The sequence below is a fragment of the Carya illinoinensis genome, chromosome 11 (assembly GCF_018687715.1).
Source record: "Carya illinoinensis cultivar Pawnee chromosome 11, C.illinoinensisPawnee_v1, whole genome shotgun sequence".
Classification (NCBI taxonomy): domain Eukaryota; kingdom Viridiplantae; phylum Streptophyta; class Magnoliopsida; order Fagales; family Juglandaceae; genus Carya; species Carya illinoinensis.
In genome coordinates, this window is record NC_056762.1 from 31253257 (window position 1) to 31397435 (window position 144179).

The 144179-nt window shown below is 35.0% G+C and overlaps 7 protein-coding genes and 1 long non-coding RNA gene across 21 annotated transcripts; 4 read left to right on the top strand and 4 right to left on the bottom strand.

Annotated features, from left to right (window-relative positions):
* Positions 1–10983: 10983 nt before the first annotated feature.
* LOC122282719 (probable xyloglucan endotransglucosylase/hydrolase protein 30) lies at positions 10984–14325 on the bottom strand. The gene is made up of 4 exons (XM_043094717.1): positions 13811–14325; positions 13479–13579; positions 12682–12890; positions 10984–11650 (listed from the first exon to the last, which is right to left on the bottom strand). The coding sequence occupies exons 1-4, from the start codon at positions 14016–14018 to the stop codon at positions 11128–11130; spliced, it is 1041 nt and encodes a 346-aa protein (XP_042950651.1). The 5' UTR covers positions 14019–14325; the 3' UTR covers positions 10984–11127.
* Positions 14326–29227: 14902 nt separating this feature from the next.
* On the bottom strand, positions 29228–41978 carry LOC122281233 (bZIP transcription factor 16-like). Of its 4 annotated transcripts, none has more exons than XR_006230185.1 (13): positions 41598–41977; positions 41157–41331; positions 40996–41052; positions 40833–40907; positions 38007–38096; positions 37870–37929; positions 37602–37771; positions 36428–36482; positions 33989–34031; positions 33575–33876; positions 30272–30349; positions 30043–30164; positions 29228–29680 (listed from the first exon to the last, which is right to left on the bottom strand). XR_006230185.1 is itself a non-coding variant. In XM_043092588.1 (13 exons), exons 2-13 carry the CDS (start codon positions 41235–41237, stop codon positions 29564–29566), a joined length of 1254 nt encoding a protein of 417 aa, XP_042948522.1. In that variant the 5' UTR covers positions 41238–41331; positions 41598–41975; the 3' UTR covers positions 29228–29563. The 4 variants fall into 4 exon arrangements, 3 of the variants coding, with proteins under 3 accessions (XP_042948522.1, XP_042948523.1, XP_042948524.1); XM_043092588.1 differs by having other exon boundaries at positions 30043–30168; positions 41598–41975; XM_043092589.1 differs by lacking the exons at positions 29228–29680; positions 30043–30164; positions 30272–30349 and adding an exon at positions 32221–32842 and having other exon boundaries at positions 41598–41978.
* A 22010-nt stretch (positions 41979–63988) lies between these two features.
* LOC122281903 lies at positions 63989–66907 on the top strand. 2 transcript variants are annotated; one of them, XM_043093767.1, is made up of 2 exons: positions 63989–65937; positions 66262–66907. In XM_043093767.1, the coding sequence occupies exon 1, from the start codon at positions 64070–64072 to the stop codon at positions 65930–65932; it is 1863 nt and encodes a 620-aa protein (XP_042949701.1). In that variant the 5' UTR covers positions 63989–64069; the 3' UTR covers positions 65933–65937; positions 66262–66907. The 2 variants fall into 2 exon arrangements, with proteins under 2 accessions (XP_042949701.1, XP_042949702.1); XM_043093768.1 differs by having other exon boundaries at positions 66268–66907.
* Positions 66908–68328: 1421 nt separating this feature from the next.
* Positions 68329–72922, top strand: LOC122281768 (protein IWS1 homolog 1-like). Its single transcript, XM_043093532.1, has 11 exons — positions 68329–68504; positions 68588–69074; positions 69537–69656; positions 69830–70047; positions 70153–70282; positions 70378–70440; positions 70524–70601; positions 71096–71187; positions 71280–71345; positions 71496–71649; positions 72379–72922. Exons 1-11 carry the CDS (start codon positions 68485–68487, stop codon positions 72475–72477), a joined length of 1527 nt encoding a protein of 508 aa, XP_042949466.1. The 5' UTR covers positions 68329–68484; the 3' UTR covers positions 72478–72922.
* An 854-nt stretch (positions 72923–73776) lies between these two features.
* Positions 73777–78162, top strand: LOC122280554 (coenzyme Q-binding protein COQ10 homolog, mitochondrial-like). Of its 2 annotated transcripts, XM_043091508.1 has the most exons (5): positions 73777–73953; positions 74059–74431; positions 75387–75582; positions 76047–76178; positions 77719–78162. In XM_043091508.1, exons 2-5 carry the CDS (start codon positions 74148–74150, stop codon positions 77839–77841), a joined length of 735 nt encoding a protein of 244 aa, XP_042947442.1. In that variant the 5' UTR covers positions 73777–73953; positions 74059–74147; the 3' UTR covers positions 77842–78162. The 2 variants fall into 2 exon arrangements, with proteins under 2 accessions (XP_042947442.1, XP_042947441.1); XM_043091507.1 differs by having other exon boundaries at positions 73777–74431.
* A 1262-nt stretch (positions 78163–79424) lies between these two features.
* LOC122281514 (protein FAR1-RELATED SEQUENCE 4-like) lies at positions 79425–84750 on the top strand. 9 transcript variants are annotated; one of them, XM_043093048.1, is made up of 12 exons: positions 79425–79566; positions 80979–81041; positions 81124–81204; positions 81282–81371; positions 81449–81577; positions 81652–81741; positions 81824–81913; positions 81990–82079; positions 82150–82339; positions 82414–84174; positions 84275–84311; positions 84437–84750. In XM_043093048.1, the coding sequence occupies exons 2-11, from the start codon at positions 80982–80984 to the stop codon at positions 84292–84294; spliced, it is 2601 nt and encodes an 866-aa protein (XP_042948982.1). In that variant the 5' UTR covers positions 79425–79566; positions 80979–80981; the 3' UTR covers positions 84295–84311; positions 84437–84750. The 9 variants fall into 9 exon arrangements, with proteins under 9 accessions (XP_042948982.1, XP_042948981.1, XP_042948983.1 ...); XM_043093047.1 differs by lacking the exon at positions 79425–79566 and adding an exon at positions 79573–79877; XM_043093049.1 differs by lacking the exon at positions 79425–79566 and adding an exon at positions 79573–79791 and having other exon boundaries at positions 84275–84336.
* Positions 84751–85987: 1237 nt separating this feature from the next.
* On the bottom strand, positions 85988–88037 carry LOC122280674. The gene is made up of 2 exons (XR_006229999.1): positions 87304–88037; positions 85988–86405 (listed from the first exon to the last, which is right to left on the bottom strand). It is a non-coding gene; the product is annotated as an uncharacterized LOC122280674 (long non-coding RNA).
* A 31101-nt stretch (positions 88038–119138) lies between these two features.
* On the bottom strand, positions 119139–120938 carry LOC122282784 (alkane hydroxylase MAH1-like). Its single transcript, XM_043094803.1, has one exon. It carries the CDS (start codon positions 120829–120831, stop codon positions 119254–119256), a length of 1578 nt encoding a protein of 525 aa, XP_042950737.1. The 5' UTR covers positions 120832–120938; the 3' UTR covers positions 119139–119253.
* Positions 120939–144179: the final 23241 nt, after the last annotated feature.

Genomic DNA, 144179 nt, shown 5'->3' on the forward strand with positions numbered 1-144179 from the left:
TTTCTCGAGGATTTGGCTATGTTTGGCCATTAAGAATATTTCAAACTGTTTCGATATTGTTTATTATTATTTATAAATTATTTTATTATTATTCATAAATAATTTAAAAAGCTCTTAACATTCAAAGGTAATGTTAGAGCACTTGATAGGGGATTTTCTCTAGAGTACTTTTCTTGATTTCTGTAATTTTCTTAGTTCTTTCCGTTATATATATATATATATATATTTTCTTTTATATATTATTGATGGGGGTAGGATTGTAATTCTCTTTTATCTCCTGTATTTCTTTACTTGTAAGTTTCTGTAACGCCACTTCAACAGCAACCCAACCCAATCCCACCCTCAAGACCAAAAGTGGTTGATGACCGGTGAACCACTCCCAACAGACTTAAGCAAATCTGTCTATATTAACTACAAGCTGATGAAAGAGAAACGAAAACCATTTATGATCATGTACCTCCACAAATTGATTTCAAACACATACCATAGAATTTTTCTGTTAAAATAATTATTTTTTATTAAAATAAATCTATTTTTATTATAAATAATTATTTTTATCATAAATAATTTGTCATAAATATTTATTTTTCTTAACTAAGGATACAAGTTTTGAAGAAACATGGTTGATAATTTTCTAGAATTTTCACAAGCGTATGGTGTCCTTCATGTATGCAAAAGAGCAGTGCTACTCTGCCGCTTGAGTAGAACCTCTCTTTCTTATCATTAGGTCAAAATCATTTTTATTTTTATTTTTTTAATTCAGGATTTTTATCATTTTTAAAAAATAACAAAATACATCAATTCATTAAAAAAAAGTACTTTTTTAACCACTAAATAAATAATAATAATAATTTTGATGAGCGGTCACGGCAAAGTAGTGTTGTCAAAGTCAATGAAAATGTGTGCATGCATAGTCTGGATTACACAATTAATGTACAATGCTTTCAAGATTTAATCCATTCACCTGCACCTCTTATATTTTATCTTAGTGAACCGTAGAAAATGATGCACACTTCAATTCTTACGTACCAATAGTTTGAAAAAGTCTAAAAAATTTTTAAGACTTTTTATTTTTTATTTTTTATGAATATCACTTAGGCAAACTTTATAAATATAAACTTTAAAAAAATATTTTTATAATTTTTTGGTCATAATTGGGTACGTAAGCATATATATATATATATATATATAATATTTTAGTTATACGCTGGTTTAATTAATTTAATCAGGTCTACAGTAAATCCTGATGATAATTTTTGTATTGGGGAGTGTAAGTTTTTTTATTTATTATTTTTTAAACGTTTTTTAAAAATATTTTTAAATATTAAAAAAAATTCACAAACTTATTTATAAATACTTCCTTAATATAATATGTAGATTGCGTGGCGCGGCATCTGGCCGGTAAGGAAAAATATAGTTGTAAGTATAATTGTGTACTAATCTGTACACTAATATGATGTGATTGGTCAAAAAGTAAATTTTATTAAAAATAATATTAATTTAAATTTTAAATATGAATAAATCAGTATTGGTATACAGATTAGTACGCAACTGTGCTTGTATGTAGCAAAACTCGACCGGTAATATTTGCTTGCTTGCAGGGTAGTGATCATCGATCGATGTTTCCGATGAGATTTCGATCTAATTTTGTATTCTTTCATTAATTTTTCCACCTGTTAACTGCACAAAACAAATCGAGGCAAGTCGTACGTCTTTCACACGTGTTATTTGAATTCGTTGCTTTTGAACAATAATATTTATTCATGCTAAGAAAATTCATAGACATCGTTTCGAGCATTTCGGTTGAGATATTAATTAAAACAGAATATTTCGATGTTAGAACGTTTTGATGTATTGTTTTGAGATTGAAATTATATAAAAAAAATTATATAAATTTTATATAAATAAATTATATATAAACAATTATATATCAATAAATAAAAAGTTTAGACAACATATAAACATCATAAAAATAAATCATATGCTTAACATATAAATAAATTGAGTTATTTAAAAAATAATAATATCACGTATTATAAGCCGAATCTAATTTCCTAATTATTATCAAATTATTATATTTTATTATATTTAAACTTTTTTTATTCATAATATTTTTAATCATTTATTATATTTTATCTATATTTTACTCTAACTTAATTACTGACACAGCACGCCCCTTTTCCAAGATTCAACATAAAGCATTCACGATCAACCGGTCAATTCAAAAGCAAGTTGCCTAGTTTTTATTTTTTTATCTCACCGGACTTAATATATATTTTCTTGGGATTTGAAAATGGATCGGAATTGGTCGTATTTTTAACATACATGATATCATGTATTTTTTTAACATATCGCTTAATATATACATATACATATATATATATATCACTGAAATAACATTAATTATTTTATAATTTATATCAAAGTTTTGGATAACATACTCATTCAAAAAGCAGTATATAGTTTATAAGCTATGAATTAATGACGATGTATGCATATTGGACTAATGAGAGCGCTAGCTGGCACGCATGCATGCATTCCCAATTTAATTGTCAAAATAAGAGATTAAGTATGACTCTCCCGGCGGCCATGCAGTACTTACTGATGATCATGATGTATGATGATCTATAAGATAAGCTCAAATTGATATTGCAAGAAAGCATCCTTTTCAAAATATAAATGATAATATGTTAATGACTTGGTCTTGCTCGATACCACTAGTACTACTGATCTAAAGATAAGCCCAAAACTAATGTCGTTTTTGTTCTAGACTTTATAATATTATAACCATTCATTCATGCATGCAAAAGATATATCAAGAAGATGAGGTGTACGTTGATCCTGATCCCTGCCTAGTCTGCCATCAGCTTGAATATGATACATGATGCATGATCACGACATTCTAACTCTCTATTATTATTGTTAAATTATTATTCTATATTGAAGTTCAATCCTATTGATGTAACGTAAACTGGTCCCCAAAATTGATTGTTGTGATTATAATTAAGTAAAAGAGATTGGAGTATGTAATTAATGTTTTTCAATTACATCAATCGAATTACTTAATTAGCTTAACCACCAATTGCATGGAGTATGGCGCGCGTCATGCTATGTAGGAGATTTTTGGTTTTTTCCAAAGGGACAATTTTTTTTTTTTGAAAGGAAGCTAATTTGGTGCTTTTCCATTAAATCAAATCTGAAATACATGAAGGAGATTCTTCCATTGTAACAATTACATCATGGATGAATAAGGCCTCTTTTGCCAATACATGAGCAATAACATTAACATTCCTTTTATCATAATGAGCAAGACCTGTATAATTTGCAGTAAATCCCATTCAGGAAAAATCTTCCTTAAACCCAACTCCAGACTGAATTTTGTAGCATGCAATGCTCCATATGCTTTAGCCAATAAAGGATCAAGATACATACATATGCTTTTCCTCATTGTGCCAATAATCCTTCCTGCATGATCCCTTACCATCACCCTAATTCCAATTCTAGATTGAATCTTATCAACAACTACATCCCAATTAAACTTGTAAGTATGCAAAGGAGAAGGATCCCACAATGCTGCAGTACTACTACTTGCCTCGACTCTTTTGCTCTTCCACTTCGTATAGCAGTAGCAATGTTTGATTAACTGCACTCACAACTTTGTTAGGGTGGTTGAAATTTTTGTTGAAAATAAGTTCATTTCTTCTCAACCATATCTTTCTTGCTACCATTGTAAATTCTTGTAACAGATCAGTATCCATTGTATTCGACGTTGCCTCTATTAGTTCCAACAGATTCTTGTAAGGGAAATAATTTTTTTGGAGTCTTTTTTTAGTACTAACACCACACATCTTTAGCAGATTCACAATCTCAAACAGCATGAACAACAATCTCTTCTTCCCTAGTACAAATAGGACACTTTAGATGATCCACAATTTTCCTTTTAAACAAATTGGCTTGAGTAGGTAAAGCTTCTAAACATGGTCTCCAGAGGAAGACCCTATCCCCAAGAGTAACATTCAAACTCCAAATTAGTTGCCACACCTTTGGAAATATGTTACCACTCAAGGCCTGGCCCTTTACTGCCAAAAACAGTTCATGTTGCATGTGGTAGGCACTCTTCCCACAGTGAACATACCAATAGAGGTCCCTTTCCAAATAGGCTTGTATGGGCTATTAGAAGAACTAAGGGGAGTCTGTATGATTAAATTTGCTTCTTCCTTCTCAAAAACCTGTTTCACCATCTCTGTTCTCCATTACTTCTCACCTCCCACAATCAGTTCCCTAACTTTGGCCTTTTTATCCAGTATCACCACAGGACTATGAGCCTTTGATGATGTGAGCTTTGGCAGCCACTTATCATATCAAATGCTGACTATTTCACCATTTTCTATTTTCCAATAATCCAGCTTCAAGTAGATGTCTAGTTACCAGTATACTCTTCTAAATATAAGAAGGTTTTTGTCCCAATCTAGCATTCATGAAAGAAGTCCCTTGAAAATACTTGGCCTTTAAAACTTAGCTGCTAGTGAATGAGGGTATTGAATCAACCACCAACCTTGTTTAGCAAGCAAAGCAAAGTTAGATCCCTCTAAGTCTTGAAACCCCATACCACCTGCTAGTTTAGCCTTCCTTATTATACTCCATCAAATCCAATAAATCCTCCTTTCAACCTCTTATTGTCCCCACTAGAAATTCTGCATAACATTGTTGATATTTTTTAACAATTTACTAGGTAGCTTGAAGACATTCATACTGTATATTGGCAAAGTTTGCACCACAACTCTTAGGAAAACTTCTTTTCCTACTTGAGACAATGTTTTAACCTTCTGACTACTGAGTTTCATCCTCACTCTATCAAGGATACTTCTAAATGACTTCTCTCTTGCTCTTCTCATAATTGTTGGCAACCCAAGGTATTTCTCATAAGTCATTGTTGACCTGACATCAGCAATGCTGAGAAGGTAATCTTGAGTCTCCTTGGCTGTATTTCTGTTGAATTGGATAGAGATCTTCTCTAGGTTCAATCTTTGGCTCGAGGATTCTTCATAAATTTTGAGGATACTAAGAAGCCTACTCCATTCAATTGTATTAGCCTTGCAAAACAAGAGGCTATCATCTACAAAAAATAGGTGAGAGAGTCTAACTGCACCTCTAGTAAAGGGAACCCCCAGTAATCACTCCATCATCCTCAACATTCATAATTATAGTGCTCAGAGCCTCAGCACACAAAATAAAAAACTAAGTTGATAAGGAATCACCTTGCATAACGCCCCTTGATGGCTTGAAGTAGATTTATGTGATCCCATTTACCAAAATAGAGTAAGACATTGATTCAATACAGTTCATCACAAAATCCATATTAAATCAAACCCCATTCCGCCCATCACTGATCTAAGAAAATTTCATTCATTCCTATCATACACCTTACTCATGTCTAACTTCAATGCCATATACTCTTCTTTCCCTGTCATTTAGCATTTCATTGAATGCATTGTCTCAAAAGCCACAATTATGTTGTCAGAAATGACATTACAAAGAGAGATAGGCCTGAAATCAGACACCTTGGTAGAGTTTTTCTTTTTTGGAATAAGAGCAATAAAAGTGTTGTTAATATCATCAATATTCCCTCTAGAATTAAGTACAAATAGCACTAATTCACTAACTAGCCCTCCCACTATACTCCAATGCTGTTGATAGAAAGCAGCTGGAAATCCATCAAGGCTAGGTGAGCTTAGGCCATTCATCTAAAGCAAAGCATGTTCAACTTCTTGAGTCGTGTAAGGTTTGATCAGTTCTCTGTTCATGTTTTCACTCACTCTACCATGCATAGCTGCCAAGCATTCTTCAATGTTGTTTGTATTTGAGGAAGTGAAGAGATCCTAAAAATCCCCTGAAATTGCTGACAGATTTACTTTGGTAATGTGATCTCCTGACCATTTTCATCAAACAATCTTCTAATCATGTCTGTCTTCCTCCTCTGAGAGGTGAATTGATGAAAAAACTTAGTATTCCTATCCCCTTCCTTCAACAATCTCTGTTTGGCACGTTGCTTTCACTTGATGTTATCTTCTTCAAATAGCTTATCCATTTCCCCTTGTAGTGTTTTAATTCTAGCAGTCATCTCCCCTTTATTCAACTGTTGCAAATTGGAAATCTGAGCTAACTTGTTTTAAATTACTCTCTTAAAGTTGCCTACTTGCTGCTTACTAGCAGGTCATCAATTTATGCTAACACTTTTTCAAGCCTTCAATAGTATAGTTGAGCTTGTTGTGTGCTAGCCTTAGCTTTCTCCACTCATTCTCAATCAGTTTTGCACATTTATCTCTTTGTGCGCAACTAGCTTCATACCTAAATGGCCTTTGGTTGCTAATCAGATTATTATGATCACTGTCCATATTGATAAGGATAGGATGGTGATTAGAATTTTGAGCAGGTAAGGTATGGACCACATTTCTAGGAAACCACTCAGCCTATAATTTATTGCTGAATGATGTATCAAGCCTTTCTTTTGTGAAACCATCCCCATATCTATTATTAGACCAGGTAAATCTGTTGCCCACTAAACTCAAGTCACTCAATCCATAATCATCCGCTGCCATTATAAAATTCTCCATTTGTCTATAGGATCTTAGAGCTCCCCCATACTTCTCACTATTGCTAAAAATCTCATTAAAATTCCCCACACATAACCACCCCAAATCAGAATTAGGTTTCAAATCTTTAAGTAGCCTCTAACTTTCCTGCCTTTTAATAGTCGATGGGCATCCATAAAAACCAGTGGGTATCCAGAACTTCACAGCACTCACATTTTTAACTCTGAGAGAAATGTGGTTCTAAGTATAAGACTTCGGTTTGACATCAACATCATGCTTCCAAAGGAAAGCAATGCCCCCCACTCGGACCTATGTAGTCAACTACAAAATTGTTTTCCAACTGCAATATGTTTTTTAACCTTTCTATCTTGTTCCTTCTACACTTTGTTTTCATCAGAAAAATAAAGTTTGGACCCTTGTTCTTTAGCATAAGGTGAAGATATCTAACGGTCCAATGGTTCCCAAGCTCTCAGCAGTTCTAATTTAGGTAATTCATGACTGTTGGTGGGACTGTATAACAACCTCCACTAATTCTGTATGTCCATCCCATCCATCCCCTCACATTTTTGTTTTTTAAGTTTATTATTGAGATGAGTATCTTCTTTTGTTGCTTCACTGCTCATTGTCCTTACACTAGGGCCCTCCACTTGTTCATGAGGCTCATTCATAAAATCTGCAAAGAACCGATCCCTTGCTCTTCTCTTTCAATTGGCCTTCTTTTTTTTTATCTTTCCAAAACAAGAACCTGGTCAGCCAAGAATTGATCTAATGAACTAATTTGGGATGCTAACATGGATTCTTGATGGTTCCTACTCTTGTTAGCTTGCTGAATAGGATTAGTATTTGCCACCACTACATTGAGACCTTCCTTGTTTGCAATAGTTTCACATTTGGAAAAGCTGACTTCCCTACTGGTCTCTTTTTCATCCATTTTGGAAGTTGTTTCCTTTCCTAGTCCCCCTATTTCTGGAGTTTCAAAATCATTGTATCCTCTCCCTTCCTTAAATCATGCTCACATTCCTTTTCTGCACCTCTTTCTTATTGACCAAAACTTTCCATCCCAGTTTCCTAAAATTGCTCATTCGATGAAGACTTTCCTTTTTAGACATCATCCCTGTTATGTCCACCAACTTGCCATGGATGATCCTCTTCCTTCTCCTCTTGACCTTCTGTCCCACCATATTTATTTTGATTATTCCTACTAAGATTACCAACAGGAGCACGTAACCATGGGTCATATTGGGACTGACTTGCTTCATCACCTTTTTAGTTGAGTATTTCTTAGAGTGCTTTATCACCCCCACATTTTAAACAAAAACTTGGCAGCCTCTCATACTTGAATTGGACAAGTTTCCTGACCATCAATGGTTAAGAAAGTATCTCTCATCAGAGCTTTTGTAATATCTAGTTCCAGTTTCAGTCTTAGGAACTTCCCCCATCCATGATTGCGTTGATCTACATTAACTTTCACCATATTTCCAACACATTCACCAATCATCATTCCCACCTCTTGTGTCATACATGCCAAAGGCATATTATAAACTTGTAACTAGAAGACTTCCTTGTTGAATGGAATTTCATTCGGAGATAAACTTCCATCAAACTTTTGCAAGCATATAAGCCATCGATCAAAAGACCATGGCCTCCCACTGATTACCCTCTGCAGGTTCTCTTCCTTTTGAAACCCAATCAAATACTTATTCTCACCCATGTCAGTATATTGCAGTCGTCCTTCAGTTTGCCAAATCCTTGACATTGTCATCTTAAAAGCTTATCTATTAACCACCTTGTCTATTATGATCATTGCCATGAAACAAAATCTCCATCGTGCCTTAGCCTTGTCCAGCATAGAAGAAGACAACTTAGCCTCCTTTTTTTCCTAATCTGTTAGACTAAGGCCTTCCCATATTTTTGTCAACTTATTAGTCATGATACCATCTTCAAACTAGGCTAACCCCAGCCTAAGAGACCTTCCTCTATACAGAGAGAAAAAATCTCACCTTTAAAGGAAAAAGAGGACTAAATCCATTTATCGAATTATTGGCCTTCCAAAGGGACAAATTAAACTATATATATATGCTATCACAAATATATATATATATATATATATATATATATATATATATGTATGTATATTATATATAGGCCAATAAATAATCATGCACTAAAAAAAATTGATCGACTATAAAAGAAAATATTGAAAGAACAAACTAGATAGATATTGCCATATATATGTGTATGTGCGTCTCTTAATGCATGCATATTGGTACTTTCATGGAATTAACCAATTAAAATGCAGCCAAATATCGTAACCAATAAATTCATTGCTTGCAAACTAGGTAGGTGTACGTGCTTAATTTTCCTTGCTAAATACTTGAATTTAGGAAAGTCGAATTAGTATTTGGCTTTGTGAGCTTTTAAAAGCAATATTCCAACATAAGTCCAGCTAGCTTAATTAGAATTCCTCGTGATCAAGAGCAATAGTACTGCAAAAATTAAAGCACCACCTAATCTAATATACTTATAGTACCTTTCCGATTCTCGAACCAAACTTCATCGATCGACTTGGCTGACACTGTCAAATTAAGTTCAGGCTGTGGGTATGCAATATTTATAGCAATTAAAAGAGCAGTAAAAATGGTTGTTTCTTTAGTAAACAAATTATCTAATCATGTATATATATATAGCTACAATATTATAAATAAGAGTTTTATAGTATTTTATTTTTTTGTTTGAAATTGAAATTATTATGATTACACATAGTTTTCAGTTTAATTGACCAAAAGTATAGAGATATACGTGTTATATATTGGGAGGGTGAATGGGGGCCCTGGGGAATTATATCTTCTATATATAAAAAGTGTGTATGAAAAGGAAATTCTTGTTTTAACGGTTTTTCTTGTTTTTCCGTTAAAGTTAACACCGTTTGTTTAAATAAGTGTGAATGTAATCGACATATAGAATGAAGATATAAATGTTGAGAGAGATAACATTCAATGTTGTTATATGATTTATTAATCACAATAATTACAATACTTAATAGTTTATATAATAATAAGTAATTAAAGATTAGTTATTATATTTTTCTCTTTCTCCTTAACATATACACGTGTATTAGGTGCATAAGACGTGAATTCCTAAATATAATACATGTGTATTATACGTTTCATTAAATCAGATTATTAAGTATTCTAAATTTAAAAATCTCATATAATATATAATACAAGTGTGTTTAATTAAAGTGTTTTTTTTTCCATGGTAGTAGGACGTAGCTTCCACTAAGTCATATTCCACACGTGGGCTTGCTATGATGGGCACGTGACAAAGGTCATGATTCTTGAGCTAATTAAGAAAGAGTAAATTCTGCCAACAACTACAAAATATATTTTAGGATTTATATATATGCTATATATAAAAAATATTATACCACAAAGTTTATAAAAAGATTATGTTTTAACTTTATGTTGATCTTGATCGATTCAACCAACAGCAAAATAAGAATTTCAATGTTGTCTCTATTGATCCTCTACAGGATTACATAAATTGATGAATTATAATACAAACATCAAACGACACATATTTTGAACTACCGTTTGTGTTAGACTTTTATTAAATTTTTCGTATACATCTTTGCTAAAATTATGGATGTTATAAATATGTATTAGATTATATGATATTTTGAACTAATTTTTTATCTTCTCCAATATGCTTTAAATTATTAAGTGACATCAATAATTTTTATAAAATATATATTATTTTTTACAAATAATCATTTTATAAAATTAGATAAACGTGCTTTGCACGTTGCTCTCACCTAGTATATATATATATATATATATATGGTCCCCTAGCAACAGTGTAGGTCCACCATTAATGAGTCCAAAACTCAAACTGATCTTGTTTTTTGTTTGTTTGTTTTTGTGTTGATCAGTTGGAAAACTCGAGCTCAAATTATTGACCCAGCTGCTTGGGATCATCGGCCGATCGACCTTAAGCTCATGTGGATATATATGTTCTCACGAGCTATATAAGCTTAATTTCCTTCACAAAATATATAGAGACAACAAGAATACAATTAAAAAATAAAAATAAAAAAACACTACGAATTATACATAGGTTTGAAGTAAAAATGATCAAAATCACAGTTCGATCAGAGAGAACAATCGTGGATACATCTTGGGTGCATGCGCGCATGTTGGGATAAATATATCAAGAAGATGGGAGAAGCTGAGAGCAAGCAATTAAGGATCGAAGGATGATCCGAAGAATCGACGCATATTGTTTTAAGAGATGATCATGAAAACTGGACTATATATAGTCGATCGAAGAAGTCCATGGTTTCATAGGTTTGAAAGAGATTAATTAGCGGGATATATAGGATTTTGCAAAATAAGAGAGAATATATATTTCCTTTATTAAATTTAAAAAAGTACAGCACACTCTCATATATAAGGATTTATATATTTTGCTTTAGTACAGAAAAAATGATATTAAAAAAATCACAAAGACACCCCTTCTTTTTTTAATCTACATATCACATATTCGAATCAAACTCCGAATTAGAAGCGACTGGAGTCCGACTCCTCCGCCTTGACTGGCGGCGATGGCTTCCTCCAAACTTAAGTCTTCCGGTGTCTTTGAACCGCCGCTTTTCCAAAGGATTAATAACACATTCTGGTGGCAACACTGGATACCTCAACGTATCATAGCAATAAGAGTAGTACATGAACTTTTGACGAAACTTTCGCATGGCGAGACGACGCTCAGGCGTCACCATGGCATAGTCTTGACTGTTAAGGTTAACCTCTTTTTCAACGCAAACTCCAGCATCCGAGACTTGTTGGATAGGGTCCGTGGGGCAACCCTCGAGCACAAGGTCCTTGAACTCGGCTACAAAGGGTGCATACTTGTAGTTCACCTTGTATTTGCCGCCAGATGTGGCCCAATTTGAAGCGTCCCATAGGGTGGCGTACAAGGACATTGGCTTTGATGGGTAGTCACCGCCCATTGCATCATTTCTTACAACCTCTCTGATAGGGACTTCATCAATGTAAAATCTGTTGATCATCATTCGAAAAAACACTTAGAATAATATCGAAGTTTATGCAAACAACACAAGTTCAATATTGGAAAGTCAAAAGCGCAAGTTCTATATTCAAAGATGTAATTAATGTCAATAACAATTTTCTACTTATAAAATAATGCAGTAGGTAGGGATAAAATAAAAAAGAGTTAAATAACGTTTGAATCGTCATTTTAAGTGAACATGCCAGCTTGCAAAATAAGTTCAATTTTGATCAAGTCTAAAGGCCGTTTTCGTAGATTGATAAAGGTTGAAAAAAGTATCGCAGGTAGGTGGATTTCTGCCACTGTTACATAGGAATCTAAGGCTATATATATAGATTAGCAGGGCTGCTAGCCCAATACATTAAATAAAATCACATGCTTACATGGACCAGATGTACACTAATTAATAATTCCTTGCTTCTTTCCCAGGGGGGAAGGGGTCATGTATACGAATACCAAATGTTGAGTACCACTGCATGCCCATGGTTAATACACGCACATACATACATACATATATATATATATACACATACATATATTTGCATTATCTATAATGTTATACACGATTGACATGTTAATATCGAGTAATATATATGTTGAATTTTATTATATACAGTTATTTTTATTTAGTTATTATATATTTTATTTATGTAATTAATTAAAATAATTATTTTATATTAAAAAAATAATACAACCACTAAATGAAATACGCAAAAGGTTTTTGAAAAAGTAAATAAGGGCAACTTGATCAAATTAAATAATAATTAAGCCTAACCGATACATATCTTTTTCATGTTGTTCAATAATGAAACCACACTTGTCCACTAGCTATACAAACGTACACGCAAAGCCAAACACTTTCGTCTCCCACTCGTGATGTCAAACCAATATTTATGCAACGAATGATATAATAAAGGCGTACGTACATGGTTAACGGCTAATCTCCGGTTATAAAACTTTCCAAAAGCAGGAAGAACAGTCAAAGTTGGGAAAAAAATCAAAATAATATTTATGCACTCACATGATGTTCTTGGCCGTCCAAAGGATGCTATAGCGATGAAATTCCTTGGTAGGATCGAACCAAAGGCGGTAACGCTCCTCCCTCCCACGGTTTGTGCTTCCATTTCCGTACAAGTTGGTCTGGAACCTCCATGGCTTTCCTTGAAGGTTCCCTAAAAACTCGAAGTCCAGCTCGTCGTGACTCTTCTCGAATACGTCACCGTTCGATGTCTGTCATAATATTAATGGAAGAGGATATCAAGAAAAATCAACGACGATCGATTGTGGTTTGCAATGATTACTGTTGACCAGGGCATGGGCGGGTTGAACAAGAGAGAGAGAAAATATTATTATATATTAAAATTTATTTTATTATTATTAAATTAATTAAACTGTTTTATTTATTATTTATACACTACATATTAATAGAAAAAATAAAAATAAATAAAATAAATATAATATATAATGATAAATAAAATTATTATTTAAAATATTTATGCTTACAATGAAAGCTAGCTAGCTAAATAGAAAAGGCTTTGGAATGTTACGTGTTGGCATCATGTGTTTGAACGCATAGAATCTGGTGTTTGAAAATTGGCCAAATGCATGGAATTAATTTGGATTATTCGGTTGATATCTCATACAAAAATAAAATAAAATAAATTCTTTTTTGTTTCCTATAATATATGTTTTCTTCACAATCAAACAAAGGGTAAGAATAATTAATCCGGAACAGTACTTTTTCCTTTTCCGACAACAATTATCCACCAAAGGAAAATTAAGTCGAAGCTGATCAACTAAAAGGATGTTATCACGTACATAGAACGCAACGCAGATGCCGGCGGTGTAATCGGACGGCAACTTGATATTCGCGCTGAAGAACCCATGTTTGTATAGTTTGGAGGAGATGAAGCCCGAACCTATAAAAAACAAAAAAATTATAAAAATTCTGAATTAATTGATCATCAGGAAAACAAACAAACTTGGTTCTAATTTGTTTTTTCTTTTTTCTTCTTCTTATGATCAGAAGAAAGAGCTCTATATCCTCTTAAATATATATAAATTATAGAAATACATACATAAATATAGATGAATATAAGATGATATATGAGATGTTAAAATTGTATAAATATATATATATACACACGTACCTGTGAAGCGGTCGAGGAGAAGGCGGACGCCTTTGCCGTCGGGAGAGCGGACGAGGTTGCCGTCGCCGAAGAGAGGAAGGTAGCCTTGATTGAAAGGAATGGTGGTGACGTTGAAAGCTGAGTTGGCAATGGAGAAAAATAGGGGGAGAAGGATAGCAAGGAACACGAACAACGTATCCGACCGTCCAAACCAACGTAAACGATCCATGTTTTTTGCCCTTTTGTTTTCTATTTCCTACGTTTCCTCTCTCTCTCTCTCTCTAGACTCTCTCTCTTGCTTTGCGTTCTCTGCAAGTTTATAAACACACAGAACAACAACAACGGCGGAAGGAATTCAATGCGAATTAACAAAGGATATGACGAGAGACAGATGGAGGGAGAGAAAGAGAAGAGAAAAAGAAAAGGTCTTTGGCTGCTGAAGTTTTTTGATTTTGTGTACGAGAATGCCCTTGTAATGCTGAGATATTATATGGTGTGGCCACTGGCCAGAGGCCACTGTGGAGGATAATTGTTAGAAGTTTCTGATTATTTTTAGGAAATTTTGTTCCAACGTCTGATTATATAGTGCGATCCCATTGTTTTTAGCAATAAGGTCCTGTTGATCACCACGGTTTGATCCGGCTACTCCCTACATCTTATTTCAAGAAAGAGTACTCTTGATAAAATCACGGGAGAAATCTTCGTATTGTAAAAGTTTTTGCACCATGTATACAGTACGAGTAAAATACAGTTTTAAGATATATAAATTTTTTATTATTTTTTATAAAAAGAAAAAAAACAAGTCTATTATTAAAAAAATAATTTTTTTTTTTTTATATAAATCCAAATTCACCCATTTTTTAAATGAAGAATGTAGAACTTATACATCTTAAAACTACAAATTATCTCATGTCTTTCATAAATATTTAGACAATAAAGAGTTATTGCTAAAAGAGAAAAAGATACAAAATCCTAAGTTCAAATAACGCATTGGTATTTGAACAAAGTTTTCTTATTTTTAATCATTGGTCTTAATAATATATCAAATATGGGATTGGATAATATGATATTTCATGATGAATAAGCTATAAATATACATATATATAATAATAATAATATATGGTCCATACGCAGCGGAGGGGCCACTTGGGGAGGGTTATTGAGTATGCATGGGTGGTTGGATATATATATATATATATATATGATTAATTTAATCCTCTTTTTAATTAGTGTTTTATAATTATTGATGGATTATTGAATGATTCTTATCTCAATCAAAGAAGGGTACGTCATGCAAGTGCCAACGGTGGAAGTAGGGCTGTCTTTTCGGCCTCTTTCTTTGGGGTCGAAAGTCAAGGGATTGAAGGTGACAACTAAGATGACGTGGAATATTCATATGGGTTTCTTGTGTATATGGTGAAGGAAGTTTCATGTAGCAAATGCATGCATGGTTTCATATTAATTGGGAAGGAAAATGACTAAGTTACATCTATAATTGGCCGGGGAATCATGAAAAGTACTACAGCTAGCAAATATTGGTGTCATTTTATATCAAAGACAACATATATGACTTCGATACCAAGTAATTAAAGTAATGATCAATTATTATATCTTTGTATATATTCAAGTACAAGTTAGCATTTATAATTATTATATATATTTGTTGAGGAATACTATATACAGTTATTTTTACATATTTTTTATGCACTCTATCTGATATAATTAGTTACATTAATTTTTTTTAATACGCAACCAATCACATAAGTACTAGTGGAGTGCGCAAAAGAATATACAAAAATGACAACATATAAAATCTTTGATATTTGCTATTCTTCTTCTTATTATTATTGCCATTATTAATATAAATACAACATGAACATATACGAGAGGATGATTAGCCACACTAGAACTAAGACACGATCCAGACTTCTACAAGTAGAGGTAGGAGTGGTGAATTTTCTGCAAAGGGCGATACATTTTAGACCTTGGGCAACGAAGTAGCAAGTGGGGATTCTAACCAATTAAGGCTTTTCTACTGCCCATCACGAGCTCTTTGAAAACAGAATATATTAAATATATTAAATATAGAATTTAAGTGTTTCTATCTTAAAGTATATGATAACTCCGTATTATGAAATTAAAAAAGAAATGATATTATAAGAAAAAAAAATATTACAAGAAAAATAGTTATTATTCAATACAAAATTGATCATATACAAGTGAATGATATCTTCTATATATAAAAAGTGTGTATGAAACGGAAAATCTTGTTTTAACGGTTTTTCTTGTTTTTCCGTTAAAGTTAACACCGTTTGTTTTAACGGTTTGGCACATAAAATGAAGACATAAATATTGAGAGAGATAGCATTCAATGTTGTTATATGATTTATTAATCTCAATAATTATAATACTTAATAGTTTATATAATAATAAGTAATTAAAGATTAGTTATTATATTTTTCTCTTTTTCCTTAACATATACACGTGTATTAGGTGCATAAGACGTGAATTCCTAAGTATAATATATGTGTATTATACGTTTCATTAATTCAGATTATTGAGTATTCCAAATTTAAAAATCTCATATAATATATAATATAAGTGTGTTTAATCAAAATGTTTTTTTTTCCATGGTAGTAGGACGTAGCTTCTGCTAAGTCATATTCCATACGTGGGCTTGCTATGATAGGCACGTGACAAAGGCCGTGATCCTTGAACTAATCAAGAAAGAGTAAATTCGGCCAATAGTTTCAAAATATATTTTATGATTTATATATATACTATATATAGAAAATATTATACCACAAATTTTATAAAAAGATTATGTTTTAACTTTATGTTGTCCCTGATCGACTCAACCAACAGCAAAATAAGAATTTCAATGTTGTCTCTATTGATTGTCTACAGGATGACATAAATTGATAAATTATAATACAAACATCAAACGACACATATTTTAAACTACCGTTTGTGTTAGACTTTTATTAAATTTTTCGTATATATCTTTGCTAAAATTATAGATGTTATAAACATGTATTAGATTATATGATACTTTGAACTAATTTTTTTATTTTCTCCAATATGCCTTAAATTATTAAGTGACATCAATAATTTTTATAAAATATATATTATTTTTTACAAATAATCATTTCATAAAATTAGACAAACGTGCTTTGCACGTTACTCCCACCTAGTATATATATATATGAATACAAAGGAGTTTAGATATAACTTAAGTCTCAATTGATGACTCAATGGTTTTAATTAATGGCTAAAGATTGATCTTAATTGATAGTTAAATGATCTTAATTGATGATTAAAGATGGTCTTAATTGATGGTTAAAGATGGTCAGACAAATTAGTTTATAACACTCCCCTTTTGAATGACCATACATAAAAAATATGCATCGTTAAGATCTTGCGAAGAAAAAATCCAGTGGGAAAAAATCAATGGCGAAACAAAAAGAGTACAACATTTATATGTACTGCCAAGAGTTTTAAAATTGTCTCATTAAAACCTTGCAAAGGAAAACCCAATGGGAAAAAATCTTAACGAAGTAAAAAGAGTATAATCAGCACAAATTTTCAAGATATTTACTACTCCTGAAAAGTGCATGATAATAAGTCTTTAAGTTTTCGCATTCCAATGTTCTGCACAATCTTCTTAAATATTGCAGTTAGTAATGTTTTAGTAAATAAATATGTTAGATTATCATTTAACTGTATCTGCTTGACATTAATTTCACATTTCTTTTAAAGTTCATGGGTATAAAAGAATTTAGATGAAATATGTTTGGTTCTATTACTTTTGATATATCATCCTCTAATTTGAGTAATACAAGCAGCATTATTTTCGTATAAAATTGTTAGACTATCATTAATCATTGAAAGACCACACTTTTCTTGAATATGTTGAATAACTGATCTTAGTCAAATATATTCTCGACTTGTCTCATGAATTGCAATAATCTCTGAATGATTTGAAGAGATAGCAGATAGTATTTGTTTGACAGATCTCCATGATATAGCAGAATTTCTATAAGTAAATACATATATAGTTTGAGATCTACTTCTATGTAGATCTGAAATATAACCTGCACACGCATATCCAACTAATTGTGGACTTGATCCATGTTGATAAAATAATTTCATATCAACCGTACTTCGGAGGTATCGAATGACATGTTTCATGTCATTCCAATATCTTCGAGTTGGTGTGGAATTATATTTTGCAAGTAAATTAACTGAAAATACAATATCAGGACGAGTGTAATTTGCAAGATACATCAGGGCTCCAATTACACTGAGATAAAGTATTTCAGGACCAAGAATTTTTTCATCGTCTTCGCAAGGATGAAATGGATCTTTCTGCACATCAAGTGATCGAACAACCATTTGAGTACTCGGTGGATGAATTTTGTCCATATAAAAGTGCTTCAAGACTTTCTCTATATAATTTGACTGATGAATGAGAATTCCATTTTTCAAATACTCGAGCTGCAGGCCGAGACAAAATTTCGTTTTGTCAAAATCTTTCATTTTAAATTCATTTTTTAAATATGTAGCGGTTCTTTTGATCTCTTCAGGAGTTCAAACAAGATTTAGATCATTAACATAAACTGCAATAATAACAAATTCAGAGTTTGATTTCTTAATAAAAACACATGGGTATATTGGATTATTCTCAAATCACTCTTTTAATAGATATTTACTAAGGCATTTATACAACATGCGTCCGGGTTGCTTTAATCCACATAAAAATATTTGAAATTTAATAGGATACATATTTCTGGATGTACTCATATTAGAAGTTTAAGGTATTTTATATCCTTTAGAAATTTTCATATATATGTCATGATCCAATGATCCATATAAATATGCAGTGACCACATCCATCAACTACATATCTAATCTTTTTGTAACTACCAAACTAATCAAAAATCTAAATATGATTGCATCCATAACAGGAGACTATATTTCCTCATAATCAATCCCTGTTTCTACAAGAAACCTTGTTGAACCCAAAGTTTCAAGTTTTGTGTAATTATATATCTACACATAAATTTTGATAATAACAAATGAATTCAAAAAATAAAGAAGTCTCAAGTTCAAGTTGTCTACATAATGGAATTAATCACATCACGGAAACAAGCATGAGCAAGAAGGGAACAAGTTCACATTAAATTTATAGAATAATGTTGTAAATTTCTTCAAAATTTGAAATTAGGATTAATGCTCAAAATTAATATTTTATCATAAAGCATTAAAATACATTTTTCACATGTGCATGAATATTTTTAAAAATTAAATTTGAAAATTTTGAAAGATGATTGATTGTCATCTTTTACATGTGCATGCCTTGATTAAAGGGTTGAACTTTGAAAATATTAAAGATGATTGATTGTCATCTTTCACATGTGCATGTTTTATTTGAATATTTTCAAAAGTGATTGATACTTTTTTAGACTTATACAAAAGGTAGATGATTTTGTTTAAAAATTTTGAAAAGTAAAATGTGCTCCTTTTGTCATATACAAAAAGTAAAAGATTAAATTTGATTTTTTTGAAAAGGAAAGTGTGCTCCTTTTGTCATATGCAAAAAGTAAAAGATTAGGTTTGAATTTTTTGAAAAGGAAAGTGTTCTCCTTTTGTCATATGCCAAAAGTAAAAGATTAGGTTTGATTTTTTTGAAAAAGTGAATGATGTTGTCTTTGACATATGAATCTTTTTAAATTTGAATATGAAGTCTCATATGCCTATAAATAGATCATTTGAGAGCTTCACATTCACAACATTAAGAGCATACAACATTCATTCAAAATTTTCATTCTCTCTTCTCTAAGCATTGAGCCTTAATCCTTGTTCATTTTGAGAGATATAGTTTGCGCTGTATTGTTCTTATTTCACTCATGGAGGAGTGTTTTATGATAACCTACCCACTATCAACTTTTGTATCAGTAAAAGAGTGTGTATAACCCTTGTGCGTGTAGAAAGTGTTCAACACAGGGAATAGTTAAATCACCACGTGTAAGGTGATTGCAAGTGTAGAGGGTGTTCTACACGGATCCTTTGTAGCGGTGTTGTTCAAAGGTGTAATAAGTTTCTATCTCCACCTGAAAGAGGTTGAATAATGAATTTGGGGATCCTCAAGGGGTAGCTTGAGGCGATGACGTAAGCAGTGGGGCCGAACCTCGTTAACATACTGAGTTTGCTTTTCTCTTACCTTTACTCTTTATATTTATTACTGTTTTGTATTTTGTTTATATTTTATATTGTATATTTGATTTATAATTGTTATTTTTTTAAATATAACTCAATTCACCCCCCTCTTGTGTTAGTCATCTGGGCAACAAATCTTGTGCAACAAGTCGTACTTTATATCGCACAATTTTATTGCTCTCATTACGCTTACGTATAAATACCCATTTATATCCAATAGGCATTACACCCTTTGTTATTTATACAATTGGTCTAAAGACCTCTCGCTTTGCTAGCGAGTTTAATTCAGTTTCAAATTTTCAATAGCCGATTTCCATTTGGGCCAGTCATTTTTACGTCGACATTTTTCGACAGTTCTTGACTCAATTTTTTCATTACTTCTAGTCATGTCAAAGGCCATTCTATATGAAACTATGTTGTCGACAACAGTTTTATTTCTATCCAAAATTTCTCTAATACTTATGAAATGTATCGATATCTCTTTATTTTCAGGCAGCTGTCCCTCTTCAAGGGAAGACATTTCATTAAATATCTCTTCAGGAGGTTCGTTTTCAAGCTTGAACATTTTTTCAATTTCAAAACAATAATAATATTTGATTTAACTTTCAACTTTCATCTAAAATTAAAAATTCTCATCTCACCATCCAAACCTATCCTTAGTCTCTTCAAGAACATTAATTACTCTTATGACGTATATCATTAAAACTCAATAAATTTCTTCTGGATCGTGAAGAAAATAGAGTATCATCAATACAAACTTTAGTGCCATTAGGCAACACAATATAAACTCTTCCGGAGCCATCAATTAGATTCGATGAACCAGATATGGTACGAACGTAGACTTTACTCAAAGTTAGATTTTGAAAATATTTTTTATTCTTAAGAATTGTGTGAATTGTAGCACTGTCAGCCAGACATATATCTCTATTATTCATCTCAGAGATAAAAAGTTCATCAATAAAACTCATGATTCTACAAAATATATAAAACTTTCATTACTACAAAACATTGCAAAATATAAAAAATGTTTTACAATAAGATAAAGAAAATACATTAATTAAAAAGGAACACTTCCATCATCAATCAAATGATCAACTCTACCACTAGAATCCTTAAAGAAATTAGAAACATCAAAGTTTATACTATCTCCTCCATCTATAGAAACTAAAGTATCTGATGGTTCAACAAAATTTGTTTGAAACTTTTTTATTTTTTCTTTTATAGAAACTTGGTATAAGTCAACCAAGTGTTTAGTTGTTTGACAGGTACAAGACCAATGTCCAGTCATACCACATCTATGGCAGCCATTTTCATTTTTTTTAAAATTTGTTTTGAGGACCTTTACCATTCTCTGAGTTGAACAATTTCTGGCGATACGGTATATATATATATTATTATCCCTTTTAGTGTAGTCGCTTCTACGACCTCCACTTCTATAGTTTTTCCTACCATATCCACGCCCTCGGTTTTTTTGAAAAGATGCACCATTCACTTTTGAGAATGGTGTATATCTAATATCATTCATTTTAGGGAATGATATAGATCCAGTAGGACGTGACTGATAATTTATTAACAAAAGCTCATTATTTTACTTAGCCACTAAAAGACAAGATATAAGTTCAGAATATTTTTCAAACTTTCGCTTTCAATATTGCTACTATAAGAGCACATTCAATGTATGAAAAATATTATATGTCTTTTCTATCAATTCATCATTAGTGACTTTTTCACCACATAATTTCAATAGTGAGCTAATTTTAAAGAGTGCAAAGTTATTCTAACTAACATTCTTGAAATTTTGTAACCTCATGTGCATCCAATCATAACGAGTTTTTGGGAGGATTACAGTTTTCTAGTACTCATACCTCTTCCTTAAATCATTCCACAAAATAAGGAGATCTTTCACTGTGAGATGCTCAGTTTTTAATTCTTTATGAAGATGGTGCTGAAAGAAAATTATTGCCTTAGAGCGGTCCTGTCGGGACTCTTGATTTCCTTCTTTAATTGTATCTCCTAAGTTCATCGCATCCAGATGGATCTCAACATCAAGGATCCAAGATAAATAATTTTTTTCAGAAATGTTAAGAGCAACGAACATAAGTATGTTTATATTATAAATAAGAAATACATTCACAAAATCCTGAGAATAAATATAGAGTTTCATCAAGTAATAATAAGTAATGTAATATTTTATATTCATTTTGGGAATTACAAATAATATATTGAAAAAATTATTTGAAGTATAAGACTACTATCTTCAAAATCGTCAGAACTTTTATTCTGATAACATGTTATGAAATTAAAAGAGAAATGATATTACAAGAGAGAGGATATTGCAAGAGAAAGAGTTGTTATTCAATGTAAAACTTAATCATATACAAGTAAATGATACCTATATATATATAGAAGTACAAAAGAGTTTAGGTATAGCTTAAGTCTTAATTGATAGCTCAATAGTTTTAATTGATGGTTAAAGATTGGTCTTAATTGATGGCTAAAAATGATCATACAAATTAGTTTATAACACTTTATAAATTGTATGCAAATTAATCTATAAATGTTGGTAGCAGTGCTGTGAAGCTTGCAAAAGATATTTAAAGAACCGGTTTTCAAATTAATTGATCGGTTGCATGAAATTATATACCTCTCTTGAAGATTTCACCTAATTGCACTCTTGTTTATATATATACACTAGGTCAGGAGCACGTGTAAAGTATGTTAGTTTAGTTGGGTTAAACAGGTTTTTTACAAAAATAATATGGTTTAAAAAAAAGCTTGATTAGTAAATAATTTAATGCATAGAGATAAAAAAAGTAAAATTTAGCAAATATCTTTGGATAATAATAGGTCATTAAGTATAATAATTACATATTTAGATATATTAGAAAATAAAAAAAATTAGTTCAAAATTAAAGTCAAGATACATTATAATAATATAAACAAACAAAAATAGCGTCATTGCCACTAAAATAAACACTATCATTACACTAAAAAAAGGCATAAGATTTGAGATTTTTTTAGGATGTTGGACAGTAAATCTAAATCATATGTTTTGATAATTTTTTTTTAATCTTGACATATTTGAACAGATCTTTGTCAAAGCTGAGTGTTTTTCTTTGTGGGTTTTTTTTTTTTTTCATTTTGTACTTGTTGTTCTTTATTGCCATTTTTTTCTGCAAATTTGAACATTTATACTTAGATTAATATCTAAGTATTTTAGAAAAACGCGTGAAATGATGGGTTTGAGGGGATAGGTAGAGAGGCAGACATCGAAGTAGAAAGGTTCGAGATGAGATGAGAAAGGGAATCAGGAATGAGAAAGAGAGAGGTAGAAAAAGACAATTGTATCCCTAAAACAAGAAAGTAACAGACTTAACGAGAAAATAAGAAAAGTTAATGAAAAAAATAAAAAAAGTTACTGTATCAGTTAAATAGCTACTTATTATAATAGAATAAATATATATATACAAAAATTCTATGTATAGTCACTTTGGTGTACTCTGTGTGCTCCACTAATATGATTGGTTACATTAATTTTTTTTTTAAATTTAAAATAACTGATTTGACCAATTACATCTGTGGAGTATACAAAAAGTATGCGAAAATGACTATATGTAGCATAACTCAGATATATATATATATATATATATATATATAGGGTATACAAAATGAGAAATTATGTAGGCAACCGGGGTTGTGTCCCCGCTGCGACATCGATTGCCACGTCAGCCGACTCTCAATTCAATGAAACTAGAAGTAGAAGAGCACCAGGAGGGAGGGGATGAGATATGCCAGTCAATCGAGGTTGTCTTCTCCACCTTCGCTGCTAAACATTACAACTGTGACTTCGTCTTGCCTCTCTCTGCCGCAAAAGACAATGCAGACGATGACTACCACACCTAGGACTCATTCATACCGCCTCTCAACTTTGCCATGGTCGATGACTCAATAACGGCATTTTCCGCTCCAACTTCCCTGACTCCGCCAACTTCTCCTTCCTCCAAACTCTAGGCCTTTGCTCTATCATGTAACCACCATTCTAGCAACGGCTCCCCTCTCATTTGCTCTTTCATTTCTGCACACACACCTACAGATACAAAAGTATAGACGTATTGGCATATATGTTTTTTATTTTTGCATAGGCCTTAATTTCATTTAATTTTTTCCTTCTTTTCCTTGCTAGCCCTTTTCAGATCTATTCTTTTCTCTTCTTGGTACAGTAATAATAGCATGTAAAATTTTGATTTGCACCTAGAGCTCTGAATTTAAAATTCCAATTCTTTGATGGAGAAAAAAAGTTACTTAGAAAAGGGGTAATTTTTTGTCCCTCTTATTTCTCTACAATACATTTCCTCAATTTTCTTGGATTTTCATCTGAACTGCACCTCTTCAAATTTGCTCAGGATTTCATTTATTTCTTTTTATAAGGTTCAGAGATGTAGCTTGGTTTCTAGTTCTCTTATTTATCTGCAAATTCCTTTACATTTCTTAATATTTGCTACTTTCAATCTGATATGCAATTTTTTGATTTTTTTTTTTCAAATATTTCATTATTGGTCATGTTTATGTACTTTGGGGTATTGACATTGTAGTAGTTAGGCCTGGTGTATTCTTAGAAGATAGATAAGAACGAGATTTTTGTTCTAACTCTTTATAAACGTTGTTGACAACCCATCTAGATTGTTTTGGCCGATCTTACTAATTTGATTTTCCTGTTGCCACCATCTTTCTAGATGAAGGACTTATTCAAAGACGAAGGAAGATGATGGCGTCCGAAGAACCCTAGACCACAAAAGATGTAGGACGAAGACCTCTCTCTCTGTGGCATTTTATCTTATTTTTTTTAAAATAAATCGCCTGACATGGCATACTCCCACATCAGCAAGTGCCACGGCGGGGACGCAATCTCGGTTGCCTACAGAATCTCTCATACAGAATATGGCTCGACGATTGATTTTTCAATTTTTGTTTTTTTTTGGCTCTAAATTATACTTAAGCACGACTCAAATTAAGAAATATATTACACAAATTTATATTACTATATATGAGGGTTGTTTAAAATATATACGACTGAGTATAGAGATTTTGAATAATAAATAGACACTTGATATCATTGGGGTCAGTACGGTGATCAATTGAATATTCTGGGAAATGTTGGTACGAGAGGGACAATAATGAATAACCTGCCCTCTTTTTTCGAAAAAATAAAAAGTAGGAGGTGGTTGGTTTTGGAATAATCAGGGTTGGGATAAATATAAAATAATTTTATTATGTATAAATAAAATTACATATTAATTTATATATTAATATTAATTTTTTATATTTAAAATTTAAATTAATATTATTTTTAATAAAATTTATTTTTTAATTAATTATATTAAATTAATATATATTAATTTATAATTATACTTATAACTAAATTTTTCTAATATTAGATAAAACAGTTGGTTGGCGGTGGGTATTATTGTCCATAAGAAAATGTCTCGAAACTATGTCGGGCGTTGAAGGGTATTTTTGGAAACCGAAGGTGAGTTTGGTATATGGGTAACGGTCTGAAGTGGGAGACTGGAAAGCTTCTTGTGGAAGATTCTCACTGTTTGGGTGCCGACAAACCGCGTTTCGAGACTAATGGCGACGTTGATTAATGTGTCTTTGTCTTTCCTCTCGCTGTTTTCCAGGCCACTTTCTTCTCGCCTAATAAAAATGATAAGCACACCACAAGTTTCAAATCTTAGGTAATTTATATTTTAAATAACGAATATTTTTATAAAATATCTTATAAAAATAATTTTTTTATAAAAATATTCCTCATTTTAAAATATAATTGTAAAAATATTCGTGTACTAATCATTACTCAAAAATAGTTTATTAAAAAATAATAATAATTTGTATAATTCTAGGATATCTAGAATTCGCATAATCTATTTGAAAAATAGGATAAATTTAAAATTTAAATGAAAAAATATATTTTTAATGATAAGTTCTATTTTTTTAAATAAAAATTTTATGTACAGTCATTTTTTTGTACTCTTTACATACTTTATTAATAAGATCGATTGTGTTATTTTTTTAATATAAAATAACTATTTTAAATAATCATATTAGTGAAATATATAAAAAGTATATAAAAATAACTATATATAACATAACTCATTTTTTAAATAGAATATATAAGATTTGTATATCCTGAATTATATCTAACAATATCCTTTAAAAAAAAAAAAATCATGTCAACGTTAACTTTGGATAGGAAGGATAGGGAGGATTAGAATTTAATTCTTTAAAATTCAAATACTCAATCTGGGACATAAACTAAAAGTTGGATTTGAATTTTAAATTGGATTTTAATTGCTTAAAATTTGAAAATATCAAATTCTATTTATAAAAAGTGATTTAATCTAAATTCTATCTATATATAGAGTTTTAAAATTTGTTGATTTCATTTTTTAATCCAAACTCAATCTAAATGAATTTGCTATAAAAGTTCATGTGTGTATATATATACAAGTACCCACAAGAACACATAACCAAGTAGACAATAATTAATTAGGTTAATATTTTAAATAATCACAAATGTCTTCGTCTGGTTACTAGTTGCAACCACAACGGAATAGGACACGGTAGCTTTTGATTACTATATGCATGATTGATATTGCAGTAGAAAATATAATTTATAACTTTAAGACTTATAACTTATACTTTAAGTTATAAATTCTATTATTAAAAAATTATTTACAGTTTAGTAACCATATGTTCAAAGCACTTTTAAATATATTACGTTTGTTTGTAAACAAATTAAAAAAAAAACACTTTCTAAGATAGAAATAATGATTATTTAAATTTTTAAAAATTATGATCGTGTCCTTAAAAGTTTGAAAGTTGTAATTATCTAAAAGTTGTATGAGTATTTTTATCCATTAATAATATTTTTAAAATTTGATTTATGTTTTGCATTATCTCAAAAAATACATTTGAGAAAAAGTATCAAAATAAACTTTTCATTAAACATACTTTCTAACTTTTCTTTTTATATATACATTTGGTGGAATGGGTTTCGAACTCCGTACCTCCATTTTGGAAGTTGAGAGTTATGTCAATCAGCCCACAGGCCTTTGACACGTACCTTCTAACTTATTTTAGATTAAAAATAATTTAACATGCAACACTCAAATAACTTAATTTTTCTATTAAAGAATTTTTAAGATTATTTAAGCACTTTTTAAATTTCTAATGCAACCCCGAACAAACCCTAAGTTGAGAGAATATTAATGAAAATTATTTCTAAATGCTAGTTTTATATGTTGTAATGTATATGTAGAGTTAACTGATGAATCACATACTGCTTAAGAACTATCTTGTATAGCGCTTCTTATAATTGTAATGCAATTCTTTGTACTAAATTCTATTCACAAGGGCTATACAGTGTAACCTATATATAAGAAGTCAAGGAAGATGCTAAATATATTTAAGAAAAATTTATAAAAATAATTTACTGTTTTATATGTCAATTATTGATATGTTAAAAATCATGAAATTTAAGAAAATTAATAAAATAAGTTTTATAAATAAAATTATAAGTACATATAACATTATTCAAAAATTCAAAAGCTATTATTTTTAAGCAATATGAAATTTTCTACTTATCTCTACATATCACTAACACCAAAGAATTTTACAACCAATCTGTTATGTTACATTGTGTGCTAAACAGTTAGCTTTGTTACGTGCGCTGAATCGATGGGATAATCAAATACAAAAATGTTACACTAACCGACAAATGGGTTTCGATTATTATTATTTATTTAGTGATTAAAGAAGTGTTTTTTTAGTGATATTGTGAGTTTTTTTAATAAAAAAATATCTAAGAATATAAAAAAATGAATGAAAAAAATCGGGACTGAGCTTATGCTACATCCCCGTAGCACTGTTCAATCAAATAAGACCTTAGATTAATATGATTAGTATTTGGAAATGGTAATGACATACTTATAATTATTTGACAATTAGTTTATAATTTATTTTAAATTAATCAATATAATTGTGAAGTTTTAAAAGATAATTTCAATTTAAGTTATTTAACTTGACTTCTTTTCATTTTTAATAAAATAGTAAATTAGTTATACATTAATTATAAAGTTATAATTTTTCATTTGAAAAAGAAGGGTCAAGTTTAATTACAAACATTAGTCAAGTTTAAGAAAGTTGTATTGATTAGTAATAATTCGATGAAAAAGTATAAAAAAAATTTAAAAATGTTAGTATTTGAGTTGTATTTAGATGTTGAGATAAAATAAAATGAGATGAGATGAGACTAACTGCGTATCTAAACGGGATCTAAAATTTACCGAAAAATAATCTATATCGTTTAGAACCCTAAAAATACTAGAATTTTTTATTTTTATATGAAAATAGAGTAGAATTAAAATATTAAATCCAACAACAACGTAACTTTACATGCAAAAGTTTCCAATGAGTTGACAACATGTTTCAGAGCATTTAGCTGGGGATTTCTAGAATTTAAAAAAGCCATCAACATTACTGACAACCAAGCCCATTTACCATTACATAACCAAGCAGGACCATTCATTTTCTTGAATGTGTTGCTGGCCTAAAGAGGTACAAGACTCCAAGGAACTTTGGATTCAGAAGATCATATTGGCAATGCATCGATCAGTAGGCTAGCAACTCTTGTCGAAGGGAATAATGAGAGGTATCAGACATCCATCAAATAATGGGGGGGTAGGGGGCAATACCCACTCAGCATTGCCAGAAGCAGCCCCGACTTGAGCAAAAGGGATTTTTACAACAGATTCTGCTGACTCTCTCTCTGTCAGTGACATGATGTAAGCAGTCCCCTCCTGTTCAAGAAAAAATATTTGGTACAATGGTAAATTTCTTTCTAGCATACAAGAATCAATAGGAACCAAACACAGGAAGAGTCTAGTCTGACCCCAACCCAACAAATCGTTTGCCACGGACATTAAGCTGTCTGAACAAAAGTATATAAATCCATTGCAGATTAGCTGTAACCATGTCCTGGGATAAAAAATGCCTATTAACTTTTCCTTAAGCTTCTCTCATTTTACACAATTGAAGCTCTTGCACGCAACAAGATGGTGTGCTTTACTTTTAGAAAGTCTGAAAGAAAGTGATAGAACCGGGGTTCTGCCCATGGAATCAGGGAAGAAAAAAAAGGAGAAAATACCTCATTAATTCAGCTTTTAGTAGTTAACCATAAAGAGTTCATTAATTCCATCCATCCAAGTTACACTAGCATTAACATTCTATTACCGAGATTAAGTGTGAAAACTACCCTTTTGAAAACAGTTATGGGTAGTGACACAAGTCTCACACTGGACACACCATCCGGGTCTTGTAATGTTACAGATGGGTTAAATTACAAATGAGGAATGATATGAAACAAACAGAGATCCTAACGCTATAAAGGTCAGATATAGTAGTTTAAGCTAACATTCTATGCAAAATATGAACTTCCTGTTACTAAATTTTGTTAGGTTACTCCCGGAAAGCTTCATAAGGCAAGGTAGCTTCATCCTAGTGGCTACCCTGCACAACTTCTGTTTGCCTAGTCTGTTGAGTGTCACTACTCAAGTGTTGGTCCTTCCTGCCAGACCTTGGATCTTCATGCCCAGGAACCTTCCCAAGTCTCTCCTGCCAAAACAAAGTTTTGAAAAATGAGCAAGTGAGCAAATTTAAGCAAGCAGAAGCTTATTTACAACTTTTTGGGGATGAGAAGAAAGGAGAGGGAGAGGGTGGGCCGGGTGGGTGGGTGGGCGTTTGATGTTAATGGTTAGGACTCCATCAGCTTTGGTCACTTGTGTTCTAAATAACGCTCTGGTGATATATGGCATCCAACCGTCCAAACAGTTCTGAACTTCTGCCATAATACTTACAAACCAAACCTAGAGGCAATTCATTCCTTGTGGCATGGACAGGGACTAGGTCTCAAGTCTTGTAAGGACACAAGAGTCAAATTAGAAACCCATCATATTAAACCAAGACCCAACCATCACCTTAAGCAAGGCATTCTCTGTAAGAAGCTGCTCGTAATCACTCCTGATCCGGCTCACTTCTGATCTGAGATTGGCATTTTCTTCTGTCAACAATTCAGCACGCTGGGCCAGCTCATCGCATTCTGCCTGACTCAAAATCATGCACATATAATAATCATTGAACTCATTAGCCAATAACTGATCCAGGGTAGCCAGATGGGAAAAACAAATATAAGGACAGCTTCCTTACCTGCTTACGCAATCTGGATCGACGAGCAGATTCCCTGTTTGATTGCTTCCTTCTTTGTCTCTTAAGCTCTCTTTCATCCTGAATCCACAAAATGGATAAGATGCGCAGCATAACATACATACAACAGCAAGGCTTTAGAAAAAGAAAATGCTGCAATTTGGAAGAAAAATAGTCACCGTTCCATTTAGGTCCAATTAATGACCAAGGATTAAGCAATGAAGAGGAGAAACAAAGCCCTCACACACACACACACACAGAGACTATCCAACCTGCCCAGCCCTAAGCATGAAAATCATCACAACATTTGAATTCCAGTTAGCAACTAACTTTTTATTCTGCCCACTAAAAGAAAAAAGCTTTGCATTATGCAAAACAAACCATTTAGAACATCAAATTCGCATTATATTCAACAAACTTTCAAAATCAAAGTGGTAACCTAATATTATAACTTCACTAGAAGTTATGAACTTGTAACAATACCGAGATAATTTTTTCAAAACTTAGCTTGCAACGAACCAATGAAAAGCATGAACAAGAACAAGAGAGGAAGAAAAGGGATAAAAACTAATGGTTGTTTGCCATAACAACTTGCTGATCACAGGGTGAAAAAGCTAAAGAGCTTCAGTGTTTACTTAACTGAAACATGGTATCCTTCAATATTATCAACACAGAAACTAGATACACACTTTTTTATATAAGAATAAAAGAAACTAGATACATAATGAATGATTATAATACAATTTGTAACATATAAAGCAGACATCCCATTAAGTTAACATTTTCCTCTCTAGAAGTCTTATTTAGATTTTCTTCTCCAACATTTTCCTCCCATTGTTCCCCTCTACAATAAGATAAGAGGGGAAAATGACTTGTGGGATCAATAGCTTAGGAAATCGGAATGGTCAACATGTGGGAGTAACCAAAATTGCAGAGAGGACAAACTTAGTGAAACAGAAGGAGTATCAATATTAAGAAGTGATGAAAACGGTAAGGGACGGGACAACTTTGCTAAAAAAGCCTTAAATGACATATCTCACTGTGAAGATGATCAAAATGGAAAACTTCCCATGGTTATGTCCATAACATTCGCGATCCATCACAAGCATCAATAAAACATGAAATTTGAAAGACAGAATGAAACTGCTAACTCTTGACTTGTAGCTTGGTTAAAAATATGGATTATTTATTCCTTATTATTTATATTTTCTCTTATCCCTTTCTATACCAACTGAGGTTTTCTAGCTCATTTTTGTGTTAAACCCAACAAAAAGTTATGCAGATGATTGCACAAAAACATTGCTTTTTAAGAGTTTAAACAGGAGCTTAAGCACACATCTTGAAATTTCATAAATGAATCTCTTGCTGCAAAATACCTATTGGCCAGCCCTGAAAGCCCTTGCCAGGAAAAAAAATCTAAAGTTATATGCATATATATATAGACACACCTACATGCAGTATAAATATATATATATATATATATTGATAGGTAAACACAATATATATATATACATATGAATTATAAGCAAAAGAGCATAGCACCAAAAGTTCATTTAAAAAGTTAGAATCCAGATGCGACATCAATATTCTAGACTCAGTTTAGTGTGTGAGAGAGAATTAAATAAACCAAATTTACACATTACAAGAGTCAAAATTATTTCTTAAATCTTTAGAGTTCTGCTACCCAGCCTCCTACTATTCCCTAACCTCCGCACTCCATCCTACCTGTCATTTATTTTTTATTAAATGAAGTGTACGTTTGTATCTTCTGCCATAAACCCAAATTCAATCTCTCTCCTACCCCCCAGCGTTCGTCTCCCCTCCCCGTGTTCCCTCACATCCCCCCCTTCCCTCCTCCCACATTCTTGTTGCCGACACCATCATCCTCTGTCTTCTAGTTCCGCTGTGGTTTCGTTGCCTTTGCCGACAAGGTAAATCTAAGAACTAATAAATCACATGACATAGTTTCAGAGATAAATTGGTACTTCAATAATACACAGAGTCGGAAAAGTTTTCCGGTGAAACTTCACAGCAAGATAGATAAATTAAGGGGAAATGAAAATCAAACAGACCCATCAGACCAACCCAATCAATATTAGAGAAAACCCCTCATCACGACAAAGCTTAAATCACGAAACCACCCACAATTCCTCAAAGCCAAAACGGTAAACAGAAAAAAAAAAAAAAAGGAAAAAGAAAATCAGAAATCTGGGAATGCGTCTCAAGCTTTCAACTTTGTACAAATGTCTTATCAACGAATAGATCTGGGTCTCTCTGCAACGTCTGGAGTTTGGAGAACCTCAATCCACTTTATGGAGTTTGAGAGCGAGAGAGATGGCTGAGGTTAGCAATCCTTACAAGAGAGGGCTCGGTGAGAGAGGCAGAGAGAGAGGCCGCTGAAGGGAGGAATCCGTGAGAGAGATTGGGACTGAAGGGGGTTGAGAGACGTCAATCTGAGGGAGCTCGGGGGAGTGAGAGGCGTCAGTACGAGGGAAGCTCGGGGAGAGCGAGGGGAGAAGAACCGTGACGTAGCCAATAAACCGGGTTCCCTACGTGAGGAGTGTGGTGTGCGACCTGCAGACCGGAGGTTGAGTAGAATATTTCAAATCTTTCACCTGGTGCCAGTTCTGCCACCATTCAAATGAAAAGTTGATTTTTTTTTTTTTTTTGAAGAACTTGTTTGATTTATGGAGAAGAAAATTAAAACTAAAAAAAATCAATGCACCCTATTAGAATATAAGTCAAATAATTAAATTCACCTCTTTCCGTGAACCTAAGCTTTTGAAAGAATAAGTTATTTAATATGGTATTAGAACAAAAGTTTTGAGCCTGAACCTGGACTCCACATTTCACCTCACATTTCAATTAAATATTCTTTTTTTTTTTAAAAGTAAAAATGCATTAGGAAGACATTTCAATTAAATATTCCACATGTTGGGTTCACTTATTAAGGGATATATTGACCCACGCTTGAGAGAGTGATAGAATATAAATAAAATGATTAATTACATCCATTCTCATCAACTTAAGCTTTTGGAATAATTGATGATTTAACACACCTAAATAAGACAATCAAGCAACGTAAATATTTCAGCATGCACAGACTTTTTTCCTTTTAACGAGAAAGATAATATATTCCGTTATCACCATGTTTCAAAGCAAGCACTCCCACTTCTGGATAGGAAAATTCATATGGTTCTCTTACTATGTCCATAGAGAAGATTCATAACTTTTTTTTATTAATTGAAGATAGCCATGATTAAGCAAGCAAAGTAAAGTACAAAAAATTCATTGTTTCAGATTCACCTGTAGCCAAATCTGTGGCTGAACATTGTCCCGTGATCCAGTAACAATTCCTCCTGCAATAGGAGTAGAAGGAACCTTCCCCTGCATTGCAGGTATGGCTGATGAAGTTGGAGCACCCCAATAATCCATTCCGATATTTAGATTTGTCGTGGGACCAGCAACAGCTAAGGGAGCAGCACCAGCACCTGCACTTGCACCTGACATCGGCACCATAGGCATTGCTTGATTCATAATTGTATGAGGTGTATTTGGTCGTCCATTTTGAGGACCGTGCACGGAATTGCCATTCTGAGATGCTTCAGCTGTAAAAGGACACATGATTTCTTCATTAACACATATCATTGCAGCTATAGAACAGCAGAAGAAAAGATTATTATTGCATCTTTTTCTTTGAAAACTAGAAAATTATATAACCTTCAAAAGAATCTTGACCACCCCCTGACTTCAGTTGTGAGTCCTACAAAAACCAAAGAAATTAAGATGTACAACTTTTCCCATAACTAGAAAAAGAGAGAAGAGGAGCACAAAAGACAACCAACTACACGAGATTTCCCCATGTGATGATGACAGAAAAACATTAATCTGAACAAAAAAGAACATGCCAATTTAGGTGACCATCAGTAGAATGCATCTTAAGAAGATCTCTCTAGACTAACCTCAAAGCAAGGCAGTCAAAGAAGACTTGGCTAACTTAGCAACCTAAAAAATGCATGTTGGTATAAATAAAAAAGATCAAGAACTGAAATAATCTATTTGAAACTATAATTAATCATTATTGTTCTCATTTATGCTTTCAGTTGTGAAAAATAGTGATCAAACAGTATAAGGTACTTTTACATTTTCTAAGAAAGAATTATACTTAATCTCTCCACATAAACCTTCTATGTATTTATTTTCTGTGTGTTTTACCACTCCTTTTATCAATATTCACCATTCACAGTGTTTTTCAAAGTGTCTGCAGGCTCATACTTTGATGCTTAGCCTTACATAAGTGTAGCACAACACCTTAATTAATGCCTTGCCCACCTAAAACTAAGAAGACAAACTATAGATGATACATGAGTAGCAATATGACTCAAAAATGAAAGTAAAATTGGTATTCCAAAGAGCTAGTGAAAATTACTACTAACACAAAGCACCACAAAGCAGTTCATGCATAATACGTGTTACCACCACCAGGATGGATAATCCCGTCCCGAATTGGGCAGGGTGGTTATTTTTCCCCCAGCCCCGTCCATACCCACCATCTGGAATTTGAAAGTCCAAAAACAACCAACAATCCAACAAACCATCTAAATCGCACAGATATTTGGGTAGATCTATCAAATCTGATCAAGATCAGAATATATCTTATCTAAATACCAAATCTCAGACCCAAGGCAGCGCTGTGGGTGTAGAGACTAGACAACCCACAGCCGCGCCCATGGGTCACTTCATTAGAGGTGACAGGCCTTGCATTGGAGGTGACAATCGTTAAATCCAACTCAGTTAAAACTGTCATATCAACCAATTCCACATAGATCTTTTTACACAGCTGAAGCATCAACTCAACTAGAGCAATTTTTCATCAAGATCTAGTAGTAGTTATATGAGATTACCAAAATAAGGGTACTTACATGGTTAAATCAGAGACCCACCTAGATGTTTTGATTGTCAGAATACAAGTTTGTTTCTAAATGCCAAAGGATTTAACACAACATACACATAGCCACAGCAACTCCGGCTCACAAAACATGCCAAAAACATCTAAACCAAAAACATCTAGAACATTCGACATAATAAAGCCCAAGATGACTCAAATTCAAGTATTATAATCAAAATGGTCAATATCTCTAGCTCAAATAAAGAAAAAGAACAAAGTGAAAAACCAATTCTGCCAGGAAAAAAGATAGAAATCAACAATGTACCAACCACCATCAAGATCTCATACAGAAAGAAAAATTTTCAGCATATTAGTGGTAGCAATACAACACAATGAGCAATGTAACATCCAGGAGTGAGTATAGGAGGGTAGTGGTGAACGGAAATTGAGCATTACCTAGTAGGGAAAGGTTCTTACAGTTTATAATGATTCATAGGGGTTCCAAATGTAATACTAACTAGTCCTTTTTTTATATAAGCCTATATAGTTTTCATTTTATTTAGGTCGTTACAAATGGTATCGGAGTCCTAGCAATTAGAGATATGATACTTGAACCATGCCATGTAGAATGAATGACCTCATGAGGACTTCGAAGGTTTATGCGGAGGAAATTGTAATACTTGGATCAAGTATGCAAGCATGGTAAATAGGATCTCACATTGCTTGAAAGGGATAATTTCTTGCAGTTTATAATGCTTCCAAGGACCTCTAACTAAGACATCGATCAGTCTTTTTAGAATACAATCCCAAATATGGTTCCTTTGAGGTATTACATCTTGTATACTTGGGCTTTGCCTATTTTTATTAATATTACCGTTTACCTATCAAAAATAATAATAATGGTTCCTTTGAGCAACTTCGATGGAGTTTAGTGCTGAGTTTCATGATTTTCTCGTCTCTTTTTCTCTTGTATATTTCCTATGTACTTGGGATATGCCTCTCACATTAATAAAACAATATTCAACCACTTACAAGAAAATATAAGTTAAAATGTAGCTTGGGCTTCCCTTAAATTTACAAACAAAGTCCATGCCAGGTATTCCCTCCCATTGGGTCAATATTAAAAACCAAAACTTCACTGATGCACTAAGATAGGAGCAATATACTCGTGACACAGAAAGTTACATATCAGTATGGTCCATAGCCCACATAAATCAACAAAAAGTGTAGCAAGTATGCAAAATAAATGAACTAAGTGAAAAAGCACATACACTTTGAGAATTTGCATCACTTCCTTCACTCGAACCTTCACTTGCACTTTCAGCACTGCATGTCCCAAATTATTCCTCATAAGCTAAAGAACTTTGTTTTGTAACAATGTTAAATGCAGCAATGACAATTAGATGTTGTTAATATACTCAGCAATATGCACTATCAGAACAGGATCAATTTTTTCAGTAATGACAGGTCCATTTAGGCAATCTATAAATATATATATATATATATATTTTACAGGGAATCAAGAAATTATATTCATAGAAATAGGCAAAGCCCAGGTACACAGGAAGTATACATGAGGAACACCTAGCTAGAGGTTACAATAGAAAGTAGAAGGTCATGGACACTTAGAGCCTGTTTGGGATTGAGTTTGAAAGTTTAAAAAGTACTTTTAATTGTTCAAAAGCTCTTTTAAAGAAGAAATTATATGTTTGGTAAATTTATAAAAAGTGCTTTAATCACCTAAAAAAGCTGAAAATCTACTTTTTAAAAAAGCACCAAATTGAAGCTTTTATCGAAAAGCTCCTACAGATAACTGTATATTTTAAAAAAATTAATATAACTAACTTTAAAAGTACTTTAGAGACATGGTTACCAAACAGTAAATAACTTTTTAATAGAAGAGCTTGTTAATTAAGTTAAAAGTTATAAGCCCTAAAGTTATAAGCTATATTTCTCACCACAATCCCAAACATGCACTTAACCCATTAAAAACTATGGTCCCCGCCCATAAGAACAATGAGTTAAGAAAAAAAACTTTTAGCTCATCCATTGTTCTCTCTTGATCTTCGAAGCTTCTAGCATTTCTCTCCCTCCAAATACTACATATATATATGTGTAAAGGAACATGAATCATCACCGCAACTAAAGATTCTCAGGCCCTACAACAATGAAGACTATAACATATGATCACAGAAATATATGAGGTATATAAGTTAACAACAATCATGAATTTTCATGACCTGTATTGGGGATGGAAGTGAAGAGAGAACCCCCAAACCCCCTTCCCTCCTATCCAAAAGCCTCAAAGAGTAAGCATTCAATAATAATTAGCTTGGACCCTTAAACATTAGTCAATAGTCAAAATCATCCAACTAACACTAGGCATAATTTAATTGCTAAAAAAATTGTTCAGAACCATCCTACCAATACACATAGCTCATTTACCTTTTAGAATGAACCCCATTAGCAGATGCACCTGAGGGTTTAGCATGCTCATTATTCTTCCCTGTTATCATATTCAAACTGCCTAAACTTCCTTTTGATCTTTTGATGGGCAACTTTTCCTTCACCTCAGATGGTTTACCATCTGCTTCCATGTTGCCAGTTGTATTTCCCTAAGAGTAAATTCAAAGTTACTTATCATGTACTTACACAAACAAAGGAATGCCTTTCCAATACGACAACATAAAACATGGTACTGTAGGAAACTCACAGAAGCCTCAAGCATGCCGTTTGGAGGAGGCATAGCAAAAGGACTAAAAGGATAAGGTCCCTGTTATTCACACACAGAACATGAGACTATACTAAAAATTGGAGACTGCAACCAAACCATTTTGTACAAGAAAATACCGGAGGAATAGATGGGTGAGCATATATGCCACCATGGGGATACATTGCAACATATGGATGTGGAGGGGTACCATAGGGCGGCATTATATGCTGCAATAAAACATTATGTTAAACTTACTAATTCCAGCCAGAAGAACATGAACAGACTTTCTGCAATACTGCCAAGATCAAGAGAAAGTCATAGATGCAAATCATTAAAAGTGAACAAGGAATAACAATGGAGCATATTACTTATCCAAAAAAATAATAATAATAACGATGGAGCATATAAACTTTTGAAGTGAGTTAAGCTTAGAATATTGACTTGTCGAACACCAAATGAACATTGAACTAAATGATAATTACGCTCAATAGAGCTTGAGACCTAGAACTTCCACATAGTCTAACTGGTTCATGTTCACCTCTAGATTGAAACATTTTTAAATAATGAATTATATGGGGTTATTATGCAAACTTGACATGGAGAAAGCATATGATCGAGTTAACTGGAACTTTTTGTTACACATGCTTGAAAGGTGACTTGGAGCGAGATGGAGCTCTTGGATCAAATTTTGTATATCTAACGTACATTTCTCCATTTTGGTGAACAGTACTCCAATCGGCTTTTTCGGAAGTTCGAGGGGATTGAGGCAATCCTCTATCTCCATTACTGTTTGCTTTAATAATGGAAGCTTTTAGTAAAATGATCACAGGTCTTGTGGAAGGTGAATTTCTATCTGGCTTTGTAGACAGGGATGCAAGAATTGGCACAATTGAGATGACCAACCTCTTAGTTGCAGATGATACTCTTATATTCTGTGGTGCTGATCAGAATCACATTCAAGCTTTGCGGGCTCTTCTACTTTGCTTTGAAGTGGCATCTAGATTGAAAGGGAATCTTGCCGAGTCAGAATTAGTTCTAGTTGGAAATGTTCCAAGTGTTTTGAGCTTCGCCAACATTCAGAGGTGCAAAGTCTCTACCTTGCCAATAAAGTATCTTAGTCTTCCCTTGAGTGCTACCTTTAAGTCGCAGTCCATCTAGGACAGGGGAGTGTTGGAAAGAAAAAATTGAGCGAAAACTGGTGAGATGGAAAAGGATGTATTTATCCAAAGGTGGAAGAGTTACGTTGATAAAAAGTACTCTATCCGACCTAGCTACTTACATCTTATCTCTAGGAAGTTGCAATGAGATATGAGATTTCCTATTTGTGTGTTGTGTTTTTTTTTTTTGGGCCGCGGGGGAGAGGGGGGGGGTTGCTGGGCTTAAATGAAGAATTCAAGTTTCATTTGGCGAATTTGGGCTACGGTTTGTACCCCAATACATGAAGAGGATTGGGAATTCAGAACTTGTTGATTTTCAACAAGGCTTTATTGGGTAAGTGGTTGTGAAGATACTAGAAGAAAGGGGAGCATTTTAAAATATGGTGGAGTGTGGGGAGGATTGTGAGAGGACCACATGGGGTGGGGTTTTGGAAACAAATAAGAAGAGGTTGGACAAACTTCTATTGATACACACACTTTGCCGAGGATGGTTCCATAATTAAATTCTGGAATGATCTATGGTGTGGAGATCGAATCCTTTTTTTTTTTTTTTTGATAAGTTGGTGTGGAGATCGAATCCTTAAGGAAGCCTACCCAACAATATACAGCATTGCACAAAGACAGGAGGCTTTAGTAACATAGCTCATGGATCTATCTTGTGGCTCTCCTCAATGGACTATCATTTTCCTTGAGCTGCACAAAACTGGAAAATTGACACATTTACAGATTTCTCCAATCTTGTGTATAATTGTAGAGTGAATGGAGGAGCTTATACGATTTTTTGGTCACTCTCCAAGAAGGGAAAATTTACTATACATTTGTACTCTAAGTCCCTTATGAAACATTCTACAATAATGTTACCATGGAAGAACATATGGAAGACTAAAGCCTATCAAAATGCTTCGTTTTTTGTATGGACAGCTTCACTAGGGAAGTTTCTCGCCTTAGATAATCTAAGGAAACGTCAACTCATTGTGTTGGATTGGTGTCATATGTGCAAGACAAGTGGGGAGTCTGTGGATAACCTCTTATTGCATTGTGATGTAGCCATGAGTTTGCGGAATTATATCTTTGCTAGAGCGGGGCATCAGTGGGTGATGCCCCGAAGGATTGTTGATTTTTTGGCCAGCTAGCAAGGCATTGGGGGTAACTTTCAAATTACAGCTATGTGGAAGATGATACCGATCTGTCTATGGTGGTACATATGGACAGAGAGGAATGGTCGAAGTTCTAAGAATCATGAACAGACAATGGACAAGATTAGAACTTTTTTTTTTTTTTTTTGGATAAGTAAACATAGTGTATTAATTAAAAGAATAGGCAAAGCCATGTTTGGTACAAAAAGTGTCCTAACTACGTAGGAGCAAAAGATTAGAACTTTTTTCTTCATAATTTCTTCCATTGGTCAATTGTAATAGACTTTAATGCCATGAACATAATGATTTCCTTGTATCTTTAGACAATCATGCATAGGTGTTGCTCTTGTCTATGTCCCGTGTATTTGACTTCTCCTTTTTTAATAAAACTCTTATTTACTAATAAAAAGAGATAACTTAGATTGAAACAATGAAAAAATTATAAGTAATTTAGGTTGTTAACATACCCCCAAAACTTTTAATTCTTAGAAATCTTAATACCAGGCTCAAAGGTTAATGTACCACCCAAATTTAATCTATGTAAAAATTATAAAAACCAGTCTCAAAGGTAGTGATACCATTAAATTATCCCATTCCATATTATAAGCAAAAGGTTCAATACTCATAATCAATTCAAAAATCCCATATTATCGATGTAGAATGTATATACCTGGACGCCCCACATATAGGGAGGGGCTTGGGGACTTGAAGCCAAGAACCCATGTGGAGGTATAGGAGAATATGCCTGTTGAGGAAAAACATGACCACCTCATATAAAATACAAACATGATATAAAACATAACTACCCGAATAAAAGACTTTCACTATAGAACCTGAAATCCCGACCAGTCAGGATTAACCGCACCAGTGCCAGGAGCCGAAGACTGGTCCTGAAAAATAAAATAAAATTGATTGAAATCTGGCGATCATCTATATGAGAGTGAGACTACCCACAAACTTATCAATAAAAAAAAGTCAGGAATTACTCGAGTACCTGCGTAGTAGTAGAATTTGTAGCAGGAGGCGTCTTCGGCTCCTTCTCTTTTGCCTGTTTATCCGTGTCGCTACTACCCATGTTTTGGGATCACCACTTCTCCAAAATTCCTAGCACCATACTACAACTTAAGCACCACCCACATCATTAAGCACTATATTCCTCCAGAAGTTCCCTATGAAACAAAGAAAACCACTGTAAATAAAATAATTAAAATGTTGTGTTTCAACGCCGAGTAGCTCCCCAAGAAACTAAAAACAACAACTATGTCGTATAAATCTCCCTGACCACAATTGAACGTCAAAACAGAAAAAGAAAAAGAAAATCTAACATTCAAAATTACACGAATTCTATCTATTCCTACGTATTCTACATGCAAATAATTACCATAACAGAAATTTAGCAATATGAACCATGTAGTAAAAAGAAAATCCCAGTTACCGGATTCAAAACTCGGACCAGTTAAAACCAAATCTGATCCAAAACAATATTGCAACACTTTGGTAGCAAGAAATCAAGTGAACACGGAAGTCACTTAGTTAAAAGGTTAGGCCAAGATGGTAAATGGATGGCAAGGAATTCGAGAACAGGGAATTAGGGGAGGGATCAGAAATTTAGGGTTCAATGGTCTGGGTATTCGTTTCGATCGTTTTGTTGAAGGTGAGAGCGAGCGAGGATTCAAGGCATGTATCCTGTGTGTCGCCGTACTGTGTCGCGGTGTCCCACTGTTCGTGGGGGATTTTTTCTTTTTCTTTTCATTTCCATTTCTGTGCTTTCTAACTATACGAAATCTCTTTTCCGCCCCCGACTGCGGGTCCTCTTTCGGGATGTAACCGAACTGAAATTCGTTTCATTTATACAAATTTTATAACTGAATTGATATTCCTCGATTTTAAAATTTTAAAAATTAATAAAAACTAATTTATTATCCAAATCAGAATTTTTTATTTTTTCTATTTACCGTTTGGCACTACAAATGTTGAAACTTAATATATATATAAAGTAAATTAATAATATTAATGTTCATATTTAAGATTAAAATTTTATAAAATTAATTTTATGTTATATGAAATGTTTTATTAATTATATTGTATAAGATTAATAGACATGAATAATAAGATTAAAATATTGTATTATATTAAGTAATAATTTAACATATAATATATATAATATAATATAGAAAATTAAAAAATATATACGATCGAGTTCCATTCAAACTGGTTTTCAAAATAGTAAAATCGATATTAAACCACTTTCGACTCTTAAGAATGAGAACAATGAAAATTGAGTTGGACCAATTACGAACTGGTTCGGTCTGGTTGGTTCAATCAATTTTTTTATTTTATTTTATTTTTTTTACACATTTAGTCATCCTCTCATTTTTATGTTTTTGCTAATAATGTTGATACCTTGATATCAACTGTGGATGATGTTGATAATTTTTTATTTAAAAGCTTGTTGAGAAACTGATATTAACGGTGGATGATCTCATATCATCTCAAAACTTCTCATAATTTTTTTATTAAATATCACTCAAATACAAACACTTTTCAATTTCAAATATTCAACATTTTTATCTAATCATTACTTAATTATTACAACTTTTAGAAACTTATAAACAAAATACAAAAAATAATATTACATTTTCAAATTTCAAAATAAAAATAATGTTATAAATTTATATTCTAATAATATTGTAATCTTATAATATTTTATTTAATTTTTTCTTCCTCATTTCTCAAAATTCAATAAAACATAATAACTCAAAATCATTTCACTACAATTCATAGAATTCTTATTTCATCTTACTTCCCAACAACATGATTTCTTCTTCTAATTAGAATACAATTAGGAATATTAAGAAGGGGTATTCAACCAAAAATCATTTCAATCGCTACCCATTGCGCCATAGAGTAAGCACACTGATTCTGAAATCGGTATATTTTTCTAATCCTCCAATTTACCAGGGGATGAAGATTTTGGCTAATGTCCTCTAAGATCGCGATATTTGCCACTGAGGTGAAAGAGATTCATTTGTTATAGCATCTATTACGATTTGGGCATCTCTTTCGAAGACTGATGGACTTTTTTGCAAATAATTTGCTATTTGTGTCATGAGGAAGCCTCTATAAATTGGATTGATGCTTTTGATCTTAGAGGTTTAGACCTCCACAATTCTTCTTTCTGAGTCTCGACATATGGGAGAGGTGGTTGAGAAGGAGTCCCTAATTGCTGCATCACTCCAATGATTTGATGGAGGTTTGATCTAGCTTTCCTTAAGAATATTCTTTGTCTTTGGTTCCTATATTTGTTTGTAAGCTTGGTATGTAGTATTTAGCTAGAGAGAATCATTTTCGAACGTTAAGGATGTATGATTGTGAATAATATTGTTTCTTTTCCTCCAAATGAAGTCCATGGCAATCATTGCAAAAAGCTTAAAATGATAAATTTATGATTCTGTCAAACCAAGTTTGGGAGCTAGATTTATTATCAATTTTATCCAATCTCGCATGGATGTAATTGGAAGTAATGCCAAATTCAGAACCAGTTACTATATTTCCACAGTATTCAAACCACATGGCACTCCTTAAAAAGATAGAGCACATTGGAAAAAATTCTTGTTGCAAATTCAGAATAATACTGCTTAACTTAGCCTTGGTAGGAGGATGCCCATATAGTTTCCCAAAGAGCTTATAGCGGTCATGTATTTTCAAGTTCCAAAGATTTGTGAAGCTAGGTGTCAGAAAATCTTGAAGCAAGGTGAAGCCTATATATTTTGCCGCCATATGATATGTTGTCTTAACTAAGAATTTATCATTGTGATTTGAGAGCCATATTAAAGTGTCACTTTTTTTGTTGCTTTGAGCAAGAGTGATTTTTTGAATGTGTTATATGCTTTCTTGAACCTTTTAGCTGGGGATATACCTCTTCCATATTCTAGATAGATTTTGACTTGAAATCTTCCATGTCTGGTATTCAAGGTTTTATCCATACGTTTACTGATAAACCATCAAATATTTAGAAACATGAGCCTTGTGCTAATAAATCTCTTATCTTGAGGAGTCCTTTCCATATCCATGAGTCTGAAATTGTTGGGTATGCATTTTTGAACGTGATTGAGTTTTTTTTTTTTTTAATTTTATAGTAGCTTGTGCCATAATCCATTATTTCTCTGACTCAATTCCAAACATTTTTTTGCTAATAATGTTAAATTCATTGTTTCCATTAGTCTGAGGCCCAATTCACCTAGATATTTTGGTTGGCATGTTGATTTCCATGATTTCGTAGATAAGTTATGATTTTTCCATTTTGGGAATCCCCACCAGAAATTTTTGAAGCTCCTATTCATAGTCTTGCACATTGACTTGGCAATAGGAATGACTGCAATTGATAGGTTGGAATCGAGCTAGCGACTGATCTGATTAACATTGTACGTCTGGCTTGAGATAGTACTTTAGATTTCTAGCCTTCTAATTTGCTATTGATTTTTACATGAGTTCTTTGAACCTCTCCTTTTTTTCCTCTTGAAAATGAGGTTGAAAGCCCTAAGTATGTCATTCATGCTGAAGATGATCTATATGGAAGAATTTGAGTAATCATTGATTTTGTCGCTAAACTCACATTCCTTGTAATGAAGATGGAAGATTTGTTTAGGTTGATTCAATGTCCTGACCATGCCATATATTTCCCAATATTATTAGATAAATCTTTGACACTTCACTCATTTGCTTTCCTGAAAACGATGAGGCCATCTGCAAATAATAAGTGAGAGATTGGTGGACAGCTTCTACTTAATTGGATTTCCTAGAATCACTACAAAAAATATAGCTTTTCTCTAAAGGTGAAATTAATGGCAAAAAGTAGACTTTTTGTGGGAAAAACCATTTTTCCACAAAATCTTACCGTGGGAAGCTCGTGGCATAAAACTCGCCTAAAAAAGTATTATAGCCCATGAAAGGTTTAATTCGTGGGCAATACCTATATTTTCCCATGACACATCTCGTGGCAAGAGCTGATGAAGCTCATCGCAAAAGCACGTAAATTTTCAGTAATGTGCAAATAGGAAAAATTACCATGAGAGGTATTGGTGGGCATTAGTATTACCCACTACAACATTTGTGGAAAAAAATTTATGAGAAACTCTACTTGCACCCGGCGTGGGGTACCCCTCGCGTACCCGTCCCTCCACGTGGAAAAACTAAAACGGCATGTTTTGATTTTAACTCAAACGGCAGAATACGAAACCACAAATAGGGCAAGGTCCGTCTTCTTTCTACCCACAAACAGAGCCAGAGTGGGTCTTCTGGATGAGGAGGCCATGTGTTGGTGTTTAATATTTTCGTTTTTTGAGGAAGTAAAGAAACTTGGTCCCGCCATGAAAACTAGACCTTTTTTTTTATTGTGCTAGATTTTCACTTCTTAAGGCATTTTGTCACTAACATGAAGAAAGTTCCCTCCTTTGCAAATATCCTTGTTTATTCTTATGAACAAGAAATCTCAAATCCAAGTTTTCACTACAAGCCTTGAGAATAGCTGGGTAAGTGAAATCATCCAGTCTAATCCCCTCATCTACCACATCTTTATAGACAGAAAAAGACTTCCCCATAAGCCTCATTTCTAACATATGAAGAGATAAGCAGATTCCAACAAGAATTTTGAGTAATATTATAGACACCGATTAGGAGATTAAAGCTTGAGTCAAAAGTGACAGGTTTAGGCACCAAAACGGGGTGTTCTTCAAGAATTGAGGAGATCAAATCTGGGCATGAAGCTATTTATCTTGGGCAACATAAAAGAAAAGAAGAGATGGGATTGCAGATAAGGCCGTAAGAAAACAGAGAAGGTTTTGAAATGTAAAAATCTAAACAGCTTACCCACGATGATGACCACCGATGCAACTTCGGTTACCCACAACGACGACCACCAGCCCAAATCCGATCCTCAAGCGATGGCATTCTCTCTCTCTCAAATGCTAGCTTTCTTTGGTTGGGTTTAGATCGTGTTTTCCGAGCGACGGCACTCTCGAGTAGAAGCAAGGTTCCCTCTCAGCATTTCCCTCTCATTTTGTGTGTGTTTTTTATTAAAGTAAATTAGCCACGTCAGCTGATTCCACCAAAGGTATGCAACCCTATGTACCTGTAGCAAAACTCAAAATTTATATTGGCAAAAATAAAAAGTATTTGCCGTAAGTTGTCTTTGCAGCAAATGCTAAAAGAATTAAGAAAAAAAAAATAATTGTAAAAGCAAAAACAAATGGGACTAGGCCAAAAATGATCATAAATAATTGTCTAATATAAGCTAAAAAATTATATACAAACCAATGCAGCCATGAAATGCAATAAACCACCATCCATTAAAATTCAATACACAACAACCAACACAACAATGAAATGCAATAAAACCACTTTCAACAAAGTCTGTCCAGCTATTAATATCAATCTACAAATGTTCTTTCAAGTTTCATACACACCAACAATAATCCCAAGTTCCAACATATCACTTCAATATTTAGTACCAATTCACATCATTTCACTTCACAGTCCCATATATATAACTTAAAATCTTGTATTGTAAGCCATATCAACATGCTTGCTGCCCATGTAATCCAATCCAACACAAATGTAGATATTTTATTCAAATAACACTTGAGTTCAACACAATAAATAACACTTGAGTTCATGCCTCTACTCTGGACTTCCTTGTCAGTCTTCACAAACTCAAGCAACCAACGCACGCGACAAAGCTTGAAGCCACTCTCCACTCGACCAAGTCCATAGGGCATTGCACCTAACACATGATTCAACAAATGCTCCCGTGTAAAAATGGTTGAGGTTTACTTTTCAAAACACACCAAAAAGCCACACCAAATGCCATTAAAAACCCAAATAAACCGAGCAAAATTTTTTTTGATAGGTAAGAGAAAATTCAATCTCTTGGAGCCATAATTCAATCTACAGTCAGCTTGGGTACAAGGACACGATAATTGAACACAAATCAGAGGAGCTAGATTTAAGAAAACCTTCATGTCTCCACTCCACTAATTTTTATTACAAAATAATTGAGAGAAAATAATAGGAGCAATATGTAAAGTATTGGAACAATGTGCAAACATTGTGAGATATGACTCGATCTTACTTTTTTGACTTGTTGGATTCACTTGCAAACAAAAAAGAGCACTCCAAAGGCACTAGCATGAAAATATAACCAAAGAAATTTACTTAGTTGTTTGAATTGTAAGAGTTCAGACACGTGAGTTTGAAAAAATATACTTAGAATTAAACAGATGTTCATACACAAGATGTTCAATATACTTGGAGGAAAAAGAAATTTCAAAGTCAAATCATTCTAGAAGAAAATGGCAGAATAGTAAAATATCATCATTCTTAAACAATCTAAAGTTCCTGAAATCTGTTCATTACATACAACATAAAGACATTGGCCTATAGACTGTTAGTAAGCTAATAAGTCAGTTTTTGTGATAATACTGATCAGCTATAGACTTACTCTATGGCCTATTTCTAGCAAAGGTTGCAAATGGAATTATTGTTTCATAAAAAAAAATTGTAAATGCAAAAAAAGATGAGGCTGAGCCAAAAATGATTATAAAAAATTGTCTAATATAAGCTAAAAAATTATATACAAACCTTGGAGATTAAAATTGACACTAATAACAACTTCAAAAAAAGAACTAAAATTGTGCTAACATGTTTTAAAGAAAAACTCCTAATGAGAACCCAAGAGCAATAAAGAGTTTAGTGCTTTGGCACTAATGAGAACATTCAAGTGGAAAAAGAACTATTTTAAATTTATATTTCTAGAACTATTTACCTCAGTTCTCCCATCATGTATCATATTGATAGCAGCAACCTCAACTATGTTAAGCTTTGCACCAACCATGCATCTAGGTTAGTAACCAATACCTTCAAAATTTCAATACAACTGTTAGTGACTCACAAGTTTTTAGTGAAAGAAAGAGCTGAAACAACACATTTATTTTCCTTTGCTTCTTGGTATAGTGCTCTGACATGAGAAGTACCAACCCCAACATATATTTTCACAAACTGAGAGTACAAACTTAAAGAATTGGTTTTGATAGTTGGACATGCTCAAGTGCTTGAACTAGAACTTCCCTAGCCCTTTTTTTTTCATAACCAAAAACCTAAATAAAATCAAGAAAGAGAGATATGAACCATAGCATGAAGTGCAAATAATAAAAAACAGAGATCTATGACCAATAATTATTTCATGAGCAAATGTCCAAGGAGAATACGGATGAAATTATGAATATGATACAAGTTTTATTGGGATATCTCAAGAATGAGAGAGAAAACACATGTTAGATATAGTAAATTCATAAAATCATATGGAGCAGTAAAACAATTGCCTAATTTTGTCAAATAAAAGAAGTTTTTTTATTTTTTTTATTTTTTGTTTAGGAAAATAGGAAACGTGCATAACCTATGTTCTGAGTTCTACCTTATATCTCTTAGACTACATGTCTTATAATTGGAGGAAAAAGAAATTTCAAGTCAAATAATTCCAGAAGAAAATGGAAGAATAGGAAAATATCATCATTCTTAAATAATATGACATTTCTAAAATGTGTTCATCAAGCAGTAGGTTGAAATTAATTTCTCTTGTTTCTACCTTCACAAACACTTTTTTCTACCATATATTATATTACCATCTTACACAATGCTAGATTTCAAACCAGAATATAAGAGAAGAAAAAAAGAAAGCATGCATACCAAATACATAACAAAACTAATTAAAAGGAACAAAACACAAACTTGTTGAGCCTAAATCCAAAACCTTAAGCTATCTAATTTTGAAGTAGTTGCATTTAGACTCTCCACTTACCCAATAATTAATGCTTCTAAAACACGGAAAGAAAGGCATAAGAGGTTTGAAAGCTATCCATGGTAAACCAAAAATATGTGAATCAATCAAGTGAAAAAGCAGAGTCAACTTCAATGAAACTTATAAAAGAAGCATAGTCGAACTTCATAAATAGCCTATTATACTGCCAAAATTTTCAATAGCTAAAGTGAGTCCAAGTTGGCTCGATTTCCCATTTACTACACACAAGATAATTAAATGAAGTCTGACATTTTTACATGGTATAAAGTTTACAACAAATAGATACATGCATATACTTATTGAATCAAACCCACCACAGAATGCACAAGATCTTCTATTTCTGTCCACTGAACTGAAAATTTATCTCATTTTCCATTGTAGGGGACATCACTACTTTGTCTTTACCTACTCCATATGAAGTTAAGTCTCTGCTTCATTTTTACAAACACTTGTTGTGCATTTTGTTAATTCATTGCATTCATTATCAGCAACCATACGCACATCTATCCTTTCTTACAATCAGCACTCAACACAATTTCTACATTCATCTATACACACATATAATAGCAATCATAACAAAGAAAATAATCCACTTGAATTACTCGAGAAAAAATACCACAAATTTCATCTGCTTTCATTTTTACAAATTTTCATCTTCTTTAATTAAGAAAAAAAAGCGACTGGAGGAAGGCCATAGAAGGGAGAGAAGCTTACTGGCAGCATGTGGCACCGCTAGTGGCATTGTGCCATGAGGAGAGAAACCGAGGGAGAAGGGAGAGGTCCAACTAGGGGAGTGAGCTTCAGTGGAGAGAAAACAGAGCACGATAGAGAAAGGGATGATCAGAATGGGAGGGTCACCTGCGTGATGCAGTGGTGGAGGTGGAGCTGTCGACATCGGCAGCGTGGCCTAGTTGGGAGGTAAGCTATGAAGTTTTGGCTGGGGGGGATGGCATAATGGAGAGCGGGTGTCGGGCTGGGGAAGAAAGAAATGAAGGGGAAAAAGGGGTCTTAGTATTTAAAACTATTTGCGGCAACATGAAGTCGCTGCAAAAAGTCGTTTCTTCGCCACAACAAGTCGCTTTTACCACAAGTTCTTGATTGTCAGGCGTAATCTTGTGGAAAATGGCATTTTTTTTCCTCACGGAGAGTTTTCGTGTCATAACCTAAGTATTTGCCACAAATTTAGAGCTTGGAAAAAAAAATTTCATGGTAAAAAGCTAAATTTCTTGTAGTGAATTTTCTTTGCGCCTCTGATTTTAATATCAATTTAGATAATACCTCAGTGCATAACTGAAATAAGAAATGTGGGACTGAATCCCCTTGTCTAAGTCCTCTCTGAGCATGGAAGAAACCTTTAGGACTTCTATTTATGATGGTAGAGAGACATTGTCATTGTGCGTTCCTTTATAAGATTAATCCAAGTAGCACTGTATCTAAGTACTTCCGTCACTTTAAACAAAAAATCTCATTCTACATAATCGAAAGCTTTTTTCCATATCAAATTTGATTTCCATTAATTCTTGTCTCTCTGTCTTTTTCTTAAGATGGTGAAATAACTCATAAGCTATCAGTGAATTTTCTTTTATGCTTCTACCGAGCATGAAAGCCATATGTAAAGGGAAAATGTTACTGGGGAGAGTAGATTTAAGACAGACAGCTAGAATTTTAGTAATGATTTTGTAAATCACATTGGTCAAACTGATGGGCCTATAGTGGTACGGTTGACTTGGATTTGGGATTTTTGGGATGAGTGCAATATTGGTGTGGTTCATTTGCTATTTGCTTAAGCAATTTACCACTTTGAAAAAAATTTTGCACCTTTTTGATGAATTCACTTTTCATAATATCCCAATAGTACCCATAGAAAAGTGCCATCATTATGTCCGATCCAAGAGCTTTTTGGCTAGGGATTTGTTTTAGTGCTTTGAATATTTCTGCTTCATTTGGTATAACAGTAAGGAAATAAGTTACTATGTCTGGTATCTGCCTTTCAAAAAGATTTTCTAGATGTCCTAGATTTATTGGATTCAAAGGAAATAATCAAGAAAAGTGGTTTCAATTAAAGATTGGTCCATCAACCAGATACCTGGACCAAGTTTGATGGAGTTAATTGCATTCCTCCTTCTTCAAATGGCTGTTGAGAGATAATAGAATTTGGTGTTGAGATCTGTTGTTGTCAACCAAGAGATTTAGAATTTTTGCCTCTATAGAGTTTTTTTTATTTTTCAACTGCTTTTGAAGATCATGTTGGAGTTGTTGTTCTCTCATTGGATTTTGTAGAGTTGGAGATAAACTCTGCATTTCAAGGACATCTTTTTCAATTTTGTGAATGTGAAACTCAATTTTGCCGAATCGAACTTTATTCCAATATTTTAAAGCTACTTTGGTTGCCTTAATATTTCTACACAGAATGTAGGCTGGAATTCTCTGAATTCCTTGTTCCATGCTCCTTAAATAATTATCCAATTAAGAGGTTCATGTATTCAAAATTCTTCAAATTTAAAAGAATGCGGCCAACTCTGATGAACAATTGTACTTAGAAGGAAAGGACTGATATGTGGCCGAAGAAATTAGATTTTTTAAATTGGCATCTGGAAAAATCATTCTTCATTCTTGGTTAACAATCTCTCAATCCAATATTTCTCTAATAAGTGCGTCACCATGTCTATTATTACTTCAAGTGAAAGATGGGCCCGAATATTCAATGTCAATTAATCCATGACTATCCATTAAATTTTTAATCCTCCATTTGAAGTTGTCGCCATTGGGTGTCCCCATACTTTTCTGATTGTTTGAGTAAATCATTAAAATCTCCAATGTAACATCATGGTCCTAGAAATGATCTTGGTATGAATTTCATGTGTTTCCAAAAATTTACTTTGAGTTGCCATTGTGCTGATGCATAAACAAAGGTGATGAGCCATGGATGATAATGAAGATCAGAGTAGATTAAAATAGATATTGCATTCATATTAATATTAACCGGTTCAAAATCTACACCCAATTGCCATACAAGCAAAAGCCCTCCTTTGTTGCATGAGGCCTGAAAATTCACAAAATTATGAAAACTATTTACAATAGTTAAGGTGCGATCAGACGACACCATGGTTTCCAACAAAAAGATAATATCCGGATTATGATTCATAATATTAACCCTTAATGATTTGATTGCTTTGGTGTTGGCTAGTCCAATGTTTTGAATACCATACCGAATGCCATACCGGTCAAGGTACTAGAACAAAATATTTCGATACCGGTACCGTTTCAGGATAGTCCATATATGAACAAATTATATATATAAATATATATTAATTATATTTCAAAATAATAGTCTACATATGAATAAATTATATCTAAATACATATATATATATATAAATTGTAAATAGCCTAGTCTATATTGGGAGTGAGAAATAGAATCCCTCACATAATTGCAAAAGCCCTAAAATCTATTTTTACAAGGTAGTGGGGATTTGGGGGAAGACCATATAGAGGTGGAGGAATAGACGTCATTGAAAAAGAGGAGACTATGGTGTCTGCACTAGCTTTAGAGGAGCCTGAAATCTCATCGAATGCAATTTCAGGTACTCCTAGCTCTAGTACCATGAGACTTTTAGGAAGAATTGGCGATGAGAACGTAGTCATATTAATTGATTTTGGTAGTACACACAATTTTGTAGACTCTTCAATTGCTCACAAAACCAAATTACACATCAATAATAACAAGAATCTTTTGGTGAAAATTGCTAATGGGGAAATTATTAGAAGTGAAGGTTTTTGTGATGAGGTAAATATTAAGGTACATGGGCATCATTTTCTAACCTCATTCTATGTACTTTTCTTGGGGTTGTAATGTTGTATTGGGAGTTAAATGGGTATTAAAAATCTTAAAAACACGTGGGTTCCTAATTTTGAAGGAATTCCTATCAAGATGACGAATCCTAGAGGATTCAAATAGGGAAGTAGAAACCTTAATAGCTGCTAACCTACTTAAACTAACCTCAAGAATTCTAGTATTGTTGGAAGAATCAATGCAGTTTAAGTAGGTTAGTTTGGGAAGCAGTAATTTAGAAACTTTAAGTCCTAAAAAAAAGGGGTACTTGTCAAAATTGTTAATGGAACTTTTATGTGGCCAAAGAAGGGTCTGGTTGCAAGGGTTGGATTTGTAGCATATCTCATTTGAGGGCCAGAACAAGGCCATCTTAACATCCATATACAGAGGGAAGGTGTTATTATTACAATTATTTCATGAGGAGATGAATGAAAAACATAAGCCCATGGATCATAAATTAGTAAGTCATTGAGTGAGTTCAAAGGGGTGTTTGAATAGCCCTAGGGGCTACCACCCCCACGTTCTCATGGCCATAAAATCATTTTGAAGGGAAGGACACAACCCATTTTCACTAAACCTTACTACTACCCTTACTATCAGAAAATAGAGATTAAAAAGATTTGATTGAATTGTTACAATCATGGGTGATTAGGCCCAGTTCAAGTATCTTTTCATCTCACGTTTAATTGGTGAGAAAGGCATATGGGAGTTGGCATTTATGAGTTGATTACAAGGCCTTAAACCATGAAACTATGAAGGATAAATTTCCAATACCCATCATCGACGAGTTGCTAGATGAATTACACGAGTCTAGGATGTTTTCTAAATTGGATTTACGCTCTGAGTACCATCAAATAAGGGTAGTGTCTAAGGATATTGAGAAGACAGCATTTCATACTCATGAGGGGCATTACGAGTTTCTCGTTATGCCCTTTGGACTTATTGATGCCCATTCGACATTTCAAAGGCTAATGAACAAAGTTTTTAGACCATTCTTGAGGTAGTTTATATTGGTTTTCTTTAATGATATTTTAGTCTATAGTAAAACAACAACACAAGTTGTTTGCCAATTTTACCAAAAGTAAGTTTGGAAAGGAGATTGACTACTTGGGACATATTATTACTACTGAGGGAGTCAAAGTTGACCCAACCAAGATCTCCTTTATGTTAGATTGGCCATTACCCGTGAATACAAGGTCCCTTAGATGTATTGCAACGCTCCAGTCTCGTAGGGGTCAGAGAGTTACTTATTGTAACTTAAAACTCACAGTTCATTAAAATATGTACAAACTCCCAAAATTTATAATCATCATAATACTAAAAAATCTCTTAATAAAATCCAGCAATCCTCAGAAATCTTCTATGAGTAATCCATTATACTTAAATAATCATCTCATCTATTTTCCATAATCTCAATCCTTAGCTAAACTATTCCAAAATCATCTGAAAAATATTGTGGAGATAAGGAGTGAGTTATCAACAATTTAGTAAGCAGAGAACATATACTAGTATGTAAACATGAGCATTTACAGAGTTAATAATGCAAAAAAAAATATTTATATGGTCAAAATTGTAGAATCAGAACATGTTATCGAAAATGTCAGAGTGAAAGTTCAAAAATATACTTATTCAAAATTCTTTTGGCATAACATAACTGACCATCATCATGCTAAAATATCATATCATATCAAAGGCCATGTTTAACCCCCTGGTAGATTTGTGAAAATCCCAGTAGCTAACTGAGTAGAAACAAAATGTGAATCTTCCCCTTATTTATTCTCGGAGCCCCAAGTGTGCACACAAGAAAGACTATTAGAAAAATCACTTTGTTTCCAAAGTGGTGTACCGGAAATAGAACAGTTAGCACCAACCAAAACATAAGCCACTATTAGCACCCGTGGTAGGTCAAACAGATCACTATCCACAAACTATATCCATATTCAGAATGTCTTGTCAAAAGTTTTCAGAAATCATATCATATCATATCAGAGTTTAGAACATCTTCAAAACAAGACAGAAACAAAACAGAAAATAAGCTCATGTCTCCATCGCCAATGCAAAAAAGCTTTCTCTTTCATCAGAGCTTATGAGTAATGTCGAACAAATAACTGAGATTGTTTTTATAATTCTTTTTATAACATGTAATGTACATTTTCATAAATCAATCTCAGTACATTTTATTTTTATGCAAAGTTTAGCATAGGATCTCCGCTTATATGAACTTCTTAGTTTTTCACAAATTTTCCTCAATAATGCCAAAAAAAATTACTTGTCACTTATAAAATAATCACGTAATTCTAGTAAATTTATGGTCAAACACATATTTCAATATTTAAACCTGAAATGCTAAATTAACCTATTTTAAATTCTCAAAATCTAAAATCCTCGTAATTCCTAAAATACCATCATTTTCCAAAACCATCAATTATCCACTTAATATACTTGACTTAATTCCAACTCAAACATCAGTCTATTTAAAAGAAAACAAAACTCAACCCATTTTAAAAAAAAAAGTGAAAAGTCACTGAAATAAATAAATCTTACTCGACCCAAAATAATTTAGAACCCAAACTCAACCTAAAAATATTTTACTTCAAAATAACATAACGTAACACGCTAAAAATATAAAAGAGAACCCAAAAAGAAACAAGCCCGTCGGCGCAAAGTAAAGACAACCCACTCAAATATAACTTTTAAACCCTCATATTTTGTTTAAATCCCAATAGGACAAAATTGTAAATACACAAAAAAAAACTTAAGGAGACTTTACGGAAAGAAAAACAATATACTAAAAGGTTTAAAAAGGGCCTCTCTATAGCAAAAATAAAACCTAAAGCAACTCGGGAACAACTTTCTAAAATTAGAGTATGAGGTAGCTTACAGAGATGAAGAAAGGTACATAGCTGGTGGCAATCAGCTGGACAACACAGAGAGAGAGGGAGTGAATGGAGAGAGAGAACAAATGGCTAGAGATAGAGATAAAATAGAAGAGTGGCATGGCGTCTAGGGACCGTGCGAAAACTTACCTAGAGTAGACAACTGTGCGAAGGGATGGTGCAACGGCAAACTGGTGGCCATGTCTTGCGGCTGGACGATGGTGAACAAGTGGCAAGTGACTGGGCAGCTTGCCGAGAAGTCGCTTAATGGAGAAGTTACTATGTTTTAGGGGGAAAAACAAAGGTTTGCTCTTTTGTGGGCTCACGACGTCGCAGCGTGGCTACTAGTGGTGGTTTTCAGTGGTATGAAAGTGGAGAAGGCGACATGACAACTAGGGAATGTGAGGGGCTAGTTGCATGAAGCCGTGAGTGGGTGACACAGTTGAAAAAAACTAGGGCTAGACAGTGTTGATGGTAGCTTCCGTGGATGGGATGGTGGAAGAAAAGTCCCTTTGCATCGATGCCTGGTGTAGGTGCAAGGCCGTGAGGGTGCAATTTCGTGGGAGTGTGGTTACTTTCGGTGGTGGTTGGCGTGGGAGGATGCTACGAAAGCAGTTGATCCATGAGACAAGGGTGGAGGGATTTACGTGGAGGGCTTGATGGCCATGAGTAGTGGTTTAAGTGATTGGGTGGAACAACCGTGGTTCACGGTAGGGAAACAGAGTGCTTGGTTTTGAAGAGGCAACAATGGCGATGTTATGGAAGTTTTCTACCTACTGAGAAGAAGATCTACATATATATATATATATATATGTATGTATGTATATATATAAATAGTTGACTGGAAACCCTAAAGAAAAAGGAGATTGAGAGACGCGCATGCCTAGTGAACGTGGTGAAGGCAACCCTAGTTTGTAAAACTAATGAACAACTACTTAACAAGTATATATCCATTATACGAAAGGTTGTTGTGAAAGTAGTAGAAAAAATGACGTGTATGGACAATGGAGTGGAAACGGACGATGGAAACCGTGCGAGAAGAGGAGTCTGGCACGAGATCTTAAGGGCTTGGGCCTTATGAGTGATCAGGTAAGGCCTCTTCAAATATTTGGGCCTACGATAAAATTTATAAAATGGATCTTTCCTGAATTTTGGACCTCGAGTCATTCTTAAAAAAATAAACCAACTTGTTAAAAAAAATTATCTCGGCCCATAATAGATTTTTTAACTTAAATATCAAACCTGAAGAAAAATTATAATCCATCAAAACATATATTTTTAGGCCCATAGTCTATTTAAAAAAAGAGCAATGCTACATACAGTCGTGGAATTGCAAACGCCGCGCAATTGCTTTGAAAAACAGTGTGGTCCATGATTAAAAAGTTAATTTTTTTTTCATATGGGTCCCATATTAATTCATTTTTTTCAAAGCGACTGCACGCGCTTGCACAACCACGACTACAAATATCATTTCTCTTAAAAAAATAAACAAATTTGAAAACTCAAATGGGCTTTTAGCTAATATACATCTATTTAAAATAAATAAATAAATAGCTTGGCATTGGACCTGGGTGTTACAGGTTTCTTGGGCCTTACAAGGTACTACATAAAATTTATACAGAATTACGAACTTATAGCAGCCCAACTAACAGATTTACAGAAGAAGAATGTTTTTGAACAGGAAGATAGGCCAACTAACAGATTGAATGCAACGTAAGTAGGAGAGAAGTGGGGGCAATTTTGATGCAATCATGCCAGCCTATTGCTTTCATGATCAAGCTTCTAAAAGAGCATTACAACTATCCACGTATGAGAAATAGTTGCTAGCTTTAGTAGTAGCTATCCACAAATAGCGTCCTTATCTTTTAGTGCAATCTTTTATTATTAAAAGAGATGAGTAGGCTCTAACATTTCTATTGGAATAGCTAGTAAGCAGTGTTGTCCAACATAAGTGGAAGATACACTCTCAAGGAAGCATGAGTTGAACGGTAAAATAGAATGGTTGTTAGTTATGATTTCTTTACCAAATGGAGATTGGGTTAAGGAGCTCAGGTCTACTTATGATCTATCAATTGAGATGAAAGATGTTGTAACCAAACTATCTCAAGGGCAAAACAATGAACGTGGCTACCAATTGTAATAGGGGTTGCTTCTTAAGAGCGGAGGAGGGTGGTCATTGTCTTGGATTCACCATTCAAAGAGAAAGTTCTTCATTATATACATGCACATCCATTGGCAGAGCATTCTAGATATTTGAGAATGTATCAAAGGGCCAAGCAAGATTTTTATTGGACTGAGATGAAAAGGGACATAGAAAAGTTGGTGAGGGAATGCAAAATTTGCTAGGCTACAAAAAATGAAACCACACCATCAGCTGGGCTTTGACAACCTTTGCTTATTCCCAATCAAGTCTAGAAAGACATCTCTATAGATTTCATAGAGGGCCTCTAGTGTCCCAAAGCTACATTACCATTTTTGTTGTGGTGGATAGATTTACGAAATTTGGAGATTTTATTGCCTTAACTCACCCCTATATAGCATCTGGTGTGGCATAGGTGTTTTTAAACTTAGTATTCAAACTGCATGGATCACCGAGAAGCATAGTTTTTAGATAGGGACCCTAATTTCCTCAGTTCATTTTGGAAAACACTTTTCTTATTACAAAGTTCATCTTTAAACTACAGTTCTGTCTACTATCCACAGTTATAAGGCTTTAAACAAATATCTAGAAGGTTACCTAAGATGTTAGTGTTACTCCGGCAACAAACCAAGGAAATTGTCTCAATGGTTAGCTTTAGCTTAATGGTGGTTTAACAACAACTACCACACCTCAACTAAGCTCACTCCGTTTGAAGCTTTGTGTGGGTATCCCCCACCAAACTTCTGTCCCATAGGAATGTCAACAAATGAATCAGTGGACCAATTCCTAAATAATAGAGAATAGGTCCTAAAAGTGCTCAAGGAAAATTTGGAAGGACTCAAAATGTAGTGAAAAATTATGCAGACAAGAAACACACAACAAGAAATTTTCAAGTGGGTGACTGGGTTTACCTCCGTTTGCAAGCTTAGAGGTAGAAATTCCTTGTCGGTCGTCGCAATTTGAAGCTCTCCCCTCAATTTTAGGGTCCATTTCAATTTACTCGATGCATTGGAGAGAGTACTTATCAGATAAATCTTCCCTCATCGACAAAAATACATTTGACCTTCAATTTATTGTGCCTTAAGAAGAAAATAGGGGCACAAGTTCAACCCGTTGCAACCCTTCCACTAGTTGATTCAGGGTGAGCTCCTCTTGAAATCTGAAGACATAATAGATCACTGCCTGAAAGGCTAATGAGACTAACTAGTGACCAAAGTCTTAATCAAGTGGGTTGGAACGGTAGACAAAGACAATAGCTAGGAGATGCTGTGGAAGATCCGATAGCTCTACCCCCACCTTGCGGGCAAGGTGCTCTAAGGGGGAGAGATGTCAAGAACCCTAACTGAGATGTCCGGTCGGTGCACAAGAAGAAGAGTTAAAGAAGAAGATATGAGTTCAATGTTGGAATAACGTGTCTAAGCTAAGCTTTGCATTTTAATTAAGTTGTGCATTTAGGTGTCTATTATGTAGGTAGTGTTTCCTACAATCATTTTATCATTTCCTACTTTATGTTACAAATTGTTATTCTGTAAATGGTGGACGATGAGGGTATAAGCAAAAAGTGAGACAATGAGCAGGGCATCTTTGAGCTTGTAATTCAGTGAATTTTCTTAGGAGGAAGGGTACCTCGAATACCCATTCTATCTCAACACAATATGAATTTATGAGAGTTTATTTCCCTTCTATCCATTCCTTTTTTTATTTAGCATATCCTTTCTTATTAGCAATCCAAAAGGTTCTTAAGAAAAACCCTCTTAATTTGACCAAAATTTAGGAAAATGAGTAGTACCAATTTCTTGCTCTAAATTTCATTTGATAGGATTTATTATTATTATTATTATTTCTATACATTGTGCTAGCTTAGCTATACTGGGTGGTTTGTGGAGGTTTCCTTGCAATCCTCATTTATCTTTTTAATTTTAGGAAATAAGTTATCCTTTAATCCAAATTTATCTTTTAAATAATAAGTGAAAACGCAATTTTATTTTATATTTTCATAACGAAAAATTCTATTTATTATTTTCACACATCATATACCACTAGTAACGACAATGATGCTCCGTTGGTAAAAATAAAGAAAAAAACCAGTTGATAAAAATAAAGAAAAAAGAAAAAATATTACAAAATAGTAAATGAGAAGTTGAGAAAAGAAATCTAAACAAAAATTGAATAAAACACAATAAAAAGCGAAAAAAGAAATATAAACTTTATATACAAGCTACCGTTTTATTTCAATGTTCTTGAATCCACTTTTTGTCGATTTTGTCTACTTCCAATACTCTTTCTTGTCCTCTACTTTCTAATATGTTTTTTTTTTTATATGAAGAAATTTTATTCTATTTTTTAATATTTATATAAATGCACATGTACTTAACAAAAATAGTTGATATCATATGTTTCTTATACGAATAAATTTTTTTCTCATCAGATTGATTTTTTTTAATAGACTTGTTTTATTCTTATACGTACTAACTAATTTTGTTGATTTAATATAATCTGTATGAATTTATTTAGAATGAAATGTTTAGTTCTTCTCCTTTTGCTATAAATGCTTCTAATATTTTTTATGTATTATATCTCCGTATATATACATGTCTACTTATATGTAACTTAAGCAATATCATAAACTTTCAAAATTTCTTTTTGTTAAACTTTTAACAGTTATAATTATACACCTAAATAAAACGTTGATTTATGTAAAGTCCATTTTTTCTTTATTTTTTTATTATGTATTGTTTAACTTTTGTTTGAATTTCTTTTCTCACTTTCTCATTTACTATTTTCTATTATTTTTATTTTTTGCGTTGTTTTTATATTACTTTTCATATTAGTATTGATATAGATATTTAATGTGATAATTTTAAACTTAAATATTATAGTATTTAGTTTCAAATAATTTAATAATATTATTATTAAATTAAGAATTGAAGGAAATAAAATGCTCCTTAAAAGAAACAATCAATATTATAAACATTATTAAAAAATTAATAAAACACAAAAATTTCTTAATTTTAAATGTGTAAAATAATCAAATTTGGGTCCCAATTCTGTATAGGTAGAGCCACTCTTACTATTCTTATTTTTTTTTTCTTAATTTATGCTCTAAGGGCCCGTGAGTGCATTGATCACTTTTTGAATTTTTTTCTCTGTATTTTAATTTTTTTTTCTAGGTCTCCAGTGAACCGATGATTTTTAAAAATAAATTTATTTATTTTGAGTACAGATACATTTATATAAATATAAAAAATTTGAATAATATTTTTTTCAGATGAGATAAAAGAGAACATATCAAAAGGTAGAGGACAATCGAAAGAACAGTAAAAATAAAGAAAATTGATAACAACTGGGTTGACGAACAGTAAAGTAAGAACAAAAGTAGTAAATTTGTAAAAAATAAATAAATTAGAAAAATATTCTAACAATAATAACACATGAAATAAATAAATTCAGTATTTATAAGAAAAAATTTGGAAGGAAAAAAATAATACAATAAATAAAATTTATTATTAATACTATTTTTAATAAAATATATAAGAAAAAGAAAATAGAAAGAAATAAAATGTTGTAAAAGAATCACAGAAATAAAAAACATTGAGTTGGATTTCATTTAAAGAAAGTCAAAAAAGCTTCTTTATTTTTATTTTTATTTTCATTATATGCCTCTCTATGTACGGTACCGAACCATCATTTCATTTGAAATTTTCTCTCTCCTAAACTCTCTATACTGTAGATATCAAATATCTCTCGTACTCTATAATTTTCTCTCCATCACCAAATGACAGGTCTTCTCTTGGTGTTGCCATTCCTTCTTCTTCTTATTCCCTAGCCACTGATGCTATGATACCGTGCCTCCCATCGCAACTGCTGAACACCACTATCGAGCTGTTCCTCCTCCTTTAGCCCGAGACCTGTAGCTCCAACCTCATTTGTCTCATTGATGCCCTCTCTTTCTACACATTTTACCCACGTCGCGACTCAGATTCGCCACTTATGGTTGCGTGTTGCTACCCACAAGCACTCCGGACCTCCATCCTTCGGCCATACCCTCCTTCCTCAGCCCATGCCAACCTTCCTCTCTACCCCACATGCCCTCTCCCTCACGAGTTCTCTACCTCACGGCAAGATCTGCACCATCGAACCACCGTATCGCCACCTCAACGGCACCACCAGCTCCACCATAGCCTCCCCTAGCCATCACCTAATCAGCCCATGGCTTCTCTCCCCCTCTCTCTCCCTCTCACTTGCATTATTCCTCACACACGGCCTCAACCACCCCAGCACTATTGTGGTCCTCTCGAGCCACCATGAACAACATCAGTGATGGATCTTCTCAAATGTGAGATTTTTTTCAAAATTTTTGGTATATTTCGTTCACTCTATTTGGGTTTTTTTTTTTTTTGCTGTCATGTTTATCGGTATTTGGTGGGATGTACACATGTATTATACTATTTTTTAATTCAGTTTGGTTTGTATATATGGGTATGATTTTTTTATTTATTTATTCAAGTTGTGAAAATTTCAACAACTTACAGATTGTTTAGAAATTGTGTTTGGATCTATTTTTTTTTTCAATTTCTTATCTTTTCAATTTTAGAGATTGTATTTTCAATTTTATTCTATTTCGGTTTTTTTGGTTGTCATAAATATGTGCATGATGTGATTATAGTGTAAGAAATTCACTCATGCAACATTGAGAGGATGAAGGAAGAAGAAACATATCCAAGGCTGCTGAGATTTAGGAGGAGAAACAATTTGAAACACACGGAAATGAAGCGATAAGATCTGATAGATCGTAATCAAAACGTAAATGTAAATAGATGAAGCGATAAGATCGTATAGGGCTGTAAATAAACTAGTCTGTTCGATAGGCCGCTTGGTTAAACTCGAATCGAATTCGACTCGTGAAAAAAAAAAAAAAAAAAAAAGAAAACTCGTTTGTGAAATCAGCTACCCGCTCGATTTGTAAATGACACATACCCGACAAAACTCGATTCGATTCGACTAATGCTCGTTTAGGCTCGCTTGTTTATGCTCGACTCGACTTCATTAAAACTCATTTATATATTGATAAATATATACATACACCTATGCATGTATTTATGTATTAGCTAATAATATAAGCATACAACTTTCATAATTAAATATATAATATGTATTCTAATTACTTATGTCTATATAGTGAATATATTTCATAGGTATATTTTATAATTTATATAATAATTAGTCAATAAAATTTAAAAATTTCATATATTAGTATGTGGAAACCATATATGAAATAGATATATACTATCATATTAATTGTATGTATTAATAATATATATAGGCATATAATATATTGTTATTTTGGATAAATATCAAATAATTAGATATTAATTATTTATAAATTTTATAATTTAATAGAGGTTCTACTTGTTAGTTGTATAAATTCAATATTAGTTTATTTATTTATTTATTTAATTTATTAATTATTAAATCTTATTTAAAAAAAAAACCAATTCAAGCTCTAGCAGCTTGAGCTCAGCTCGACTCGAACTTATTTGTGAGACGAGCTCGAGTTGAGAGTTTAGCTTATCGAGTCAAGTTCGAACAAAGAATTAAAAAAAATCTCGAGTTTAAATATTTTGAATTAAACCGAGCTCGACAAATCAAAAATCGGCTTAACTCGGCTCGATTACATCCCTTTGATCGTAAATGTAAATAGACAATAATAATCAGGCCGTGAAGCAAAACGACAAATACAAGTTGATGAATTTAGATATAAATAGGGATAAATTTGGAAAGATAAAAATAATCAGAACCCAATTTAAAAATAGAAGTAAGGGTAAAATTGAAAAAAAAAAAAAGGTTAAACATAATTACTGTAGCAGCTTGATTCGCACTTATATCTATAAAATAGATATTTTTAAAAAAAATATTTTTTTTAGTTTTATTCATTTTATACTAATTAAATTTTTTTAGATTCGCACTTATATCTATAAAATAGATATTTTTTAAAAAAATATTTTTTTTAGTTTTATTCATTTTATACTAATTAAATTTATTTATTTATTATCTATATACCATACATTTAATAAAATAAAATAAAAAATAACGTATCGCGTGTGAAAATGAAAGCCAGCAAAACTCTTTCATAACCGACGCATGAACGGCCACAAAACCCAGCAAAACCCCAACCTTTCGCGTCTCTGCGTCTCTCTTGCCTCAGGATGGCAGCTGAAACAGAGCAAAAGCAGGACAAAGAGCAAGAAGCTCTGCGCCTCAAAGCGCTAGCAGAGACCAAATACAACAACTCCAAACTCAAGTCCGCCCTCAAGTACGCCAAGCGAGCCCAGCGACTCGCCCCCAACCTCGACGGCCTCTCAGAAATGGTCACCTCCTTCAAGATCCTCCGCGTCGCTGCTGCCAGATCCCCTGACACCCCCACGCCCAACTGGTACAAGATACTCCAGGTAGAACCCTTTGCTCACATCAACACCCTCAAGAAACAGTATAAGAAACTCGCCCTAGTCCTTCACCCCGACAAAAACCCTTATGCCGGGTCTGAAGAAGCCTTTAAGCTCGTCAGCGAGGCCTTTCGGTTTTTGTCGGATAGGATTCGTAGGAAAGAGTATGACATGAAGCTCAGGATTAGGATTCAGGAGGAGAACGTTGTGGGTTTGGCGGCTGCGGACACGTTCTGGACGGCATGTTCGATGTGCCGTTTGTTGCACAAGTTTGAGAGGAGGTATTTGGGGCATAATTTGGTGTGTCCCAATTGTAAGAAGAGCTTTGAGGCTGTGGAGGTTGAGACCGATGATGGTAATAAGTCTGGTGGGGAAGATGCCGGGGTTAGGGTTAGGAGTGAGAGACTGAGGAAGAGAAATGTTGGTGTGGTTGATAGATTTGGGGATTTGGATTCGAAGCGGAAAATGGGTAGTGGTGTAATGGGCAGTGGAATGAGAGCTGGGGAATTGGAGAGGGAAGAAGATGGTGTTGATCGTGATGGTATATGGAGCTGTGGAAGGTTGAGGAGTTGGGGCTTGAAGAGGAGGATGAGAACTGTAGGGGAGGTGTTAGAGAGGTCAATGCCGAAGAGGGCAAAAACTGGGGAAGAGACGATGACATTGGCAGAAATGCAGCAGGAAGCAAGGCGGAAGGTGCAGCAAGATAGAATGAAGGAAAAGGAGAAGGATGAAAGAGAGAGGAGGAAGGAGAAGGAGAAGGAGAGGCGAAGGGATTTGAAGAAGAGTAGGGATTTAATGATTGACAAAGGGGGAAGTTCAAAGAAGAGCGGAGATTCAGATATTGAGAGGCGTAGGAAGAAGAGCGTGGGTTTGGAAATTGAAAGACGCAGGAGTTCTAGAGATGGGGATTTGGAGATTATGTCGGTGGAGGATTCTGATTTTTATGATTTTGACAAGGATAGAGTGGAGAGGAGTTTTAAGAAAGGACAAGTATGGGCCATCTATGATGACGATGATGGAATGCCAAGGCATTATGGTTTGATTGATGAAATTGTTTCAGTGAATCCTTTTGAGGTGAAGATGAGTTGGTTGGATCTTCAAAGTAATGGGGATGAGGGGCTGATGTGTCTGGAGAAAATGGGATTTCATATTTCCTGTGGGAAATTCAAGGTTGCTTGGAAGAATTCCATTAACTCGCTGAACGTATTTTCTCATATTGTGGATTGTGAACAAGAAGCAAGAGAGGTCTATAGAATTTATCCAAGGAAGGGTTCGGTGTGGGCTCTATATAATGAGGCAGCTGTGGATTCTGAAGGAAGAAATATCTCTGTTAAAGATAAGCGGTGCTATGACATAGTTTTGTTTATGACAAGTTATAGTGAGATGTATGGTTTGAGCATGGCATATCTTGAGAAGGTTGATGGGTTCAAGACAATATTTAAGAGAAGGGAGATTGGGTTTCATGCTATTAGATTGCTTGAAAAACATGATCTCCGGTTGTTTTCACACCAGATTCCTGCCAGGAAACTTTCTAGTGATGAGGCTCCAGAGATTTTGAAAGACTGTTGGGAGCTTGATCCTGCTTCTCTTCCCCCAGATTTGCTTGGCATTGGCTGGGAGAGATAATTCTGGTTAGGAAACCTGACTGCTGTGTGTATAGCTTTACATTAATTCAGGCGTTTAAGTGCAGCATGTTAATGTACATCAAAGAACTCTTTGTGAGCTAATTATGATTGTTAGTCACTATTTCGGATTTTTTTAGAAAATGACAGTACTCCTTAAAGACAATATAATCAGTTTTTAATTACATTATCTTGTCTCTGGTATCCTAAGTACCCAAAATCATAAGATCAATGTGCATCGGATGGTTTTAATGTTCTATAAATTATCGTCTTCGTTCGCGTTAATGCTCTCTAAAAATTGTTATCATTATCTTTTGGTTTTGATTTGTGCAGCAACAGTCTTCTCAGCTCTCACGGTCTTGACAAAGAAATCCTGAAAGCTAAAATTGGAAGGACGTGTATCCAGCCAAACCATGATAAAGTGTTCTGAAAAAAGAAACTCTTAAAGCTATTCCAGTCTTCTCAGCTTCTATTATTTCTCTCTGTCGATATGCACCTTATTGACAGATTGAGATCATTTTCCATAGAGCTTCCCTTTGTTGATTATCAAACTGACGTTTCTAGACCACAATAGAAGATCTATCACCCATTAAGGTATTACCCATTCCAATCTCAGAAGCCTAAAGATAGCTTGTGGTAACAAATTGACCACGGTTTATCCACTTATCTTGCACATACAGAACAATGGGTGATGACAACACATGGATTATTCAAAGTGGATTTCATCTGAGTCGAAAGTGTAAGTAGGAATGGCAGTCAACCTCTTAAGAGAAGAAACAAAATAGAAAAACGATAAACTTGTATGTAATATAGTTGTAAAAGAATTGTAGGTGACAGTCCCTGACAAAAAAACAGTGAGGGAAGTAGACAATCATTGGATTGTGGAAGATATATAGTGACTTGTGTTTTAATCTCACTGTATGTTGACAATACTGCATTTCTGAGAGTTATATGCATTCTAGTTTCTGTTCTGGTTTTAGTTTGGTGTGTTGCTTGCTTGTACGCATTATGAAAAATTCAACTACCTATAGATGTATTGCAATGATAAGAATTGTTCATACGAAAAGCAGGGATTATGTCTGTTATTTAGGAGTATTTTTATTTTTATTTTTATTTTGTCTGAATTAGGGGAGTCGTTTTATTTAGCAGTGATATTGTTTCCTTTTAAAAGATGTTGATATTCCCGTTCGAGTTAAATTTCAAGAGCCCATGACGGTGTGAATCTTGAATCAATCTTTGCTCAAAAACAGATCTTGAAACATTGTCACCAACACTTGAGAGAAGCAAGAATCATGGAAGTGCGGCTTCTGAAAGATATCCAGTAGGCTTAAAAAAGGTGGTGAGAGTTTGATGAAAGCTCGTGATAAACGATAATACTAGACATTATTATGGAAAAGAAGGAAATTCAGAAACATTAGAAAAAATGTTGCTTGTATTAAATAAGTCCTCCAATCATATTTGGTTTGAGTAGTGATTTGTACAAACTCAACTATACATGTAGCGGCCAAGGTCTTTTTGGACCAGATCGTAGAAGGTCTGATCTCCAAATCAGAGAACCAGATTCGAAACTCTTCACCCTTGTATAAAAAAAAAAAAAGTGTACAAGCCTTGCATAAGTCTTTTGCAAAAGTAGGCAATGCTAATTTTTTATAAATAAATTATATTTACAGTTTTAGAATGTTCAAGTCTCACATATTTTATTTAAAAAAATGAATAATTTTATGATCCATATGAAAATTGGTTTTTTAAAATGATCACAAGGAGATAAATTAGGGTTTGGTAATTCAAAATTTTCATCATTTTCATCCCAAATTCAAAATTTTCATATCATCGTTATAATATTTTTAAATTCTCACACAAAATATAATAAACAATTCAATTTTTTTCAAATTTTAAAATAATAATAATATTAAAAAAATAATATTATAAATTTTTATCTCAAATTCAAAATTCTTATCTTTACCCCCAAACCTGCTTTATCTAATACTTATACCTATCATTATTTTTTTGGTTTATGTGATATATTGTCGATGATTTTTTATTTAATACGATGTTTAAGCTTGAGAAAAAAGTATTTTTCCCTAAAAGCAGTCAACCGAAAAAAAAAAAAAAAAGCAAAAAAGTATTTTTCCCTAAAAGCATTGTTCTTGGCTCGAGCTTAGCCTGTTTGAGAAGAAGTAATTTCAGAAAAAATAAAGACTTTTTTCTGAAAAAAACTCATATTCAATCTAATTATGTTTTATACACAAACATTTTTCCATCACAAAAAAATATTTCTCATCTAATAATCATTTTTATTGATTTATGTGATTTGACTGAAAAACAAAAATTAAAACAATTTAAATCATATTGATTTAAAAACAAATTTCAGAATATTTTTGTCAATAAAATAGCCCATAAAGCCAGAAGCGAGCTCTATATCAACCTCAATTCTCGCACACCAAAGACTTAAACTGCAATTTTCTTCTTTGCTACATATTTGTAAGCGCACCAATTTCCCCGCAATTTCTTGTGGGCAGAGTTTGCGAAGTCTCAGATCCTGTATCCTTCTTGCCGATGGGTTACGAAGACGATCCGTATGTGTCTCTCTCTATTTGCGAAGGATTTAGGGTTTCTGATATTTTTTCGTAGATAATTTGGGTTTTGTTTGTTTTTTCAGGTACCGCGACGAGGATGGAGAGCCGTTGATGGACTTCGATGACGTACAGTCGGATAGGGAGCTGTCTCCGGAGCCTCAACGGGATCTATTGGATGACGTTGACATCGAGGACGAATGGCAGCGCGGTGGGGGGAGGAGAGAGCGTTCGGAGACGCCGGTCTACGACGCGGATCCCTCGTCATTGAACGCGAAGCCCCGGAAGCGGCTGATTAAGAAGAGCGACACCACCACGGCGAAGGAGATCGTGGTTCCTAGCCTGGTCGATGAGGACGAGGACGTTGAGGATTTTGAGAGGAATCGGAAGAGGAGAAAGGAGGGTGGTGGGAGTAGTGGGAAGAAGGAGAGGAGACATAAGGAGGAGAAGAGAGGGTTTTCTTCGGGGAAGGGTGAGTCCAATAAGTTCTCCAAGAGAGGGTTTTCTTCCGGGAAGGATCGCGATGGTGAGGTCAAGGAGATGTGGGACACCATTGCCGGTGGCGACTCCGAGGTATAATAAATCTCTGGTGTCCAGATCTTGAATGTTTTCAAATTGATGGCCTTCCTATTACATTTTTAGCTTTTCTGCGAGTTTTATGTTCTTGAGCAAGAGACTCTGATTCCTGCTGAATTTAATGTGGGTAATGAGCGTGGGTAATATTTTGATAAAAAAAAAGGAATGAAATTAGTGATGTTTGGGTCAAGTTTGCTATGTCTGATTAGTTGTGATTCACTAACCGCATGAAAAAAATATAAGAATAGCGAGTTGATTCTATACATAAGTATCACAACTTATATTAGTTGTGATTTTAGTTGTGATTCTAGCTGACTTTTTAGTTGTGATTCTTATATGACTTATTCTATATGTGGCGTGGCCTGTGATGTGCTTAATTAGTTGATTCTATATGACTTATTTATGCCCTTGGTTCCTACTTACAATTTTTTATTTGTTTTTATCTCTTGAATGGATTAGGATGATCAAGAAGGTTTCAGGACTGTGGATGATGATAATTTCATAGATGACACTGGTGTAGATCCTGCTGAGGGTTATGGAAGTGGCCATGAGCCGCGTTCTCCTGGTGATGCTCCTCAGGTCAGTGTTATCTCTCTCTCTCTCTCTCTCTCTCTCTCTCTCTCTCTCTCTCTCTATATATATATATATATATATATACATATATCATAAAAGTAGCGATGGCGTATGGTGTTGTTTTTGTGCCTGGATGGTTTTTTGATGCACTTACTGGTTCATGATTTGGATGTTTCTAGGCTGAGGAGGGCGAAGATGATGAAATTAATGAGCTCTTCAAGATGGGGAAGAAAAGAAAGAAGAATGACAGAAGCCCGGCTGACATAGCATTGCTTGTTGAGAATGTCATGGCCGAGCTTGAGGTTACAGCAGAAGAGGATGCAGACCTTAATAGACAGGGGAAGCCTGCTGTTAATAAACTCAAAAAACTACCTCTTCTGACTGAGGTCCTTTCAAAGTAAGCTCTCTGTCATTGGTTTCTTTGTGATTTCTTTCTTTTCTTAGCATTTGTAATCCTGATATTTTAGATAATTATATTCCATATGAACTACTATTGGTGCAGGAAGCAGCTTCAACAAGAATTCTTAGATCACGGGGTGCTAAATCTATTGAAGAATTGGCTTGAACCTCTTCCCGATGGAAGCTTGCCAAACATAAATATCCGCGCTGCAATTTTGAAGATTTTGACTGATGTATGCCAGATTTTCATGCAATTTATTCTATACTTTGTATTCATGGTTGTAGTCAGAATATATGTGGCACTTGATATGTTGTTTCTGTTATGCAGTTTCCCATCGATTTAGAGCAGTATGATAGAAGAGAACAACTGAAGAAGAGTGGTCTTGGAAAGGTTAGGAACCAGCTTGTTAGATAATTTTTGCAGCATGGATATAGGAGGAATGGCTTTGACTGATGTACTCTATTATTGGGCAGGTCATTATGTTTCTATCAAAATCTGAAGAGGAAACCACATCCAATAGAAAACTTGCAAAGGATTTGGTCGATAAATGGGTAATGTAAAACTCGAACATGACATGGTGACGCAAAAGTTTTGATAAATATATGAGATGCTCATCCTGCTTTTTATGGTACTCATTTGACAGTAGTATTAAAAGTAGCAGTTCTCATCAGTAAAATCCTTATTTACAGATAAAAGAAATAGTGATGGTGGAGATACTTCTCTCTGTTCAAGCATCATGCCATGGTCATACAAAACACTTGAATGATGATTGAAATTTTATTTGAAATGTTCAAACTATTTATTTTCGGTTGTGATATACTTCTCAATGATCACACAATTGGTTGTTTACAAGGGTTCCTATTTCAAATTTTTGATTCCAAAGTCTTTGGTCAGTGATTATTTTTTTTGTTGTGACTTGTACAGAAATTTCCTTTTTATGTTGCCATTTTATTTTCTTTTATAATTCTTGAAGATCTCATACATGGATGTCCTATTATATTTATTGGCATTGAGATTTTATTTTCTACTCTAAATTTGAGTGCAGAGTCGACCAATATTTAATAAGAGTACAAGATTTGAGGAGATGAGAAATGTCGATGATGAGAGAGTTCCCTACCGAAGGCCACCTTTGAAGAAGTACTTATTGTGACTTGTTCTGCATGTTTCTCCAACTTGTATCTGTGATATTCACAATGTTCTTTGTGTAATTTGTTTTCCCTTTTTATTAGGCCGGCTAATAAAGCTGCTGGAATTGAATCTAGAGATGGTGATCTTGACTTGGATGAATTCTCAAGGTAAGATGTGATGAGAGTCTTTTTTTTTAATAGGTGAAATAACATGTGAGGGCAGTCATTTTTTCATTCTGGTTCCTTTATTTTCTGCTATTCGTACTTCCACCAGTGTCATATTTGGATGCTAAGTTTTTAGTTTTTACTACAATCCAGGGAACGCAAGTCTGGCCAATCTTCTTCCAGACTGCATGCTTCAAGACCGGAAGCAACACCATTAGATTTTGTTGTGCGACCACAATCTAAGATTGATCCAGATGAAGTCAGAGCACGTGCAAAACAAATTGTACAAGATCAGCGTCGTTTGAAGGTTGGTTTTCTTCTGCTGAAAAGTTAAATATTGTAATTAAGAGAAAATTTTTGGGCATGCCTGTATGTTTCAATGGAATGGTGAATATATATGTTTTCTCTAATTGGTGAGATAGTCCGCTTCAATTTTGGACACAAACGAGTTGGTTTTCTTTGTTTTATTAGATCTGGAAGAGGCAACACTTAAGCATCTGGGTGTGTTTAGTTATTACTTTTTTCTGCTGAATGACCTATTTCAAGTCTCAATGGTCAACCAATAATGTCGTCGATTTTGGAGATGGTGAAAATTCATTTTCGGAACAAGCCTCAGTTTTACCTGAACTCCACCTCTACTCTTCTGTTTTCCTTTTATTGGTTTTGCCCGTTATCGAGTAGAACCTAAACTCAACATTACTGCCCAACCTGAGAACAAGAACATTAACTCTTCTTGGGTAGTGGCATCTCTTCATACGTAAATCAGATTTGAAAGTCGTATTATAAAAGATTGTCTATGGCCCAATGCATACCATAATCACGACATTTTATCCTCCAAGTGGGCATAAAAAGTTAAGGTGTCCTTACATTAGGGTTAAATTGTTAGAAAGTTCAAGCCTCCCCTGGCATGGTTACCCCAGCTGACGGTCTGCTTTGTGTGTCTGTGCTGGTGTGCATGTGGTGTTTTGCTTGTGCAGTCTATTGCGAATTGTGTTTTTACTGTAATTCTAAACCTGCAAGTACTTGTTAATGGCAGATGAATAAGAAGTTGCAGCAGTTGAAGGCTCCAAAAAAGAAGCAGCTCCAAGCCACTAAGCTTAGTGTGGAGGGTCGTGGCATGCTCAAATATCTGTAGACTGTAATGTTGCAACTCACTTAATTGTTAGACAAGAATGGTGCATTGTGTGGCCAATATCATCATATACTGCTGGCTCATGCTGCTGAAATATCAATGTGAAAGGAAGTTTTAGTAGCAAGAGCTTCTTGAAATGCTGAAGGTCGCACTGTTTTCTTCATGGATTTGAATCCCAATGGGATATAGTCGCTTTTCCCCTACCTTTCCTTATGGCATGAGGTGCAGTCTGGCATACTGGTGCTGAGTGGGTCTTCAATAATGGTTTAAGGAAGTGACATGACTTCCTTTCTGAGCCAAGCTGTAATATTTAGCTTCAACATGTATGCAAAAATATTTATACACATGAAATATTCATCATCAAGGATCAGAAATGTTATCATTTTTCAAGAAGATTGGTGATTGATGCGCCATTTGGCTTCAAATGAATGGGATATTTTCTTGTGAATATTGAGAGCACTTACAATACAGCATCAACTTCTACTCTTCCTAGTATACCGTTGAGAAGGAAAACTAATCATGATGCAAATGTTTTAGCTGTTAAATATGATGAGAGGAAAGAATCAAAGATGTATATAGTATACGAGTTAGTCTATATACCATCTTTAAATGAGGACTATTCATACAAGTTCATATAGTTATATTTAATTTTTTTATAAAATTATAATAATATATTTTCTAAAATGATTGATTTTTTCTTTTTAAATTCTTATTCATTAATGGGACCGTACAATTTCCCAATAAATATTGCAAATAGTTCTTCTACAACCACTTTCCATTTTTCTTGTACCACCCCTAAGGCCAAGGGGTTGAAAAGAACGACCCGTCATCGCCAGCTGTTGAGTAATGCACGGAGTGTAGATTGGGGAAAAGGTAATCAACTTCCAGATCCCAACATTTTACCATTGCAGCTGAATGTTCATTGCTCCTCGGTTGTCAATTTTTTTTTTTTTTTTTTTTTTTTTCTTTAAAAAGCCAACCTTTATATTAGTTAGGTTAGGAGAATATGCCCAGGTCAGGAGGTCTGCTGGATGGAAAGGATTTGCAAGTTTTTATAACTTTTTTTCTAAAATTTTAAAAATTATTTGAATGTTAAATTATTGAGAAAAGAGAATTATTACATATATATATATATATATATATATATATATAAAGAAATTACATAAAATAAATTAATAAATTGGTATGAAATCTAAATTTAATGTTTAATAAAAATAATTTTATAATTTAATTGGTGTGTTTTCTGTATATAATTTAACTAAAGTATTTTTTTCTAAAAAACACGCTTTAAGAAAAAGGAAAATGAAAAGGCGTGTTGAAAAGACCAAGCTCTTTCTTGCGGAAAAGCCATCTTTTGACTCCAAAAAAGATATCATACAACATATATGGGATTTGGATTTCCGTTTTGAATCCATACCCCGGCCTCTCTCTCTCTCTCTCTTCGACGAGACCCACAATTCTCGGAGACGTCCGGTCCAGGTTCGTTCGCTTCCGATCTCTGAATTTTATGGCCGAAAATTAAACGGAGAAGGATGTTTAAAACTACCCATTAATTCTGTTTCATTTCTCCAAAAAATTTGCCAGCTCCCGGGACCAACCAACATCTTGGGGTCCTTCAGTTCACTTATGAGCTTTGAGTTCTCACATTATCATAATTAACGACGCCGCCATTCATGTCGACCTCCAAAGGCAGTCTCAGACATTTTATTAGGTCCGTTACGAACGCTAGGCACTTGAAGAATTTTGATCAGAGGCGATGCTTTCGTACCATCGCGGCTCTCGATGCACCATTGCCGTTGGTCCCTAATTCCGTCAATGGACTCCGCGGTCTCAGATTTTCTCTCAGGAGTTTGTTTCATAATAGTCACACTGTCCAAACGAGGCGGTTTCTGGGTTGTGGAGACGGTGAAGAGGGCGGTTTTCTTTCGAAAGTTTACGAGGAGAAGCGCGTCTTGGGGTAATTTTGTTCAAAACCTTTCATTGGGAATCACATCTTGACGACCTCTATTGTTTGTGTGATTGTTTTCCCATTTTATTGGCATGTATAAGTTGCTGTTAAAAATTGTAGCTTCTTGGTATATGATAGCTGCCATTTTTACTATTCTATTCCTTTCTCTCTGTTTTTTAGCCCCAAGTAATTTTTTCGTTTGTTGGAATATATACACACAAATACAAATATACTAGGGTACATATCAACTCTTGATATCAAGCTACATTTGTGAACCTGCGGTTGTCAACTTTTGTCAACCTGCGGTTTTAAGAGTTTTACTTTACCCACCTGACCTCTAATTGCTTTTTCCTTTAGTTCATGGGTATATTTCCATTAGAGTGAGATTGATATTGTGCTTCTTACTTCTCATTGCAAGGCTCGTGATTTACAATTGCGTTTTTAATGATTTGGACTGAAATATGTTTAATATAATGATTTCAGTGTGGATGAGGTGCAATTTTTAAACCGTAGGTTAAACTACTAGAACTGTAACACCCCAGTCTTACATTGGGAAAAGGATTAACTCACATTGCGTGGCTAAAATTTATAAATATAGTCATAATTATTAAGCCTGGCAATGACTACTTATTAGGGGAAACTGGGCTTTATTAGTGATTATAGGGAAACTTCAAATTGACTGATTTGGGGTTGGTGACTAGCACTTTTCCTGGACCATCGCATGACTTTAAACATTTGTTTAATTTTGCTTCTGAAGCTATATAAGTTGCATTCAAAGTAACTCGTGTGGCATTTGAAACTTCTCGATGAGATTAAAATTAGTTAGGTACCAGCCAATGAGCTGACATTCATCCTTGTGAAAGGATAAATGTGTCTATCGAATATTGATGTCTCATGGTTGCATTATGAACCATTTTGATTTCTAATCACAAAGACTCGAGCTGACAGAATTTTTGTTCATTAGGTATTCTCCAGAGCAATTGTTTGATGTAGTTGCAGCCGTTGATTTATATCATGGTTTTGTCCCCTGGTGTCAGCGGTCTGAGATAATTAAACAATATCCCGATGGTTCTTTTGATGCTGAGCTAGAGATTGGTTTCAAATTTCTTGTTGAGGGTTACACTTCCCATGTAGAATTGAGCAGGCCCAAGATCATAAAGGTGACCAACTTTCTTTCAATTATTGGGGGGTTGTTTTCCTTAACAGTATTTTCTCTGTTCTTATAGTGTAAAATTAATCATTTACAGCTAATTATTATAGCTTTTGTATGATCTGAAAGCTTGTAAGAAAGAACATTAGATATATTGACTTTTCTTCTATTGCTAATGTGCATGAACATGATTGGGCAACCCGTGTGGGGGGATTAAAAATCAGTTTAAATGAATATGAACTTGACTTGTGGAGATTTGAATCAAATATGGGTGTCATATTGGTTATCTAACTTAACATGAAAGTCTATTTTAATGTTGCTTTGTTGTTGTCTGCCCTGTGTGTGAGGCTTTAGGGGTTTATTGGAGCGTTAACTATAATTAATCCTCTACATTTGATTTTACATTAGTTCTCTACATTTGATTTTCTTGTGCTTCCTTTGATGAAGTTATTCTATATTCTATCTTGTGTTCAGACAACTGCAAAGGATAGCGCCTTGTTTGACCACCTGATAAACATATGGGAGTTCAATCCTGGACCCGCTCCAGGAACTTGCAACCTTCATTTTTTGGTGGATTTTAAGTTTCAGTCACCATTTTACCGGCAGGTGATGATCCCTTAGCTCATGAATAATTTCCATGTGATTGCAACCTCCATACGATTTTTTTTAATAAAGAGAATGGTACCCTGTGAGTTTTATTAAAATCCCTCACTTATGGTAGAGGAATACCGTGGTTACAATAAACACCTTGGGGGTTACAAGAAACCCAAAACCAAGGTATGAAAAAGCAACTTATAGAAACCAGACTTATTCCCATACAAAACCTGAATATTTACAATGAAGATAAGGAATTCCAGCTCTATCGAGTGCTAATGCTCCTCTAACTTCACATGCTAGGTCATTATGACTATCAAAGATTCAAACCATTCCTTGAGCACCTAGTTTTGCCAAACCATCGGCCACTTGATTCAATTCCCAGTAAACATGACGGAAACTGATCGAGAAACTAACTTTCAGCTCAACTATTTGCTCCCATATATCATGCAGGAACCAGGGGCAGCTACCATGCCCAAGCAACCAATTTATTAGTACTTTGGAATCTGATTCCACCTCAATATCCAACAGGTTCCTTTGGGCTCATAGCTTCAAACCATCCCATAATTCTTTCACTTCCACTCATGTGTTGGTGCCCTCGCCATAGTGATGGGTGAACGCCGTCAACAGTTGTGCCCTTTCATTCCTCACCACCCCTCCTCCACTCTGTACTGGTTTCCCCAAGCAGCACCCATCCACATTTAATTTCTCTCCCACCTCCATATGATCATTCATTAAACTTCCTAGTTGTCACTGCTCTCATTTTCTGGACACCTTATCACAGCTTTGACTGCTAATTTGCATCATTACCAACTCCAGCACCACCTTGACACATGGCCCTTACTTGTGTGATCACCCTGGGGTGTATGCTGTAATATCTATCATTAGCTGAGGTGAATTCATTAGTTCTTTTTGTAAAGATCGTTAGCCTTGGTTTTGAATTCATTAATATTCTTTTTGTTACTCTTCGGTTCTCTTGGTTAACAATCTTAACAACTGATTATTCCTTACAAAGCCTTCATACCGAGGCATTTCTTTGTCTAATTTTCTAATTCTGTTAGTCTTTTTTCTTTTTTCTCTTTCAATAAGTTTTAATTCAATCTAATCGTTGTCAAATAGAAATGCATGTGACAACTTAATTGAGTTGTATCATATGTTGGACCTGATGACAATATTTGTGGCACACTGCCAATGCATCCGACATATTTTGCATGTAGGTGTTCTTTGGAACTGTTGTCATCGTGAGATAGGAACAGATACAGAGATGCAGTATATGATCATTATATCAATGTCCTAAGATATTGCAGTTTCGGTGATTACTATGTGTCATGATTATAGTTTTATCTTGCACTTTTCTACGTGGCTGTCGTTTGTGGCTATTCTGGATTAATCCCTTTTTTAGGAGTTCATTAATTAAGGATTCGGAATGGTTATATTAATTTTCTGTGAACACACCAGGCATAAGGTTTGAGTATTTGAGATTGGAAATTTATCTTGTGATGTAGAGTAGCTATAAGCATTCTAACTGTGGCAATGACTTTGTGATTTTCAGGTGGCATCCATGTTCTTCAAGGAGGTGGCCACTCAACTGGTGCAATCATTCAGCCAGCGCTGCAGTTTGGTATATGGACCAGGGGTCCAAATCCTTGAAAATTCATATGGTCAAAGCACATGACAAATGAATATATAGAGGCTAGAAGCATATAATAGAGAGAATAGAATTACTGTCACACCAGCCACTGGGTGTTTTTTTTTTTTTTTTTTTCCTTTTGGTCTGCTGCCCGGTGGTCCCATTGATCTTTAATTATTCATTCTATCAAAGCCTTAAATCCCAAGAAGGGATTGTTGTGCATGTTATAAAAAATTATGTATCATTTAACAATTTTCAGTTTTTTTTTTTTTGTCATTGTTACAAATGCTTATATATTTATAGTTAGATAAATATACACTCTCAAGTCCAATGAAATATAAAGTGATTCGAAATCGTTACTGTTGAGTATTGGTACCCTTAATAATTTTTTTTTTTACTTTCTTTCACAATTTTGAACTAAAAGGTGGGTAATTAGTAGAATTTTAAATCTAAATAATTTTTTTAATGTATTTAATAATCGGTAATACGTAGAAAGGTGACAGGAGGGTGGCAGGCTCGTCTGCCTCACTCTGTCCTTCAAATTCGAATTGGGCTTTGCTCGTTCTGTACATCCATTCCCTTTCTCCGAACTCTATAAAACCTGTTCGTGCATAGGGAAGAAGCGATACTCTCTGGAGTCCGCAGCCACAACAAATAACCTATTCATCAAGAGCCAACGTGCATTCCCGCCATGCATTCCCGCTCTTCTGAAAAGAAAAATTTTATTTATCATCTTTATATTATATATTATGTATAATTTTTTATTTTATTTTTATTAAATTTGTAATATATAGATGATGAGTAGATGAATTTAATTAGTTTTAAAAAAATAAAATCAACAAAAATTAATTTTTTTAAATAAAAATAAATATAACGTGTTGTGTGAAGACAATGAATAATAAAACTTTTCAGAATATACCTTTCAACTCTTATAATAATAGGAAGCTTCACTCTCATTTTATTTTTATACTGTCCATCAATCTTTAAAAATAATACCTAAATTAAATACGTGAAATAAAAGTGCAGTATGTTATGATTAATTAGGTTATGGTACAATTTTCTTTTAGAAAAAATGATGGTATCCCATAAATTTTATAACACTCAATTTTTGTGGAGGAATACACTTATTTTATAACAACGACAAGCCCTCTTGTGTGTTTTTTATTTTTATTTTTTGTTTTTGAATTATAATATCTGTTTTTTTTTTTAATTTTTATTTCTATTTTTTGTTTCCAAATTTTATAAATCGAGATACTCGATGTTGATCCAAATTTTTTTAAATACCTGAATGGATAATACTAGAGTGATTATTAAATATGCACATTAGTATAAATGAGTTTTTATTTTCTTTTTCTTTAAGCATTTTAGAAACATTCTTAAATTTAAGGAAAAAATAAAAAAATATAAATCCCCTAATAGTTATTTTCTTAACTATTAAGAAAAAAAAAATATACATGAATGGAATGAACATATTTAAAATAAAGAATTTTTTTTTTCCTACCCAAACATGGATCTCGGGATGAACAAGAATAATTATTCGCATCAATTGCTATTCACAATCCACACTCAATATCTTATTAAAAAGACATCCATATATTTTATTAAAGGTTATAAATGTGAAATGTGTGATATGAATAGTAACTGATTTGCATGCAGCAAAACTCGGACGAACAATGCTAAAAAGTGGTATATGTATGGAAAGAATTGGGAAGTAAACTGTTTTTTGATCCGTACCACAAACCGATCCGAACCGCTCGATCTTTTGGGAAGGTATGTAACCTAAACGACGCGTAAATTTCATTTCGAATTCGTCTTACCCCCCGGCCCGAGTCATTTTCCCTCTTCTCCCCTCTCCCAAATCTCCTCCTCCGACGGCGTCTGTGGCTTCCTTCAACGGAAAACTCTCTCTATCTCTCACTCACAAACTCACTGAATCAGTGACGGGCTAACTGACGCGTGGGTCTCAGACACAGCTTTGGAACTCGGTATTACACTATAAGTTGGTTGCCCGTGTGCCTTCCTCTCTGTGTGCAGTTTCGTTTTGATCTATCTCTGTGTGCAAGTTGCCTACCTCTCCGTAGGTTGGTTGTATTTTTATTTTTTGTCCATAATCTGTTCGACGGAAGTACTGAACCAAATGCAGCCTGAGATTATTTGTATATTTAAACCGTTGTCTAAGCCACAGTGAGTATTGTCTAAGCCATTCATATTACCTGTAGAGAATCTCTTTTTCTGGCCACCAGAGACACCTCTTCTCATGGCATTCCAATCCTTAATAGAATGTGATGTTTACAGTCTTCACCTATATAGCAGTCCATCCTTTACTGAATGTCGCACATGTCATCAGCTACACTAGAAGAGTATCTATATATATATATATATATATATATTTTATCCTAATAGCTTGGTGGTTATATTTAAGCTTCTTTTCTATTTGTGTAAATACATTTGAACTTAATATAATACTGGAATCCATTATGCTGGCAAATAGAGGAGTATACTCGCTTAATTGCATCTACTAAAGGCCATATAAAGCTGGTATGTTCATTTATGATAGTGGCTTTTCCTTGCTTCATTGATGCATTTTCTCTATATGTGTGGTCTTTCGAATTCTGTTAGTTACAAATTGAAGATAAGAAATGTAGTAGGCAATATTTGATTCATAGCGATTAAGATAAAATGTGAAGCAAAGGGCAGCTGTGTTCTTCCGGGAACAAGTAGTAGTTTTTTTCTTTTTTCTGGTATATAATAATAATCATTCTATTTAATTGCATCCAGGTTTGTGAACGGATCCACTTCAACTTCCCACAGATAGATCTTTACAAGGCCCTGTTTTTTAAAATTTCACTTGAATGTATACCTTGGCTACTCTTATTACATGAACCCATCTTGTGAAGAAAAAATAGAAAGCAAGGAAGTGAAAACGGATATTATTTGTCAGTGCGACATATAGCTTCTGTAGCTAACCTCTTCTCCTCCAAAATCTCAAGAGCATATTTGCATTAACACAAGGAAGGGAGTACCATTTTACAAGGGCCTTGTTTCAACACATCTAATGAAATGGACGGGATGGGTTTTGCTAAAATTTTAGGAATCCTATATTGGTCAGAATTTTATGTTGCCTGAAGTGATTTTATTGAATAATTGTGAGTTGACTAAAACTAAATTGTCAATTTAAATAGCCTATGGACAAAGGGGATGATGGAAGGCCACCTAGGCCTACTACATCGATGCCATTGATCCAGGTATGATACACATTGGTCATTTGTATGCCTTGGTGTATGATATTTCCATTTAAATAATCTTTTGTTTATTTTTGTATTATAGGGATATTACGGTCCTGTAAATCCATATTACCCGCCATTTATGATGCCTCAAAATACATATCCGTTCCCTTGGGGTAGCCAGGTAGATGGAATTAAAAAAAAAAAAAAAAAAAATTCTATGTACATTTGCAATGAACTAATATGTCTATATAATTCTAGCATCCGTTGATGCCACCTCTTGGACCACCTCTACCTTACCATGCGTTGAATAATCCTGAGGAGTTGAGAAAATTTCAAGAGACTGGCCAGGTAGATAGATTTTTTTTTTTCCCTAAATTTTTTTCTATGTGCATTGGCAATGAACTAACTCATTTATATAATTGCAGCATCCGTTGATGCCACCTGTTCAACCGACTCTACCCTACCCTTTGTTGATACCACCTCTTGGACCAACTTTACCCTACCCTCTATCGAGTAATCCGGAGGAGTTAAGAAGATCTCAAGAGACTAGCCAGGTAAATGGATTTTTTTTTTTTAATTTTTTTTCTATGTGCATTAGAAATACTCTTAACACCGTGCTTGATTACAGCATCCATCGATGCCACCTCTTGGACCAACTCTACCCTACCCTCCATCGAGTAATCCGGAGGAATTAAGAAGATTTCAAGAGACCGGCAAGGTAGATGGAATTTTTTTTTTTTTTTTTTTATAAACAATTCTATATGCATTATCAATGTACTAACACATCTATATAATTGCAGCATATGTCGATGCCACCTCTTGGACCAACTCTACCCAACCCTTCGTCAAGTAATCTAGAAAAGTTAAAAAAGTTTCAAGAGGCTAGCCAGGTAGATGATAATTGTTTTGAATATTTTTTTTTTCTATGTGCGTTAGAAATACTCTTAACACCGTGCCTAATTGCAGCATCCATTGATTCCATCTGGTGGACCAACTGTACCTTATACTTTGTCGAGTAATCCAGAGGAGTTAAAAAGATTTCAAGAGACTAAGCAGGTAGATGGAATTTTTAAATTTTTTTTTCTTTGTGCATTAGGTATGAACTAACACATCTATATAATTGCAGCATCCGTTGGTACCACCTCTTGGACCAACTCTTTCCTACCATTCGTCGAGTAATTCGGAAACATTTAGAAAATCTGAAGAGACCACAAAAAGCGTAAGTGATTCGTCCACCATGCCTAATAGTGCAGAAAGTGAGACAAATGTTGGAGGTACATCACACACGACTGGTCAAAGCTATGAGATTAATAGTGGTATTACAATTTAAACTTGATGATTGTCATACTCAATATATATAATATAAATGCTAATCTCATCCATTTTGTAGAGGATAAAGAAACAACATCCGACGTACGTAAAGAGTCAGAGGGGACTAATGATGTATCTAATGAGGATGAACGAGTTGAAATACCAAAGTTTGGTATGAAGTTTACCACTGAGAAAGAGCTTCTACCTTATTACAAACAATATGTCAAGCAAGCAGATAAAGGAGGTGGCGAAACATTTAGTGACTCAATTGATTGTCGGAAATTTATAGACAAAGTTGAACACTTAAGACTTGGTAAAGGAGGTGGCAAAGCACTTACTGACTACTTTGATAGAATGAGGAAGATGAATGATGGCTTTGTTTCTGATATGGATATGAATGACGAGATCAGAGTAAAAAATGTGTTTTGGGCTGACGCACGTAGTCGAGCGGCATATGAATCTTTTGGCGATGTTATCACTTTCGATACGACGTACCTAACAAATAGGTACGGTACCCCTTTTGTTCTTTTTTTGGGTGTAAATCATCATGGGCAATCTATACTATTAGGGACTGGCTTGATTTCAAGTGCGGACACAAGTACATTTGTTTGGTTGTTTCGAGCATGGTTAAAGTGCATGAATGGTCAGGCTCCCAAAGCCATAATAACAAATCAAGATTGGGCAATGAAGAGTGCTATTTCTACAGTATTTCCAGATACTCGTCATAGATATTGTCTCTGGCACATCATGCAAAAGCTGAAAGAAAAATTGGGATCTCATACCCAATTCAACACAGGGTTGAAGACTTCTATTCAGAGTGCTCTATATGACTCACAAACTTGTGGGGAGTTTGAGGACAAGTGGGGGCAACTACTTGATATGTACAATCTTCGTTCTAATGCATGGCTGCAAGGTTTGTACAACGAGAGGACTTTATGGGTACCAGTTTACTTGAAAAATGTATTTTGGGCCGATATGAGTATTACAAAACGGTCTGAAAGCATGCATGCTTTTTTCGAAGGGTTTGTGCATTCTGGTACAACGTTGAAGGAGCTTGTAAATCAATTTGACAATGCTCTAAGGAATAAGGTGAAGGTTGAGGTGACAGCTGATTTCAATTCCATCAACCAAACAATTCCTTGCATATCCCCGTTTGGCATTGAGAAGCAGTTTCAAATGATTTATACAAATGCAAAGTTTAAGGAGGTCCAAGAAGAGGTGCTGGGGTTGATTTTATGTAATTGCACACTTGTTAACACTAAAGGTTATGTTTCTACATTTGATGTTTTGGATCAAATTTCCATTGATGAAGGCCATGTCAAAAATGTGCATTATTCAGTTTACTACAATGAAGAGGAATGCGAATTTAAATGCATGTGTGCATTGTTTGAAATGAGAGGAATTTTCTGTAGGCATGCATTTGCTGTATGTCGTATGAAGAAAATTAATGCATTGCCGGAAAAATATATTTTGGATCGATGGAGAAAGGATTTAAAGAGGAGATACACATTGGTTAAAAGTAGCTATGATGACTTGCAGGGCAATGCCGATGCACGGAGGTATGAGGTTGTAGTGAAAAGATGTTTGAAATTAGCAAGGCGTGTATCCCAAAGTGATGAGCTTTACAATGCTTTTTTACGCCTGTTAGATGAATTTGAGCATAAACTTGGAGGCTTAACATTTGAGTCAAGACCCAACTCAACCAATGTTGAAGAAAAAGTGGTTGCGGAGAAAGGTAAAAAGATATTAAACCCACATGTTGTCTGGGGGAAAGGGGGAACCCCAACGAAAAGGAAGGTTCCAGTTGTAGAAAAGGTCGCAACCAAGAGAGAGAAAACAGGTAATAATTTTTTTATTTGCAATTGTATATATATACTGAACTGCATGCAGATTCATTTCTAATAAATGCCTATTTTTTTTTTTTTTTTCCTGGAATATAGACTTGCAGGAAAATCTTTGATGATAAACCCCATTTAAGTGAGCTCCTGCTATTTCAACTTGTGTTAGTGTTGATGGTTTTGTTTTCAGAACACAGCATAGTATTGTCACACAACCAATGTTTCCTGATTAATTATTTAATTGTTGATCTGCTTGTGTTTCAGAAATGTGACTAAAATGCACGTGTGATACTGTCAACATTCCAAGCTTAAAGGTGTCATTTCATGGAGAAGCTGAGGCCATTTTAGAATCTATGTTGTTTTCATCAAATTGTTATTGTGGAGTAGCTGGTAGCAATGTAATTTGCAATTTGTAGCTTTTTGTGCTTTGTAATTTGTTATAGTTGTAGTTGTAATTCCTGTTTAACTTTGCCACTGTATTTTGATACTCTTAGTGGCAGGGTTTTATGTTCTAGCCTGTGTTTGCCACCGTATACCTAAACATGATATTCGTGTGATTAGATTTGGATTTTGATGCTTGATAGTTGTTAGCTGTTGTAATGGTTCGTGTGATTATTCAGGGTCCAGAATGTCATAAATTAGCGTCCAAACACCAAATTAAGAGCATGCTGGAAGCAAACAGACCCAGAATGGACATTACATCCTATAGTAATCCTACTTTATATATCTTTGGGCAATGGGCATAATACGTAACCTAGCTGTTCTGTGGCAGGAAACTGGATTCCCCCAGCCTACTCTATTATATGGTGATTACCCCTGGATCATAACGGATCGTGATCTTATTTGAAATCTGTTATTTAGCTGGACTTGTTAAGCAGTCCTGAATTTATTCGACATCGAGTGATCACTTTCTTCTATTTGGAAATAGGGTTGCAAACAAACCGAGCTTGAGTTGAATTCAAACAAGGATATACGAGCTTGATTAGCATGTTTATTCATTTGAATTCAGTTTGAACATGAATTTCGTTGTTTGAACTTGGTTTGTCAATTATTAATGTTATTCGAATTCAGCTTAAGCTTGATTAAAAATAAATAAACGACTTGAACTCGAATTTTATTTATTTATTGAAAAATTTGAATCTTATCTTGAGTAATAAAAAAATTCTAACCGTTTAAGTATTCAATCAAATAATTTTGATTAAGAAATTCCTATGGTGGTACTTTTATAAAATAAATTAACTTATAGCTATAATTAAAAAATAATAATACATAAGATAAATGTAATAAACTAAACTATTTAATATATTTAATATAATATAATAAATCAAAAGTTCTAGTTATAAGATATGTCATTATATAAATTATCTTATACACACTTGGGGAATATAATAACTATATTAAAATAAACTGTAAGTAAATAATAATATATAATTAAGTATATAAAATATAATTAACATGTAATAAATATAACACATATATAACATATAGTACAAGCTCAAACGACTTAAGTTAAGCTTATATGAATTTTGTTCACGAATCTGAGTCGAATCTAGTTTATACTAGTTTTACTCGTTTAATATTTGAACCCAAGTTATTCATGAGTTGCTCTGTTCATTTGTAGCCCTACCTAGAAACATATCAAGTTTCACATAGAAGATGCTCCAATGATCCGCTATCTCAATATCATGGTGCATTAGTTGTGTAATTAAAATGATCTATTTTTCTCAATACCAGAGGGCATTATGTTGTATGACATACAAAAACTCAATTGATTATGAGCCTACTTGAATTTATTGTTTCTTTGGTAGAATGTGATAACATCTAGTGCTATAGTCAAATCTGACCAAGCACACATCCATAATGATTAGGAATATAACATTACAATTATGATCTGAATAATCCATTTAACAATAACATTTATAGTCTGAACCAAGCAAAAATTATTACAATAGATAAAACCAGTATAGACACAATAATACACGTGCACATCTATTTTCTACAATATGCTTTTGAAGGTCATCCCCAAGCTTGTGAAGATCATTCTCTCTCTTAGTTAGTTTATCTTCTTTTTTCCAAGCTTCAGTCTCGCGCCCCTTGTGAACATAGGAATTGGATGAATGAGTAGAAATACATCATCCTTCCTCTTTCAAATTGTATTATCTTTTATCATAATTTTCTCCTCTATCAATTGAAGTATATCTGCTCATATGAAAAATTGACGTCTTACTTCTCCCTACATACAATTCAAGAATTTCCAACGTTAAATATGACAAATTCAAAAGTAAAATAAAAATATGATAAATTAAAATTTACTTTACCGTGGTATACTTTAAGCATACATAAAATCTCATTCTAGGATTTTTGTTAGTTTGGGAGGTATTTAATGGTGCTTTCAAACTACACCAACAAATTGGTGATTTTATTATAAATCCATCAACTACACGTGATGCTGATTGACTTGATGTCATAGCTGATCTAAATGAGAATCATAATAACAATGAAAACAAGCAAAATATTCATAGCAGAAGCCAACATACCCAAATAAGTCATCTCTCTAATCCTTAAATTGGCCCCACAAAACTCAAAAAATCAGCTATGTCTCTAAACCTTAGAGTGCTAGTACGTGCCAAAAAACAAAGCATTAGACACTCAAAAAAGGCATCTCTAATCCTTAAACTGCAATGCATTGCAATTGAAGTTTCAAATTTGAGTGTACGTTGTCCAAGCCAATGGCATCAAAATAGTCATTTATACATTGTCCAAAAATAAGCAATGAAACCAGGCAATGGAGGAGGATATCAATATCAATTTTTTATTAAAAATCACACTGTATTGACAATGATAGGACATTAAACCAACTGTGATGCAAACTCTAGAACATAACTTCCAAAATTAGAGGCTCAGAAAAAACCTAAATAAAAAATCACCAAGCTCAGAAATCACCAAAATCAATGTACAAACATCACCAAAAAGTTAGAAATCGCCAAAATCAGTGTTCAAACATCACTAAAAAAATTTGAAATCACCCCCAAGAAATTGTGCTAATATTGCCTAAAAAAATAGTTTGAAACAAAATAAATGCAAAAACAAAATATAGATATATAGATCTAGGGTATCGGACGAAAGCTTACCAGGTGGCTTTGAGACCTAGATGCATGGGTGGTTTTGAAACCCACTTGTATCCTTTTTGAAGGAGATAGCTTAGAATTGGTAACATAAATATGTACATAAACAAAATATAGATCTAGGGTATCGGTCAGAAGCTTACCGGGCAGCTTTGAAATCCAAATGCATGGGTCGGGTTGGGGGGGAGGGGGAGGGGAGAAGCTTGGGGAGAGGGGGAGAGATTTGCACAGAAAGAGAGGGAAGAAGGGGCGGGTTTTGGGCGGGGGAGGGGGAATAAGATCATACGCATTTTGAGTGACGCGTTTTGATGTAAAAATTAAAAACTAAAAAAAAAATAAAAATAAAAGTCATATTGGTCGATGTGCAGTGTAAGGCTTTTGACTATTTATTCCTCTTTTCCTTAAGACAATAAACCTCGATCGTGGGTTACTGTAAGGTAGCTCCCACATTGATAGGTGCATCTAGGGTGTGTTAACTCTGTATCATGAAGAAAATGAGCACTTGGTGTTTGTAAAAATGTCTCTAACACTGTGAGAATGTTGAGAGCCTTCTCTTTGTATATAGTCATATATTACAATGTGTTTATATGGTAAAAAATTATATAGCCGTTGGAGGACTACTTTGTACAAGGAAATAATCAACAAGAGTATAAATAATATTTTGGAACTTTTGCTAGTATGGTCTGATATTGCTATTGGAGAGGAAATCATGGTCATAGCCTTTGCTGGAGAAATATGGAAAGTTTTCTTTGTTGGGATACGGGCTAGCTTTTCTTCTTGATTTTGGTTAATATTACCCCTCAAATTGCGCCGAGAGAGGAGGCCAAGTTTGGACCAAAGTGATTGGAGAGCAAGATGACCGAGAGGCTTGGTGAAAATATCAGCAAGTTGAAGAGACGCAGGAACATGCTTAGTATGCATGAGTCAAAGGGCGACATGCTCACGAACATAATGATAATCAATTTCAATGCGTTTGTTGCGAGCATGAAACACCAGATTTATAGTCATGTATAGGGCACTGAGATTATCATAAAAGGAACTGGTGGGGCGGATAGAGGAATATCAAGATCCCAAAGTAGAAATGACATCCAAGTTAAGCAGTTATATGGGCCATTGTCACCCAAGAAAATGCAATAGCCAGTAGTAGAGTATCGTATTCGAGGACACCCTGCCCAGCCAGCATCTGAAAAAGCATAGAGATCAAAAGTTGAGTTGGAAGTAAAATGCATACCTAGGTCAATAGTACCTTGTAGGTAACGAAGTATACGTATGCATCGGTAGGCGAATGCATAAATTGAGACACAAAATTGACACTAAATGAGAGATTAGGGTCGGTAAACGTGAGGTATTGTAGGGCACTAACAATACTACGATAATGAGCAGGATTAAAAAAAAGTACAGTTCTAGAAAGACCTAATTTGGTCTTGGACATCATTGGTGTGTGCATGGGTTTGCTTTCATGCATCGAGCACATTCTAAGATCTCAAAGGCATATTTGGCTTGAGATAGATAGGGGTATAAAAAAAACCAGTGAACTGATAAATCGGACTGGACTGGACCGAACCAATAGGTTTGGTCCGGTACCGAGTTTGGTTCGATCTGGTACTGGTTTTATTTTTCTTAAAACCAATCAAAATTGGTTTGGTTCCGATTTTTCTTTTTCTAAAACCGGATCGGACTGATTCATATATATATTTTAATTTTTTATATTGTATATAATTTATAATTATATATAAAATAGTTTTGTATTATATGATAAATTACTAATTAATATAATATTAAATTTTAAAATCTTATCTCACTATAGTTTATTGTATTAATAGTTATATTAATATTATATAGCACATATTAATAATTATACTAATACTATATCACTATATATTATAATATACTACAATATATTATTACTATAGTATTATATACTATAATATATAATATTATATAATATATAATATAGTATATTAAAATTGGAAAACTGGACCAGAAACTGGAAAAACTGAAGTACTGGTTTAGGAGGATAACTGGTGAGTAATTGGTTTTGAAAAATGCAAAACTGGTGCATATCGGTTCAATCCTAAATTTTGTCCAAAACTGGATTGATTACACCCCTAGAGATAGAATAAGACCATCATGACTAGGGATAACTTGAATACCTAAAAAATAATGTAATGGCGCAAGGTATTAAATAGCAAATCTTTTACTAAGGACATAAAGGAATTCAGTGAGAAGGGTTGGTTTAGACTTAGTTAAGAGAATGACATCAACATATAATAATAAAATGAGAGTTCCATGAGATGATTTTAAAATAAAAAAAGAAGAATCAGCAGTGCTACATGAGAAACCATAATCAATTAAAAAAAGTGCTGAATTTATCAAACCAAGCACGGGGTGCTTGTTTGAGGTCATATATAACTTTATGTAATTTGCACACATTAGAGGAAAGAGTAGGATGAATGAAACTTGGAGGTTGTTCCATGTAGACTGATTCATGGAGATCATCATGTAGAAACGCGTTCTTGACATCAAGTTGGCGAATATCCCAGTGATTCACCAAAGCTAGCTGATAATAGTGCGTATGGTAGCAGGTTTGATAACATGAGAGAATGTTTTGGTGTAATTGGCTCCATCTACTTGATGAAATCCTTTAGAAACTAAGCAGGCTGTGAGGTGATCAAGAGAACCATTGGAATTAAGTTTAGTTTTAAAAACCCATTTGCACCCGATAACATACATATGAGGTTCTCGAGGAGCAAGTGACTAGGTGCGGTTGTCTGACAAGGCTTGCAGTTCCTCATGCATGGCTTGGGTCTAACCAGTATGGTTAAGGGCTGAGCGCACGATCTTATGTTCCTTTGGTATATCGAGAAGGGTGTGTAGATGGGCATATTTAGGATTAGGTTTGTAAGTGTCAACTTTTGATTGAGTAATCTTTTGGTGATTGTGGTGAGTGGGAGGTGAATCAATGTCGAGAGATGGGGGGGTCATTGGTAGGTAATGGGTGATGAGGTGAGAAATCAGAGTGAGAAGTAGGAGGGGAGGTGGAGAAAGAGAAAAGATATTTGCAACCATGAATTGTGAAACCACCACGTAATCACTTTGAAAAAAGTGAATAAAACACGAGATCCACATGAAAAAAAATTAATTTTTTAATAGTGGATTGTACTCTTTTTCAAAGTGATTACGCAAAATTTACACATTTTATGGCTGTATGTAGAATTACTCGGTGGAGAAATATCCATAGGGGTGGGTGTTGGCACATTAGTATTAGAAAAAAGGGAAATAGTGCCAATTTCATTGGAAAGAGGTGCTATAGCAAAAGGATTGTCCTGCACAAAAGCATCATTAGTAATATGTGAAACATTAGGAGAAGAGGGAGGGAAGCACCATTCCGTGAAGAGGGACAAGGTAGAAGAAGCTGGTGGTTGCCAGGTTGTTTAAAAAGAAACTTTAGTTCATCAAAGATAACATGGCAAGAGATGAAGGTGTGGCGGGTTGGAGGGTGATAGCACTTGTAACCCTAGTGACGAGTGCTGTAAGCCATAAAGATGCAAGGTAAACTTTTGAGATCAAACTTATTATGTTTTGAATCCCAAGTGTATGGATAACATTTAGATCCAAAAACACGAAGATATGTATGGTCAAGAAGAAACCCGTAAAGTCGGGAAAGAAGGGATTGATTGGAAATAGATTAAAAGGGCAATCTATTGATGAGAAAAATGGCAGTGGCGAAAACTTCAACCCAGAAATGTTTTGGGACACCATTGTGAAATTGCATGGTCATCACAAGCTCACAAATGGCACGGTGGCTGCGTTCAACAGTACCTTTTGTTCTGGCATATAAGGGCAGGAAAATTGGTGAACTATTCCTTATGTTTGCAAAAAAGAATTAAGTTGACGGTTATCAAACTCACCACCACCATTCGTTTGAAAATTTTTAATTTTCTTATTAAACTGTCTATCAACATAAGCAATAAAAGAGACAAAAGCATACGTAAAAAAAATCTGATTTTTTATGCAAAGGAATAAACCATATATAATGAGAATAGGCATCAACGAAACAAGTATAATATTATTGCACCAACAAAGAACAATGGTATGAGGTTTGAGTAGGGAGAGTGAAAATAGTAATGCAGTCAAAGAAACCTGCAAATAAATTATTCCCAAAAGCCCTATCCAGCCTCTCTTTTGTGAACAATTCTCCTTCTCTATTATTGCACCAAGTGAACTTACTTCCTTTGAATCCTAAATCACTCAACCCATATTCCTCCATTGTTGTTATTAAATTTTCCATCTGTTGATAAGGCCTTAATGTTGCTCCATGTTTTTCATGTTGCTAGAGGATTTCGTTAAAATCTTCCATACATATCCAAGCCAAATCCACATTAGGTTTGATTAGTTTAAGCAGTTTCCAACTCTCCTCTCTAAGGGCAGTGTTTGGATTTCCATAGAATCCTGTGAGCAAAATCTGCTTTCCTACTTCTTCTACTGAAACTCTAAAGGCAATATGATTTTGATTATATGAGTTCAGACTAATATTGCTTGTGCTATGCCAAAATAAAGCTAACCCTCAACTTAAACCCCTACTGTCTACCACGATTCTACAATCATATCCTAGCTTATTCCTCACATACTCCACCTTGTCCCTTCTACATTTTGTTTTTGTTTTCATAAGAAAAAAAAATGTGGGATCTTAGTTTTCACCCAAAGGTGAAGTTCATGAACTGTCTGGGAGTTTCCAAGCCTTTGACAGTTCCAACTGAAGCAATTCATGACTGGTGGTGGAGCTGCCATGTAGCCTCCACCACTGTATCCTTGTTTATGGACATCTCCATACAACTACTTGGCTTTGTTTTCTTTGTTACTAGTAATTCTACTTCTTTAAGCAAATTATCTTCTTTTCTTTTCCTTCCACCCAAAGATGTTATCAAATTGGCCATGTTAGAAGTAGAGAATTCTCTAACTCTTCGTTTCCAAGAAGGTTTCCTCCCATTCTTAATAGAACTATTTGTTACTTCATAACCCTGTTGCTTATTTGTCTCCAACAATATGTTCACCCCTACACTGCCCTCGGTTGATATCATAATAGATCATTCACTTCCTTTCACCTCCTCTGAGATTTTAGGAATATTATCTTCCGTATATAAGTGATCCATAATATCTCTGCTATCTTCCATTTGAAAATTATCAGCACCTAAGGTTAATATTAAATAACACTTTGGGAAACATAAACAAGCTTACTGGAACTTTTGAGAAAAAGAATATCGATAATAATTCATAGCCACTATTTGCTGTTAATTTACCCCTTCGCTTGCCACTGCAAGGCACCTGATGTCTTCGCTGCTGTCACTTGCCATACAAACACAAAAAATGCCTATTTGGGGTTATGTTAGGGGTCGTTAAAAGTTCTTCATAGTCTCAAAAGCTATTTAATGATAAAATTAGGTTACTTGGTTGTTACATATTAAATTACTTTTTATTTTGAAAAAAAGCTAAAAAGTACATTTTAAAAAAATCATTATTTTGATGCTTTTCCTCTGTTAATGTGTAAATTTGAACAACAGGCTGGAATGGAGGAAAGAATTATCTCCGGCCCACAATGATGATTCGTTGTGTCGTTACTGTGCTCCTCACGTTCATCCATAAAATAAATAGCAAATAAGCAAAAAATAAATAAATAAAGAGAGACACATATTTATGTAGTTCGGCATAAAAGCCCATGTCTACGGGTTGTTTGGAGGTAAAATCTACTATTATAGAAGATTTTACAATCTCATATGACTTCATAAATCTCTCAATACGATAGAGAAATTTAGGATTTTGGGATGTTGAAAACGATGTGTCCCTTGAGAGAGATGTGGTGGAGTCACTGTGTGTGGTGGAGTATATGCTTAGAGAAGTTGTGGAGAGTCCATTTCATTTGTAGACACCCTTTAATAAAGGTTTATTTTCTTCCTTGGAGTGATTGAATCCAACTTGCCTTATGAAGCCATTTCCCTTTTGGAGTCTGAGTCAACTTCTTTTGGTTTATCTCTTCTTTGCTTTATCTCTTTTATGCCTTATCTCTTGGCTTTATCTCTTCCCTTATTATTAGTGATGGATTTTCAATGGGTTGGACCCAGTCAATTTTATCTGTAACATATGCCCATGATTCTTAAGATTGACTTCCTAAAAAAGAAGGTCTTGAGAACTTTCAAGTCAATCATGATGGAAGTAACCTGTAGAAAACTGTAGAAAATCAATTCTAGGACCTAGTCCAAAGTTTACTGTTGTTATACAATGGAGATCTCTATGCATAGTCTCCAAGAAGAATTTGTGAAATTTATAGTAAGGGCCTTTGAGGATGGGCCTTTGGGAAGTTTGTTTGTAAGAATGTTTGCATCAAAATTGAGTGTACCAATGATTGCATGTGACTATTCATCATTAGCAAAGTGTAAATATTTGTGTATTTGGTGATTGATTTTGGTTTTTGATGGCATCAGTGGATTTTGTACCGTGCTGATTTTATTTTAGTGTTTAATGTTTTCATTTCGATGTAGATGTAAGTATTTATTTGTAGTTACTAGCACTTAAGTGGTTAGGGTGCTTGTCGACCGCTTAAGTCCATCTTAGGTGGCTGTAGAGCTTAGAGGCTCATTCCCGATAGTAACCCGCTGGCAGCAGTTGTGGCGAGTGAAGACACTTCGCTTGTGTTTGGTGGAAGGATGCCTCAACTGCGCTAACGGGGTGGGTGGAGATACTCAGCTTATGTTTTGGCGAGAGTATGCCTCGACCTCACTGATGGTGCGAATGGAATCACTAAGCTTTAATTGTAGTGGGAGGATGCCTAAACTGCGTTAATTGGGTGAGTGGAGTCACTTGGCTGGAAGTGTAGCAGGGGGATGCCTCGACCTCATTAGTTTGGCAAGGAGAAAAACACTATGTTGAGTTGCTTCCTCTGGTTGCTAGGGGAGAGTGTAGAAACTTAGCTTAGGTGTTAGTGGGAGGATTCTTGACCGCGTAAAATGAGGCGAGTGTAGAAACTCATCTTAGGCTTTAGCGGGAGGATGCCTCGACTGTGTAAACTGGGGTGAGTGTAGGAACACAACTTATGGGTGTGAGCGTGGGGCATTGACTTCAGCAAGAGGTGGATTCAACCGGAGCTTGACTGTGCTACTACAATGGGAGACAGAGTTTGATCGCCCTGCTACAACGACATATGTATTTGTGTGGTCTGTCGTTTTGAAAAAATTTCCAAAAACCAAACTGGTTAGTGTAATCTAAATCATAAGAGTCTGAGATGTGGAAACCTGAGTGAAGTGGCCTGATGTTCTAGTGAGCGTTTGATTCCAATAGTGCTTAGGCAAGGCACAAGGCATTCTTGTAAGGGTTGAAGGCTAAATTGTCCTTTAATTGCTTGGGGCAAGCACTTCATGGCCTTGGGAATGGTGTTGTAAATTTGGGCGAGTGTTGTTGTTGGTGGTGACTTAGTTTCTTGTGGAGCGTTAGTGATCCAAGTGAGTGTCGTCATCGCTTGGCATGCGCGTTTGTTTCGAAGAAGATATGGAGTTGAGGTGTCTGTGTGGTGTTTGAGAGTGACTCTGTAGCTAATGCTCCAAGCTATATGGATGGCTTCCACATTTTTTGCTCCGTGGTGTTGATCATTATAGTGCATCCTCTTCGTCATTTATCTATCTTCAGGCTCTCGTTTAGGACCTGAATTGTTTGAACTTACTCTCAATTAAGACTAGCAAGCCAATATGTTTTTGGGACATCCAACCACTAGGATTCCCTTGGAACCTTGAGGAGTTTTTGGTGGAAGAGACCTTCACAAATCAAAACCATTAGCAAGATAAATTCAGACAGTAAGTGGTGTAGCTACATCGAGCAATGTGGCTCTTTGTTGCGTGTCAATTAGGGAGCAATCACCAGTGAGAGCGTTGGGCGATGGGTGTCTCCATATGGCAATGTTTACACACAATTGAGAGAATAGTATATCACAAATCTTCAAAATGTTGATGCGGTCTACTTCATTTATCTTTACGAAAAGAGAGGATTTGTAGTGTTGGAAAGGTGTTCGCCAAGGAACATTGCCTGCCATGCAACATTGCTTGCCGTGTGGACTACTCGGGTTTGTCTCCATGGGCAAGGTAGCTTGCGTGGCTTGCAAAATTGGTGGCAAACAGTTCGTTAGTCGTTGCAAGGTTAGTGGGCTACAAAGGGTGCCAACGAGGTTGGCTTCACAAGCTTACAGTTGAGGTTCATGGCAGGAGGGGCCTTGTAATGGTGGAGAGGTGCTCACCAATGGACATTACTCATTGTGTGTCATTGCCTGCCAAAAGTAGTGAACTGCTTGGCAAGATCGTTGCTCACTACAAGGGTGGTGAGGAATGGTGGGCATAGGTAGTGAACTCACCCACTCTTCCTCATCTCTGCAGTTGCACCATGTCTCATGAACGACGATGGGGGCGAGGAACGACAATTGTGGCAAGGAACTTATGGTAGACTTAGTTAGTGGGCGATGATCATTGTGATGACGATAGAGGACGTCAGATGTTCACGACGTAGCTGTGGATGCCTCCACGAGCTTGGTTAGACTGTGCTGGTGAACACATTGCAGTGTTGGCGTCGAGCAGCTTTTCATGGTGTGAACTAGTGAGAATGGCAAGGGATGTTGGCGAGGAAAGCCAATGTGGTAGGGAACCACCCTGTTGGCGATAAAAGATTACAACGAGTTAGACGATGGTCGGAGACGAGCTCACCATCACAAGGATTCAATTAGTGAATAAGGTTAAGAATTTTTTTTTTCTAACATATATCTAAAACCTTCTTGTAATATTTGGATGTGTTTAAGTGAATGAAATTTAGATTTATTCCCAACCCCTTGTGTATGGGAGTTTAGATTCACCTATAAGTGGAATCGACATTCCTATTACTCTAAAGATGTATTCTAATTTATATGGGTAAAAACATCATTAATAATTTTTTCGATTAAATAAGTTTGATTTCTATGAAAAGCTTCTGTTGTTTTATGTATATTATTGTTGTCATTCTTTATCTATGTGATAGATTCGAAGTAAATGCTGGATTAGGCTACTATGTGTTTTTTTAATTTATTGGACATCGGTTGTTATGGTAGTACAACATAAATTGCTTCTTCATGATTAGTTCTTACCACTATCTTTTATGTCATTTTGGCCATCTTAATATCTCTACATAAAAGCGAGAAATTATTTTATTCTAAAAACACAAAAACAAACTTGGAGGAACCTTTTTGGCCCTAATAATAACGGTAATCAAAGGCTCGTGAAATACGAGCCTAGGTCTAGGACAAGTTTGTTGTCAGGCCTCGTTTGGTTACACAGTTCAAATAAAATGAGATGAGATATTTTGTTAAAAGTTAAATAAAATATTATTATAATATAATTTTTTAATATTAGTTTTATTTTGGAATTTGAAATAATTAAATTATTTATTATATTTTGTGTTAGAATTTGAAAACATTGTAATGATTATATGAGATGAAATGAGATAGTTTAATTTTGTATAACCAAACTAGCTGTAGAGTAGAGTCTGATACAAATCAATATTGTGACTGTCAGATTGATAAGATAAGATAGTTTGGAAAGATGGTGGGAATCTTGCCTGGATTAACTGGAAGGGATGAGTTTGCCATTCTCGGGATAACCAGCTACATGAACTGATGAGGGAAACCAAGAGATTGAGTTCTTATTCCATTCCTATCAACAAAGTGCCATGTCTATATAATTGGCTAAAGATGGTAATTCCAGTTATCTTCAATCCCAAAGCTTTTGTGAAACTTCAGTTTATGTATTTATTGACTTAGGCATCGAAGGTGCATTAGGCACATTGGTCCTTCATCTGTCTCTATTGCAGGTTGATTGCTTTGGTGAATAGTGTGTGGAACACGTCTTCGACAGTGGCGTCATCTGTGGGATTTGTTTCTGAGTGAATTTAGTTTCCCATAGGCCGGACACCAACATGATTTCCCCATGCCAACCACCACGTGTTCACAAGCAACTCGCGATCAAGAAACTATTTCAGTAGACATTGAAGCATGATTCGTAGAGGCAAAAGAAAGGCTAAGAGCATTGGCATTGGCTTCATCAAAAGCCAATGCAAATGCATAAATTGATGAACGTCTACGAAATACCGCTGCATTGGTCTCGGTAAGCTTCAAATCTGAAGTTTTGACATACAGTAATGCTTCCGTTTCCTTCAAATTTGAAGGAGCACTGCACATTCATCTTTAACTTATTTTATTCCTCATTTAATGCCCAACCGCTGGTTTTATTTTCCCTCTCTCCTTTTTCCTCCCCGCGTTTTCTCTCCCTCGTGCCTCTCTTTTTCATTTTTCGCCATCGACGGAAACGAAATCTCTCAGATTCTTCACACAGAACCGATTTCATCAGAGAAGAAGGGTATGTATCTCTCAGATTTTCACGCGAGCTTCATCTCCTTTCCAACTCGTATGTTTTCTCTCCCCCTTTCCCTCTTTCTATCGTTTTCAAGCTCTAACGCCGATCGATAAATTCCTTCTATTCTTTAGCAGAAACATCTTCGCATACTCTGGGTTGGCTCAGATTAGATTCGTGGCTTTAGGTTGGTTGCTTTTGTTTTTCTCCTTCAACCCTAGCTTCATTTATTTATACCATTTTATGGTCAGCCCCGATTGGGGCTTTTGCTCTCAGTTTTGATAGGGAAAAATTTATATATATGAATGTGTAGAGATTTACTGAGTTTGCTTTAATTTATTTTGTGATATTTTTGCTAATTTTCTTAGGTGCTTCCAGTCTTTCCTTCAGCTCAAGCCCCTACACTGATTCTGGTATTATTATGCTTTGGATCCGTAATGTATTGTGAAGTAGTTGTAGATTTTAGTGGCTGTGTTAGAAAATTTATAGGCTGACTTTGATATGGACTCATTTCCAGTGTTGGTATATTGCTATTTTTCATTTGATTTGTGTTCCATGCAATCCCAGTGTTCGGTTGTGGTTGGAATTCCTATGAACATTCTGTGTTTATTTGTTTGGATTTTGTGGAGAAGTGGGTTTTTGGTTTTCATACTCTCTGACTTTGTGTTCATGGACAGTGTTCATGAAGTTAGATTGATGACTACACATGGCATGTGTTTGTGACTTATGGGTTCTGTTTGGCCTTCAAAACACTACAAATATTTTTGGTTTCTGTTTTTGTATACCTTTAAGGTATTTGCCTCTTGGTTTTTTTGTTTGGATTCTGTGGAGAAGTGGGTTTGAAATTTTCATACTCTCTGACTTTGTGTTCATGGAGCAGTGTTCATGAAGTTAGATTGATGACTACTGAGCCCCTACTTTATAGAAACACCCTTCTATTTCATTGCAGTTTTTCCCTTGCAAATGGATCATGAACTCGTGCCTTATCTAGAAGCTGTTTAACACGACCATAACATGGCATGTGTTTGTGACTTATGGGTTCTGTTTGGCCTTTAATACACTACAGATATTTTTGGTTTATGTTTTTGTATACCTTTAAGGTATCTGCCTCTTGGTTTTTTTGTTTGGATTTTGTGGAGAAGTGGGTTTTTGGTTTTCATACTCTCTGACTTTGTGTTCATGGAGCAGTGTTCATGAAGTTAGATTGATGACTACTGTTTTTTCATTGTTCTGTTTGGCTTTCAATACACCACATATATTTTTGGTTTATGTTTTTGTATACTGTTTTTTCTGTCTTATCTAGAAGCTGTCTTTTTTTGTGTATAAAAGGTTGCCTTTGATAGAAGAAACTGAAGTCATCTGATTTAGATCTATTTTCTGGATTTTTTTACTGTTTTTCTGTCTGCCTTCTGTCTTGTGTTCTATTTTTTGAGACAATTGCAGTCAACCCATTAGCTGTTTTTCTATTTTTTTTATTGTTTTCATGTCTTTGTTCTATCTTGGCTTCTATTTTTTTTCCCTATTGCAGTCATCTGAGAATATAAATTTCTGGGTTTTTTACATTGTTTTGTCTGTCTTTGGAAATTCATGTGTTATATTTTTTTCCCAAGAACTGTAATCTAATTATATTGTTTTCTATTTTTTTTATACTGTTTTGTCTGTCTTTGGAAATTCATGTGTTCTATATTTTTTTTTTCAATATAGAACATCTGATTATAGTAGTTTTTGTTCTGTCTTGTGTCCTGTCTTGGAAATTCATACTGTTCTCTGTCTTTGTTCTGTGTTGTGTTTTATGTCATGCAGCTAAATTTGTGTAGGTTTTATTGCCTCCAAATGTTGCAGCTGTATAGTTTAGATCAATAGTATAGTTTGTGTAGGTTTTATTAGATCCATTCGAGATGTATGGGTGATATTGTGTACCAGTTTTAGAATTTGAATTTGTAGAGATGTGTAGAGATAAATCCAGCTTTTAAGAAGCTAGTTTTATATGAGATGTGTAGCTTTTAATCCACTGAATTTGTATTTATATTTAAGAAGATGTTGCAGCTGTATGTCTCATATTTAATTACCATATCAGCATTTCTGATACTGCCTTCAATGGATATAAATATAAATATGTCCATTGAAGAATTATGGATATGAATGTTGGGTATTGTGTATGATGGAATGAATGTGTTTGACTAAGGATAAAATTGTAGATGTAAAGTTTAGGTAGAGAAGAAGGGTGGTTTGTAGTTAGTTTCAAACATAATATTTTATCTTGATGAACAAATTGTATATGTGTTTGATGTTCCTTAAATTATTATATATTTGATTGTTAGGTAGAAGAAGGATTGGCAAAATGTGTTTGTTGGTAATTAGGTTGAGAAAAAAAATTAATTGGAAATCAATAATTTAAATATCAAATTAAATTATTAATGTACATATAGTAGGTTTAATTGCAAAATATGAAAAAAAAATATTATTAAAAATATAATATTATATTATTATTTTGATGAATCTAATAGCTAATCCAATGTGGGATTATGGATAGGAAGATTTTAGAATTATGGAAAACTTGTACTTTTCATCAAAATTTGAAGATGGTTTTGATGAAGCCAATGCCAATGCTCTAAAGAAAATAATTGCGGTGATGGAAGACCTCCGGCGAGAGAATGAAGGCCTAAAGCACCGCAATGCTAAGCTTAGCTAGGCCACAATGTCGAGCCATAGTGAGCAGCCCAAAGGGGAGGCACAAAGTGCCGGAAGAACAAATGTGGAGGAGTTGGAAAGAAGAGACTGCACGATGAGTTGTGCAACCTCGTTGATAAGTATGAAGAGATGGCCAAGAAGATGAGGGGATTGTCCTCTGTCGAGCAGTTGCTCAACCATACGGAATTGCCCTATAGTGCAAAGGTGATGGTTGTACCACTCCAATTGAAATTCAAAGTCTCACGGATAGAGATGTACAACAGATCTCGGGACCCAATTGATGTTGAAGGGCATGGCGAGGGGCTGGTTTGGAGCGCTACAACTAGGATCAATTGACAATTTTGAAGAGTTAGCCAAGTAGTTCATGATGTAGTTCATGGCAAATAGAAGGTAGCGACTGCCTGCGGCATACCTTTTAACTATCAAGCGAAAAGAGGAAGAAATTTTAAAGTTACCTTACTAGATTTAATAAGGAGGTTGCCCACCGATGACCAGAACGAGAAAATAACATTGGTAGCACTTTTGGGAGGCGATACCCTCGCCAAAATCTGAATCACGATGAAACACCCTTGGGAGAGATCCATACGATAGCTGGGGGATTTACTGGAGGCGGCATGTCCACCTCCAACAGAAGAGCACATGCCTATAGGGCAAGATATGAAGAAGTTTACATGATTGATAGACCACCCAAACATCCGCAGTGTAGTAACTTGGCAACCATCTCCTTTGGGGAAGAGGATTGTGGGGGAGGTCTTGTATCCACACAATGATGCACTAGTAGTGACACTCTTGGTCGCCAACTACATTACTGGAACAATTTTGGTTGACAATGGAAATTCAACTAATACCCTATTTTGGGAAGCCTTTGTCAGGATGGACATTGACCCCAGTAGGTTATGACCTTAGCCTACCTCGTTGAGGGGGTTTTCTAGCAACACAATTCAACCTATGGGCACCATAAACCTAGTTGTCACGACAGGGAAATGAGCATGCATAGTCACTACGATGAGCTACTTTTTGGTGGTGAAAGCCCTATCATCCTATAACGCCATATTAGGGCGACTAACCCTGAACAACCTTAGAGCTGTTACATCTACCTACCACCTTAAGAGGAAGTTCTCGATAGAAGCATGGATAAAGGAAGTGTGAGGCAAGTAGGCCTTGGGTTGAGAATGTTGGAATAGATTTTTCCTTAAACAATAGGCTTTGCTTAGTGGTGTAAAAAACATTGGATCGAGCCGGTCCAGTGTAGTATTGGATCTTAAGAATCGAATCAGGTGCTAAATTTGTGTGGTACTGGTTTTCATATTTTGAAAGACAGTTTAAACCGAACTAGACCGGTATATATTTTTAATTATTTATATTATATATAAATTTTTAATATTATTTATATATATTTTATGCTAAATTACTAATTAGTATAACATAAAATTCTAATCTTATTATTCAAGTTTATTAGTCTTTCTAATAAGTTAGACACCACACATACTATACTAGTATAATTGAACATTAATGAATTAGTAATTTTTAATAATAAGTACTAAATTCTAAAAATTAAGTTTAGTATTGAAAAAATTATAATACTAAACTTATATAGTGCCACACGTATAAATGATAAATCGCACCGAATCGGACTGAAATTGAAAAAATTGAAAAGTTTCGATTTTGGTGATTAATCGGTTCGTATCGTTTCTTAAATTTTCAAAACCAATATATAATGGTTCGATCATGAAATTTGTCCAAAACCGAACCCGTTAATACACCCCTAGCTTTGCTCTTGGGTCCTTCAAGGGCCGCTCCCTCATTGATATCAATAGGTACTCATTCTTGTTATATTAACTTTTTAATAATATTAAATACAGTTTTAAGATATGTAAGTTTGTTGTATTTTTTTTTGTTTTAAAATAAAATAGTGTCAACTATTAACCAAATAATTTTTTTATATGAGTCTCAAATTTACTAACTTATTACAAACTAAGGAAATGTATAAACTCACTAATAAGTTTACAAATATCACTTCTCTTTATTACATTTATTTTTCCAAGCCAAACATGATGCCGGAAGGCTTTGCGTATTTTTGGACAAGTTAACAGGAGTATTCGTCCATCTCTATCCATCTGTCTCTCAGGACCAGAATTATCACAGAGATCACCTACGTACGTAGAAGTGGAGCATTTTTCCTTCCCTGGTTTGCGGCCATGACTTCAACACGGATTTTCTGGAATTACGTACGTACGTGGACGGCATGAGTGCAGATCAAGTTTCCTAAACTGTTATTCTCGGTCTCACATTTGAAGCGAAAGCCCCAAACGAATACAGACAAAAACCTGTCCTACTCCGCAAACTCGGACTGAGATTTTATTAATTTCTAGAAATTAAATATTGGTCAAGAAATATATTTATATCTGAGACAAAAAAAGGAATGAAACGAATCACGCGGATAACTTGTATCTTAAACATTGTTTATATAATTATATAAAGAAAAAAACTTAGGAAAGATATATAGTTAGATGAATTTTAAATAGCACCCAATCAATTACTAATTTTTGTTCATATAAATTTCGAAAACTGGAAAAATACGGTGAAAATTGAGTCAAATGGTATGCTGAGTACGTAACAAAACCCAGTATTAATCAAGGAGAATTGTTAATCTCACGCAAAAAGTTTATAAACTAATATGATTGATTAAGAGCGATGCGCAGTTAGATTTTTATACGGTAGAAAGTGCGTCTTTACGATATGATATGTCAAAACAAGCGACAACATCCATTTAAAAACTCTACTTTCGTGGAATCATTACTCTATATAAGAACCAAACATTTCTAATATAAAAATTATTGAGTATGGCACAGATGAGGCAGAAAACAGAGGATACGAAGGTTGAAGAAAAGTTCATTTCATTCATGTACCTTCCATTTTACAAGGTAATCAGTCACTTATATATCACATTTACAAAGGAATAATAAAATAAATGAAATAATGCATGCTAATTCCAGCTCACGTAACAAACTATAACAGAATGTATCACTACAACAAAAATCATTTTTTGAGACGAAATTGCTTTGGGACGAATTGGAAATCGTCCCAAAAAGTGAGATTTTGGAACGAAATTTGAATTTCATTCCAAAATAACGACGGTTAATGCTAGACCGTTCGAACGCGTTCAAACGCTATTCTTAGGGACGAACTTTTTTGTCCCAAATAAGTTAACCGTTTGAGCGTTAATGATTAACCATTCGAACGTTTAATTGTTACCGTTTGAACGTAATATTGGCGCGATAGGCAAAATTATTTTGGAGGAAAATTGACAAACTGTTCGAACGGTAAATTATAAACGTTCGAATGATGCATATTCACCGTTCAAACGTTATTTGAAGCGGTCGAATGCTGACATGGTTTTAATTTTTTAAATTTTTTGCCAAATTATATTTAGATTAACTAGTAATTATAAAAAATTGGTTAATTAAATAATATAAATAATCTAAATTAAGAATTAGTTTAGAAAATATAAAACAATACTATTTCATACTTAAATACTGAATTTACAAAACACAAAATGTTGTCCATACAAAAAACAGTAAATAAATAAATAAAATATATCATAAAGTAATTAAGACCCCAAGTCTTTGCACACTTCCTCGACTGCAGCTATACGTTTCTCTATTTGTGTCAGTTGAGTACTGATAGTGACCTGAGTCGCAGACATGGCAGCAAACTTGTACGAAGCTTAGACACAGCAGAATGGATCTCCATACGCACTGCATTGATCACTACTGATGTCTGCTCGCTGATTGCTACACGCACTATCTCAGCCATCTCCTCACGAGTAACACTGTGGATTGATGCCTCGACCCGTGTAGATGTCTCAGTAGCTGCAGCTGAGACTCCATGATCTCCCGGCTGTGCATCTCTGTGAGGATCAACTGGTTCTGGAAATGTGCACGAAAACGCAGTCTCGAGTGTCCCGTGCTGCGTGAGAGGGTGGTGCTGTTTATCAGTCCCATCGGCTCCCATTTACGCTTGGCAACATCTGGCACAATACCAGCACATAGTAGATATCGGGTGATCAGGACTCCGAATGGTAGTATATCTATCGCAATGTACCGAGATTCTGATCGAATCGTATCGAATATATACCCCACCAAGTCGATAGGAATGCCACGAGCGACCCGTATCATAAATTTCGTCCGATCAATGCCAACTTCTGTCTTGTGCTGCCGAGGGTCAATGTTATTGGCAATTATCAAATTTAATATCTTAAAGAAAGAAGATAAATCTGCCTGTTTGATACTCTTTGTCCCGTCATACGGTGGAGCATCTGGACCGACAACCAAATCCCTCACCTCGTGATCAGCAAGGGTATCGACCTCATCAGTATAAATTGATTTCTCCTCCTCAGCTGTCTCCGCCTCAACTGAAGGATCAGACTCTCTAGGCACCACATTCGGATATGCATCTAGCAGCCTAGGAATACCGAGATGCTCAGCAAGTCCATCTCGTGAAAATACAACGGGTACTCCTCAGACAGTGATCCTGTAGGCCCCAGAATCATCTGCGCTGGCACTGCTGAGTTCTCTATAGAACTCAGCAACAATGTCAATGTAGGAGACTGGCTCCCATGCTTCCTCCTGTTCATCCAAGATAGGTCCCCAACCATGATCACTAAATACTGAGGGCAATGAATGACCCTCCCAGAGAAGACTCTGGAAATTAGAAATCTTCACTGGTCGCTCCAGTGAAACTGTCCTCTCCTGAATTGGACCACTACTACTCTCACCAAGATTGCGTCGTGTATGTGCCGGTCTAGAAGTAGACATTATAATCAACCTGAAATTTATAATTACAAACTAGATATATAACATTAACAAGAAAAATACAATAAAGAACTATTTACAGTAGTTTGAAACAAACAGCAATTTAATAATATTTGATATTATGAACAACATTATCAAAAATAAATATATCTCTCAATATCAATATTAATTATATAATTATTAATATAAATATAATATTAAAAAACCGTTCGAACGATTCGTGTAACGGTTGAACTGTTACAGACAGACCGTTCGACCGTTACGTTATATCGTTGGAACGCTACTCATAGAGTTTGAATGATATTTGTGTCGATCGGGATTCCAGGCCGAGTCAACTCGGCCATTGAAATCCATGGAATCCTTCGATTCCCTGGATTTTACACCAAAATAAATGCAATAGAAACCTAAATAAACGTTCCTAACATGGATTTATGCAAATCTACCGATTATTTTGATGTATAAATCGGTTTACCCTAACTTAAACAATTAATCTATCAAAAACCTAAATCTAAACGGTAAAATGCTTTAAAAATGAAAAATACCGGTAGTTAGAGGTAGAGGCTTTGAGTGGGCACTGTTGACGGCGGCGAAGACGGCGTTCAACGGCGGAGATTGACGGTTTGGAGGCTTAGAAAGGAGGAAATGGAGACGTAATCTTCCGTGAAAGTTCGAACGGTAAGTTAATACCGTTCGAGTGTATTAATTGAATATTAATACCCATCCCTAATTAATCCAAATTTCATGATAATAAATATTATTTAAATGCAATATTCGGTATTAATTATATTAAATATAATAATTAATTCAATTATAATATATTTTAACTGTTAAATATATGAAATGCAATATATTTAATGCACTTATATATTATTAAACACTATGTATTATATTTATAATTTTTTATATATATATAGTATATATTATATTATATTTAATTAAAATATATTATACTATTGAATATTATATAGTATATAGTATAAGTTATATTATATAGTATAATTAATATAATATAGACTACTATATACATGAAACTATGTTCATGTATTTATATAACATATATATTATATGTGATATTAACTAATATCACATATATATACTAGTATAGATGACACTATATATATTAATAGTAGATATCCTATTATTAAATAATATTATAATAATAATATAATATAATAAACATTATATATATATGCATGTGATACATATAACCCTATGCTATGATACCATATATATGTTATATATAATAGGTTAATATATGTACTTGATTATAATACTAGATTTAATATGATACTTTATACTATATATGTTACTAAACTATATAATATATGTTTGATTATATATTATATAGTTATATTACTATGTCTCTAAACTATAGTATATTTACAAGTTATTATATTTAAAGATATAGTTGCAAAAAAAATACAATAAGCAACATTTTAATTTGACGTTTGAACGGTTTAATATAACCGTTCAAACGTATAAGAAAACGTTCGAACGAATATTTTCACGTTCGAACGTTAAATTCATGGGGGAAATTTTTCTCGCTAATCGATTTGACATTCGAACGTTCATTAAATAACCGTTCGAACGTAAATGTTCTACATTTACACGACAGAACCTCACAATCTCGCACTCGTTCCAGTCGACTTCCAGTCGCTCCCACGCTCATTTTCTTCCAACCAACGCCATTATTCTTCAATCCAACTCTCAAATATTACTAACTTCTATCAATCTCTTATATTTTCGGATTAAGAGGTTATTTTTACCGTTTGGTAAAGAGTATTTAAGTTTTGGGCATTGGGTACGGGTGGATTTTCCGCTTTATCTCTCCAAATCAGGTATTTTCCTTAAATATATTCTCATTTTAGTTTTTATATAAGTGTTTTCGTTTGCTATAATGAGTTCGTCATATAGTTTGTTGTCTTTTGATGTAATTTGCACGGTAAATGTTGAGATTTTCGGAGGTTGAAGACGACTGTGATATGGAATTAATCCGTTCGAACGGTATTCGTGTGCCGTTCGAACGTATGTCCTTAGATCGAACGGTGACTAGCACCGTTTGAACGTTATGTTGGTCAGTGTTAAAATAATTAACATTTTAAATGCAGGAATTGAATTAAAAATTAATTATTTATAATCTACATTTAATAATACTTAAATACTTAAAAGATTAAAGTAATCAAATGAGAATGAATTAAATTACAAATCATCTAAAATTTAATAATACTTAAATATTAATGATGTTGAATTATTCAACTATAGGTTAATACAAATAGTTTTGTTTTAATAACACAAAAATACTTAATCTTTGAATTAATAAAATGAATTTTAAATAAAATACAAATAATTTGGATTTAATAATACTTAAATACTTAAAAGTTAAAAGTAATCAAATGAATTTGAATTAAAATATAAATTCTGAATTATAATTAATAAAATGAATGTTAATTACAATACAAATAGTTATAATTATTAACATGCTTGTTAATTACAATACAAATAGTTATAATTAATAAAATATTTTGAAAGATATAAAACAACTATCTAATTATTTAATAATATAAATACTTAATTAACATATGTTGCATTGTTTGTTTGATACATGTTAAATATTGACATATCTTATATTGTTTGTTTATCAAAATTAGCCTTAGACCCGTTCGAGAGTTATCAATCCGCCTTAATTGAAAGATTGATAACTCTTGAATTGTCCAGAGTGGACCGTTTGGAATTGTAAGATCATTCTCGCAAACTATCGATCTATATCTGTTATACGTCCAGCATTAAGATTTTGGCAGATTTATCCCTTGTTCTCCGGATATGCAGTTTTGGTGATGTTGTATCAATGATTAACAAGTTGGTGCACACAACCAGACGAGCATATTTGGAGAACTATGGGGAGATGCTGCCGAAATTTTGTTGGGTGTGACAGATTATAGAGGATAGGTTTGCGACTATGATCTTACAATTCCAAATGGGATAGGACTAACTACCCGGTGTAAGGTGGCATACTCCTTGATTGATACATGATACATGCTTGTTTGTTGATGCACACGTGATTGTTTATAATGAAGATAGTCAGCATGGATAAGAGTTGGATGCGAGTTAGCGATCATTTGGTCAGAATTACAACGTATATGCTAAAAGTGTTAAGAAATTCTTAGACTTTGCATTGGGTACATGTGATAGTGATGGACGTATTAGATGCCCATGTAAAGAATGCAGGAATTTGCGCTCTCATAAGATAGACTTGGTGAGAGAGCATCTGTTTGTGAAAGGTATTGACAAGGGTTATACTGATTGGGTCTTACACGGGGAACCATATCCAACTTCATTCGATGCTCCACATGAAGAAGAAGAGATCGATGAAGATGTACAACCAGATGTTGTTGGAGATGAGTATGATGAGGATATGGAAGAAATGTTAGGTGACATCGGTGCGAGAATGTTTATGAAGGTGGCACGGACACATCAAGTTCAAATGATGGGGGTCATAATACTTTTGCACGATTGTGGAATAAGTCACAACGTGAGCTATATCCAGGATGCAGAAGACATAGTAAGTTGTCATTTACCGTAAGACTGCTTCACATAAAATCAATGTGCCTATTATCAATTAAGGCTGTCAATATGTTACTCGAGTTGTTTAAGGAGGCACTGCCATCAGATAATACACTTCCTCGTAACTTCTATGAAGCAAAAAAATTGAAATGAGGACTTGGATTTGATTACAACGTAATACATGCATATAAGAATGACTGCATATTATTTTGGCAAGAGAATGAGCAGTTGAACGAATGTCCCATATGCCACGAATCAAGATGGACATCTGACCAACAAAATGTGCCGCAAAAGGTAGTACGCCACTTTCCATTGACACCTAGATTACAACGATTATATATGTCACGTGCAACAGCTGCAGACATGATATGGCACTCATTAGCCAGAGTTAGAAACGATGATATTTTATCACATCCTGCTGACTCCCAGGTGTGGAAGGAATTTGATAAGGAGCACGCATGGTTTGCAGAAGAACCACGTAATGTGAGACTTGGGGGTTGGCAACAGATGGATTTAATCCGTTTGGGAACATGAGTACTAGTCACAGTACTTGGCCAGTCGTACTTATGCCATATAATCTACCACCGTGGAAGTGTATGAAATATCCATATTTCATGATGAGTTTGCTCATTCCAGGTCCGAGATCACCGGGAAATGATATAGAAATATACTTATAGCCATTGATTGCAGAATTGAAAGATTTGTGGGAGAATGGGGTTGTCACATTTGATTCATCAACAGGCAAGTCGTTCAAGATGCATGCTGCCGTTTTATGGACAATAAATGATTTTCTAGCTTATGGAACCTTGTTAGGTTGGAGTACTAAGGGGAAAATGGCATGTCCAACTTGTAACAAACATACTAAATCTGAATGGCTCACTTACGGGAGGAAATTATGTTTCATGGGTCATCGTCGATTTCTACCTGGTGATCATAGATGGCGGGAAAATTCACAAATGTTTGATGGTACTGTTGAATGGGGCCAACCTCCACCATATTTGTCTGGTGAAAATTTACTTGCACAATTTGTAAATGTTGGTTGTAATGAATTTGGTAAAAAAAAATGAAAGAGAAAACGAGCTACATCTGAGTTGAATTGGACTAAGAAGAGTATATTTTTTGATCTTCCATACTGGTCAAAGTTAAAATTACGGCACAGTCTTGATGTTATGCATATTGAAAAAAATATATGCGAATCCGTATTGGGAATATTGATGTCAATTGAAGGAAAAACGAAGGATACATTAAACTCAAGGAAGGATTTGAAGCGGTTGGGAATAAGACCGAAAATGCAGTTGCAAGAAAATGGTTCGTCCGTTTACATGCCGATTGGGTGATATACATTGTCAAGGAATGAAAGGGCTACTTTTTGTGAGTGGATAATGAAAATTAAATTACCGGATGGTTATGCCTCGAATTTGACAAGGTGTGTGCGAACAAATGACTGGAAAATAACTGGGTTAAAAAGTCATGATTGTCATGTCCTTTTGTAGCGTATCTTGCCTGTTGGTATCCGTGGGTACTTGACTAGAGACTTGCGCGTAGTTTTGACTGAGTTGGGTTTATTTTTCAAAGACTTATGTGCACGGACATTAAATGTAGAAGCTTTGGATCGAGTGGAACGGAAAATTCCCATAATATTGTGTAAGCTAGAAAGTATTTACCCACCGTCATTTTTCGATGTCATGGTTCACCTGGCCGTCCATTTGCCACGTGAGGCTCGACTTGCAGGACCAATTCAGTATAGATGGATGTATCCCATTGAACGATTTCTTGGGAAGTTGAAACGAATAGTTGGTAACAAGGCTCGCCCAGAAGGATCAATTACAGAAGCGTATATTGATGATGAGTGGCATACCTTCTGTTCCAAATATTTTCATGGAGTTGACACTAGGTTTGATCGGCCAGAAAGAAACTTTGACGTTGACAGAGCAAGACAACGAAATGTGTTTTCCGTATTTTTCCAACAAGTATGTCCACTTGGTGCAGTGCGTGGTTATGACTTATGTGGAAGAGAGTTTGAGAAAGCTCAGTGGTACGTGCTGAACAATTGCCCTAAGATAGAGATTTACTTGAAGTAAGTATTAATCTTTTCTTAATTTAGTATTCGCTCATTTACTTTTGCAAAATTCTAAGAATATAAAATACATGTGATAATCATCAATTTCAGTGATCATATTAACATGCTCAAGGAACTAGGAGTAAATGATATAGACTAGAAACATGAAGAGGAGTTTCCGAGATGGTTTGAACAACGGGTAATGACGTTACATATGCGACACTCATTCAATACAAATAGAAAATATTGATTTTTTATTTATTGATATAATAGAAGCTTTACTTAATATGTAGGTTGTACAAATGCATGCCAATAATCCAAACGATATATCAGATGAACTGTATGCATTAGCGCGTGGCCCATCGAGACGGGCTACAAGATATTCTGCATATATTTCTCGTGGTAGTAGGATTCACACAATAGATCGAGATCATTATAGAAAAACACAAAATAGTGGTGTCCTAGTTGAGGGAAGTCATGATGGAGAAAATATTGATTTCTATGGAGTGATTGTTGATATAATTGGAATGAAATATTTGGGGGAGCTTGCAGTGTATCTGTTTAAGTGTGATTGGTGGGATTTAAGCAATCCTCGAACTGGAGTCCGTGATGATGAATATTTCTTGAGTATTAATACATCAAGAAAATGGTACGAGGATGATCCATTTATTTTAGGTTCTCAAGCATCTCAAGTATTCTACTTAGATGACCCGAAATTAGGAAATCAATGGTGAGTAGTACAAAAATATGCTCCAAGAAATATATATGATGTTATCCCTCAGGCAGAAGGGCGAGATGAAGAAGAAGATGATGCCTCTACTCAAGAAGCATACCAAGAGAGTCAGCACGTCTTTAATTTGTTTGTGGATTTGAGCCAGTATGAGATGATTCCATTGAATAGAGAAGATATTGAGGCTGAAATTGTTGATGCGACACTTGAGCAAAATGTTGATTCATCTGAAGTATCTACAGAAGATGAGACTGATTTGTCAAATAATACTGATACAGATAGTGATTGACGAATTATGTTTTCACATTACGTGATGATGAGCACTATTTTACTTAATGAATATTGTATCAATTTTTTGAAATTATGCCTCCGAAGAGAAAGGAAATTCGCAATCCATCTCCACCTGTTCCTAGCTCTCCTTCAGACTCACCATTAGAGATTGACTCTACAGAACAAGTTAAAACTCTAATAGTCATAAAAGTTATTAATTAAGATTATAATAGAAAATTGATTATAATGTTATATATCGTGATGACTTCACAGTACAATCTCGTCAAGATCGAGGCACTACGAGAGGCGTGACGTTGAAAAAATATCGTAAGGTGGGTAAGATCAAAGTTAACATTCTTGATGAACATACCGGAGGCGAAGGACAACTAGCAGCTTGGCTTGCATCGCATGTGGGTGCTCTTACACGAACTTATGCACCTTTGGCAACAAGTTCATGGAAGAAAGTCCCCCAAGATGTTAAGGACCTTATCAATAAGCGTTATTTGGTAATGTTTAATAAATGAAATTTAATTGGACTTATGATTTTATTTTACTTTAAAGTTAGAATATTATAAATGATAATATATTTGTCTAAATTTTTTTCTGTAAGGATGATTTCGAATTAAATTTTGGTCGGAGAGAGGAGCGTAAAACTGTGGAAGAGCTTATGAGTAATGCATTCCACAAGTATAAGGCGAGGTGTCATGAGCATTATAATAACTTTGAGAATAGTGAAGAAGCACGCCAACATCTTTTTCAAGATGTGCAACCTTCTGATTGGAAAAAACTTTGTGACATGTTTGAGAATCCATCATATTAGGTATAATTAATTTAATTATTTTAGTCATCATATTTTTAATTTCGCTTTCTAATATTTTCAATTCTTATGTAGGAGCGAAGTTCTATAAACAAAAAAAAATAGATCAAAATTGAAGATTACTCATCATGCAGGCTCAAGATCTTTCCACCGCCTCTCTAAGAAATTGGTATTGCTATTCTTTTATTTGTATATAGTTAACTGAATATATGAATCATAATGACTTTATATCTTAACAAATCTTTATTATAGCAAGATTCAGATGCCAATTATGATCTGACAAAATTATATGCTGCATCACATACTAATCGTAATGGAGAGTGGAGTCATCCTGATGCCCGTGAAAATTATGTAAGTATTATAATTTGTTTTAAATAAATATATTTGAATATTTATGATGATATTAACTCTTTATCTTATGTGTATGATAAAATGGTTGCCCTGCGTGCTGAATCTGCGTCAGATCAAAATTCCTCAAATAATGGTGTTGAGATTTTTACACAAGTTCTGGGTGAACGTTCAGGATATTTGAGGGGTTTGGGTCGCTGTGTAAAACCTTCTCCCTCTTCCTCTTCTTCCGGGTCTGCCTCTATAGCGCAAGAGAATGCGAATCGCAGAATTGAAGAATTGGTTGCAAAACAACAAGAGTTAGAGGCTCAATTGGCGAGACAAGGAGACATGGAGATACGCTTCAAACAACATGAAGAAGAACAAGCAGAGTTCAGGAGAGATATGCAACTCCAAATGCAACAGCTTATGCAACAGTACAGGCCTCCAACCAACTGATGGTTTTTTACGTCTAGCTTATGACATTATCTAATTACGTATGAACAATGCTAGTCTCATAGTTATTTATTTCTTCGTACTTATTATAAAACTTTTGTGAGTAATTAAACAATTCCTAATTTATGTTTTTCAAATAATATGGATGTCTATTTAGTTTTTTTTTTTTTTTTTTTATAATTATTGGTTTTAATAAAAATAATATCCGTTCGAACGACCGTGTCACGTTCGAACATTAATGGGCATGCCGTTCAAACGATATTGTACCGTTCAAACATTAATGAGCAAACCGTTCGAACGATACCAGATGCTCAAGAAAACGTTCAAACGCAGGTCATTACCATAGCGTTTGAACATTGATCAGCACCGTTCGATCTCTTCTACCGTTCGATCGATTCCTTTAACGTTCAAACGTAATTCTATTGATCGTTTGAACGTATCTTGATAACCATTCAAAAGAAACATTAACATTCGAACGGTAGATGAGAAGTATTCGAACACCATTCTGGAATGAATTTTAATTGTGACAAAAAATTTCATCGTTCAAACGGTATCGAACGGTCAATTTCAAAACCGTTCCAAAAGATATATTTTGGGACAAAATTGTGATTTTTGTCCCAATATATCTTATGGGACAGTGATGTTGGGACGACCTTGGGATGAAATTTTTTCATCCTAAAAAATATTTCGGAACGAAATCTATATATTTTGGGACGAAAATTTTCATCCCAAAAAATGTTTTTTGTTGTAGTGTATGCTGTAATATTTAATCTGGTGCAGCTGTGAGCATCGAAGATGAATTTGTATCCTTTATTCTCAATATCCCCCCGCAAGATGGAGAGTAAATGTTGATTACTCCCATCTTGAGTAGTAGCCGATTGAAATTGGGAGAGTGCAGCGGTTTGGTGAGTAAGTCTGCAAGTTGAGCCGAGGATGCAACATGCGCAGTGACCACTTGACCAGCGAGTATTTTATCACGAACTAGATGGCAGTCTAGTTCAATATGTTTTGTTCGCTCGTGGAACACGGGATTTGCTGCTATGTGAAGTGCTGCAATGTTGTCACAATATAGAGTTGCGGGCAGGGAAATGTCAATGTGAAAATCATGCAGCAAGTAGCGAAGCCAAGAGAGTTCACATACGACGAATGCCATGGCTCGATACTCGGATTCAGCAGAGGAACGTGATATGGTATTCTGTTTCTTGGATTTCTAGGACACAAGAGAGTTGCGAATAAAGACACAAAACCCTGTAGTGGAGCGCTGTGTATCTGGACAGTTTTCCCAATTGGCATCTGAATAAGCTAGAAGTCGAAGTTGGGAAGAAGCTGGAAAAAAAGGCCCTGTCCTGGGGTGCCTTTGACATATTTGAGCACTTTGATGATGGCATTGTAATGTGGCATCCTTGGAGTTTCCATAAACTGACTAAGGAGATGAATGCTATAGCTCAGATCGGGTCTTGTGTTAGTGAGGTACAACAACTTGCCTACTAACTTGCGATACAAAGTTGGGTCATGAAATGGTTCACCATCATCTTTGCTGAGCTTGATATTGGGTTTCATGGGAAGAGGTGATGGTTTGGCAGCCAATAAGCCAGTTTCAGACAGAATATCCACTGCATATTTGCATTGACAGAGTTGAATCACATGCTGTGATCTTGCAATTTCCATGCCAAGGAAATACTTGAGTGTGCCGAGTGTCTTGATTTTGAATTTTGCTGCCAGAAAATGCTTTACAGCCTCACAGGATGGAACATCAGAACTCATTATGATGATGTCGTCAACGTACACGAGAAGTGCAACAAAGGAAGTGAGGTTTTGTTTGGTGAACAAACTGTAGTCTGATTTGGACTGTATAAAACCAAACTCGGCAATAGTGGAAGTGAGCTTTGTATTCCATTGTCTGGACGCTTGCCGCAAGCCATATAAACTTTTGTGGAGATGACAAACTTTGCTGGTTGTAGCTGCTGGATGACCTGGTGGAGGTTTCATATATATTTCTTCATCAAGTTCGCCATTCAAGAAGGTGTTGTTGACATCAAGTTGTTGGAGATCCCAGCCTTTTATAGCTGCAACAGCAAGCATGCAGCGTATGGATGTCAGTTTTGCAACCGGTGAGAAGGTGTCATGGAAATCGACCCCTTCGAGTTGGGTGAAACCTTTTGCAACTAAACGGGCCTTAGCTCTTTCAAGTGTGCCATCGGCATGAAATTTAAGCTTGTATATCCACTTGCAAGCAATAGGCTTCTTGCCGAGAGGAAGATCAACAATAGACCAGGTCTCATTAAGCTCGAGAGCAGCGAGCTCTTGTTCCATTGCTTTGCACCAAATAGGAAGTTTTGCAGCTTGGGAATAAGTGGATGGTTCAGCATTGAGAGAGAGGGAAGTGGTGAATGCCTTAAAGTTCGGAGAAAGAGAATCATAAGATAAGAAAGAAGAAAGGGGATAAGAGACAACCTTACCAGTGGTTGGATTATCATCAGGAGCTTGCATCGTGGACAAGGATTGGTTGGAAGCTATGACTTGATGGCAATGAAAGTCTTGGAGATAGGTAGGTGGTTTTCGGGGTCTATTGGATCTGCGGAGCGGTGGTGTAGGTTGGGTGGGAAGGGAAGTGATAATGGGAGGGGAAGTGATAATGGGAGAATGATTGACATTGTCAAGAGGTGGAGGAGGAGGTTCGGGAACAAAATCTGGTGCAGGAGTGAGCATCTGAGATGGAGTAGTGAGGATGTGATCAGATGACATAGGTTGAGCTGTTTGAGATGCAGATGGAAGATTAGTGATTTGTTTGAAAGGAAATGAGTTTTCATGGAAAATTACATCACGTGAGAGGAAGATTTGTTTGGTGTGAATGTCAAGAAGTTTATATCCCTTGACTCCAAAAAGGTAACCAATGAAGATGCAAGGACGTGCTCTAGGCTCAAATTTGGTTCGGGTGTGGGCTAGTGTAGATGCATAGCATAGACAGCCGAAGACTTTTAGCTGTGTATAAGCTGGTTTTTGATTGTATAGAAGTTCAAAAGGAGATTTGTACTGAAAAAGTGAAGAGGGGGTTCGGTTAATGAGATATACTGCTGTGGTGATGAGTTCAGGCCAGTATTGCATGGGAAGTCTCGATTGGAATTTGAGTGCACGGGCAACATTTAAGATATGCTGATGTTTTCGTTCAGCTAAGGCATTTTGTTGAGGTGTGGCTACGCATGTGAGTTGATGCAAAGTACCTTTGGATTGATAAAAAAATGGCATTTGGAATTCGGCTCCGTTATCAGATCGGATGATTTTAATGCATGTGTCAAATTGGGTTTGGACAAGGAGAAAAAAATTCTGAAGTGATAGTCTTGCTTCAAATTTAGATTTTAACAAGTATATCCAAGTACAATGAGTGAATTGGTCTACAATGGTAAGGAAATATTTGGTGCCATCATAAGCAGTAGTTTGATTTGGTCCCCATATGTCTACCGAAACCAATTCAAAAGGTTTGAATACTTTAGATTCGGATTGAGGAAATGGTAAACGATGATGTTTGGCTAATGGACAAATTTCACAGATATGTTTGTGATCGAAATGTTGCTTTGAATTAATTTGAGAAATGTCATTCAATACAAATTTATTCATGGAGCTATGTCCAAGCCTATAGTGCCATAAGGTAAATGTATCAAACTTGGGGTTGTGATGGAAGAACGTAAGATAGGGGCAGAAACAGATTGTAAGGCCGTGGTGTGATGTTGAGGAAGCTGGAGATGATATAAGCCATTAAGTACCGTTCCCAGTCCAATCGTCCTCCAAGATGAAAGGTCCTGAATGAAACAAGATGTAGATGTGAATATTAGGCAACAATTCAAGTGAGTGGATAAAGCCTTGGCAGAAATAAGATTGAAAGAAAAATCTGGAACACATAAGGCATTTTTGAGAATTAGGCAAGCTAAGAGATAGACATCACCAACATGGGTGGCTACCGTGTTGTGACCATTAGAAAGCTTGATAGTGTGGTGAACAGCTGTGATGTTATGAGTGAAGAGATGAGGATTACAGATCATATGATCTGTGGCACCCGTGTCAAGTATCCATGAAGTGTTGAGGTGAGTGACTTTGTGGTGTGTGTTAATGGAGTTGGAATAAGAAATACCAGACATGGGAAGCATGTTAGAGTCAAGAGAGCTAGCTTGCACATTGTTCACAGCTGTTGAGGATTTAAAGGAAGTTTGGTTGAGCAAAGCAAGGAGGTGGCTGTACTGTTCTTGAGTAATAGGCGATCCATTGATGATCTGGTCGTGCTCGAGCGAAGCTTGACTTGCTGAAGATTTGTATCTGAGATTGGCTTTGTCTCCAGATGGGAATCCGTGAAGCTTATAGCATTTTTCTTTAGTATGTCCTGGGATGCAGCAATGAGCACAGACCGGTAGATTGGGATTTGCTTTAGAACACCGCTGGAGAGAGTGACCTTGAATGTTACAATGGGAATAGAATAATCGTTCCTTTCGTGAAGATTGGCGTTGGTCAGGAACTCTAGCAACCATGGCAAGAGGTGTCGGAATGGCATGTAGCTGTCTTCGGCGTTCCTCTTGTTGAACCAGAGAAGTGACTCAATTCAACGAAGGCAAGGGGTCTTGAAGTAAGATCTGAGCACGAATAGAATCGTAAGAGTCACTTAATCCCATTAAAAATTGCATTACCTTGTGTCGATGAGTGTTGTCCAGCAAGGTTTTGAGAGAACCACAGGTACACGAAGGTGCTGGTTCGTTCATAGACTTCCAGCTCGTCCCAAAGGCATTTAAGTTTGTTGTAGTACTGGCTCACTGAATCGGTGTCTTGAATCAGTGATGAGATTGATTTGGTTAATTGAAAAATGTGATGAGCATTTTGGATGGAAAAGCTGTCACGAAGGTCTTTCCAAACATTGGCGGCGGTGTCTGCATATGCAATGCTTGACTGAAGGTCTGAACTAACAGAGTGTTGGAGCCAGGCGAGGATCATGTCATTGCAGCGTTCCCATGGGGCAAGAAGAGGATCAGAAGCAGTTGTGGGCTTGGGGATTGAGCCATCGAGAAAGCCTAGTTTATTTTTGATGTTGAGAGCACGTCTCATGGTGCGAGCCCAGCTCACATAGTTTTCTGTAGTTAACAGATCTGGAACAAGGGGAGAAGAGGCTCCTTCGCCGGGTTGAATATAGTATGGACTAGCGGGATGGTGGGGGTTGGTCGCAGGATTGGAAGCCATATCTGGTGCGGGTTCAGGTTCAGAATCGGAATGAGGAGGGGTTTCACTCATTGCTCTGGTACCATATTGAGTATGGCACAGATGAGGTAGAAAACAGAGGATACGAAGGTTGAAGAAAAGTTCATTTCATTCATGTACCTTCCATTTTACAAGGTAATCAGTCACTTATATATCACATTTACAAAGGAATAAAATAAATGAAATAATGCATGCTAATTCCAGCTCACGTAACAAACTATAACAGAATGTATGCTGTAATATTTAATTTGGTGCAGCTGTGAGCATCGAAGATGAATTTGTATCCTTTATTCTCAATAAAAATAGAGGAACACGTTGCTACCAACAACATTATATATCCTAGACTATTTGAGACGGATATATCATGTATAATTTTGCATGTAAAATAATCTTAATGAATGACAAATTAATATTACTAATTGCTGCTCATACGACAATTTTTTATTTATTCATAATTTATAATCTCTATTACAAAGACTCGGTGGATCGAGGGAATATTACACACTAGTACTAGCTCTTATTGTTAATAATAATAATATTCGCCGTCCTCATGATCAAACACTAGTACGTACATACGTACTTGATCATGATCTCTTGGAAACCCTGACCTTCAAGCCATGTTTCATATGCAGCATGACAGAAAGACATGGAGAAATAGGATGTCCTTCAACCACTTGAATACGATAATTCCAAAGAATTGCAGGAACAATAGTCTTCATCTGAAAGAAAGTTAGGTCTTGACCCAAGCAGCTCCTAGGTCCTGTGTTGAATGCAATGAATTTGTAAGAGGGTATGTGCACTATTCCTTCTTTCTCAGAAATCCATCTCTCGGGTTTGAACTCCAAGCAATCATCTCCCCATATCCCTTCCATACTTCCCATTGAATAAAGTGACACCATTATCTTCGTGTTCGCAGCAACGCGGTGGCCGCTCGGAAGAATGTCTGGTTCAACGGAAACTCTGTGATTGAAAGGTACTGATGGGTATAGCCGAAGAGCCTCGCAGATGGCAGCATGGAGATAAACTAGTTTGCTTTGCTCATGTATGCTGAAAAGCCTCCACTTTCCGTCTTCTTTGGCCTGCAAATTTGCTTTGATCTCTTCTAGTATCTTTTCTTCTACTGACGGGTGTGTGGCAATAAGCCAGAAAAGCCATGTGAGACCTGCGTTTACAGTGTCTTTCCCAGCTGCCATGAAATTGAATGCAATGTCTCTTAGATATCTGTCAGATCTTATATAATCGTCCGTCTGTGCTACTTCTCCTTTCGCTTCTTCTTCTTGTTCTGCCATGCAAGCTGTTAGTAAATCGAAGTCCTCGTACTTCTCATCCTCAACTTGCTCCATTTGGGACGTTCTGCGTCTCAGAAATTCTCCTTTCTTTGATGAAATGCGCTGGTACAAGAAACGATCCAAGATCTCCGTGGCTCTTCTCAGCTTACCCTCTTCTCCTATGTTAAGCCATTTCTGCAACTTCCAAATGCTTTCTGGCACAATATGTCGGTAAAATATGGCCTCCTCTACTCCGTCAAATGCCGTTCTGTAATCAATTTCCGGTAATTCAACGGAGAGGCACTTTGGATCGAAACCCATCACCAAAAGGCAGGTATTATCGAAGGTGAACCGCTGAAAAACATCTTGCAAGTCAACCACAGTTCCTTGTCTCGACACATGCTCAAGAATAGGGAACAGACCTTGCGATACCTTTTGCCGCATAGATCTCTCTTGAAACAGCTGAAACTTCCTGTGTTTAATGAGCGACTGAATCAACTTTCTGTAGGATTTCCACGACTCCGAGTCAGAGTTGAGAACCCCATCTCCAAAAGGCTCAAAAAGCTTCTTGAACTCAGGTCCCTTAGGGTAGTTGGCGAAGTTTTTTGCCGATATATATCGCACGTTCATGGGATCACAAGTGACCAAAAAGTCCATGTTAGCAAACCATGGCCCTTTGAACTCAAAAGTCCCACCATTTTGTTTCAGAACCTGGGTTGCGTATTCATGGATATCCGATAATTTGGAAAGAAGCCCAGGCAGCATTCCAACAAGAGTCCAGTTCGTGACCGGAGTTGTTCTCTTCCAACTCCAGATCAGGCAGAGAGGGAGAAAACAAAGAAACGCCACAAGTATCTGAACAAGAACGTCGACATCAACTAGCATGGCGCCCATTATTGTTAGAATATTGGCCGGAGCTGTATCGATCTTATAAGCTTTTGATGAACGTTTGTAGGCGAAATATAAAGCAGGCTAGGTACGTCTCCTAGGTTTCATAAAAGTTTGAACTCGGGATGATTTTTTGGTTTAATTTCCGAACTTCCTCATTTTTATAGTGCACGTGTCCTGGCCTGGCCCCGTGGTGTTTGATATCATAGCATCGGGAGTATGACCGGCATCGCATGTTGTTTGACCTTTTTCGGTTGATTACTACGACCGGCGAAGCTTTTATTTTAAGGTTGTTGCTGAGGAATACGCCTCCCATTATTTACGTACAAGTAAGGGCAAATTAAACAAACAAGATTATGGAAAAAATAAAAAAGAGTCAGATAGACAAGTCAATATTTAAACCTGGAAGAAAAAAAAAAAAGTCAATATTTAAACCAATTAATTAATGATCATCGATCGAAGAGAATCACATATTACGTCATTCAGTAATCTTATACATATGGGGAAGTGAGCTAAGTCAAATTTTGAATATTTCCATTATGTTTTTAATATACATTAATGTTATAGTGATAGAAAAGGCTACTCTTACCGATAGTTGCGTCTCGATATTTTTTTGAATTATTTTAATAATTAGGAAGATATTTTTAAATAATGTTATAATTTCTTTTAAAAAGGAAATGTTTAAGGATATAAAAAAATAATGAAAAAAAGAATTTCTTTTTATACTTATCGGACTACTCTAGTTAAAAAATACGGTTTGGAAAGTAAGATGTGATGAGATGTTTCATATAAAAATTAAAAATTAAATAAAATATTGTTAAAATATTATTTTTTTAATATTTTTATAGTTTTGTGATTTGAAAATATTGAAATATTGTTTATTATATTTTCTCTGAGAATTTAAAAAAGTTGCAATGATGTAATGAGATAAGATGAGATGAAATGAAAATTAAAAATTAAAAAAAATATTATTAAAAAATAAATTTTTAATATTATTTTTGTTTTGAAATTTGAAAAATTTGAATTGTTTATTATATTTTGTATGAAAATTTGAGCAAGTTATAATGATTAGATGAGATATGTATCAAACCAAACCAAGTCATTGTGCATTTGTTTCAAAGGGATGTTATTCATCATCCTACACTTCACACTTTATATATTTAAAAAGAAATATTTTCTTTATTTCTTATTTTAATTTATTCTTACTAAACTAATTAAGTTGTTTTACTTATCATCCATACAGTATATACTTATTATGAGAAAAAGGAAAAAAAAGGTAAAAGAGCTTTGGTGTGTGGGAAAATGATAGTCCCACCGACTATTCTCACCAATAGTGTACCGATTTTCTCTTTTTTTCAAGAATTTGTATTTATTTCTATTTTAGTATCGTATTTTTTATTTGTTTGTATTAAAAAACACATAAAGTACTTTGAAAAAAGAAAATAAAAATTACACTGTCGGTACCGAATTTAGTAGAATCAGTACCAACTGTTGGTGACTCTTGCACCACCCTATATCTAAATCTATTTTTTTTAATCTCTAATCAAGCTTGCATAGATTATAAATAATAAGTAATAAATTACAAGGTTAAGTTGGATCCTTTTTACTATCAAGAAACAACAAATACCTAGAAAGTAAATTAGGAGATATACAACCAAAAACAGAGTTGGCTGCAACTCATTGCAAGGGGGCTAAATCTTAATCTTAATGGTAAGCAAGTGGCTAAAGCGCACCCTCCATACTATTTACATGAAAATACTTGATTTATAATAAAATTTTAAATTTTAAATTTTTTATAAACATAATCTTGTGTGATTTACACACCAACTACATGAATAGGTTAAAATTCCTTGTTAGAGCACGGCATGCTAGTCAAATTAAAAGCTAACTATGCCCAAAGTCTAGTAGTCTGTATTGGAATAGCCAAATCTCTATGTCTTAACTTTTGAGCAATAGTAATTTCATATATTTTTTCAAATTTGACCGGTCACTATTTATCTTCAAAATAATATTTTATGACTACAATTATTCCCAACATTCTCTTCCTTCCCTCGTTTTTCAATTCTCATTTCTCTTATATTTTTTTTCTCTTCCTTTTCTCTCACATCAAATATTTTATGTGTTCGTGGGTTTCATAAAATTGTAAATGTTAATGTTTGGTAAAAAAAAATGTTGGCAAAAATTGTATTTGTGATTATTGGATGTGAGAAGGGTTGGCAAAATGTATTTGTTAGATAATTAGGTTGAGAAAAAAAAAATAGTTGGGAGACAATAATTTTAAGTAAAAATTAAATTATTAATTAATATATGGAGTGTATTTATAAAATATTAAAAAATAAATTAAAAAATTATTATTAAAATATATAGTATTATATTATTATTTAGACTTTAAGATGACTTGTCTAATGTAAATTAATATCTCTATTAATTTTGACTTTAACCAAAAAAAAAACTCTAATTTTAGTCAAATTTTAAACAGGCAATTGCCAATTTAGGCAGGGGAAATATAATTCAATTCATGGGGGATTAAGCTAGCTAGGTGCTTGGTAGTTTCTGTGATCCAAGCAAAAAAAAAAAAAAAAAAATGCTGAAATGCTGCAATCAAAGTTATCAAGAACATTAATAAGAAAAGAAAAAAAAAACATTATAGACACAAAGAAATTTCATACACTGATAATGTGCCACATGCGGTTGGTTTGGAACTTTATGACTAGGCTAAGTCTATCAACAACTTAAAAGAGTTGACCAAAACATTCTTAACATAATTCATGGCAAGTAGGAGACGCCGGCGACTTGCAGCCTACCTTCTCACCATTAAGCAAAGAGAATGAGAGAGTTTGAAAGCTTATTTAACCCAAAATGAAAAGATCACACTAGCCACCATACAAGGAGGCATATGGCCTCAGAGTCCATTCATGATCGAGTTGGCCATGAAAAAGCCCCTCTACCTTAAGGGAGTTCGTGGATAGGGTTGACGAATATGTTAATGCAGAGGACACGTTGCAAGCCCTTTGGGAGCCTAGGAAGCAAGAGGTTAAGTCAGAAGCCAAAAATTCAAGTAGAGATAGGAAGGCTGGATCCAGTCACCAGAGCGGGAGGCGTGAAAGACACTCCCCCCAGCTAGACCAAGGGCCTCGCCTTGTCCACAACAACCTGATCATGCAAAAAAAGTTAGGAATGACAAGGAAAGAGACATGCCCACCTACAAGGGGCCAGCACTATTATAAGTATCACCAATCGGATACTCACTAGATAGAAGATTGCTCAACTATGAAGAAGAGAGTAGCAAAATTGGCGAGAAGCGGGGAACTCGAACGTATTTTACTCGACCACGTTAAACTGAGAAGGGAAGAAGGCAGGGAGTGTGAGCCCAGACAAAGTAGGAGCCCAAAAAGATAGAGACAAGATAGAGAATGGAGGCAAGACACCTCCCGCCAACAACACGACTAAGACCAAGCCCCATTGGGAGAAATCCACACCATAGTAAGAGGATTTGCTAGTAGGGGAGCTACAACATTTAGCATAAAGGCTTACACTCGTCAAGCCAGGTATCATGATGTATACTTGATGGATAAACCCTCCAAGTACCCTAGATTGGGTACCACTCCTGTTATCTCCTTCGGAGATGAAGACTACGAGGGCGTTTTATACCCTTATGATGATGCCTTGGTAGTCACTTTGTTGGTCACAAACTATACCACCAAGAGGATCTTGATTGACAATGGGAGCTCAGCTGACACTCTATAATGGGATGCCCTCACTAAAATGGGCATTAGTTTTGACAAACTACACCCATCACTGACCCCCCTAAAGGGAATTTCTAGCAAGGCGGTCCAACCAATGGGCGTCATTGTGCTACCATTCATGGTTAGGCAGGGAGCCAACATGGTCACAACAATGACCGAATTCTTAGTTGTTAAAGTTGTCACCCAACTTACCATGTGAAAATGAAGTTTCCAATTTTGAATGATTTGAAAGTTGTCACCTCTACTTACCACATGAAAATGAAGTTTCCAATGGAGGCTACCATTGGCGAAGTCCGAGGGGAGCAAATCTTGGCCCAGGAATGCTAAGTGCAAGAACTCAAGGCGGGAGCGCCTGGGGTGTGTGTATCAGAAAACTCAAGCACTAAGCTGCCACCTCTACCATTGGTCGTGACCGGCCAAGACTTGGAGGCCAAGGATGAGAACAATATAATGCAAGCAGAGGCAAATGAACCTCTGGAGTTGGTAACATTGCACCCAAATCATCCGAATGCCACACCACTCATGTGGGAACAAGACTCCCACCCAAATATAGAGAAGCATTAAAACAACTGCTAAAGCATTCAAACAACTATTGATTGAGCACATGGGTGTGTTTGCCTGGAGCCATGAAGACATGCCAGGAATTGACAATGCCATCACAGAACACAAGCTATATGTTGATACAACAGCGAAGAAAATATAACAAAAGAGAAGAACTTTTAGCACAAAGAAGTACATAGCCATAGCCAAGGAGATTGGTCACCTTTTAGCTATGGGCTTTATAAGAGAAACATACTACCTAGAGTGGCTCTCCAATGTGGTGTTGGAAAAGAAAGCTAACGGGAAGTGAAAAATGTGTGTCGATTTCACAGACCTGAATAAAGCCTATCCTAAGAACAGCTTTCCATTACCACGAATAGATATTATTGTAGACGCCACGGTGGGACACCTGGTCCGCATGAACAAATTAGATGAAAAAAATGACATTCATTACCGATAGGGGTCTCTACTGCTATTAGGTAATGCCTTTCGAGTTGAAAAATGCCAGAGCAACTTATCAAAGACTAGTCAATCGAATGTTTAAGCAACAAATCAGGAAGACTATGGAGGTGTACATTTACAACTTATTGGTAAAAAGCAAGGAACTTGCCCAGCACCTGGCCAACCTATGAGAGTATTTTGATGTTCGCAAGTATAAAATGAAACTGAATCCGGAATAGTATGCTTTTGGTGTAGATTTGGGAAAATTCTTAGGCTTCATTGTCTTCAAGAGGGGCATTGAGAGAAACCCTGAGAAGATTGACGCCATCTTGAATATGAAGTTGCCCCAAAACATCAATGACACCTAAAGACTAGTGGGCAGAGTGGCTGTTTTGAACAGGTTCGTTTCGAGATCCACGGACAAATGTCTTCCCTTCTTCAAGGTCCTATGACAGGTTCATCTGTAGAATGAGGAATGTGATTAGGCCATCCAAGAATTGAAGTAGTCTAGTTAGGGTGACATCTTGTATGTATACGTGCCTGTATTCCCCCACGCTGTTTCAGTGGTCCTAGTGAAAAAAGAAAAAGCAACACAAGCGCTAGAATACTATACAAGCCGAGCATTGAGAGGCCTTGAGACCAGATATCCACGAATGGAAATGTTGGCATTTGTATTAGTGACAACCGCCAGGAGATTGTTGCCATATTTTTAAGCTCAACCCATGAAGGTGTTGATAGAACACCCCTTCAAGAGGATACTGTAAAAGCTCGACAAATCAGGTAGATTGGTTACATGGTTAGTAGAACTCAGCGAATTCGACGTCGAATACATACCTAGAAGTGCAGTAAAAAGACAAGCTTTGGCAGATTTCATTGCCGAGTTCACAAGGCTCCTAGTAGAAGCTGAAGTCATACCTCACCTGCAAACCTTTTGAGTTTTTGTTGATGGATCAATTTTCAAACAAGATGAGGAATAGGGATCCACATTGTGGAAGAGAGTGGGAAAGAGCACTATTACATGGCTGCGCTCACATTTAAAACCACTAATAATGAAGCCAAATATGAAGCTTTGATAGCCGGACTCTCAATCACCAAAGTCCTAGGCATCGTGGAAATTGAAGCAAATGCAGATTCCCAAATCATGGTAAACCAAATCATCAGAGCGTAAGCTACAAAAAGGGAAAAGTTGAAACAATACCTAAGTCGAGTGTTGGAGATTCACGACTAGTTGGCCTATTTTTGTCTTGAATAGATACCTAGAGAAGACAACACCATGGTAGACAGACTGGCTGAAGCCGCCTTCGCTAAGGATGAAGTAGATTTCCCCTGGGAGTTGCATAGAAGAGTGATAGAACTCAGTGCAATTGGAATGCAAGTGAGCCAACTAGGACCTGTAGGGCCAAAGTGGGCCAAGGTAATTTTTGAGTACTTAGACTCAGGCAGGCTTCTTGAGGAGAAAGAGGTAGTGATGAAAATTAAAAGAAGTGTGACAAGATTTGTCAGAGTTGAAGAAATCCTTTACAAAAAAGGATTCGCAGCCCCTTTGCTAAGGTGCATCTCGCATGAGAAGCCGCAATACGTCCTAGTGGAAATACATGAGGGAGTCTGTGGGAACCATTCTAGTGGAAAAGCTTTGGTGAGGAAAGTCCTTAGGGCAAGCTATTACTAGCCCAACGCCCTCAGGGACGCCAAGCAATTTGCAAAGAAGTGCATCAAATGGGCAGGCCCTAGCAACCATAACCGTGAAGCCCATCACTAAGTTTCTGTGGAAGAACATCTTTTGTCAATTCGAAATCCTTCATAGTATAATATCCAACAATGGAAAGCAGTTTGAATCAGAACATTAAAAGAATGGTGCAAGGAGTTGGGAATCCAAGCCAAGTATTTATCACCTAGGCACCCACAAGCTAATAGGCAGGCGGAGGCGATGGACAAGTCTTTGCATGGAATTTTAAAAAAGAAGCTAACAGAAAGGAAGGGTGAGTGGTTAGAAGAACTCCAAGGAGTACTGTGGGTATACAGGACAACAGTGAAGACCCCAACAAGCAAAACATCATTCATATTGGGTTTTAGGACTGAAACAACCGCCCTAGTGGAAATTGGTTTGCCTACACACCGAACCCGCCACTTTAATCAAACAGAGAACAATGAAGTATAGGAAGAGCACCTTGATCTCTTAGTGTGGAAGAGAGAAGAAGCCGAGATCCAAAATGTCTCCACAAAAGAAAGACAAAGCACTACTTCAATAAGCAAGTCAAGCCCAGATCTTTTAAAATAGACGACCTAGTTTTCAAAGAAATGGGAGTGACAACACAAGATGAAGGAAACCTCAGGCCACGTTGGGAATGGCCATACGTAGTGGTAGCTACCAACCTACCAGGGTCATACCGCCTCAAGATAGCCAAGGAAAGAGTTGCAACACCCTTGGAATGTTGAGCATCTAAATAAGTTTTACCCTTAATTCTTTTCTCCTATGTATTCAATAAAGCAAGATCAATAAAGGCAAAAGGTTGTTTGCATGCCCATGACTCCCATACATAGCCGCTAATGTCAATTCCAAAGATTTGTGGTGCAGCTAGAGGGCATGGAGGTCAAAAGACCCCACAACTCCCATACTTAGCCACTAAAATTGAGTCCAAAGACTTGCGGCACAGTCAGAGGGTATGGAGGTCAGAAGGCCTCACGAGCCCTTCACTTGGCCACCAAAGTCGAGTCTAAAGACTTGCAGTGTAGCCAAAGGGCGTGGAGGACAAAACACCCCACAACCCCCATACTTAGCTACCAAAGTCGAGTCAAAGACTCACGGTGCACCCAAAGGGCTCGAAGGTCAAAAGACTGCACAACCCTCATATTCAGCCACCAAAGTCGAGTCCAAAGACTCTCGATGTAGATAAAGGACGTGGAAGTCAAAAGACCCAATGACTCCCTCACTTAGCCATCGAAGGGCGACGAGCATATGGATCAATAGCCCGGATTAAACTAAGAGTGAAGATCACAAAGTAACTCAAATTAAGCAACACATTAGCAACAAATATTACAATGTATTAGCGTGAAATTTTCCAAAGCATTTCCGAAAAGATATTACAAAATTTTAAATTATTACAACAGTCCAAAAAACATCATCCATAAATGGTAAGAAAATTCTTTTGGAAGGTGGAGTGGGTGAAGGCTTGGAGGGCATCGAGGGCAACGAGGAGTTCAAGAAGGCATTGGGCATAGTCCTGCGCCCCTAGGAGTCGACGAACTGGATGGTAGCATCATCAGGTTTGAAGGCCTCGAGGTCTAAGCACGTCAAGTCAATTCGAGGATGGGCCAGTAGGTGAGCTCGTAGGGGGACCACACCAGTCCCATACCTGTACCCAAAGGCTCGATCGCTAACACTCCTAGCAGAAGCCAGCTGTGGATGTAGATGAACCACCTCGCCCCTTGAAGCAGTCAATTCTACTTTCAACTCCAACAATCGCTTCTTATGCTCCTTCACCTTCTTGTCCAAATGAAACATGGCTTGGTTCATCTTGTCTTGCTTGGCGTTTGTTTCCTCCTGATCCTTCTTGTAGGCCGCAAACCTGCTGTGTAGATCCTCATAGGACCTTTTCTTCTTTGACAGTTGAAGACCAAACAATTGCCTTTGAGCTTTCTCATGCGATGCCTTTGCCTCTGAAAGCTGAAGGGAAAGCTGAAAGTGATTTTCTTCAGAGGCAGCCAACGCCTGGACATACCCAGCACACCGTTACTTTGCAGCGGTCAATAGTTACTGAGAGAAGACCAATTTTCCCCTGGGACAATTGGGCGTGAGCTGAATCACACTCAAACTCAACCAACTACATGGCAAAGTTTAGTATAACAACTCATTGCAGAGCTCAGACGCCTCATTGTGAAAGAGTTTGAGGTCACCTTCTGAGCAGATATGCCCATCAACTTGGTCAAGGAAGGATTCTACCTTAGTCTTCTCAACTAGCAGTAGAGCCATCTCTTGCTTGGTGAAGAACCCAAACATTTTCCTTTGGCGTACCTCCAACTCCAAGTTGGTGTAGTCATTCACAATCCAAGTCACCAAGTCCTCCATGCCCTGCAAAGCACAATTACACACTAAGGAATGAACCACGTGGGTAAAGAAGGAAAATAATGATAACACAACCAGCAATACCATATTGGGGAAGAGAGATTTTTCAAGCGGTGTGATATCTCCACCACGCCCCCATCCTGAGGAGAGGAACCCAAGCAAGAGTGTCCCTCAGCCCTTCTTGCTCTGTTCGTTGATTCTCCACCTAGACCCTTCTACGAGAATGTGTCAATGGCGCAGAGGAGGTGGCAGCGACCCCTATCTTTGGTACAGTTGAGCTTTGGATCGCCTGGGGGGGTGGTGGAATACAAAAGCATCGTTGGGGCTTTTTCCTCTTCTATTCCCAATTTCCTCACCTCCTTCTTCCACCTAATCCTCCCTCGATGACCCACCCCATCCTGAGGGGTTGAGGAATCCACATCACCACCAAAGTAAGTGAGGGAAAGGAAAGGAATGGAGACCCTTTCGTTTTCCGTGGATGGAGTTACACCCCTAGAAATAGTCACGGTTAAGGAACTTAGTCTGGAGCCTTGGTTGCCACCAACAGTAGGGGCAGTGACCTCAGATGTCACGACCCAAGCCACACCCATGGAAAAGGTGTCAAATATGTTAGATACAAACTTGCAGCCACTAGGAGTTGAGACTGACGAGAGAAGAGAGGGAAACTCCAAGGGCGAAGTACCCATCAAGTTTGAACCCTTGGCGGGTAACTCAAAATCAAAGGCTGTGCCCAAATCAACAAGGGCTTGGCCAATGAGCCCATCAAGGTCGCCTAACCTAGGGGATTTAGGTGGCAACAAAAGCAATGAAGAAATAGATGCCAACTCCTACTCAATAGAAGACGTCTCCCTCTTTAGAGTGGGATGGATGCCAGAATTAGCAGCCATATCTGGTCCACCCCATCAGCCACGGCCTCAGCATCTTCAATTACCTGGCTGATAGGTGCCTCACCCTCCATTTGGCAAGGACGCTTATCGAGAGCTTCGGAAGAAGCTAGGGAAGTAGGCCTCTTCTTGGAAGGGAGCTTCACAGATTTCAATTTACAACCTTTTACATGGGAGAAGTCAGGTACAACAAGGAACCGATCAAGGTTGTCGGGAGCTAACAACTGCTCTGTCCATAGGGCGTCATCATTTTCTTTAGTGCAATTCAAGACCGCATCGATGCGATCACTTTCGTGGTCGATGAGATCTATGAGGATCTTTTTTTCGTCAGGGACCTTGCCCCAATTAGCCTAAATGGGGAAGTCATGACTTTCCGTTTTAGAGGCTCAGAATTCCCAGCCATTTCTAGAAACAAAGAAAAATTTCTTTTGTCATTGTTTGCCATTCAAATGCTGACCTTCAAAGGCCGCCAAACGTTCAGAATGAACATGAAAACTACAAATGTTACATGACAGTCGGATCATGGAGTAGAAAGAAAAGAACTTGGTGGCCTTCAGGCCTGGGTATTTTTCCCCCAAAGGTTCTAGAACCATGCGGAACATTACGCAGGAGCATAAAAGCACACTCTAAGTGTGCAAATGGAGTTGGGCAAGAGCTAGTTTTAGAAAATCAAGAACATCATGGATATGGAGACATAATGGAAGAAGTAAACCGTGCATCAGGGCAAAAACTGTAAGGGGAACTCACCCTGAGAAGCCCTCCTCGTTGACAGCACCCTCAGAGGGGATAGTGATATCCAAAAAATCAGGTATACGACATGAAGCCCTCAACTTCATCAAGTCTCGAGCTATGAGTATGGAGTTCCAAGTTGTTGAACCCAAGGTTTCAAGTTTTGTGTAATTATATATCTACACATGAATTTTGATGATAACAAATGAATTCAAAGAATAAAGAAGTCTCAAGCTCAAGTTGTCTACACAATGGAGTCAAGCACATCAAGGAAACAAGCATGAGCAAGAAGAGAACAAGTTCACATTAAAGTTATAGAGTAATGTTGTAAATCTCTTCAAAATTCAAAATTAGGATTAATGCTCAAAATTAATATTTTATCATAAAGCATTAAAATACATTTTCCACATGTGCATGAATATTTTTGAAAATTAAATTTGAAAATTTTGAAAAATGATTGATTGTCATCTTTTACATGTGCATGCCTTGATTAAAAGGTTGAACTTTGAAAATATTAAAAATAATTGATTGTCATCTTTCACATGTGCATGTTTTATTTGAATATTTTCAAAAGTAATTGATGCTTTTTTTTTTTACTTATGAAAAAGGTAGATGATTTGGTTTGAAATATTTGAAAAGTAAAGTGTGCTCCTTTTGTCATATGCAAAAAGTAAAAGATTAGGTTTGAAATATTTGAAAAGTAAAGTGTGCTCCTTTTGTCATATGCAAAAAGTAAAAGATTAGGTTTGATTTTTTTGAAAAGTAAAGTGTGCTCATTTTGTCATATGAAAAAAGTAAAAGATTAAGTTTGAATTTTTTGAAAAATAAATGATGTTGTCTTTAACAATTGAAAAAGAAGAACCTTTTATTTGAATTTTTTGAAAAAGTGATGATATTTTCTTTGACATGTGAATCTTTTTTAATTTGAATATAAAGTCTCATATGCCTATAAATAGATCATTTGAGAGCTTCACATTAACAACACCAAGAGCATACAACATTCATTCAAAACTTTCATTCTCCCTTCTCTAAGCATTGAGCCTTAATCCTTGTTCATTTTGAGAGATATAGTTTGCGCTGTATTGTTCTTATTTCACTCATTGAGGAGTGTTTTTTGATAACCTACCCACTATCAGTTCTTGTATCAGAAAAAGGGTGTGTATAACCCTTGTACGTGTAGAAAGTATTCTACACAGGGAATAGTTGAATCACCACGTGTAAAGTGATTGCAAGTGTAGAGGGTGTTCTATACGGATCCTTTGTAGCGGTGTTGTTCAAAGGCGTAATAGGTTTCTATCTCCACCTAAAGGAGGTTGAATAGTGAATTTGAGAATCCTCAAGGGGTAGCTTGAGGCGAGGACGTAGGCAGTGGGGCCGAACCTCGTTAACATACTGAGTTTGCTTATCTCTTACCCTTACTCTTTATATTTATTGTTATTTCATATTTTGTTTATATTTTATATTATATATTTGATTTATAATTGTTATTTTTTTTAATACAACCCAATTCACCCCCCCTCTTGTATTAGTCATCTGGGCAACACAAGTGAACCCTTTGAAGAAAGGTGGAGTTGGACCCTTGGAAGATTCAGGCATGGAATGGAAAGAAACCCTGGAAGTGGGTTGCACAGAAGCTTGGTGGGAAATGCAGGAAGAAATATGGTGAGCCATTTGATGTTTAGATTGGAGGAAATAAAATTGAGAGAGTGAGAGAGTGCGAGTCTTTGGAAGCCTTAGAGAATAGGGTGTAGAGAGGGAATGGAAGAACCCAAGAAGGAGAAATGACCTAAGGAAATGGAAGAGGTAGGAGATAAAAGGCAATGGTGAGGGATTCTTGGGAAGGCAAAGAGGAACACAAGCTGGTGGATTTCCCACATGTGACATGAAGAAAATTAGCGAGGTAATTGGAAATGATATTTGGAGCCTCAAACAAGAAAGTCCATGTATTAAAGGGCCCAAGTATGAGATGCCAGAGGCTGAGCTACGAGCCTAAGGGTTAGTCTTATTGATATACATTGTAGATAATGGGAATAGAAAATACCTCCGACTGATCAGAAAGGTGATTACTCCAATTTACACGGAGAGTCTTCAAGATAGACTTCAGAGGTTAGTGTTATCACCATCATTACGCCCCTATAAATAACACCTAAAGGTAACACATTTATACATTCATATATATATATGTATATTGAGATAACTTCTCTCTAACTTAGGCGTCGAAGTTCTACTGGGCACCCCGTACCAACCTTTTATTTTGGTATAGGTCATCCATATTGTTGGTGGTGTGAAACACGTTTTTAACAACTAGATTAAAAGGAAAGTAAGTGATAAATGAAAGTAAGTGCTAAGTAAGAGAAATAATAGTTGTTTATTCAAAGTAAAACAACTTACAAAATCTTATTAGAGTAGTGTGGAAAGTAGAGTTACAAGATTACAAGGCAATTTCTATAATAGAAATGGTCATAATTATCATACTTGTCACATGCGAAGAAATCATACAATGACTATTAGGGCCATATGGGTACCTAAAAATCTTGTTTCTTCTAATACTAATAAATAAAGGACCCAAAGAACTTGGGTACCAAGAAAAATCATTTTAATTGTTTTTATAGGTTTGCATGAAGTCATCCACAAGCAAAAACAAGTGATTTTTAGATAGTGGATGTTCAAGACACATGACGGGAGACAAGACTAAGTTCTTTGATCTTAAATCTAAAGAAGAAGGACACGTGACATTTGGAGACAACTCAAAAGGGAAGATCATGGGAATAGGTAAAATTGGTAATGAATCTTCTCTCATAATTGAAGATGTTCTACTTGTTGAGGGTCTAAAATATAATCTTTTGAGCATAAGTCAATTATGTGATAAAGGATTTATAGTTACTTTCAAAATGGATAAGTGCATTATTTTGAATGATCATGATTGTAATATTTGTTTTATTGCTTTTAGAAACAATAATGTTTATACAATCGATTTTGAAGAAATTACCTCACAAGATGCTATTTGCTTTTCAGCTCAAAATGAAACTAGTTGGCTATGGAATAGAAGATTAGGTCATGCCAACATGGAACTTATTTCCAAACTTTCAAAAAAAGATCTTGTGAGAGGTTTACCAAAAATAAATTTTCTTAAATACAAAATTTGTGATGCATGCCAGTTTGGTAAACAAACAAAAACTTCTTTTAAAACTAAGAAACATATTTTCACTACTAGACCATTGCAACTGATACACATGGATCTTTTTGCACGAAATAGAGTTGCATGTCTAGGAGGAAAATATTATGCATTTGTTATTGTTGATGATTTCTCTAGATATACTTGGATCATCTTTCTTGCTCATAAAGATGAGGCACATAATGTTTTTACCAAGTTATGTAAGATAATTCAAAATGAAAAGGGTTATACTATTTCAAGTATTCGAAGTGATAGAGGAAAAGAATTTGTTAATAAAAATATTGAAATATTTTGTGATGAAAATGGTTTTGTACATAATTTTTTTGCTCCTTGAACTTCTCAACAAAATGGGGTAGTAGAGAGGAAAAATAGACTTCTTCAAGAGATGGCAAGAACAATGCTCAATGAAAACAACTTGCCTAGTTATTTTTGGACCGAAGCTGTAAGTACTGCATCTTATGTTATAAATAGAGCTATGCTAAGGTCTAAATTAGATAAAACCCCCTATGAGCTTTGGAATGAGAAAAAACCCAACATTGATTACTTTCATGTATTTGGATGCAAATGTTTTATTTTGAATAATAGAGATAATTTAGGCAAGTTTGATGCAAAATCTGATGAATGTATTTTTTTCGGGTATTCTACTAATAGTAAAGCTTATAGAGTATTCAATAAAAAGATTTTAACTATACAAGAATCTATGCATGTAGTATTTGATGAATCTAATTCTCCACTCTCCAAGAAATCTATTGATGAAGAAGCAGGAAGTATAAATAACACGGAAAGTCTCAATCTCAACAAAGAGAACACAATAGAAGAAGTTCAACATGGAACCATCATGAAAGATCATCAAAATTTAATACAAGATGCAACCAAACAGTGAAAATTTGTGAAAGATCATCCAGTAGAACAAATTTTGGGAGAACCTTCACGAGGTGTAAGGACTCGATCATCTCTTAGAAATATTTGCAATCATACTGTTTTTCTATCTCAGATTGAACCCAAAAATATTGATGACGCACTTCTTGATGAATCTTGGATTCTAACTATGCAAGAAGAGTTGAATTAATTTAAAAGAAATGATATTTGGACACTTGTTCCTAAACCCAAAAATCATACTATTATTGGAACAAAATGAGTTTTTAGAAACAAGAAAGATGAGTCCGGAGTCATTACTAGAAATAAGGCTCGACTTGTAGCCCAAGGTTTTAATCAAGAAGAAGGAATCGATTATGATGAGACATATGCACCAGTCGCAAGATTAGAAGCTATTCGAATGCTATTTGCATGTGCTTGTTATAAAGATTTCAAACTTTTTCAAATGGATGTTAAAAGTGCTTTCTTAAATGGTTCTATAAATGAAGAGGTATATGTTGAGCAACCTCCAGGTTTTGAAAATCATATTTCCTCAAATCATGTTTTCAAACTCACAAAAGCACTATATGGACTTAAACAAGTTCCTAGAGCTTGGTACGAGAGACTCAGTGGTTTCTTGATTGAAAAAGGTTTTTCAAGAGGAAAAATCGACACAACTCTTTTCATTAAATATGAAAATGATGATATTCTTTTGATTCAGATTTATGTTGATGATATAATATTTGGTGCTACTAATGAAAATATGTGTCAAGTTTTTGCTAAGACTATGCAGGAAGAATTTGAGATGGGCATGATGGGAGAACTTACATTCTTTCTCGGATTGCAAATTAAGCAAGCAAAAAGTGAAACATTCATCAATCAATCAAAATATATTAAGGAATTACTGAAGAAGTTTGGGATGGAAAATGCTAAGGAAATTGGAACACCAATGAGCCCATCAACTAAACTTAATAAAGATGAATCCGATAAGCCAGTTGACTCGAAGATATATCGAGATATGATTGGTAGCTTATTATATTTAACAGCCAGTAGATCAGATATTATGTTTAGTGTGTGCTTATGTGCACGCTTTCAATCATCTCCAAAAGAATCACATTTAATTGTAGTTAAGCGCATTCTTATATATCTTAGTGGTACAATTAACTTAGGGTTATGGTACCCTAAGCACACATCTTTCGATCTAATCAGCTACACAGATGCAGATTATGCTGGCTGTAAAATAGATCGAAAAAGCACTAGTGGAGCATGTCATTTCTTAGGTCATGCACTAGTTTCCTGGTTTAGTAAAAAATAAAATTCTGTTGCACTATCTACTGCTGAGGCAGAATATGTTGTTGCGGGTAGTTGTTGTGCTCAAGTTCTCTACATGAAGCAACAACTTGAAGATTTTAAACTTATATATAATCACATTCCAATTAAATGTGATAATACAAGTGCTATAAATCTTTCAAAGAACCCAATATAACATTCTAGAACTAAGCATATTGAAATTAGATATCATTTTCTTCGAGATCATGTGCAGAAAGGCGATATAGTACTAGAGTTCACAAACACACCCGATCAGTTAGCAGATATTTTTACAAAGCCTTTACCAGAATACCAGAAGATAGATTATGTATGATCAGAAGAGAAATAGGTATGATACATGCTATGAATATCTCTTAAAAGATAGACCAGAGTCAATAAAAATAGAGATAGATTTTTTAAATACTTTTACATAAACTTGAGATTCTTAACCTCATGTTTGAGACGCTCATTCTCTTCATACAATATCATGTCATTCTTATCCATGGGAACCGGCAAGCGGAATGAAGAATCTAATAAAGATTTCAACTGTTTATTCTTTTGCCGAATGATTCATTCCCTTGTGTGAGACTCTTGAACAATTCGTTGAAGTACAACAATTTGTTCTTTGAGCTTTTCAACTTCATGATTTTTGGCTTGTAGCCGCTGAGAAAAAGCAACAATAGAGGAAGAGTAGCGAGTCTCAAGACTCACCAAGTCATAAATAGTATCAGAATCTGACTTATTAGTCAGATTATTATTTTCTTGCTGCAGCATAGCACCAATGGCAGCTGCAGAAAGGACAGGAGGTTGAGATGCAGAATGCCTCATGGATGGATCTAGAGAAATGTTAGAAGAATGAGCCATTGAGAAAAGAATAGAAGGCTTAAAACGAGAATGTTGAAGGAATGCAGATGAGTTATAGAGATGAGAAGAAAACTTGATGCGGATTGGATGAACTTCAGGACTGATTTTATAGAGATAGCATAAAGAATAAGACAAACTATTGTCTCTTCAAATCTTATTTAGTCAAAAGAAATACAAGATATGCTGGACACACATTGTCAAAAGTTTTCTTACTAAGCCAGCGAGATTAACAGTAGATTGTCCTTATTTTTCTAGTAAACGATGAACCTTTGCTGTTATCTGCCGATGTTGACCTTGTATCTGAACCCTTTCTCGTTCCAGCTCCTCTATTCGTGGGTGCAGATCATGAGCATACCAATCTGTAATTTTTTTCAACTCTTGGTTTTCTTGCTTTAGCCTTTTATTCTCACTATCCTTATTAGCAAGCTTCTGTCGTAACCCAGATATTTGCATGTTAAGATGATCAATCTCACTCACCCTCGCCATTAACCTCCGAGATATTATCGTAACAGAGACAACATATTGACTACTGAGCATTCTTGATTCTGCAATAATCTCAGAATCAGCCTTACTAGAAAAACAGTTCTCTGCTCCTATCATGGTATTGACAGCCTCAGGAGAGAAGATTGATGATTGATGCATCAAGGGTTCCTGATTCAAGTCTGGAACATTAGTGGAAGAGAATTGCTCAGCCATTTTATCGTTGTGGAAAAAAAAACTCAGGTCAAGAAGCGATGTATTTTTTTTTTTGCATCCGATAGATGAAAATGATCATTTTTTTATAGAAACTCAGAGCCTTCAATCACGTTTGTCAACAATATCAGGCGATTGTTTAAATCTCCAGCCGCACTAAATTCATAGAATTAGACCTCGAGACTTTGCAGCATTTGTCGGGTCACGGACGGCTCATTTTTCAACTATCTACAGTGACTATTAAACGCATCGTTTTCTTCAGTCCATTTACTTGCTGCCGATCCTTTTTAATGATGCCAAAAGGGGGAGAAGTTTTAGACTAGAATATTAACATTGTTTAAATGGCTAAACTTGTTATATATGCTTAGAATTTTATTTATACTTTTGCTTGAAAAACTAACGCACATTCTCAGGGGGAGCTTAAGTATCAATATAGGTTTCAGGTTCTATCAAGTATTTGTCATCATAAAAAAGGGGGAGATTGTTGAACCCAAGGTTTCAAGTTTTGTGTAATTATATATCTACACATGAATTTTGATGATAACAAATGAATTTAAAGAATAAAGAAGTCTCAAGTTTAAGTTGTCTACACAATGGAGTAAGCACATCAAAGAAACAAGCATGAGCAAGAAGGGAACAAATTCACATTAAAGTTATAAAGTAATGTTGTAAATCTTTTCAAAATTCAAAATTAGGATTAATGCTCAAAATTAATATTTTATCATAAAGCATTAAAATACATTTTCCACATATGCATGAATATTTTTGAAAATTAAATTTCAAAATTTTGAAAGATGATTGATTGTCATCTTTTACATGTGAATGCCTTGATTAAAGGGTTGAACTTTGAAAATATTAAAGATGATTAATTGTCATCTTTCGCATGTGCATATTTTATTTGAATATTTTCAAAAGTAATTGATGCTTTTTTTTGGCTTATGCAAAAGGTAGATGATTTGGTTTGAAATATTTGAAAAGTAAAGTGTGCTCCTTTTGTCATATGCAAAAAGTAAAAGATTAGGTTTGAAATATTTGAAAAGTAAAGTGTGCTCCTTTTGTCATATGCAAAAAGTAAAAGATTAGGTTTGATTTTTTTGAAAAGTAAAGTGTGCTCATTTTGTCATATGAAAAAAGTAAAAGATTAGATTTGAAGTTTTTGAAAAATGAATGATGTTGTCTTTGACAATTGAAAAAGAAGAACCTTTTATTTGAATTTTTTGAAAAAATGAATGATGTTGTCTTTGACATGTGAATCTTTTTTAATTTGAATATAAAGTCTCATATGTCTATAAATAGATCATTTGAGAGCTTCACATTAACAACACCAAGAGCATACAACATTCATTCAAAACTTTCATTCTCTCTTCTCTAAGCATTGAGCCTTAATCCTTGTTCATTTTGATAGATATAGTTTGCGCTGTGTTGTTCTTATTTCACTCATTGAGAAGTGTTTTCTGATAACCTACCTACTATCAGTTCTTGTATCAGAAAAAGTGTGTGTATAACCCTTGTGCGTGTAGAAAGTATTCTACACGGGGAATAGTTGAATCACCCCGTGTAAGGTGATTGCAAGTGTAGAGGGTGTTCTACACAGATCCTTTGTAGCGGTGTTGTTCAAAGATGTAATAGGTTTCTATCTCCACCTAAAGGAGGTTGAATAGTAAATTTGGGAATCCTCAAGGGGTAGCTTGAAGCGAGGACTTGGGCAGTGGGGCCGAACCTCGTTAACATACTGAGTTTACTTCTCTCTTACCCTTACTCTTTATATTTATTGTTATTTCATATTTTGTTTATATTTTATATTATATATTTGATTTATAATTATTATTTTTTTTAATACAACTCAATTCACCCCCCTCTTGTGTTAGTCATCTGGGCAACACAAGTGAACCCTTTGAAGAAAGGTGGAGTTGGACCCTTGGAAGATTCAGGCATGGAATGGGAAGAAACCCTGGAAGTGGGTTGCACAGAAGCTTGGTGGGAAATGCAGGAAGAACTATGGTGAGCCATTTGATGTTTAGATTGGAGGAAATAAAGTTGAGAGAGTGAGAGAGTGTGAGTCTTTGGAAGCCTTAGAGAATAGGGTGTAGAGAGGGAATGGAAGAACCCAAGAAGGGGAAATGACCTAAGGAAATGGAAGAGGTAGGAGATAAAAGGCAATGGTGAGGGATTCTTGGGAAGGCAAAGAGGAACACAAGCTGGTGGATTTCCCACATGTGACATGAAGAAAATTAGCGAGGTAATTGGAAATGATATTTGGAGCCTCAAACAAGAAAGCCCATGTATTAAAGGGCCCAAGTATGAGATGCCAGAGGCTGAGCTACGAGCCTAAGGGTTAGTCTTATTGATATACATTATAGATAATGGGAATAGAAAATGCCTCCGACTGATCAGGAAGGTGATTACTCCAATTTACACGAAGAGTCTTCAAGATAGATTTTAGAGGTTAGTGTTATCACCATCATTACGCCCCTATAAATAACACCTAAATGTAACACATTTATACATTCATATATATATATATATATATGTATATTGAGATAACTTCTCTCTAACTTAGGTATCGAAGTTCTACTGGGCACCCCGTACCAGCCTTTTATTTGGTATAGGTCATCCATATTGTTGGTGGTGTGAAACACTTTTTTAACAACTAGATTAAAAGGAAAGTAAATGATAAATGAAAGTAAGCGCTAAGTAAGAGAAATAATAGTTGTTTATTCAAAGTAAAACAACTTACAAAATCTTATTAGAGTAGTTTGGAAAGTAGAGTTAGAAGATTACAAGGCAATATGAAGTAAGAAGGAGAGAGGATTGAATTTTTAGGATAAGCTCCAAGGCTTTCTAAAATATGCCCTTCTTTGAAGCTACTACTAAAAAACCTTAGAGCTTTGAAGGGGGACGGTATGTCAGGGGTTGCAAGAGGAGTTGGAGTCATAAAGATGATGAAAGTTGAAGTAAGAGGGAAGAATAACGGCATGGGAGTGCAGAAGAGGGGTTAGTTAAGTTTGGTGTTCTTCTGGTGCAGCGCAGTCATTTTAAAGAGAAGTTCAATAGATGTGTAGTTGTATGTAGCTGCCAGTGTTGTTTAGAATAAGTTGAGTGACATCATTTTAATATTGTACGTTGTATAGTTTCTTAGTGTAAAGCTAATACACTGACGTTTTGTTTCTTTTACATTTTGAACAATTGAATATGATGTTGTTAAGGGGAAGTATATAGTTGGAGAGAAAAGGAGGGAATATCTTCTTCGAAGTTCAATTAGTTTATTCTTCTTCATTTCTCTGTATTCTCTTCTTCCTTTCTTCTTCTTTTTCTTCTACATTCTGGAGAGTGACTATCTCGAACTTAGTCTCAGTGAAGTGGGTCCATTACATAGGTGCTTTCATTTCCCCCACTAAGTTTGTTCTTAATCATTAATTCTGCCAAATCTAGCTTTAATAGGAAGTTTTAAACTTATTAAAAAACTAATATGATATTCAAACTAGAGGAAGTGCGTTTCTTCGATCTCATTCACATATTGTTTTAAACTTATTAAAAAACTAATATGATACTGTTTTCCAGAAGTAGTCCCCAACCTTTTTAATCGGAAGTGGGCAAATGGAAAAAGAGGTGGTGGTTTTCTGTTTAGTGTAATTTGTATTAATGGGGAAAAATCAACCCTAATTTGGGTTCATGTTAGGAGCGTATCCTAGTATTTTTTGCCTTTATTTTCTATGCAATTGATTAATTTAAAGCCAATTCCATGATGACCATCTTTCTTCATGGTGGTACCTCTCTTTGAATTTTCTCTTCAATTTATTTTTATTTTTATTTTTTGAGCACTCACTTGCAATACACCATGTCAAAGTGTTGCAAAATATATACCATATTTTCATTTTGTTTGAACGAGGATTAATATAATAAGAGCACTGCTACATAACAGCCCCACACCCAACACACCAGTATAAAATAACAGAGGATAAAATAGTAGATTCACATTTTTCAATAGTGTGAAAAAGTGTGAAGCTGCTGTATAGATTTATACATATAATAATTTCACACTTTTTTGTATAGATTTTACAAATTTCCACTATGAAATAAACTAGCATTAAAAAGCTACTATAACATTATTCAACACAAAGAAGTAACTTTATTTTTTTGTACAGCCACGACAATGTATCTTCTACTTTTTTTGTACAACAATAACTTTTCAACCAATTAAAAAATAATAATGAATCTCTTTTTTTTTGGTCCATTTAAAATAAAAATGTATTCATATAGATGTAGTGATGGAAATGTTATGATATAATTTTTTAAAAGATTTCTGGAGGAAGTTTTCCTTAACCTATTTAAGAATGAATAATTCTATTTATCATTCTCATGCACCACAAATCATATCTATTTTAATTTTTTTTTCATTTTTCCTATAACAAATATGTAGTGTATGGATAATAAATAGAACATCTCAGTTAATTTAATAAGAATAAAATAAAATAAAATAAAAAATAAATTAAAATATGTAAAGTATGTTGTGTGGAATGATAAGTAGTATCCCTCGGGATAAAGGTAAAATCTAAAATGATTTAAATATAAGTTGTGCTACCCATATATAACTGAATCGTCCTTATATCTAGTAACATCAAATTTTCAGGATTCATGCATCACTTTTGATTCAGAGCTGTATTAGACTGTAATGCCTTTTCTAGAATTTTATATCAATAAGTCACTAAGAACCTAGTGATAAAGGAGGTCAAATGATCATGCACGTAGACCAGAGTTGTGGAAACTCAGAGACCTTAGGTAGCATTAATAAGGGCTGCATGCTTGAAAGTAAAAGAATGAAGCTGGATTAAAATATTATCAGCAAGTTTTTATTTGTATTATATATTTGCATTCACTATATGGATATTCACAGGTAACCATTTCTAGCATGCACATGCCGAAAGAATATATGTCCACAAGATCATTGTATTCCTCTTCATAAAGCTCGGGAGGCATAAATTCGGGAGTGCCTATGCAAAAAAGAAAAAAAGATAACAAACCGCAGTTTACAGTACAGTTAGGCCAAAGTCATAACACTTTCAGAGAAAGGGATGTCCATACCAGTAACTCTTCGGGCAGTGGGCTGCTACATTTTCAGGTCTCTGTGGATAATTGGAGGATTGTAGCCATGCAAATAGCTTAACTCTTGAAGAACCTGCCTAGCCCGGCCAATTCTTGATGATCTTCATATCAACATTCTTATGCTTCTTTCGATATTTCGAACACAATGAAACCATGTATGCTATAGATTATCATTGAACCCAAAAAAATTAGTGAAAGAAAATATGGCTAACATTACAAAAATTGTCTCAAACTCCCAGAAGTGAACAACTCTGTTATTAGGTTGAGTTTAGTTGTTTCAACCTAGCTATTAGTTAGGATAATCAATAAGTTGGTAATTAATAGGATGTTAAAAATAAAAATGTTAGACGGAAAATCTCAAAAGATTTATGTAACAAAATTCAATTTGGATCCCTTTCCAACTTCTCGTTCGAATCACTACAAGAAATTCCCACGTTTCTCGGGGGGGCTTTTCGTGGCAAAAAGCCAATTTTTGGCAGGGATATACTTTTTCCCACAAATTCTGCCCGTGGGAGTCTCGTGGCGTATAATTCGCCGCAAATGCTTTAATTTCCCATGATAACTCTAATTGGTGGGGACTGAATGTTTTTAACCACGGAATGTTCCGTGGTTAAAAACTCTACACTTCATCGCAAAAGCCAATAAAATTGCTATCAATATCATGGGTAAAAGAGATAATGCCACTAGATCCATCCGTGGGAAAAGGTATAATTCTCACGTGTACAACTCATAGGCAATAGAGTAATTCCCACCAGCGCTACACTTGTGCAATGGTATTTTTCCCATAAGTTGTACTCGTGGGTAATGAAGCAAGTCCCGCCTTAAAAATTCGTGGGGAAAGGAGCAACAGTGACAAATGAATTTTGTGGGTATACTTATTAGCCACTACTTGTTTTGTGGCAAATAAGCCCTGATCCATTCATATATTTGCTGATTACCCATGATTGGTTTCG

What these genes read in the sequence shown, in the direction of transcription:
- LOC122282784 (XM_043094803.1), bottom strand. Translation starts at nt 120,831, where the DNA reads ATGGGCGCCATGCTAGTTGATGTCGACGTTCTTGTTCAGATACTTGTG.
- LOC122281768 (XM_043093532.1), top strand. Translation starts at nt 68,485, where the DNA reads ATGGGTTACGAAGACGATCC. An exon ending in TTTTGAAGATTTTGACTGAT is followed by an intron (nt 70,283 to 70,377) that starts GTATGCCAGATT and finishes TCTGTTATGCAG; the next exon opens with TTTCCCATCGATTTAGAGCA. An exon ending in AGGATTTGGTCGATAAATGG is followed by an intron (nt 70,602 to 71,095) that starts GTAATGTAAAAC and finishes ATTTGAGTGCAG; the next exon opens with AGTCGACCAATATTTAATAA.
- LOC122280554 (XM_043091507.1), top strand. Translation starts at nt 74,148, where the DNA reads ATGTCGACCTCCAAAGGCAGTCTCAGACATTTTATTAGGTCCGTTACG. An exon ending in GCAGGCCCAAGATCATAAAG is followed by an intron (nt 75,583 to 76,046) that starts GTGACCAACTTT and finishes TCTTGTGTTCAG; the next exon opens with ACAACTGCAAAGGATAGCGC. An exon ending in AGTCACCATTTTACCGGCAG is followed by an intron (nt 76,179 to 77,718) that starts GTGATGATCCCT and finishes TGTGATTTTCAG; the next exon opens with GTGGCATCCATGTTCTTCAA.
- LOC122281903 (XM_043093767.1), top strand. Translation starts at nt 64,070, where the DNA reads ATGGCAGCTGAAACAGAGCAAAAGCAGGACAAAGAGCAAGAAGCTCTG.
- LOC122281514 (XM_043093048.1), top strand. Translation starts at nt 80,982, where the DNA reads ATGGACAAAGGGGATGATGGAAGGCCACCTAGGCCTACTACATCGATG. An exon ending in AATTTCAAGAGACTGGCCAG is followed by an intron (nt 81,372 to 81,448) that starts GTAGATAGATTT and finishes ATATAATTGCAG; the next exon opens with CATCCGTTGATGCCACCTGT. An exon ending in AACCAAGAGAGAGAAAACAG is followed by an intron (nt 84,175 to 84,274) that starts GTAATAATTTTT and finishes CCTGGAATATAG; the next exon opens with ACTTGCAGGAAAATCTTTGA.
- LOC122281233 (XM_043092588.1), bottom strand. Translation starts at nt 41,237, where the DNA reads ATGGGTAGTAGCGACACGGATAAACAGGCAAAAGAGAAGGAGCCGAAG. An exon ending in ACGGCATGCTTGAGGCTTCT is followed by an intron (nt 37,772 to 37,869) that starts GTGAGTTTCCTA and finishes ATTTACTCTTAG; the next exon opens with GGAAATACAACTGGCAACAT. An exon ending in CAGAGAATGCCTTGCTTAAG is followed by an intron (nt 29,681 to 30,042) that starts GTGATGGTTGGG and finishes TTGTTTTGGCAG; the next exon opens with GAGAGACTTGGGAAGGTTCC.
- LOC122282719 (XM_043094717.1), bottom strand. Translation starts at nt 14,018, where the DNA reads ATGGATCGTTTACGTTGGTTTGGACGGTCGGATACGTTGTTCGTGTTC. An exon ending in TCTCCTCGACCGCTTCACAG is followed by an intron (nt 13,580 to 13,810) that starts GTACGTGTGTAT and finishes TGTTTTTTATAG; the next exon opens with GTTCGGGCTTCATCTCCTCC. An exon ending in GCATCTGCGTTGCGTTCTAT is followed by an intron (nt 12,891 to 13,478) that starts GTACGTGATAAC and finishes ATATTATGACAG; the next exon opens with ACATCGAACGGTGACGTATT.